A 109919-nucleotide genomic window follows, 5' to 3' on the forward strand; every position below is an offset into this window, starting at 1 on the left:
ACAGAGACACAAAGAAGGAAGGCAGACAGAGGATCCAGCAATTTAGGGGAGCACCAAGTAAAAATAATTGCAACAACTATAGCTATGACAGGCCTCATGCTAAGATGTTTCCTAATATCTCATTTAATCCTCTCAACAACACCGTGGGCTGATTATTATTATCCACATTTGAGAGATACAATTGAAGCCAAGGTGGACAAAGATGAGTGAGACCTGGCCCTGGACTCGAACTGTGGACCACTTGACCTCCATCCAAGCGTGGCTGGAGGGCAGGCTCTGGAGAAGAGGAGATGGCCCTGGGAGGATGAGTGGGTGTGGCTGTGTGCTGTGTTGCTTCCTCCCCTCTGCCCTCCTTCAGTCCTGGCTGTTCCCTGGGCAGGTCCAGCCCAGACAGGCCCGAGTGGAGGGAGCCTGGGAATGGTAAGAACATCTGTGCCTGTTGGAGCAGACAGCCGCTGGGCGGGCTGGCCACTGTGCAGCTCCCATCCCCTCACGGCCTGGCCTGCTCCTCCCTGCCTTCCTCTCTCCATTGGGTCTGGACCTCCCCACTGGACCTGTGCCTTTCTGGGGGCACTGACTCCCCTCTACCCACCTCTCCCTTCTGAGCCACACGGCCAGAGAGCGAACAGCCCTGGGCCTCCTTGGTCTAGTTATAGCTCTGCCTCTAGTTTTGTTCCTCATAATCTGAGTGGGCCTATCCCTGTCCTCGTGCCTCAGTTTTTCCATTTCTATAAAGGAGGAGAATTGGACTAATTTGACAAGTTCAGGAATCACAAACTCAGAGCTTGCAGTGATCCTCCTGCCTCAGCCTCCCCAGTGCGGGAATTACAGGCACGTGCCACCACAGCCTTGGGTTTAATCTCACCAGCAAAGAAGCAAGCCAGGTGTGATAGTGCAGGCCTGTAATCCCACCGCTCTGGGAGGCTGAGGCAGGAAGACCGCAAGTTCAAGCCTAGCATGAGCCATTTATCAACTCAATAAAAAAAAAAAAAATTAAAAGGCTAGGGGATGTAGCTCAGTGTGAAGCTCGGGGTCCAGTACCCAGCACACGGGCACACAAAAGCTCAAACTCAGGAGGCTGTGGACAGAGTGGCAGGCGCTGAGGGAAGTGGGCCACCCAGCACAGGCCGCCCGGCTTTCCGTCTGCTAACTCTATCTGGCCAGGCCCTGTCTGCAGGGAACTTTGAGCCTCTAGCTGACCGTGGTCACTGCAAGCCAAGCTCGAGTTTGTTTGCAGGAGCTGTTATCTCTCTGTGAGGAGTTTGAAGATCTTTTACCCTAACCTTCTCAGTTATCTAAGTCTCCTCTGGGGACTTGAAAGGACTGGGCCCGCTGGCCTCAAGACCTTCCTTTCCTCGCTGTGTGGCTCTCCTGCAGATTGGCCAAACCTCCCTTTCTTTACCTGTTAAGCAGGGTAAAAATCTCCAGCATGTCTACCTCTCAGGGATGTGGGGCCATCAGGAATTGGTGTAAGAACAAGAAAGAGCTTTAAAAGCCAGAAAAATAGCAGGAGATGTTGGTATATGTCTGTAATCTAGCACTCTGGTCAGGAGGCTGAGGCAGGAGGATCACCAACGAGTCCTGAAATATCTGGCGAGACTCCTGTCTTAAAAAAAAAAAAAAAAAAACCTGCTATATATGAAAGGGACTGTGCTAGCCACGGGGAAGAGGACACCTGGCATGCATCATTAGGTTTTGCCCCACAGGAAACTGGCCCCCTAGATGGGACTGCGGTGGGCACTGGCTCGATAAACTCTTCAAATAGCAGCATCACTGATGCCTGTGTGTGGAAGGGAAGGGGAGGAATCCTGTGGGAGTGAGGAGAGGAGTAACCAAGCCCCGCGTCTCGAGTGGCTGGGAGCTTACAGCGCCTGGGAGCCCAGATGTGGGGAAAGTAGCCGCAGGAATGCAGTCTTTTCGTGGAACAGACCTGGATCCCTGCCTGTGCGATCCTGGGGAGGTCGCTTCACTTCGCCGAGCCTCCGGCTCGGGGCTGCTGGGTAGCGGACGGAAGACAGCAAATGCGGGCCCCAGAGGAAGCTGCTGCTCACTGCGCTTTCCTCAGGTTCCGTCTCCGGGAATGCTGATGTCCACAGCCGATGCTGTCCACTGTCCAGCTGAAGCCGGGTGGACTGTCCATTTCACAGATCGTCTGATTTGCTCACCATGTCAGAGTCTGCTGGTCAGCACAGAACCCTCATCCTTGGAAAAGTTCACTGTGTGTGTGTGTGTGTATGTGTGTGTGCGCACACGCGTTCATGCATGTGTGTGCATGAGTGTGCCCATGAGAGTGGGGGGGGACAAGGAAATGGCTACACCATGTGGTCAGTGCTGTAATTATGGTGGCCATGTTCTGCAAACCACAAATCAGGTCACGTGGGCTGACAAAGGCTATTTTCTGTCTCCACTAAAGTCGAACATGGAATCGAATGTAGTTATACAGTCCAGGTATCACCTTTTATTTTTAAAAAGAAATACATGACATGAAATTTGGATCATCTGTAGTGGGGCCTGGTGGTACATGACTGTAATCCCAGCACTCAGGAAGCTGAAACAGAAGGATTGTTGTGAGTTTGAGGCCAGTCTGGGCTACATGGTGAGTTCAAGGCCAGTGTGAACTATATAGTGAGACACTATTTTAAAAAAGAGAGAGGAAAAAAAAATTTGGAGTAACCTTGACAAATCCCACACTATTCCCAGAAAATCACAGAGCAGTGGCTGGGGCCCAAACAGGTCTCTAACCGGAGCAGCAAGGTTTCCTGGAGGAGGTGCTGTCTACACAGGGCTTTGGGGGCTAAATAGGAGGTCTGCATGGAGGGAAAGGGGAGCTGGCTTTATGTACTTGGAGTAGGTTCTACTGCTCTTGTTATTGCCTGCCCTGCTGGCTAAAGGAATAGGGTCTGTTTTTTTAGTTATTTTTCACTTTCATTGTTCCAAAGACTCTAGGTTCCTGGGCAAGGAAATCACCACAGAGCATAAAAATAGCATAGTTGGGGCTGGGGATTTAGCTCAGTGGCATAAGCGCCTGCCTTGTGAGTTCAATCCCCGGACTGATAAAAAGGAAAAAGACAAAAAAAAAAAAAAAAATAGCATAGTTAGGGGCAGGCATGGTGGCACACATCTATAATCCCAGCACTCTGGAGGCTGAGGCAGGAGGATCACCGTGAGTCTGAGGTTAGCCTGGCTAACACAGTGAGAGACCCTGTCTTAGATAAAACCAAACCAAACCAACAACAGTGACAACAAAACCCCCAAACCCTACAAGGGCATGGTTGCATTGTACTGCATCTTCCGTGGATTTGGAGGTGCTGCTGAAGACAGGGCAACCACGTCTATCTGGTTCATTCCTGTGTCTTTTCCTCCTCCCCCACCAGGAGGGGAGGGAGATTCTAGAGAGGTGCTAACTGATCAGTGTCCAGTGAGTCAGGGAACGAGTGCCATCACGGCCCTTGGAGGTAGCCACGTGCTCTGTTCTGTGCTGATCTGTTTGGTCTCCTCTCTTCTCCCATTCAGCCAAGATTATCAGGTTGCCGAGATGTGCCTGGTGCTGTGTGGGGCAGGGGGCTCAGGCGTGTTTGAAACAAACCCAGTCCTGCCCACAGTTCCTGACAAGGACCCCGAAGGGTGGTGAGGAGGAGAGGAAGTGTGTGCCAGGAACTCGGCCTGAATTAGGCAGTTAGGGAAGACCTGGGAGGAAATGAAGTTTAACCTGGAAATCTAGAGATCATGGTGAGTCACTCAGTGAACATTTATATAGTGCTTACATGGGACAGACACCACGAAGGGTTTTCCATTTGTCACTCATTTAATTGTTACAAGCAGCCCTCGGAAGCATGTACTTGTTCTTTATTTATCGAGACAGGGCCTCACTGCCTAGTTCAGGCTGGACTTGAACTCCTGGCTGTCCCTTCTGCCTCTGCCTCCCAGGAGGGCTGGAATTACTGGGAGAGCCACTGCTCCAGCTTTTACCCAGACTTTAGCATGGAGAGGTTGGAAAACAGACCAAGTTCATGTGATTTAAATGTGGCAGAGGCAGAATTCCAGACCTTTAACAAGGCACCAGTCAGTTGAAGGGGAAAGTGGGGGTGTGGACCCCACCATGGGGCTCTCACCATGGCAGAGCTTTCATCCCAGGAGAGGTGGAGCTGCTGGTGGTTTTTGGGAGGAAATGTGCACCGAGAGAGGCTGCATTAGAGCTGGGGTGAGGGGTAAAGGGAAGATGTCACCCACATGGATCAAAGCGGAGGTGTTGGGAGGACTGCACCGGGCAGGGATGAGGGTGGGGGCATGGGGTTGGCTGAGAGAAAAGAGAAACTGAAGCTGGGCTTGGGGGCACACACCTGTAATCCAACACTCAGGAGGCTGAGGCAGGAGGACTGCCATGGATTCAAGGCCAGGCTGGACAACATAGTGGGACGCATCTCAAAAAACCAAAACAAACAAGCAAACAAAATCAGAGACAGGAGCAGTGGGCCTGGCTTATGGGTGAGGTGTCTGATGACCTAGGGGTGGGGCATGGGTACAGGGGCTGAGTGCAGTGAGGTCAACCTTTTACATGACCTTGAGGGATCCGAGGAAGCTGTCCAGGGTGCAGTGAAGTGTCACTGGGCCTGAAGAGGGACCTAGGCAGGGGTGTTTTGAGGAGCAGAGGAGGGGGCAGCAGGGCAGCTCACAGGCAGGTCCCCTGAGTCCCCAAGTGGCTGGGGTCAGCTCTCAGCCTCCTCTCCACCCCCTGGGCCACCCCTTGGGGGCCCTGGCTTCCCCACCTGCCTCATGGGCTCTCCAGGGGACAGCCAGGTAGAAAGCTTTGGCCCAGCTCTGTGAGCATCCCTGCTGAAGACTGAAGATCAGGAAAGGCTGTCAGGGACATGGAGTCACCCCCACTCAGGGGCTTCCTCTTTTTTTTTCTTTTTTTTTGTCTTTTTGAGACAGGGTCTCACTATGCAGTTCAGGCCAGCTTTGAACTTACTTTGTAGCCCAGGCTGGCTTCAGTCCTCCTGCTTCAGCCTCCCATGTGCTAAGGTTACAGACATGTACCACTACACTGAGCCCACACTCCCCCCCCCCCCCCCCGCTACTTTCTCTATCCTGCTCCCTTGGCAATGCTCGGCTCTTCCCAAGGCCTTTGCACAGGTTGTCCCAGTGTGGTGCCAGCCCACTCCCACCATGGCCCAGCTCAGAGCCTGACCCTCTCAAGCCTCCTCACAGGCTGCCCTCCTGTGAGCAGTTGCACCTGCTCTCACCTCTCCGGCAGGCCCAGGCTTCGAGGAAGGACATGCAGATCATTCCAAAACAACTTTTCAAGAGTGCATACCCTGCTCCTTTAACCCCACCCCTCTCTTGCCAGGAGCACAGTGCCTCAGTGCAGAGGAGTGATGCACAGGGTTGCATGCATGCAGGGTGACCTTCTAAGGTGCTTTCTCACTGTGCCCAAGACCCAGGCCATCATCAAGGACTTCAGATTGCCTGCCACAGGAAGCAGATCACCAGGAATCTGCTGGTCTGAGCTGTTTTTTCCTGCCCCATGGGTGGTGGCCGGAGTATGTACTTGGTTGGACGTGCCCTGCAGTTTGGGACAGTGGTCATCATCCTTAGGCTTGGTCCTAGCTGATTGTCCAACCACACCCTAAGGTGTGTCACACATGACATGAGAAGTAGAAGCTTGACCCCATCTCTCTGGATCTATGTTGAGCCTCAGCCTGTTTGCCTTGAGCCTCTGAAGGTCCTAAGAATCTAGTAATCCAGTTTTCCAAATTTGCCTCCAGCCTCCTCTAGACCAGCAGAAGCAGGATCTCCAGGGGAGGGGCCTGGCAAACTGTACCATTAATAAAACAACTTCCTTAAAGGACTCACAACCAACAGCCCCACCCCCCACGTTACAGGCTGGTCCAAGGATGGCAGGAAGGACTGAGCTAGCTCTTGGCCATCTCAGCTCTCTGGGCCTCAGCGTTCCCATCTCCTTACTGGGGACACCTTGCCTGACATGCGGGGGCCTTGTGGTGGATGGAATGCCAGTGGGGGTGGGAAACATGCGCTGAGGGAAAAGAAATTGGCACAAGGTCATCCACCTCTCATCTGCTTGGTAGCTGGCAGGCAGAGGATTCAGCTGGGTACAACTTGTTGGGGGAGATGACATTCTAGCGAACAATGAACCAGTCAGTAAGGGAGCCAGATAGTCACGATAAAGGACATGCAGGGGTTCGGGCGCAGGGCAAGGGGGTGTGCCGGAGGAGGTCCTGCGGGGTGGGGTGTCACTCCGGCACAGACCTCGCGGTCCTGAAGGAGCTGTCCGAGGAGGCCCTAGAGGGCTGTCACCAGCCCAGCGTGGCAGAGCAGGGAAGATCCCGCGGGCCTGGCCAGAGCGCGTTTGGGGCTCTCGGACCCTCGGAGGCGCGGCGGGCTGGGTCTTTGTCTTTCTCCTTCTCTCTGCCGCCTCTTCCGACCCCCAACGCTGTTCCCTCTCTGACCCCGAATAACTTGCTGGTTTCCCCCGGGCTTTGTTTCCCCAGGATCATCGCCCCCCGGAGCCTCAGCAGCTGCCGGGGGTCCTCGTGGGTCTCGCCTCCGACACCCCCGCCGGCCCCCGCCCCGAGACCGGGGTCAAAGGCAGCCGGCGTCACGTGGTCGCCGAGCAGCACCGAATCGGCCGGGAAAGCCGAGGGAGAATCCGGGTGGAAGCCGAGAAACCCCAGCGCCGGTCGCAGCGCGCGGGTCCCGCCCCGGCCTCCGCCCCGGGGCGCTCGCCGCCGGCTGCCCTGCGGCCCCGCACGGATCGCGCGGCGCCGGAGCCCCGGCCGGATCGAGCCCCGCGCGCACAGCCGCGCTCCGAGGAGGTAGGCGCGGGCCGGGGTCCGGGAGCCGCGCGCGAACGCCTCTCGGCGCCCGTGCGAGGCAGCGCGCCCCGACTCCCAGCCTTCGGGGACCCCCTCGCCGCCCCGGGACGGGCAGCGCCAGCGGCGGGGCGCAGAGCCGGCGGGGCCTGGGGGCTGGGCGCCGGGAGGAGGAGGAGGAGGGAAGAGGGAGGCGCGCGGGGGGCGGAGCGCGCGGCTGCGGCGTGGAGCGGGGGTGGCGGCGGCCGCGAAGGGGTTAACCCTGCCGGGGACCCGCGTCCGCGCCTCGCCAGGAGCCTGCTCGCCGGTGGCGCCTCGGCCGCCGCAGGTAAGAGGCCGGGAGAGCCGGGGCCGGGCCATCCCCTGTCGCCGAGCCGGCGGGGCCCGAACCCGGCGTGCAGGCCGCGCGGGGCCCGAGCGGCCGCCGGCGCAAGTTTGGTGCGGGCGGTGGCGTCCGGGGCCCGCGCGCAGGGTGCGGGGCCGGCGGGGTGCGGGCCGGGGCGGCGCGGCAGCTGTAGGTCACGGATAATGTCACTCACGAGGAATGCCCCCTCCCCCTCCCCGGCTGGAACAGGGGAAACTTTTGTCTGGCGAGGGAGGGGGTTAGAGGCCGGGTCCCGGCTGGGAAGGGGAAGGCAGCCCGACCGGTTTTCTGCGGGCTGCGCGCGGCCTGGTCTCTGACTCCCCTCCTCCCTCGGGTTCCCGGGGCGACGAGGCCCCCCACCCCCATGCTGCGCTTTAATGCTCTGGGACTGGAGTGAGGAGGGGACGGGTAGGACGCTGGCACTCTGGGACCTGCCAGGAATCTGAGGACACCACCTGGCTCTTCCGTGCCAGGAACCATGCCAGGCTCGGGGATAGAGAGGGAGCCCCACCCCCTCACGCCCCATTGTCTGACCTCCCCCTGCTGCCGGGAGACCTTCGCTATGTCCAGGACAGTGTTACTGGGTCTGTTAGATCTGGGTGTTTGTCACTTCCCAGCTGTGTGACCTTGAGCCGGTGCCTTCCTTTCACCCAGCCTCAGTTTCCTTACCTATGAAATGGGAAAAAATAAAGTATCTGCTACAGTGAGGATGAAATGAGTCTGTATACCTTAGTAAATGTCAGCATGCTTATATTCAACAAGTATTTATTACATGTTTACTACATGCTGGGCACTGAACTGATTGTTTTGCATACATTGTCTCATTTAGCTCGCCCACATGATTATTAACTACATTTTGTAGAGAATGAGACTGAGGTTCAGAATGATAAAGGTCACACAGGTAGGAAGTGTGGCAGCTGACAGTGACCCCTGATCCCAGCCCTGTGTCCCAGCCACAGGACTCTACCAGGTCTTGTGAGTCTGGCCTCATGGTTTCATTTTCAGTTGAGGTACTGTGGACACCTGCCCCTCCTCCCTATCTCCCTGACCCCAGCGGGTGCTCCCTTCTGCCTGCCACTTGCCTGGGTGAATCTTGTGCCCTGGCTCTTGTTAGTGTGGCCAGCTGGAGCAGGAGGGAGGTCAGTTGGAGCCTGGGCCTGGAGCTCCGCCGCCGTCCAAGGTCTGTGGCTGGCTGGTCCCAGGCAGGCACACTCTGTGGGTGGGGCAGGGAGGAGCCTGTCTCCCTGGCTCCAACTGGGGACAGCTGGTGCCTTTGTCAACAGGCCTTTCCCTGGGGCACCTAGGGGATGGCAGAGCCTGACATCTCCATTGAGACCACCAGGTCACTTCAGATCAGCAGGGGCAGAGACAGGGTTCAGAAGTGCAGCCCCAGGACAGATGAGAGGCCTCAGGCCATGGGGTTTATATCCTGCATGTGTGCTTATGTGACTTGGCCATGCATCCTCATTGCTAGCTCCAAAAGTCCTTGAAGCTCGAAGTAGGTAGTGAGCTTTGAGCCAAAGTGAGGACTGCAGAATCTCAGTGGAACATGCATGCATTCACGTCCACTCACCCAGAGCTGGACACTCCATAGGATCTCAGAAAAAATCCCAGAAGTAAATGGGTATGGTAGTTTAAACTCCCAGGGCTTTCATGCCCTGGGCTGGCCCAGTCTTTTCCTTGTTTCTTTTTGGGACAAGGTCTCACTACATAGCCTGACTGATCTTGAACTTACTATATAGTCCAGGCTGACCTGGAACTCTCTGTGATCCTCCTGTCTCAGCCTCCTTAATCCTGGGATCCCAGGCCTGTGTTGCCATGTGCACTATGGCCCAGTCTTTTGGGGGGCGTGGTATCTCATGCTGCCAAGACTCTGATGAGGGGAAGACTTGAGTAGTTACTTTAAAAAAAGTAGAAGACAAATGGCTGTTTAATTAATGACATCTTAAAATGACCCTCTACGGCTGAGGGTGGTGTGTGGGGTAGATAATAAAAGGAGTTTTGGGGGAGGAGAGTTTGTGTATTACAGCGCTGTGGCCTCTGGGGCCTGTTTGAGCAGAGCGTGGGATTTGCCATGGTTTGTAGGCTTTGGAGCCTCTGGAATGGAAGCCTTCGTGGGCTGACCATTCACTATCAGCTCACAGAAGCAGGAGAGAAAATTCTGCTCAGCTACACCATGAGAGGACCCAGACAAACTGGGTACCGAGCAGAGGGGCTACAGAACTAACAGGATCTTGACAACTGGGGCCATCCCTTGCCCTGTGGTCAGACTGTCCTGGTCGTCCTGATTAGAGCAGGAGGAAAAGAGTTCTGCAGGAGTCGACAGGTGAAGGAGCGAGCAGGCAGGAGAAGATGGATAGTGAGCCCCTGTCACGCTGGGTATGTAAGGAATAGTTTTGGAATCACAGATTGAGGATGTGCTCCGGAATGAGAAGCCATGGATTGGAAGTTAGACTAGGAGCCAGCCGAGACACTCTGCTTTTGGGCTGGGGTCTTGGCAGCCCACAGCCATCTCTGACCTGGGCTTGTGACCTGCAGGTCTGTGCTTTTGGCCTCATGTCTGTGCTTTAGGACCAGAGCCAGGCCTGGGCGTCTCTGGAGGCCAGGCAGACTTCTACTGGGTTGGAATTTGGTTTCGAGTATGGCTTGAAATATCTGCACTGTTTGGAGGACTTGGGCGTTTTTTACTTGAAGTGGAACATTAGGGTAATTCTTTAAATATGTATGGAAAATGTCTGCGGTGAGGGGCGACAGGGGACGTGAAGTAGTTCGAGGTGCTGCTAGGTTTTGATTGGAGCGGGAGGAAGGACAAGGATCCAAGTGACAGCTATCAGGCCGGATGTCACCGGTGTTGGTGCTACATGGGCTGTGAAAGGGCAGTGGAGGGACAGCTCCGCTGGCTCGTAAATGTCAGCAAGGCTTCCTGGAGGAGGAAGTGTTGCAGGCTCTAGAAGGGCGACAAGGGTGACAAGGCTGGATTGGATCATGGGGAGCCTGCTGAATCCCATTCCCAGGTTTGGGGCCTGACAGAGAAGTCAGGCTGGTAAGCAGCTCGTTGAGGCAGCCAATGCCTGCTACTGTGCCTTGTGTCAGGCGCCGTGCCAGGCTCTGTACAGACGCCCCATTGAATTGCACAATGCTCCACAAGGAGCTGCTGCCACCGCCACTGCTGCCGGTCACCCCACCCCCACCCTATTTTCAGATTGGGGAGACAGAGGCTCAGAGAGGTAGAGGCTCTAGAAGAGCTGGAATTCGAACCCACACCCGATCTCTGTGAGCCCTATCATGTTGCTTTTCTCAGGACTCATTTGACTGAAGGCAGTGGTGAGACCCGCAGGGTTGGGACCAGCCCCGGGTTGATGCTTATCCTGGCCCAGCAAAGGGCAGAGCAAAGTCTGACTTGGGTCCTGGGACTGAGAAGGAGGCGGGAGGGGGCTGCAGGATGATGTGGGTGTCATCACAGGTGGCCTCAGGTGTGGGGGCACAACACTGAGGAGCAGTACCACCCCTTTCAGATCCCTGCAGGCCACGGGCAGAGCCCTTGGGGTCTCACTACATAGTTCAGGCTGGCCTCAAACTCAGTGATTCCGCTGCCTCAGCCTTGTGCCTGGATTACAGACGTGGCCATCATACCTGACCCATACGGGGCGTTCATGGCAGAGACAGTACCAGAGGTGGCAGCTTTAGGAAAGCTGACCCCGAAATGCCCTGTGCAGGGAGGCCTTTGCTGAAGGGTATGCAAATCAGACGCTGAGTGGAGAGGGTGCCGGAGGATGTGCCCCGGCAGGGTCAGCCTTGGTGGCTGTTCTCAGTTCCCTTTTCACCCGAGAACCTCAGCGCCTGGGTGGTGCTTGGCCAGCATCCAGCCCCTGCCTTTCTCATGGCTTTCTGAGCTGCCCTTGTGCGGTCTTGGGAAGTCCCATCCCCACTGTGCTGCAGCGCCTGCCTGGGAGCTCACGCAGCCCGGCCCCTAGGGGTGTCTGGGGCAGTGGCCAGAGCCTGCACTTCAAGGACTGTGGTTTCACGGAGGCCTGGAACCTCTGCTTCCCCTCCCCTGTCTATGAAATGGGGTTGGTCTCCCCTCTGTTCTCAGCTGTGAGCACTGAAGCTGAGTCACGAGTCGGGGTGAGTGCTGGGGTTGAGAAACAGGCTGTGAGTTTGTGAATGTGAAAGTGAGGAGGGCACCTGATGTCCGGGGCGCATGGTTGTCCTCTCCTTCCCCGTGCTGGGGTGCCTCTGGGCTCTGGCCCGTGGGCTGTGGGCTCACAGAGGAGGGTTCCATGTGGGGCTGCTCTCTCTGCAGCTTGGCCTTTCAGCTTGGGTCTCGGAGGGCTGGAGCTCTGGAAGGGAAGCTGTGTCTTGAACTCCTCGGCTTCGGGGCTAACACCAGAGGACCACCAACATTCTTTTCTAGATAGAGGACACTTGGTCCTAAATTGCCTCTTGGCTTTGCTTTTCTTTATCTTGAAACTTTTATCTTTTCTTTATCTTGAGTGGGTTACTCTAAATTAAGTAACTTCTTTTTCCTTGGTCTTTTTGGGTTTTTTTTTTAGACAAGGTCTTACATTCACTATGATGGTCCTCCTGCCTCAGCCTTCTGAGTGCTGGAATTATGGGCACTGCCCATGCCCAGCTTCTAAATTGAAAACGTACAAGACACATGAGTGATCATTTACTTGAGAGCAAGGTGTGGGAGACGGCCTTACCATATGCTGACAGCGCTTCTTGCCTCATCCCCCTCGACGTTCAGGCAGCGCCTGCCTCTGCTCTGTTCATACTCAGCACTGGGGATTGAACCCAGGGCCTTTGCGTTGCTTTACATTCACAGCTGTTTTTAATTTTTTGATACAGGGTCTCACTGTATCGCTAAATTGTACAAGCTGAGCTCAAACTTGGAATCCAGCTTCCCAGAGTGCTGGGATCACAAGTGTAGGAATCCCCTTTCCCCGGCCAGAGCTTCTCTCCTTTCACCCTGCTGGCTGTGCCCTGTCCCTTCTTACTTCTGTATCTCTGTTAGCAGTGAGGAGCCCCATCGCTTGCCCTGCCTCCGGCCATGTCTTCTTGGCATTGTGCAGCTCCGGGCATCACCTCTGCCATGCTTTCATTTCTCATTCTCCAGAGCTAGCATTGCCCACGCTCTTTGTAGGCACAGGCACTGTTATGTGGCCCTTCTGTCCTGGCTTTGAACTATGGTTCCTTAAAAACCCATTTCATCTCCTCTAGGCTCTACTCCAGAGGTAGGGCTATGCGTGGTCCATTTCCAGAAGAGGTGGGCAGCCCAGAGTTCTGAGTTTAGATCCCAGTTCTGCCACCATTAGCTGTAGGGCAAAATACCCTCAGTCTCTCAAGGTATTAGCTACCTTCCCTACAAGATGGGGCTAAAAACAGTGGTGTTTTGGTAGGGAAGTTGAGCAAAGCAGTTCCCGATACATAGTAGAGCCCCGTAGGTGGGAATGGTTCAGAGACAGACTCGCTTTGTTGCAGGGATGGAAGACCCCAGAATCTGAGGTGATCTGGGGACAAGGGCAGATTCTGGACATTCTGCCTCATGGCCCAAGAAGCATTTTTCAGAAGAGAAGCTGAGAGGTACTGATTCACATCCAGGAAGCCAAATTTCCTCGCTTTGCTAGGCCTGTGCTTTCTGTCTTCTTTCCTGTCCCCAGTTAAGCCTCTTGAGTCCCTCAGTGGCTATGCTGAAGGGCATCTAAAGCTGGCACCAGATGAGTTGGGCTGGTGGTTTTGGAGCTGCTTTCATGACCAGGGACCCATCCCATACAAGCATGGGCTGGAGCGCCGGGAGGCTGCTTGTCCCCTGGGAAGGAGAAGCAAGTGGTGGCAGGGAGACGTGATGTTGCTTTGATCTAGACAGCCAAGTGTGAAAGTGAGGCACAGAGCCAGATGGACTGTGGTCAGAGCTTTACTAAGTGACTTCCAGCTTGTGGGACCTTGGACAAGTCCCAAGGGGGATAATCCCACAGGGGATACTCATTGTACCCATTTTGCAGCATTTAGAAAGATAATGTGGGAATCTGGGCACTCAGAAGGCTGAGGCAGAAGGGTTGCAAGTTTCTGGACAGCCTGGGCTATGTGGTAAGACCCTGTCTCAAAAAATAAACAAAAGTGGAAGAGAGAAAACGGTGGGACAGTCATTAGATCTGATTGTCGTGGTTGGTGGCGTTCTGCTTCATGAAGGCGGACAGCAGTAGGAGATGGGGCTGCTGCCTTCCTGCTTAGCAGATGTGACAAGTATGGCCTAGAAGGGTGGGTGGGAGGAGTTTCTAGAGTCTGGGTTACAGCCAAGGGATGTACCAGGGAGACTAACTTCGACTCAGTGTGAAAGGAAACGACAGAAATACCCCGGCAAGGCAAGGTGGTGGGGTCACGGCGGGAGGGAACGAGCTCTACTTTTCTGGAGCAGAGAAACTAAATCCAAGGCTCCTGTGACAGACGTGGGGATTCTGTCTCCTTCAGACCTTAGGCCCGGCTCTGTGAGGAAGGGCTGGACTCGCCAGCATCTCTAGGCTGGCCGAGGACTGGCTTGCCGAGGCATGTCCCCAGGTGGCAGTAGGTGCAGGTCTGCTGTAGTTACTTCCCAGTGGCAGACACGTTTGGTTCACACCAGCGGCCTTGCACATAGCTGCCTGCCCAGGCAGAGGCCAGATGAGGAAATTGAGGGTTTCCTCAGGCTGTGGCCTTGGGCTGCAGGCCCTTCCGCCTTACACCTGTGCTGGTCCTGCTCCTGCTTTTATACAAAGAAGCATGGTCTGTTTCTAGAAACTGTGTCACTTGTAAGTTGAATCAGTGGTTCTCTAAAGTTGAGTTGTGGGCCAGCAGCATCACTTGGAAACTTACGCACATTATCTGGTCCCACCCCAAGCTACTGACTCTGGTTTGTCCTCGCCAGCTCCCGAGCTCTGAGGTGCATCCCTTGGTCTTACTTATTCAGATGGGGTCTCATTATGAAGTCTAGGCTGGCCTGGAACTCACAGCAGCTCTTCCTGCTGGGACTTCAGGGGTGCACTGCCATACCTGGCTTTTTCCTAGCTCTTTGTATTTTTTATTTTGAGACAGTCTCACTCACTTATCCAGATGGGTCTTGAATTGCAATCCTCCTGCCTCAGGCTCCAAAGTAGCCTGTGTGGCACTACATGTGGCTGGCATGTGCTTCAAGATGCCCGCCAGGGGATTCTGGTGCCATTTGAGAACCATCTTGTTAGAAAAACGGATGCCTTCTTCTTGGTGCTCTTGTTTTCAGCATATTAAGATACGCAGCACAAGCAGAGGACTTCGAGTAAAGCCCAGTTTCTCCCTTCAAAGGGAGAAAAGAGCAGTGTCTTCAAAGAGCGGTAGCAGTAGCAGTAGCCTTGGGACGGGTCGTATAGCCCAGGAAACAGTCTAGCTCCACAGCAGCAGGGCACAGCCAGAGCCTAGTGTGTTACGGTACAGTGTGAAGCAGCTTGGGTAGGGTTGGACCAGGGGGCAGGAAGAGTGGAGCTGGGTTTGTGGATGGCAGGGAATATGCCAGCTGTGTTGCGAGGCTGGAACCAGGGCTGGGCTTGGACAGTATGTGTGGGTCCTGTTTTAGAGAATATACGCTGGTGTGTGTGTGTGTGTGTGTGTGCGTAGCAGAATTTAGATTGCTTTTCCTCTTCCCCTTCCCCTTCTTCCTCCTCCTCCTCTCCCTCTTCTTTCTTGTTTTTTTGAGACAGGGCCTCACTATGTAGTGCAGGCTGGCCTTGAACTCACCGTGACCCTCCTGCCTCAGCCTCCCCAGCGCTGGGGTTACAGGTGTGCACCACTATGCCTGGTTAGATTGATTTTTTTTTTAAAGCTATCCGCAGTGTACAGTCTGTCAAATGAGTGAATCAGGCCTTGGGGGAGGGCCAGTGGACAGTGCCAGGGTGGTTGGCACTCTCGCTTTCAAGCTGGGCCTCCACTGTAGACATTGTTGGTCTCTGGTTTTGTGAATGGGCCGTCTGAAGGCTGAGGCTTGGTGCTGAGTGTAAGGCCTCCCAGCTAGGGCAGGAGATCAGATCGGCAAGATAAAATGGACCTCCTTTGGATGGGAGAGTTAAGATCTGAGTCCACTCTGCCATTCCTTCCTGCCTCAGTGTCCCTAGTGTATTTCCCAGGAGTCCAAGGGCTTCCCCAGCACTTTATGAACCTTTTACCTTATAGGTTGAGAACTGAGGCCCAGCCAGGAGCAGGAGCTCACCCTGCTGTGTAGGGTATCAGAGTCCCTGATGGGACCAGAACCAGAATTGTCTGTTAGATTTTACAGCCAGAGAAGGGCTGATTTCCAAACAGTACCCCCGCCCTGCCCTGTGCTGTGCATGGCAGGCAGACGGATTGCCTCGGGGTGGCCAGGACAATGCAAGGGCTAGAAGCTGGGGTGCCCTGGGACAAGGCTGCCAAGAAGGGGTGGAGCGGCTTCTGAGAGGAAGAATACCAAGAAGTCCAGCTCCAGGAGGAAACCAAATGTGTTTTCTGGGTCCTGGGAGGATATTTGGAACAATGGCAGCAGGACGGGGAAGCTGAACTATAAAAAGGACTTCTTGATTTTCTTAAAAAACTAAAAGTGGGGTCTTTATGTTTGACTTTTGTTTCCCTGAAGGATATTTATATAACTTCCTGAAAGCAGGACCCCAGACAGACTCTGGGAAGTTAGTCAGGTGCTGTTGTTTGTGACTTGGGCTCTGGAGCAGGGCAGAGCTTCCCTGGGGAGTCCCCCCATTTTGTAATGGATGAGAGGGGCTGTGAGATGGGAGCAGCTGCCTGAGATCACACAGTGAGATGGCAGGGGTCTTCCTGTGCTTTGCAAGGGGCTTCTGTTTTGAGTTGCCATCCCCTGGACTGGCATGGAGACTGGCAAGCCCACCGCAGGACTGGTCTGCAGTGGCTGGCCACCGGAGTGGTGGGCTGTTGCGCCTGGTGATTCTGTCATCCAGATGCCAGGCCCAGCTGTGCACCGGCTGCCCAAGCAGTTGGGAGCTGTGAGTCACACCCAGTGGGCACACAGGCGAAGGCCATTGTTCGTGATTCACTGAGTTCTCCCAGGCCTGAATGGATGACTAGGCCCTGAGCCCCAACTTCTGCCCACGCCTGTGGATGAAGGACTCTGCATTTGCAGATATGCGGGAGCTTAGGGGCCTGTGAACATCTCCCTCTTCCTCCTTCTGTCCGGGAGGACCCCATTCCCTTGATTCCCATTCCTGATACCAGTGCGGGGAGGGTCTGTGCTCCGGAAGCCAGATGCAGCATTTTGTAGGCCTTTTGGTATGTTTTTTCTGAAGAAAGAGTCTTGTCACTTTCATCTGGTCGGAAGAAGACTGGGTGTCCCTGGGAGGTGCTGTGCTGTCGGCCGGGGAGATGTGGCTGTGTGGTGCAAAGGAGTAGTCATGTAGTGAGTGCCTTGGTCTCGGCGGGCTGTCAGTTCTAAGCCAGCTCCTCAGTTTACCAGCTACGAGACTTTGGGCGAGTTACTTCAGTGTTCTCATGTGCAAAGTTGAACTCCTAAGGATATTTATCTTACAGTGCCATTGCTGGACTTCAGAGATACACATGAAGGGCTTAGACCAGTGCTCCGTGGCAAGTGGTCACCTGGTGAGAGTTTGCTGCTGTGGCCCACCCTTGCCCTGCTGCCGATTTTCCCTGTGATCCTGTGTGAATGCCATTATCTTGGGGTCGCGGTCTCCTCCCCGGCTGTGCCTTGGGCGCTCTGAGAGCTGGGGCAAGGCTGGAGCGCAGCAGTGGGCATGGGGGGCAGGGAGACCTTGCACATTCTGGGACTGCCTGCCCAGGCCCTCCCTGGCTTTGTCCTCAGGCAGGGTTATGTAACAGTGGGGCCTGGCCAGACAGGACGCGATTTTCAACCTCATTTTGTCCCTCCATTGTCTCTTCCTGTCCCTTCCCCCACCGGGCTGTTGTTAGCTGCTTTCCCTCAAGCTTCAGGTTTGAAATCGGACCCCTGCTAGTCTGCCACTGATTGATTTAGTCTGGGAGGTTTGCTGGCCGGTGGCCCCTCCTCCTACCACCTGGGCACCAAACGGAGCTGGCGCCTTGGTCCTTGCTTTGGGTACAGTGACAGGTACTCGTTTTTTTTTTTCTTTTTTATGGGATGGGGGCAGGGAAGGCAGACCACTTAGGTGTCTTAGGCCCTGGTCTGCCTGAAAGGATTTTGCCCTAGATAGGACACTACAGCAGTGAGAATCAGGACCAAGGGACGTTTATCTTGAGGTCATTTTCCTTGCCCCTAGGCAGTTTACCTGTGGTGTAAAAAGAATTCCATTCAGCTGCTTGCGCATCAGTGATGCCTCCTTTAGGCACCACCCCAGACCAAAGCTATATGTATGTCCCCACACCACGTGTCCGGCAGAGAAAGCCAGACCTCCCATGATTGTGGGATTCTCTCCACCTTCTTAGAATAAAGGCCACTTTTACTTTATATTCTCTCTTCTAACCGCACCAAAAATCCTATCACTGCCCTACTAAGCCACAGGCCCATGAGGCCCCTATGGACCCCTTGTGGTCCAGCACCACCCCCACAGCCTTCCCCATCCTCACAGAAGCCTCAGCTCCTGTGTGTTCTCTGTCCCTTTTAAGAAAACAGAGGTTGCATGCTGGCACAGTACATCCACCCCATGGGTAGATTTTGGTCCATGCCAAATACTGAGCTAGTTGCCAACAGGAGATTCTACATAAAAACCCAGATATCTAGCTCTATTTCAAAAATGGGAAGACTTAAAACCTCGAACCCCTGTTCTCCGGCAGCCAATGTTGGAGATGAGGCCTGTGTACCCTCAGCCGGCACTTGGGCCATCTCTCTGGTCCCTGGCCTCACAGAGGGCAGTGAGGGCGGGGACTCACCGCAGTGTCCCTTGAAGTACTGTGCTTAGGGCCAGGGCTGTGTACACAGCAGAGGCTTAATAAGTGCCTGTGGGAAGGGAGGGGTGGCCATGATGAAGTTGCATGTGTAGAGGCCCCTGAATCAGCATGCTGCTCTACTGCCCTCCAATTCCTCCCTCCAGATAAGCTCTGCGCTTAGCTACTGACCCAGGCAGCTTCTTAAAGCTGCAGATAAGAGCTCCTAAGAGCCTCGCAGGGCCGCTCCCTGCAGCCCAGCACTCACCTCTCACCCAGGGGCTGCTCCACTGGGGCGTGGAAGAAGCCGGAGACCACTTGCGGATGAGAGGGGCAGGGTGAAGGGGAGCACACATCTGTGCAGGGGGGTGCCAGCTGCCCTTCCCCTCTGTCTACTCTGTGTTCCTCTGAGAGCTGCTACTTCCTCCATCAGCTTCTTTGTCCAGTATCTGTCCATTCAAAGCTCTTTGGACTCTTAATTGAAATCTTAACTATGCCTCAAGGCCAGCTAAGATGTCTCCTCTCAGATCACTGTTGTTCTGAGTACAAGAAAAACCTGGAAAGCTTGCAAGAAATGCACGTAGATTACTGCTCTTTTCTGCCCCACCCCCTGCTCTGATTCCTTGTCGGCAGCACCATCACCCCCTCCCTTGAAGATCGGGAATGGGGCCCTTTAGACCACACCTTGAGAGCCCCATCTCAGTGCCCAGAGCCCAAGGCCTGTAGGAATGATCCTTGGGTAACACTGCTATGTGACTTCACCATACGACCCCTCTCTGGCCTCTGTTTTGCATGGGGCCTCTATGGTCCTGTGGCACACAGGCTGAGACATCACGTGGAAGCCTCAGCAGGCCATCTATAGCTAAGTCCACTGAGGCAAATGGAGGAGCCCTTCCTAGTGTCAGGCATGAGCTGTGGAAAGCTGGGCTGGTCCAGGTCTTGACTATAGGCAGGATCACACTGCTCTGTTCCCACCTCCCTTGGCAGGGTTAGGGGCAAATCACCCAGCTGGCACAATCGTCTGATTGTTTCTGAGGAGAGGCCATTGTCTGGAAAAGGGAACCATAGTCATAGCCACCCCAGAGGCATAAAACCAGTTGAGTATGTGAGTGACCCTTCAGCCATCCTGCATCCCACTTTTTTGATTTTCCTTGAACTGTCTCTGCCAGACCAGCTGTCTCTGTGCCCACTTCCGCCTGGCACTGGCTTCATACTCTTTCTTGTGAGAACAAAGCTTCCTTCTGTCAGTCCCTTGATGACAACGGGAGAAGGGCAGGCGTGGTGTTGGGCCTCCTTCCTCCTCCTCCACCTGCTGGGAGCATGGGACAGTCCTGGTGGGGTGTGAGGGAGCCAGCAAAGCCCTGTTTGTGTTTCCTCTGGCAGCCATGTGTCAGGACCCAGAAGTTCCCCATCAGTGGTCAGAAGGGTGCAGAAGTCACCTGATGGTGACGGAACCCAGTGGGCACAGAGACAGCTGGTTCTGGTTGTCTCAGAAAGCACTGGGTGTCTAGCTAGAGACTAATTATGTGAAACCGCTCAGGGTTCCAGTGGCACCGACCTGGAAGGGAACAGCCTTCTGGTAACCGCACTCTCTTCAGGATACTTCAGATACCAAAAGCTGTGTCTGGATGGGGGAGCTGATTTTACTGAGTGTGTCTACTTTGTTCCAGGTGAACAAAACAGGCACTGTCCCTGCTGTGGATGTGGGGCTGACATGCTCGTGGTGGGCTAGAATCAACAAACCAACAGTGCGTATGTGCCAGGCTGCAGGAGGTGCTCAGAGAAAAATAAAGCTGGGTTGAGGATGGAAAGTGTGACCTGAGGGCGTGCCTTTGCCAGTCAGCTGGGCATGGCTGCAGGTTCTGAAAGGAACAGGCAGCCATGGAAGTCTGGGGATGCACTGCAGGGGGAGGGAGTGTGCACCCCAAGGCTGTGAGGCAGGAGGGTGAGGGGCTCGTGTGAGGGTGTTAGAGGGAGCAGGGCTTCTTGGCCCATCAGGAGGACTTGGCTGTGTGAGTCTGAGTGCAGGGGAAGCTGGGCCCTCGGCACCAAGGACTGGCTTGCTTTGCCCTAAAGTACATAGAAGGGATGCAGGATGGCCTGCTCTGAGGGATCTGTGGTCACCAGACGAGTGAGGACAGTGCTTAGGGTGGTGAGGGGCAGGATGGGCATGGCACAGGGCTCAGATTCTGGATTTATGGTTCCGGATGAGCCGACAGGATTTGCTGGCAGATTAGATGTGGATGTGAGAAGAGAGGGTTGACGCCAGGCTTCTGGGTTAGGAGCTGGGAGGTCAGCGTTGGGAGCCGGCAAGCAGGTTTGTGGAAGGGGACAGAGGTTTCAGATGCACTGAGTTAGGTTGAGGGTGGGTGCTGGGGTGGGGAAGATGAATCCTGGGCATTTCTGATCCAGTTGCTGCTGGGAGAAGGGTCCCGTGGAAGAACCCCTCAACCTTGAGTCTGTTCTGTGAGAATAAAACCTCCTGGCCTCATCACATTCTTTGTTCTTCCCAGAACCTCCAGCTTTTCCCTTCTTTCTGGACAAAGGCAGAAGCAGATCTAGGGACCATCTTGGTGGAGGTCCCCGCCTGGCTGCCTGGCATGTCCTGTGGATGGGACCCGGGGCTGAACGAGCAGGAGGCCTCAGGCCTTGCGCTGGCCCTGCTACCTTTGGGGAGCGCTCTGTGCTGCAGCGTCCTCTGCAGTGTTGAGCTGGCCCCTATGGTCAGAGGCTGGTGGGAGGTGTTTATGGAGACCCATAGTGCAGTGGTTAAGAATCTGGGCCTGGAGTCAGGAAGGCTCGAATGTGAATCCTTCCTCTGCCACTTGGCGAGCGACTCTGGGAAAGTGACATGAACTCCCTGAGCCTGGATTTTCTCATCTGTAATAATGAGCCACTCATAGTCCCTGCTTCTCCGGGTTACTGTGAGGGTCAAATGAGAAATATACTGCTATCTGGGTTCTCAACTCCTTTGAAATTTGTTAAATTCGGTACTCGATGCTTTTTTTTTTTTTTTTAAGTTTATTGGTACACTGTAGCTATACTCAAAGTGAGGCTGGGATATAGCTCAGCAGCACACCGCCAGTCTGGCAAGCATGAGGTCATAAGTTTGATTCCCGGCACCAAACATACACATACCCATATACACACATACACAAGGTACTCAATGCTTCTTGATCTGAAAATTTTGTTCTAGTACTTGTCATTTGTTTAGTGCCTGACCTGCAAGCTAGAACTGTTGGTGTCTGTTGCCTCACGATTTGCTGCTCTTTGCAGCCAGCATGACTTATTTGATCCTGGTGTTTTTGGTGCTCATGACTTCCAGAACCCACTAACCATGAGTGTGGAGGTGCCACTGTATTCAGAAAGCTCTGAGCAGAGGCCCTGGCATGTAACACCCTCGGTAAACACAAGCTGGGAGGAACAACGGCCTGCATGGCCCCTCAGGTTAAGGGGCTTCGCCCCAGGGGCCAGTGGGAGCCATAGGTGGTTGTGGGGCAGGAGCATGTTGCATAGGGGTTTGATGGAGCAGCCATGAGTGCAGAGGCTTAGGGTCCTCTTGGAAAGTCCCTGCACCTTCCTCCTTCTGAGTGCTGGCCCTTGTGGCCTCCCCACTCCTTGCTTCCCTTGCCAGGGGCTTTTGTCGATTTGGCATGTAGCCTCTGTCTCACACAGGTCCCTTGGGGATGAGGGTAGCTGTTTCCTTTACAGTCCCCTGGAGGTTCTTTATGGTCATCCTACGGGTCAGCTGTGTGGAATGTGAGTGAGGGGCGTGGAGGAGTGGTCACAGTGATGGGACTAAAGTAGCATACAGGGTGGCACATGCTACCCTAGAGGTGAGGCAGGACGATACCTTGAGCCCAAGAGTTAAAGGCCAGCTTAGGCAACATAGTGAGACCCTATTAAAAAAAAAAAAAAAGAAAAAGAAAAGTAACATATGGAGTGGTGGGCCAGGCAGGCCCTGGAGTAGCATTCCATGGGGGACTTGGGTATGACCTCGGCTCTGGTCTGAGTCCAGGCAGGGTGGTGCCTGCTTCTGTGGAGCTGAAGAGAGGCTGACAGTGGGTGGAATGTGGCCCCCTAAGCACCCACACTTCACTGGTGCCCAGGCATGCCAGCCAAGCCCTTCACTGCTGGATGCCTCGTTTCCAGCAGCTGAGCTGTTCTAGGACAGCCAAGGACATTTAGGAGCTTATAGCCAGGGCATCACTGGGCTTTGCTTGTTTTCCCAGGGTCCAAGAGTCTTTCAGGATGGCAGGGGCTCTGGAGATATTCCAGGGACTTTCCCTAACAGCTGGGTAAGTTGAGGTCCAGAGAGAGCAAGGCACTTGACCAAGGTCTCACTCGGCCTCCCTCTCGTATCTGTCACCTCCTTCTGTTCCCATGTCCATAGCCCAGAGTCCTGGCCTAGTGCCCAGACAGAGGTGTCCGCCAGCCTCCCTCTTGCAGGCTCCTGAGAGCTTTGTTTGCCCTCCTGTTATCGTAATCTTGCCTTGCCCTGCTAGGCACACACTGCTTGGTGTGTCTGGCCTCCTGTTCCCTTCCAGTGGTTGCTTGGAAGGGAGCCTCCCAGACAGCTGTGCAGCACAGGGGTTTAGTCTTTAAGCTCTGAGGCCCAACTGTGTGGATTTGAGTGCCACCTCGGTCTCTTCTAGGCTGGTGACCCTGAGCATGATGGCCCACCTTCCTGGGCCTCAGCATCCCCCATTGGTGTAATGAAAGCGGTGGCAACACTAATTAATGGGGGTGGTGGGATCGGGCACCCGTGAAGACACTTGAAAGACTGGCGAGGTGCGAGCTGCCAAGTGGTTGTCGCATTGGCATGCATTGTTATCACAGAGGCCCATCAGGACTGGTAGGAGCAATGGGGAGCTCCAGGCCTGTGCAGGGTGGCATAGGAAATGGGCCCAGGTTCATTCTCAAACACCTTCTCTCTGGTGCCTTTTGGGGGGTCATCCATCATCTGGCCATCCTACTTTCCTTTTCCAAGAAAATGGGAAGAAATCACAACAGAGCCTTTACAAACTGTGTCGTGCTGCCAAAACAATGCCTGTGAAGATGCGTTGTGCATGTGACGATTTAAAAGTGGCAGGTGGTGGCTGTTGTGTGCGGATGGCAGCAAGGACCTTGTGACCATAGTGGGGAACAACTGGCTGGCTGTTGGCTGGCTGGTGAGGCTGCGGAATGCTCAGTGCCCACACAGGCTTCCATCCCTGCCTGCCCCTGGCCGCCTCACACATTGGCCCCAGCATTATGTGCTAGAAAATGTGGGAGGTGCAAAGACCCCATGGCATTTTCTGGGCCTCGTGGGTTTTGGGTTCTCAGCGGCTGATGCCACGGAATGTGGGGATTAAAATCGAGGTGTTGTTAGATTGAATCTCACTCAGCGAGTAAGCGTTTCCCAGGTGCCAGGTTGAACAAGTTGCCTAACCTGCATGAGCCACAGTTTCCACATTTGCAAAACTAGGCCCTGTCAATGTGGAAGCCATGAAGTTAGCAAACCCAGCACCTGGTGTTGCAGGGTAGTCATATGCAGTGCTTACCCCCACAGGCGTGGTGGGTGGTGGGACTTCGTGGAGCTGGGGCCTGGTGCCCATTTCTGGGCATTTACCAGAGGTTGTTATGCTTCCTACAGAGTTACCCAGCTCAGGAGGAAGGGGCCTGTGAAATCACCTAGTGCAGTTCTGCTCAGTGTGTGAATACAAACAAGGCCCAGTAAAGAGCCGTGCTGCCTGAGGTCACAGGCAGGTGAGATTGAGGCAAACGAGGTATCCAGGCAGTCCTTGGGGTGTGCAGCGTGGGTCTGCAGACTGCGTGGAGTAAGGATCCGTACCCCGGCCCTTGCTTGCCTTCCGAACATGGTCCTGCTTACTGCCTGATGTGGCCTGAATCTGTGAACTGCTGAGGATACCTGGAAGCTCCTCTAGAGTCTCACTGAACCCCCGTCCCATTCATTAGTGGCCTGGTGAAGTAGGTCACCTGGCGCTTTTTGCTGTGTCTGCCCTCCAGCTGCCTAAGCTTTGGAGAAAGCTGAGGCCTCCGCCCACAAGCACCACCCCTGCTCCTGCCCAAGCTGTGTCTGCTGGAAGCGTGCCCAGCCCCTCATACCCGAGGTGTGAGGTGCGTTGGCGGCAGGTTCTTGTCATGGTGACAAGCCCCAGCAGGTCTGCAGGGACTGCCTGCTTTCATGTGGCCCTCAATGATGCCTCTTGGTCTCAGCAAGCCCCACGTTGTGCCCACCAGGCCTCTGGGAGATTAGGGGACTTCTGCATCTCTGAGTGCCGCCCGCCATGGCCCCGCTCTCGCCTTGGAGCCTGGATGCTTTTCGGTTTCCCAGGCTCTGACATCTTCCAGAGCCAGCTGGTCTTGGGGGGTTCTGGATCAGTCTTGCCATCACCACTGCTGGGCCTGTCCACTGGGCCTCAGGTGACTTTGCGGGGGGCCAAGGCTATTAATCCCTGGAAAAGTCTCCTAAGGATTCACCTGTGGCTGGCAGGAGCCCAGGCCACCCTCATGCCGTGAAGGAGATGCTCAGCCCAGCCTCTGTCCCAGCCCGCATCATACAAACACACTGTTTTTTCTTTTCCTATTGCTGCTGTTGGGGCTGAGAATCTGCCATTAGCAGAGAGCTTTGGCTTACCTTTGGCATCCTCTGAGGAGGCACAGAGGATGGAATGGAATGGACCCTTGAAATGTTTCTGTAAAGAAGCCACCCAGCCGTGGAGAACTGGAATATCTCCAGGCTGCCGTAGGCTGGCCACTGTGTGACCAGGGCTGAGTTGCCTGTCCACTGTGGTCTTCAGCTTTGTAAGGCGTTTTCAGTTCTGGCATTTGACACTGGCCCAGACTCCAGTACTTTCTGCACTTCCGCCAGTCACCTTTCTTCCTTCTCTGCAGGGTGGGATGTGGGCAAGGGCCTGGCAGCTGACTGGGCTGGGCCCAAAAGCCAGTGTCACAGACACTTTGATTGCCAGCCGGATCTCGAGGGGATATGAGTCTTACTCTTCTTGGGACAGGTGGAGAAACTGATGCCTGGAGGGGCAGGGCCTTGCCTAGGGTCACATGGGACGTTTGCCAGAGCTGGAGACCCATTATCCTTTTTGTCAACACAGGCTCCTTCCACTCTGGGCCCCACCTATCTTGAGAGGGACCATTGGCAAGAGGGTTGGGGACATGCTTTCTCCTTGCCCATGGAGGGCACATCCAGGTGGGGCCCTGCAGCAGGCAGGGGCCTGAGGAACACTTTGGGGAGGGACTCCTCTCTGTATCCGGGAGGTGGGGACTGGTGGCCCTGGCAAAGGAGATGGTGAGGGTGATAGAGGCTTCCAGGAATGGGGTTGGTGGCTGAAGGTGTCCTGGGCCACCTCCCTCCCCTCTTCCCTCCCGCCCTCTAGGGGAGGAGACTGGGCTGACACTAACGCCATTTGTCCTGGCTCTGGGATTAGGTGCAGCTGTGTGAAGTGTGGAACCATTGAGAAGACGCAAGCAAGTACAGAGGAACCAGGCAGCCACCAGCTGCAGCTCCCCGAACTCAGGTGGGTCTTGTCACTCTCTTCCTGGCTCCCCCGTCTGTTCTGGCTTCCCTGCGCCTGGCTATCATCCCAAGTCCTCTGCCTGTCCAGTCATCCTAGGTGTGTCTGATTGTGTACATACTGTGTGTATTTACCCATGTAGGAGACCTGTGGGTACAGCTGTCCTGGAGCTCAGCACAGGGCTCCAGCTGTGGTCAGTGAGGTGGCCCAGGCTGACCTAACAGACTGCAGTGGAAAGACCCATCCCCAAATCTGCCTGAGTCCAGCAGATCCCAGAGTGAAAGATGGACCAGGGCCTGAGGGAGGTGGGATGATGAGGGCCAGGGTGTTCAATCGTGACATTTGTGGCTATGGTCCTGCCAGTCCAGAAGAGCCAGGGCTTGTCAAAGACAAGGTGCTGCTGGAGTGCTTCCATACTCTGTATGTGGCTTTCAATAGGGGCCATTCTGAATTTGTGTGTCTGGGGACAAAATCTGCTAACAGCCGTTATTGGCTTCTGAGAATGTTTTATAAGCCAGAAGGTCAGGCTTCTGCTATGGACCACATATCTTGTGCAGACGAGGAAGCAGAGGCTCAGAGGAGGAAAGGTACTGCCCAGAGACACACAGCAAGTGCTGGAGACTCCAGGCTGGCTCCCCTCCTCCATCAGGTTGCTGTCCTTGGATCCCCACCACTTGGAAGTGACACTGCCTTCTTGACCCGAGTGTTCAGAGCATGTGCCCGTACTTGTGCTTTGCAGTCTGGCTCTGTGTCTGTGTGATGGGGGCCTCTCGTGGGTCTGCTTCTCTGAACCTCTTGGGGCCTTTGGCAGCTTGGAGCCGGGCCTCTGGGAGCTGTGTGCTGGGGTGGTCCAGCTCCTCTGCAGGGCAGAGAGACAGGGGAGAAACTCCAGGCACACAGTTATTTTTACTTCATTGGGAATAAATGACAACTGACGAAATGATGGGGAAGCGCTTGGTATTGTGCCTGACATACACCACACCCGTGAGACCGCTGGTCATCATCGTCCCTTTAGCTGTTTTGCCAGTGGACATTGCTTACTTCTGACCCTCTCTGCCTCTCCCCTCTTAGCATGAGGCTGCCCCTTCTCGTGTGGGACCTCTGGGGCGGGGAAGATAAGAACCCTTGGGCTGAGGTGTTCCTTCCTGGAGGGAGCCTGCTGCTTGTTGTCCATGTAGGCTTTGCTGGTGCGAGGCTTACCCATTGCTGGAGAAGCTGTGCCCGCACACCTGGGCTGGGTGCCTGCCAGAAGCAGCCTTTTGGCTCTGGACCTGGCTGAGCAGTGGGTGGGATGCTGGGCACTGAGACCCTATGGGACTGTGAGAGGGACTTCGAGGTGAGCATGGAAAGCTCACCCATTCTAGCTCCATTTCCACCAACTACTTGACTCTGAGTCAATGACTTGCCCTCCCTGAGTCTCCTTGTGTGTAAGGAACAGTTTCTTATCACTGCATGTGCAGTGGTACCACCATGGGGGTGTGAGGATTGAGGGAGGAAGCCAGGAAGCTTGTCCTTGGACCCTGAGGGCAGCTGGCCTGGGCCTGCCCCCAGGCTGTCCAGGTTGTTTGCCCGGTAAACGCTTTCTTCAGACCTGGTACAAAGGTGAGCACTCACTGCAGACCATGGGAGAGAGGCCATTTCTCAGCAAGTGGCATCTAAGTTCCTGAGGCTTCCTTGTGGACCTTCCCTGCCTGCCAGGATTCCCAGGACAAATTCTGAAGTTGAAAACTATGGAGTAAGCTGAGCTTTGTGCCTGTTGAGGTGGAACATTTTGGGGGCTGCTTCTAGGAGTTGTCATTAGCTGCTGGTGGTGATGTTAAAATACACACAAAAGGGAGCCAAGAACAGAACGTGCAGGACGCCTGGCAGTGTCAGCTGTGGGTACAGGGAGGAAGCGCCCCGCTCTGTGCTGAGGTTTCCAGTTGCTTACCAATCAGTGCTGTGGGTCTCTGGCCTCAGTTCCTTGTTCGTGAAGTGGGAAGAATATAGATAGTGACGGCTAAGAAATGGAGGTTGCTGTTGTTGCCCTGTTTAGAGACTCAGGAAGGGGAAGTAACTGGCCAGGGTGACAGTTCAGCTCTGAGCACTGCCATGCTACGGTTGCTCTGCCTTGGAAGGTGGTGCGTGGAGGCGGGAAGCCAGTGTTCCCCTGAGAGGCTGCCGCTGAGCCTGCCATGGGGAGGCAGAGAGCTGATCCCCAGGGGAGCCGTTCAGCTGCTCCCAGCTGACACTGGGACATGGGTAGGGCTTCCGCGGACCGGCAGCCCAGTGTCTGGAGTTCTTTCCCATCCTTCTCTCCAGGCCTGCGTTCCTGCTGTGCTCACTGCGGAGTGGACTGTGCTGTCACTCTCATGCAGACTACGCACAGTCCCTGCCGGTGGCAGCTCTGGTGGTGGTGGTGTTGGTGGTGGCCGACAGGTGGCAGCTGGCTCCGGGCCGGGCGGCACTGCGGGTGGGGTGGGGGCAGGGTGGGCAGTGGGGGTGCGGTGACACAGCGGACAAGGGATTTACTGGTGCTTTTCTGCAGCCTCCAGGAGTGTAATGGTGCTGAGAAACCCCCGTACAGCTGGAAAGCAAATGCCGAGGGTTTCTCTCCAGTGCCAAGCGGGGTGGGTGGGGCGGGCTGTGGCAGGGTGACTGGCAGGGCTGGGCAGCCGGGAGGGGTGTGGCTGCTGGTGGGTGGTGGTGTGACTGCTGGGGGTGTGGCAGGCTGGGAGCGGCAGGCTCAGCTGCGGGGAGTGACTGAGTACAAGTGGGACGGTCCGCGCCTGCGGCCACCACTGCCCCTCACTCCCTTAGTTCCGCGCCCACGCAGGCCAAGCCTTGCTGCCCATTGCTGCATTTTTCTCACTGAGGTCTCTCAGCCCTCCTCTCCTGCCCCTCCCAAAGCCTGAGGTGCCTGTGATGCCTCCTCTGAGCATGTTGATATGGTGAAAAGGGTGGCTTTACTTTAGCTAGTATCCACATGTCAGTGTGCGTGCAGGTCAGTGGGCTGCATGGGGGCATCGTCAGGAATGACCCAGCCTGGAAATGAAATGCATGCAGTGTGAGCACTCCGGGCTGTACAGTCTTTCCTCCGTCACCCCGCAGCAGCAGCAGCAGCAGCAGCAGCAGCAGCATACCAGACATAACACCCAGATGCTCAGAGATCTTTAGAAACCAGCTTCCTTTGAAGATCTGGATCACCTCTGCTTTTTCAGAGCCTAGTGCTGTGCTGGGCACCTGGGGGAGCTTGATAAATGTCAGACCAAGGGAACAGGGTGAATCTTCTGCTTGTTCCCCACTCCCAGGGGAATGCAGACTCTTTCCTGGAGCTCATCCTCTTGCTCATCCGCTGTGACTTCAGCTCAGCCTCCCATCCTTTCTTTTTGGATCCACTGGGAATTTGATACCTGGCCTTGGGCCAGTTCTTCTCTGAGCCTCAGTTTTCAAATCTGTTAAATGGATGATCATTTTATTAGCCTAGATCATCTTTCAGTCTTGGCATCTGATCCTTTAGGTGGATTAAACAGTATAAACCAGTTGAGGAAACTGAGGCTCAGAGTAGTTCAGAGATTTGCAGAGCGGTCACAAGGTCAGTAAATAATAGAGCCAGGGTTCAAGCCCAGGGAGGCTGGTTCTAGTCTGAGCCTTAACTATGATGCTACCAGCCACCGAACTGGTGTCTCTTGGGTTGTTGGGGTGAAATGGGATGAGCATGCACATAGCCTTTGTCATGGACCTGCTGACACACAGTAAGTGTAAGTGCACGTGGGTTGGGTTACTGGCCACACTTCACTGTCAAAGGCACAGCTAGCTCAGTCTTTATTGCGCTTGCCTTCAGGGAGCTCTGGTCTCATTCCTGGAGCCCACTCGTTCACACTGGGCCCAAGCTGAACCCCCTTCCCCGTCCCAGTCTCTGGACAGCTTGTTCTGTAAGAAAGCCCCTCTTCTGCTGTGGGTCCTGAGAGGGTTATGGGGACCAGAGCACTTTTAAGTAGGGAGGTGCGGTAAGGAGTGACTTTCAAGCCTAGAGCAGTGGCCACGGTTACTGTGGCATTTCCCGAAAGTGCAGTGTTGCCATGGTGTCTCCATGACAACCAGAGCATCTCATTCATTATCTGCAGCACCTTGGCGGGGAAAGTGGGGCTGGGAGAACAAGGTAGAAGACTGGCCGAGGGCTGGAGACCTCAGAGCTGAGGTCTACCTCATGCGCCACAGCGTAGGGTCCCTCACAGGCTCTGGAGCACCCCCTCTCATGGGGTCTGGATTCAAATTTCAGCTCTCCCAGCAAATAGCTGTGAATTTGGGCAAATGACTTAACCTGCCTGAGTCTCATTTTTCCTCAACTGTAAATGTGGATAACGACAGTATTAGTGAGGATTAAACAAGATAAGGCATGAAAAGTGCTGAGCACAGTGTCAGGCTTGTAGTAAATGCTTAAGGTATGGCCTCAGTATACATATGATGATAACTATAATGCTGTTTTTGTTGTTATTACATAGAAACTCATGGATTTCATGGAGGAAGAAAAGAACAAGCCTAAACTTACTTGAATCAATATTTAGGGGTTTCCTGCCAGGTGTGGTGGCTCACATCTGTAATCCTAGCACTTGCGAGGCTGAGGTAAGAGGATCTCATGCCTTGAAGCTAGCCTAGGCTAAACTGCATAGTGACATCTTGTCTCAAAAAACAAAACAAAAAAGTAGGCCCCGCGGCACATGCCAGTAAGCCCTGCGCTCTCAGAAGCTGAGACAGGAGGAGCAAAATTTGAACACAGCTTGGGCAACTTTTGTGACTTAGTGAGATCCTGTCTTGAAATAAAAAGTAAAAAGGATTGGGGAAATAGCTCAGTGTGATGGCCCTGGGTGTACTCCCCAGCCACACACATATAAACATGGACATTCAGTGGTTTCCTTATCTGTAAAGTGGGAATAGTCACAGGCACTCAGTCAGTCATTTATCCCAAGTCTTCTGTAAAAACCTGACTCTTGGGAAGGTGAGAGCTTCTACCATCACTCAGACTTGGTTGCTGCCCTTAGGAGCCAAGACTTGGGGCCAAGGAAGAAAGCAAACCTGAGTTTGCTAAGGACCTGCACAGGTAGGGACTGACTGTGCAGTGCAGAGCTGGTAAGTCCTGGTACTTCCCAAAGGGTTATAGGCCTTAGGAGACAGAGCTGTGTGAAGGCCAACATTAAGGTGTGCTTGGCTCTGGGCTAGTGGGGGAGGTGGTGCTTGTGGACTTGAGAATATGTGGTCCATTTGAGGCAGACACTGCTTACACCTCAGCTGATGTGTCTGGCAGGGATTTGAACCCAGTATCACTAGACTGAAGTTCCCGGCGACCTTGACCTCACTTTGTAGCCCAGCCTGGCCTTGAACTCATAGCAATCCTCCAGCCTGGCCTCCCAAGTGCTAGTATTACAGGTATGAACCACCATGCCTGGCCAACCATGCTTTTTTTAAAGAAAAGTTAGAAGTGCTGACTTGTAAGTGAAATTTGATTTTAACATACTGACTAAGCCCAGATTAGAGAAGTCAAAAAGCACGCATCTGCCCCAGGGACCTGGTTTTCAGCCTCTGCACTGTGTGTGGGGTGGGCGGGAGCCCCGAGGACTGGGCCTTGGGGGCAGGATGGGTGGTGGTTGGCTACGACTTCAGAGAGGTGAGGACATTGGATCTGGGGTGGGGAGGGATGAGTAAGTGTCCCAAGGGGCTTGGGGAGGCATTCTTTACAACGGGAACCCCACCAGCAAAGGCCCAGATGCTTGACCAAGATGGCTGACTGGCTGGGCGAGGCTGTGGATTATGGAAAAGGGCTGGTGATTAAGTCAGCGCAGGCCGGGCAGCAAGGGCCCTTCGCCCCCAGCTCCAGCTGTGCTAGGTGGCCCCAGGGGGATTGGAAGCCTCCAGTTCTTTAACCCTCAAGCCACAGTGGCTCTAAAGTGCAGGCGGGGTAGAAAGTTGGCAGGGAAGCTGTACAGAGATGCCCTTGCCAGCCTGCTGGGTGGTCAGCGCTTCATTTTCAAAGCAGTGGCTCTCCCCTACCCCAGGATATTTGGCTTTCTCTGGTGACTCTTTTGCCCCCTCTATGACTTGGGTTTGCCAGGACCTCATCCCAGTCCCCCAAGGAACACCTCAGCCTCCTTCTCTGAAGATGGGATTGTTCAGACCTGAGAGGCTGCTTGCTCCCTGCCCAGAGCAAGCACACCCCACCTCCCCCTGCTTCCCTGAAATTGGTGTACTCACCTCTGCTGAATTCCTGGGCTGCCAGGGACTTGAGCCAGAGAGATGAACTCCAGGTGCTTTTTGTGAGAAGTTACTGTCCATATTGAGAAGTGTTGCTGTGATTATGTTAAATAAGCAACAGGAGTGCACGAGGCCCGAGGCTGACCACTCCTCCGTGCGTGTGCCAGGTGTGGAGGAGTGTTTGATCCAGCAGCTCACTCAGTTTTCACAACCTGGGGAGGTAGTTGAAATTGTCCTGCTTTACAAAGTGGGAGACTGAGGCACCAAGAAATTAAGGAACTTGCCCAAGATGACATTGCTCCTGAGTAGAATTGGGTTTGCACTGAAGCCACCTGACTCAAGTCTACACTAGGTCAGCAGTGGTGAACCTATGGCATGGGTATTACTGTGTTTTTATTTTAAGACAAAATGTGGTGTTCTAGGGGCTGGGGATTTAGCTCAGTGTCATAAGTGCCTGCCTTGCAAGCAGGCAGTTGTGAGTTCGATCCCCGGTACCGATAAAAAACCAAAAAAAAAAAGTGTTGTTCTAAACTAAAGCCTCAGGTTTAATTGCGGTGTTGGCACTGTGTGATAAATAAGTGGGTTTTGGTTGCAGTATGGGTATTTGTCTCTGAAAGGTCCACCATCATGGCTGCAGGACTTCTGGTCCAGTCTGTCATGCCTCAGCTTAGGGCATGGTGTCTGGATTCCTTGACATTGTTACATTTCCAGTGTGTGTGTGTACATGGGGCATGTGCACGTGTGTACATATGCATAAATATTAAAGTTTATATTTTTAGAGCAGTTTTAGGGTCACAGCAGAACTGAAAGGAAACTGCAGAGATTTCCTGTATTACGCATGTGGAACCCCATCCCCCTCCAGTTTTCAACATCCTCCCTGGAGTGTCCATCACCAGCAGTTGATGAAGCTGAACGGACACATCAGTATCACACAGAGCCCATGGTTTCCAGCCAGACTTACTCTTGATGGTGCGTGTTCACTGGATTGGACAAGTGTGTGAGATGTACCCATGATTTTAGTGTCATTTGGAATAGTTTCACTCTCCTAAGCATCCTCTGGGCCCTGGCTGTTCATCCTTCCAACCCCAGCCTTTGGCAGCCACATGCATGTTTTACTGTGCATATTTTCTGTATCTGAAAATGTCAGACTCCCACAGGGGTCTTTGACCCACAGATGCCTGGAACTGTCTGGATTGCATCATTTACATGCTGAAAGGCTGTTAATGTGATAGAGGGTGTGTGACTACAGCATTTGGGGGCTCCACTCCTTCCCTGGGGTTGGGTGGCTAACGTGGGCAGCACACCATGGAGCATCCCTACCTCCGCACCCGGTGTACTTCTGTCCTGGCCCCAGCCAGGGGTGGGGCTTGGCTGTGACTGCAGGCAGCCCTTATCAGTGGTGAATTTGACACCCTGTGGGTACTGGGCATGGACAGGAGCCTTCACTCCGGTCTTCCTGGCTCTGTCAGGACATCTGCCCTCCGCTGCTGTGCGCTCACCTAGAAAGCAAGGAGTCCCTGGAAAGCACCACATAATCCCTTGTCTCCAGGCCGTGACATGTGCTGTGCTCTCTGTCCCACGCCAGCCCTGTTCTGCTGAGCTCAGGGGCCATTCTCCAGGGCCCTTTCCCCCTCTAGAGGGGTTCATCACCCAAACACCTCTGCCCTCTCCACCTGCCACATGCATCCCCCCTGCATTGTAGGGCCTGCTCTCCTGGCTGTCTGGTCCCTCAGGCTGCCTCTGGCACACAGTAAGGCTGCAGTGTGAAGCATCGGAGGTAGAGGAGCTCCAGAGGCCGTTTGGCTAAGTCTACTATAACAGGCAGGAAGACAGAGCAGAAGAAGCTGTGCTTAAGGGTCACACGGCGATGTGACAGCACAGCTAGAACCAAACTAGCTGTCCAGCTCCTTTCTTCATTTCATACACAAAAGCAGAAAATGAAAATCACCAGAGATAATCATTGTTAACAGTTTTTAGTTATTTATTTTTTTGTATTTAGTTCCAGTTTTTGGACTATATATAAAAATATTTAACAGAAATATGAACATACATACGAACTTTTATAAATGTTTTCCGCTTCAACAATATATGTAGTGAATGTCAGTAAATGTCCTTTTGCAACATAACTGTGAATGGCTGCTCAGAATTGCGTCATATTATAATTTCTAAAGACAATTCTTCCTTTGTTGGCATGCATTACTGAATAGTGCAACAGGATTCCTATTCCTGTGGGGGATATCTTTACGCACTTCTACAGTGACTACTTCTAGTGTAAACTCTAAGGGGTGCAGCCTTTGGGTGTCTAGCAAGCTGTCGTGCAGTCTTGGGGCTGGGAGGGACGTCAGGTATCTTCACCTCCAGGGCCAAGTGCCGTGTTTGCCTTCCTTCTCTGGCCGCCTCAGCTCCTGCGCTTTCATCCTGGTGTGGGCAGCTCTTAGCTCTCAGCAGCTGTGCCCTTTGGGTCACTAGGAAACCTCACTGTCTCTGGCCTTGACTCATGCTTGAGTATATTCTGGGGTTAAGGGAATTGGAGTCTTTGTCAGTATCTGTGGGTCTCAGTTAACTTGCTATTGAGATGGGTACAGAGGCCTGGATGGGGTGCGGGCTGCTGGGCCCAAAGCAGACTGAGGCCCAGTGAGGGAAGCCTCCTCACTGTCCCCTGAAGGACCTTAATGGGGGTTTGGTCACCTGGTGTCCAGGGTTACCGTGTGCCCCTGCGAGCATGTGCCTCGGGCACCAGAGATGCATGCTTGCGTGTGGATGGAGTAAGTGGCAGCAGCAGCAGCCATTTCTGACTGTTTCTTGTACCACTTTCCTTAGGCTCATATACTCGGTAACCCTCAGGGGTTATAGATGAGCGCCCAGCACAGGAGAGGTGCTGAAGCCTTCTTGGGCGGCCAAGGCAGGGTGCCTCAGAGCTGAATCCTGCGGTGGCTGCTTCTCCTGGAGACTCAGTCCTTTCCTCTGTTGGGTGGGGCTGCTCGGGTCATTCAGAGAGAGCAGTGAGCTGGGAAGAGTGGGGTGTGGTGTTGGTCTTGATTTAGATTCTATTCCTTGCTCCTCAGTCTCACAAGTGTGTAGCGGTGTCTTACTTTATCTTTCCTGTTTCTGGATTTTTCTTGACCCAGTCTTGAACTCTGATGATGTGAGAAATAACAGGCACCACTGTTGCTATTATACATTGGGTAGCAGCCTAAGGAGTTTATGCTTATGGACTGGGTCCTTCAACCCTTTGTGATGTGGGTGCTACTTACTGTTTGTCCCAGTTCATTCACAAGGAAACTGAGCTCAGAGAGATTAAAGAGCTTGCCTGCTCTTACCACACGGTGCTGTGAGGTCAGCAGCAGCCTCTGAGCTGGGGCTAGCTTCCCGAGGACCTGTATTTCTGTTGTCAGCTGCCCCCAGAGCCCACCCTGACCCTTCTGTTCTCTCCACAGCCCTGTGGCCCGCCTGTGTGAGTGGCATGCGGCACCCTTCCGCTGGCCCTGTGTCCTCCGGCCTGCTGTGCAGCCCCCCTAGGAGGCCCTGACGCCCTGGGGCACTTCTGCTCTGCACAGGACCACGTGGGGGTTTGCCATGGTGACATAAAGGGGCGCAGAGGAAGGAAGGAGCCAGACCAGCCTGCAGACTGCGCCCCTGGCGGGGAGGAAGGCCGGGGCCCCGTCTTCCTCTCCCACTGCCCACCGTGGGCTCCGCTTCCTAAGTCTCTGTGAATTTCTTGGTCAGTGGACAACTCTTGTGTCTCCCGTGTGGAGCCTCGGGGTGGCCAGGGCAGGCCAGGCCTCCGGCCGCTGCGGTCTCGGGGGCCAGGATGCCTGCCCTGGCGTGCCTGCGGAGGCTGTGTCGGCACGTGTCCCCACAGGCTGTCCTTTTCCTGCTGTTCGTCTTCTGCCTGTTCAGTGTTTTCGTCTCAGCCTACTACCTGTACGGCTGGAAGCGGGGCCTGGAGCCCTCGGTGGACGCCCCCGAGTCCGACTGCGGGGACCCACCGCCTGTGGCCCCCAGTCGCCTGCTGCCACTCAAGCCTGTGCAGCCGGTTACCCCATCTCGCACAGACCCACTGGTCCTGGTGTTTGTAGAGAGCCTCTACTCGCAGCTGGGCCAGGAGGTGGTGGCCATCCTGGAGTCCAGTCGCTTCAAGTACCGCACAGAGATCGCACCGGGCAAGGGGGACATGCCCACACTCACCGACAAAGGCCGCGGCCGCTTCGCCCTCATCATCTACGAGAACATCCTCAAGTACGTCAACCTGGACGCCTGGAACCGGGAGCTCCTGGACAAGTACTGTGTGGCCTACGGTGTGGGCATCATTGGCTTCTTCAAGGTATGCAGGAAGGCATGTTCTGCCAGGGCTGCGGGTGGTGAAACCTAACATGTCAGTCCTCCCAGGAGAGGGGTGTGTTGTGTTCCCATTTTGCAGAGAAGCAAACAAAGGCTAAAAGGGGCTGAGTTATGTATGTAAGACTGTGTAACTTCCCCTCAGTGAGAGCTGAGATTTGAACCCAGACATAGGTGGTCTGGGCTGTCTTTCTTTCCTCCTGGCTGCAGTGGGCTGTGGAGTTCATGATTGTCCCAAACTAGAGCTATCTTGCATTGGGAGAGAGAGGAGGGAGAAATTGCATTAGGCAGGTGAGGGCCTCCTCTGGCCCTGCGGGGATCCCAGGACAATCAGCAGGATCGGCGTTCCCACCAAACGGGTGGCAGGGAGGAAATCTTTGAGGAGGGGAGGTCAGGAACTGTAGATGAAGGGATCCCACAACTGTGGTCAGGTAAGATGGAAGCAGGTACTGGCAGGGACTCTGGTCTGGTGCTCTGAGGGATTTTTAGTCTTTTGTTCAGCACTGAGCACTTAAGAGTATCCCAGGTCCTGTGCGAGGCGCTGGAGCGTAGCGGAAACCAGCATGGACAAACCCTCACGGAGCCCACATCTGTGTGTAGTGGGGAGGGTGACAGGCACCAAACAAACAAACACAGGATGCAGGGTACTTAGCACATGTGGCGATGTGTGCAAGAGGAAGTGGAGCAGGGGACGGGCGCAGGGTGGTGGGAGGTTGACACCGGTTTGGATAGCCAGCGAGGGAAATGCTGACAGACCGACCTGAAGGAAGTGAGGAAGGAGTGGGGTGGCTTTCTGTTCACAGAGCCTGCACCCCGAAGGGGCAGGGCGTGCACAGGACGCTTGCTCAGCTGCGCAGAGGGAGGACTGGGAAGGGGCTTCCTGGCACATTGTGTGCGGTGCTGGGAGGCGCTGGTCTCGTTGAAGGTTTCCCACGCTGTGCTCTTTGACACGGTAATGCAGCAGGAGGCTCTGCACTGAGAGGTATTGTGAGCCAAGAGACGGAGCCTTTAGAAGTCCTGCGGTGGAGCAGCCTGGCGAGATCTGTTCCCCACCTGGCTTGATCTCTTTCACAGAGCACCCTCTGGGGGAGCACTGGCCTGGTTTATGGCTTTACAGAAGCATAAAGTCAGCCTCTCTCCATTGTCTGGGTTTTTTTTCTTTCTTTCCTCCTGGATTCTGTACCCTTTCCTGCCGTGAACTTCATTAAGTTCGGTTCAGAGCCCGAGGCCTGAAAATTGTCAGGATGACCGACATTTATTGAGAGCTTCTCGGTGCTCTGTGCACCGTGCGCTGCCTACATGCTCTATGTGAATTAGCTCACTTCGCACTAATAAGCCAGGTCTCTAAGGCAGGTAGTAGTGTCCTGAGTTAAGAGAGGAGGAAACTGAGGCAAAGAGAGATGTCCTCTAAGTGTTCTCTTGGATTTGAGTGCGAGCAGCTTGACTCCAAAGGCCTCTGTGTGGTGACTGCAGATGTCTCACTATTTATTTAGTAGGAATCTGCATCAGAGGGACTATGATATCGGGGTCTGCGATGGACGGAGGGAGACCACATTGGGGCTGCTGACGTGAAAGCCTGGGCCCTCCTGTGAGGCCCAGTGATGGGGCAGGGACACGCCCCTGTGGGCTCTTTGTCCCCTTCCTGCCTAGCAGCAGAAGACAGCCCTACCCCTTGGTTTAGAGCAGAGGCTTTTGTTTTTTGGCTGAATATGTACCCCCTGCTTATCGGGGTGAATCTCTGCTCTTTCTGCACTGTGGGCTGCATACAATGCTGTGCCCGGTGCTCTCCCAGCATTGGCAGGGCTTTGGGGACTCTGTTCCCTTCCCCCTGCAGCCAGATTCCCAGGGCAGGGCAGTGTGACACAGGAGTACAAGCCTCTAGGCCCCGTGTCTGGTCCTCCTGATGCTTAGAAGCCGAGTGAACATTGTCTGCTTAACTACTTTGTAAAAGGGCCGGTTACAGCTGTGCCTTCCTGGGCTGTGTTGGAGACAAAAAAGAGGGTAGATGGGATGCACCGAGCACAATGCCTGGTCCCCAGGACCACTCAAGAAATGGCAGCTGACAGAATTTTTAATTTTTTTGAGCCAGTCTCATAATGTACCCTAGGCTGGCCTTGAACTCGTGGTGGTCCTCCTGCCTCAGCTTCCAGAGTGCTAGAATTACAGTCCTGCACCACCATGCCTGCCTGCTTGGAGGTTTGATCATCCTCAAGCACAGCCTAAGTGGCAGTACCACTTTGTCCATCTGTGACTCTGACAGTGTGTGCCCTTGTGAGGTCCTGAAGGGGGGAATCAGGGCCTCCTCATCCACAGCCCAGCTCCTGGCACTGTCATTCGTCAGCCTGCCACTCTGGGCATCTGGGTCTGAACACAGCCTGGCACAGGTCTGGTGCAGCTCCCGGCCCTCTGCCACTGAGCACCTAGTCTGCAGGACGCCCAGCTCCAGGCCCTTCGGATATTACCCTGTTTAATTTCCAGAGCTGTCTTGTGAAGCTGGGGTGGTATTTTCTGATACAGACTTGATGCCCAGAAAACGGTTTAGGAGAATGGCGCAGCTGAGCCAAGATTTGACAGCAAAGCTTGTGGCTTCTCACCCGGCCATGGAAGCCAGGGCAGAGTGGCCTATGGGGGACCTGAGGCCCAGAGAGGGGACACAGCGGTCTGCACAGCATCCAGCTGATTAACAGCTGCAGATGTGTGGAGCCCCGGACTCCTGTTCCTGGCTCAGGGCTGTTCCTGCCTCTGCCCGCGTGACCCCATCAGAAGAGCTGGGGTCTCCTGAGCAGCCCTCACCCCTACTCTGCTCTGCCCGGCCTCTCCATCCCCTCCCGAGGCTGCTCGCCAACTGGGATCCTCTCAGTGACTTGGCACTCTCCCTGCCTTGATGTCTGGGCTGCTGGCTGAGCCGCCAGCACCTGGCAGCCGGCTCCGGGTCGGGACTTTGAAATGGGATCCCTCTGCCCTTGCTGTCCAGTGCACCTTCCCGGCCTCCGTGGTGATGGACAGGGCCTGAGATGTCTCTGCCTGCCCAGTTGCTGCCTTTGGCCAGTGCGTGGGCTTGGCTCTAGGGGAGCCTGATGTGGGAGGAGGTGGCCTCTGAGGGCGCGGCTCCACCCCCAAGGCTGGCTCAGGGCGGGGAGTTGCAGGTACTTCTGTGTGCGACTCCATGTGGGCTCCTCATTGTGGTTTCCAAGGCCATGGCCCTGCGGAGCCCTTGAGAGAGGCAGGAAAAAGCCTGGGATTGTGGAGGAGCCTGTGAAAGACATCGTCCCGGCAGGTGTGGCCTGGCGCTGGGCACAGCTCTGCTGTGACTCTATTCCCACCTCGGGCTGGGAACTGTGCCCTGGTGCAGCGCTCGCTGGAGCAGCCCCCATGGTGTCCCGAGTGTGACCAAACCCGCTCCAGACTCATTCCTGGCCCTTTGTTTTCTCTTCCTTCTTCCCAACCCACTGATTCTTTACATAGCAGTCCCGCAGACCTTGTCAGCATGTAAACTGGAACCTGTCGGCCCTGACTCAGTACCCTTTGGTGGAGTTTTTGCTGGCTTTCTGCTATCATTTCATGCCTCCAGGGTTCTGTACATGTTTCTACCTCATCTCCTTTTCCTCTTGATCACTCTGCTGGTTTTTTGTTGTTCTCTCATCTTACTGAGCACTCCTACCTAAGGGCCTTTGCACTTGCTATTGTGAGAACCTGATCTCTACTTGCGCACTAGTTGATTGCTCATTTTTAGCTCAAGGACCCTTTCTCCAGCAGGCCTCTTTAGCTAGCTTACTTGTGTCCAGGAAGCTAGCTAAAGGAAGTTAAAGGGCTGCTGCCCTTTAACTGTGAGCCTCCTCTGCACAGTGTGTGTTATATTGAAGTCTTGTGTTCATTCCTGTGGTTTTGGTGGACGTCTTGACTAATGTTCATGAGGGCAGGGACCTTGTCTGGTTTTTGTCACTAAATTTCACTGTATACTTTATTCATTGTCCTGCACAATGAATGCAGTAGTTGTGGAATGAACAGATGAAAATCCTTCATGTGCCGGGTACTGGGCAGCTATTTCTCTTTCATTTTTAAATAAATCCAGTTGGTCCTCAAGCAAAAGGGCTGGAGTTTCCCCGGCCTACACTAGGCCCTAGGTTGGTCTTAGGTTGGTCTTCAGCACTGCAAAGCAGAGCAAACCAGAGGGACAAAAAATAAAACCAAAACTGTTTATGAGCTCCCATTGGGGTAGAGGTTCCTGAGTTCCAGAGATAGAACAGTGTAGCCAGAGGTGGAAACAGTAACCACTGAGCTCAAAGGCGGGCAGGCTGGTGGGGGAGATCCTGAGCAGAGGCTATAGCAACTGAGGTGAGGTTGTAGCGACCTAAAATTGAATGTGGCCGCCTGGAGTCTAGTGCAGAGAAGAGGATATGGGTGTTGGGTTTTGAAGAACGAGCAGGAGTCTGCTAGGCAAAGAAGACAGAATAAAACTAAGAAGGGAACAACAACCAATGGCACTGCAGGCAGAGGGTAGCTGGGGTGGGGTGGGGCTGGGCTGTGAGCTGCAGGGGCCTGAGGTGAGCAAGTGGAGCCGTGGGCACTGGGTGTCATGCAGGCCACCAGGAGCAAAGCAGCAGGAGGCTCTGCATTGGAGCTGGGAGGGTCTGGGAGCTGGAACCCTGAGAGGGTGGTCTCGAGGGTCCTGGGGACAGCGCCTTTGCTCCCCACTCCAGAAGTGGCTTCCTCATCGGTATGTTACATCGTATCCATGCGAGACTCATAAACAAAGCAGTTCAGTAGCTCTGTGGCAGTTCACGGTTTACCGTTGTGGCACGTACAGAGATTCCTCCTGCAGAAAAAGTTGTGTGGCCACAACCCATTTGGAAACTCCAGGCTACCCAGCCCAGTGGTTGGTGTGCAGACTCCAGGACCAGGCCACCTGTGCCTTGGAGGGCAGTGCTGGGGGACATTATGTCCACTCTCCAAGTCTACCTATGAAATGAGTCCCTAAGGCTGCAGGGAGGACTGGATGAGCACTTTGCCAGTGTTCTCCATCCGTTTCCATCCTGGAGGTGTGTCATGGGGTGGGGCACATTTCACAGCATCGGTAGCTGAGGCCCAAAGAGGTGAGATAACTTGCTGAAGACCAGGCCACCTGGTATCTATGCTTTTAACTGCTAGGATTTCCTGAGTATAATTTAGTTTCTCCAAGCCTCAGTCTCCTTGTCTATAAAATGGGTGTGACAGCATCATCATGCACTTGCTGTGATATTTACAGCATTCCTGCATGCCAAATATATGGATCCACTACCAGGCTTGGCAAGTGAGTCACGCACAGTTGCTGGTGCGTTACCATAGGGATAGGCGGAGTACAATGAACGGAGTACAGGGACGGAGTACAATGAACCCTCCATGAACAAATGCTGCAGATATTGTTGATATCAATGGTGTCGGTCCCCGTGTAAGAGCCATGGCCCCCAGAGGTGTAAATCTCACAGTGCTTTCCCCCCCCCCGTCCTCTGCCCCACTGCAGGCCAACGAGAACAGCCTGCTGAGTGCACAGCTCAAGGGCTTTCCGCTGTTCCTGCACTCGAACCTGGGCCTCAAGGACTGCAGCATCAACCCCAAGTCCCCGCTGCTCTACGTGACGCGGCCCAGTGAGGTGGAGAAGGGCGTGCTGCCCGGTGAGGACTGGACCGTGTTCCAGTCGAATCACTCCACCTACGAGCCTGTGCTGCTGGCCAAGACGCGCTCCTCTGAGTCCATCCCACACCTGGGGGCCGACGCCGGCCTGCACGCCGCGCTGCACGCCACTGTGGTGCAAGACCTGGGCCTCCACGACGGCATCCAGCGCGTGCTGTTTGGCAATAACCTCAACTTCTGGCTGCACAAACTCGTCTTTGTGGACGCTGTGGCCTTCCTCACTGGGAAGCGCCTGTCACTGCCCTTGGACCGCTACATCCTGGTAGACATTGACGACATCTTTGTGGGCAAGGAGGGCACACGCATGAAGGTGGAGGACGTGAAGGTGAGGCGGGGTGCCAGGCTGCAGCACTCTGTGTGTCCCCTTGTGGTCCGTCCTGTCCGTGCCACCCCTGTGCTGTTAGTTATTTATAGCATGGTCTCACCTGCCACCCTGGCCACTTAGCTTTTATTAATGGTCTTATTAGGAGCAAGTGTCGTTCAAATATTGTGTGTGTGTGTGTGTGTGTGTGTGTGTGTGTGTGTGTGTGTTTAGTGCTGGGGATTAAGCTCAGGGCCTTTCATATGCTAGGAAAGTACTCTACCACTGAGCTCCATCTCTAGGCCTTTTTCTTTTCTTTTTTTATATTTTACTTTTCTGTTTCATTTTGATTTGTTTTGACTTTTGGTTTTCAGGGTTTTTTTGTCTTTTTTTGAGGCAGGGTCTTGCTATGCAGTTCAGGCTGGCCTTGAGCTCACTTTGTAGCCAGGCTGGTCTCGAACTCGCAACGATCCTCCCACCTCAGCCTCCCAAGTGCTGGGATTACAGGCGTGAGCCACCACACCTGGCTTGGTTTTCAGTTTTTTTGAAATAGGATCTTGCTTTGAACTCACTAGTAGCCCAGGTGGCATCAAATTGGAGATGATCCTCTTGCCCAAGTCTCCCAAGTGCTGATACTACAGGCTTGCGCCACTCTGCCCAACTATTTATTTATCTGTTTTGAGACAGGGTCTTGCTATGTAGTCCAGGCTGGCCTTCAACTCCCAGCCTTCCTGAGTGCCTCAGCCTCCTGAGTGCTGAGATTTAGATGTGTACCACCCGTAGCATTATTTTTTGTATTTTGAGACAGGGAGAACATTTGTAGTCGCAGTACTGTGGGAGGCTAAGGCAGGAGGATTACAAGTTCAAGCCCATCCTCGGTACTTCAGAGACTCGGCAAGATGCTACCTCAAAAAAAAAAAAAAACAAAAAACAGGGTCTCACTAAGTTTCTCAGGCTGGCCTTGAACTTGTGATCTTCCTCTTGCCTCAGCTTCCCTAGTAACTGGGATTGCAGGCATGTGCCACTGCCCTTGGCTTATGTAAATTTTTTTTTTTTTTTTTTTTTTTTGGTCTTTCTCCTTTTTATCGGTACCAGGGATCAAACTCACAATTGCCTGCTTGCAAGGCAGGTGCTTATGCCACTGAGCTAAATCTCCAGCCCCAGCTTATGTAAATTTTTATTGAAGTGTTAAATAGAAAGGAATTTTACACATGGGGCATGGAGTTCAAGTATATGTCTGTGGAGGTGGACACAGCCACTTATCTAAACCTAAAAGTGGCAACTGTGTCTTTTAATCTAAGTATGATTTTTAAGTGAACAGTGTTTGTATCTGCTAGGTGTGGTACTACACACTGTAATCTTAGCACTTGGGAGGCTGAGACAAGAGGATTGCTGTGAGGAGTTCAAGGCCACCTGGGGCTACTTAGTGAGTTCAAGGTCAACTGTCTCAAAAACACACCCCCCCCCCAGACAAACAAAAAGAAAAAGAAAGTTTATATCAATATCAAAGCTTCTGCAGAATTTTAAAAACAAAAACTAGAGCTTAAATCAATCAGGGCATGGTTTAGCTGAGCTATCTATAGATGGTGTAATGCATGTGTTGAATTAAAGAAGTGTTTATCAAACAAAACTATATGTAAAAGCACTTTACAAACCACAAGATTTTACACACATGTAAGTGAATTATTACCAAGAAAGAGAACCTGCAAAGGAAGACCACTAAGCAATCTTTAAAATAAGTTTTCATCTACATGTTATAAAGCTATTTGCAAAGGAGACAACGTCCTAGTGGAATGGGAATCAGTATGGGTTGCCACGAAGAGAGGGCAACCACAACAATAAATCCAATGAAAACAAAACAGGGGATTAAATTCTCCAGTGGTACTGGTGTCTGCTGACCGGGCGTCCTCTCTTACAGGAGATTAGCGAGTGTTAGAAACATATTAGCACCAACCCAAGACTTCTTTTTGATGCACGCAGGCGGCTTTAAAAAGAGGCTTATGAAAGGACCACTTCTTTCCCCGGGCAGCAGGCAGCGCAGGCTGCTGGTGCCATGGCTCTCTCTACCAAGTCCAGTCCCGGTGTGACCCTCGTCGGCTAGGTGACCCTTGCAGGCCCCTTCCTGGCCCCAAGCCTCAGCTATAAAATGACAAGATGGGGTGATGCGAGGATTTGGGGCTGTTTCCTGCATTCCGGGGCTTCACAGCCTTAAGGGTCCCAGGCTGGCTGGGGTGTGGACATAGGGTCTGTGCAGCCAGCCTCTACTTTCCAGGCTGCCCACACAGCTGGCCAGGGCTTTGATCTTTTATACTTTATGCTTCCTCTTGAAATTCCATTTCCTCAAGGGCTTTATTATTGAAAGAAAATTTTGAGATGATTCCAGTCAAGCCTCCCATCTAAGCAACAATGTGCCGAGACAGGCGTCTAGCAGAGTAGACCTCTACGTTTCTTGCTTGGGAAGTCCCTCTAGTCTGTCCCTAGGTGCAAGTGGAGTCTCTGAGAGACGTGGTCCAGGGTGAGCCCACAAGGATGCCACTGCATCCCAAGAACCCAGGATCGCCTGCTTCTGTTTCTTATTTTCCCCATCTCTAAAGCTAGAGGTTGGGTTAAGAGGGTTAAGAGGGACACTCTCCTGCGCCCTCTCCTGGACGCTCAGGTCAGCGCAGTTTGCAGAGCTCTGGCTGGTCAGGGTCTCTGTTAGAGACATGCACGCCGCCTCCTTGGCTTGTGCAGTCTTGAGTGTGCAGCACCGTTTACATGCTACCTTCCTAGGCCACTTGTTCAGGGCCAGTTGTGTGCCAGGCTCTGCTCAGCTCTCTGCATCACCTCCTTTGGTCCTTGCTGCAGCTGACTGAGGAGGGTGTTACAGAGGAAGGAACTGAGCTTCAGAGATGAAGTGGCTTGTCCTAGGCTGTACCCCTGGAACATGCAGGCTCACCTGGCAGGACTTGGCCTTGGTCAGACCCCGTGACCAGCCCAGCCCTGGGAGGGTCAGGATGCTGAGTATGCGGCATCTCCCGAAAGCAGGTGGTTACAGCCTGTAAACCCTGGACCCTGGGGTCCAGCCACACGTGTGAGTGGGGTTGGATCCCCTCATAACTTGGAAAGCCCTGGGTGTGCCGTGCACGAGATGGCATGGTGCTAGGCCATGGGACGTCCTTGGGAATTCACGATCCCTTGACAGCAGCCTTGCGTTGCGCTGAGAGGAGAAATCCTCGATGCAAAAGTGCTGTACGCACAGTGCCGGTGACCACAGGTGTAGTGACGGCCACTGTTTCTCATCCCTCACCAAACATCAGGCAGTTTTACAGCACTATCTCATATCATGTGCCCCAGGGCCCCAGAGGGGGAGAGATTCTCTGACCTATTTGCCAGTTGAGGAGACTGAGACCCAGAGAAATCGTGAAGCTTTCAAGGAGCACAGCAGAGCCGGTTGGAGTGCAGGGCTTCTCCAGCTGTGGGCTGGGCTGTGCTACGGTCGTCTCCTCAGTATTCTTTGTAACTTTTGAATAAGGGTCCTGCATTTTCTTTTTCTGTAGTGGTTGGGGCTGGAACCCAGGGCTTCTGCACCACAGACCTCTGCCACAGAGTCACACCCCAAGCCCACACACTGTCATCTCCCACGGAGCCCCGAAAGCTTTGTAGCTGGTTCTGCTCGTGCAGAACACCTCTTGGGCCCTCAGCAGGAGGATCAGGGGCTCCCAGCACTTCCTCAGACCTCCCTTTCTCTTCTGCCTGTCCCAGGCCCTGTTTGATACACAGAATGAGCTACGCACCCACATCCCAAACTTCACCTTCAACCTGGGCTACTCAGGGAAATTCTTCCACACAGGTAAGTGGCCCTGTGCTCGCCGTCACCTGCCAGGCCTGCTTCATACCTCCACCCTCAGGTGCTGTGCTGTGAGGGCAGCGGGCAGCTTGCCAGCCCACACTGGGAATACTGACCCCGCTGTCCTCCCAAGCCAGGAGCCATCAAGAGCAGTCACAGCCCCTGGGGGAGCTGGTTTGGGGCAACAGTGACACTTCCCCTTCCTTTCAGTCTTAGATGGCCATCTGCTGTTGCATCCTCCTCACTCTCACTATTTAACATTATTTTTCCTGCTTCTAAGAGACTCCTGTTGACTTTAAGAGTGTCACTGAACTACGTAGCATAGGAAGTGAAAACTCGCTGTCACTGCATCTGCCCCGGGACAGTAAGTGTCCTGGGTTTGCTTAGGGTCACAGGGTAGAGGCCAAGCTGCAGATCACCTGGCTCGTGCTTCTTCCTCCTCTCTCCATCCCTTCCATGGCCCTTGTGGGCCAGGCAAGCAGGACTGCAAACCAGTCATCCGCGGTGACTGTTCCTGCAGACTGCCTGCTGCTTGGGCCACCGTGAGGGCAGCCTCTCTTGAACTTTAGGGAAAACCGGCAGTCAGGGTGGAGGGGAAAATGTGCAGGAGCCCCAAAGCCAAATAGGAGCGATGCTGGTCGTCTCTCTGCATCACTGCCACATCCTTGGCCTGTTGCATGTAACCTGGGGTGGTTATAGTAGCACACGTGAGATGGAGATTAAGCATCCTGTGCAAACACAAAGAGCTTCTGCAGGCAGGAGGCAAAAGACAGTGAGCTAGTGTGGATCCTGGACGAGGATCCTAGCAGCTGTGAGAGGAGTAGAGGAAACTCCTGAGATTCGTGTGCACCCCAAGCAAGGACCCAGAGAGAATAGTGTCTTGGCCACGGTCACTTATGGATTCAAGGGGTCATTCTAGAGGGGACCTAGAATCTGGACTGGGCTCTTGCTTCTGTCCATGTAGCCCCTGGGTAGGCTCTGGCTGTGTGCTCCGTCTCCAGGCCAAGTGGGGTGCGGGCATCCCTAGTCAGGCTGAGCTGTCTGTGTGGGCCGCAGGTACGGATGCGGAAGACGCAGGGGACGACCTGTTGCTGTCATATGTGAAGGAGTTCTGGTGGTTCCCCCACATGTGGAGCCACATGCAGCCCCACCTTTTCCACAATCAGTCGGTGCTGGCTGAGCAGATGGCCCTGAACAAGAAGTTCGCTGTCGTGAGTAAGATTCCCTACAGGACAGAGCTGGGCGGGCCAGGGGACGGGCTGGGGTCCAGGCTGCTGGCCTCATGCTGCTTTTGCAGTTCAGCCTGGTAGGGGCTCGGGCTGAGCTGTGTTGGTAGTCCATCTCCTGGAAGTCTCCAGGCGATAGCCCCGTTGTAGACATGCGGCTGAGGCCCAGGTAGTCACACTAGACTTAGGAGCTTCGTGTTTCCTGGGCACAGGCTGTCACCTGCAGGCTGGCCTGGGAGGCTCCAGAAAGTGAGAAGTTACGGGCTCGGTGGGAGGGGGTGGTGTTGGAGAGGGGACACTGGACAGAGAGTTAGGACTCCTGGGTTCCAGTCCCATCCCTCCAGCCACTCAGTCTAAGATTTTGGACCTCAGCTTGCCCATCTGCACCATGAGGGCTTGGGCCAACTGACTTTTCTCTGGTGTTCTGTAAACCAGGGGGAAGGATGCTATGCTTACCTTGGCTGTCCTCTTCCCCAGGAGCACGGTATCCCCACGGACATGGGGTATGCTGTGGCACCCCACCACTCGGGTGTGTACCCTGTGCACGTGCAGCTGTACGAGGCATGGAAGCAGGTGTGGAGCATCCGTGTGACCAGCACGGAGGAGTACCCACACCTGAAGCCGGCCCGCTACCGCCGAGGCTTCATCCACAACGGCATCATGGCAAGTGACTTGAGGACCGGGCGGGGATGCCGGGCAGGTGCTGTCCTTAGGGTGGGCTGGGGGCGGAGCAGCTTCCTCTGCCACTTCCCCCTCCGAGGCTCTGACCTGGGGAAGGCAGGCTGCCAGGCTGGCCTGTCCGTGAGTTTCTCCCTAGCTTCGCGACAGGAGGAGTAGGGGGCAACATTCTTCAAAGGGGGCTCTGATGAAGACATAAGGCAGGTCTCTGTTAGATTCCCCTGCTCATCTAAGAACTTCCCTTGAGCTTCTGTCCCTTTTTAGGCACTGGACATGGAGAAGGGCACAAAATTAAGGAAAGTTCTTGGCCTTGGAGACCTAATATTCAAGTGTTGGGAGACTGACAAAGCCCAGACTTAAGAATGGGGAAAGGGTTTAGGATTTAGCTCAGTGGTGTAAGCGCCTGCATGGCTAGCGCAGGGTTGTGAGTTCAATCCCTGGTATCAAAGAAAAAAAATGGGGAAAGTGGGTCATAGTCACATGGTGTTTACTGTTCTGAGAGAAGGAAGCAGGGAAGGGGGGGAGTGGAGAGGGCCTTCCTGGGATTAGCCGTGCTGCTCTCTGTAGAAGGGCAGTCAGGGCGGATAAACGTGCAAAGGCCTAGAGGCAGGCTCTGCTGGGTGTGTCTGAGAAACAAGAAGGAGCCCGTGTGATTGGAGGGGACAGTAAGGGACAGGTAGGAGAGGATGCGGGAGGGGTGATGGGCCAGATGGAAGGACCATGGAAGGCTGACCACTGTGGACTCCAGCTTTTAGGCAGAGATGGGGAGGTTTTGAATGGAGCATGACCTGACTCATGTCTTTATTTATTTATGTTTGGTACCGGGAATCCTGCTTAGGACCTTGCGCTTGCTAGGCAGGCCTTATGCCACTGAGCTGGATCCTCAGCCCCTGACTCGTATCTTAAAAGGATTTTCATCATTCTTCCTATTGGCTGAGCAGGGTGTAGGTTTAGGATTCAGATCTGGAGGCCATTGGAGTCTTCCAGAGAAGAGATGTGGTAGCTTCGAGCACCATGCATAGTTGGAACATAGTCATATCCTGCACTTACTAGAAGTTAGAGCCAGGAGGACCTGCTGACCAATTGGGTGTCAGGTGTGGAAGAGGGAGGGGAGTCAAAGTGAAAGGTTTTTGTCCCGAAAGTATAAGTTGTCGTCAGTCACTGTGGGTGAATATGAAGTCACCTTCTTGTTGCTGGCACAAAATACCCAGGAGGAAGGTTTCTTTCTTTCTTTTTTCTTTTTTTGGTACTGGGGCTCAAACTCAATGACTGCATGCTTGCAAGGCGGCGCTTATGCTGCTGAGCTAAATCCCTAGTCTGGAAAGGTTTATTTCAACTCACAGTTTATAGAGGTTTCAGTCCATCGTCACCTGGCTTGAAGGCAGGATGGCATGGCAGAGAAGCAGCAGTGAGCCTTCCTCCTTTCCCTGTTTATGCCATCCAGGCTACTAGCCCGTTCGTTGGTGCCATCCACATTAGTGTGGGTCTTCTGTCTTTAGTAAGGCCTCACCCACAACCAGAACTATGCCAAACCAACCAGTAAACTGACCCAGCTTCACACACCTGTAATCTAGTCACTCCCAAAAGCCGCCTCACCTATGAATGCATAAGGTTTTGAGTGGACATGTAATTTAAAGCCGTAACAGTGGGGTAGCTGTGTGTAGGGTTTGTATATTTATCTCTCCATCTAGCCACCCAGCCACCCACCACTCCTCCATACCAGAGACTCACGTGAACTCTGGAAAGAGGTCCTAACAAGGCAGGCCTGTGCTTGTGCATCTTCCTGTGGGGAGATGGACAGTAAACAGCTAAGCTAGTGCCTGACCACGAGGGCCCCCAGGCAAGGCTCTCATGTCAGGGGTTTGCACAGCTGCTTTAGGAGGCCAAGGACCTTTGCTGCAAATGATCCAAGTTTCCAGAAACAGTTCCACCACGTTTCCTTGGGGCCTGATTATGTTGTACAGAGAAGAGTTGTGTAGTATTAAACAGCAAGATCCTGTGATACCCTGGGATAGGGCAGATGTTGCAGGCTGCTGAGATGCTGGTAGGGGCTGTGAGGACACCCAAAGAGAGCCTTTCGGAGGAAATGCCCTGGCCCTTCTCCTGAGGGACTGCTTATCGCAGTCTACTCCTGGAGAAGTGACAGCCGCTCTCCCCATCTCCCAGGTCCTCCCAAGGCAGACGTGTGGCCTCTTCACACACACTATCTTCTACAACGAGTACCCTGGTGGCTCCAGCGAGCTGGACAAGATTATCAATGGGGGCGAGCTGTTCCTCACAGTGCTCCTCAATCCCGTGAGTTCTCCGTAGCCTGCAGCTGGCTTGAAGAGTGCTGCTGGTGACCCAGCCCCAGGAGGGATACTGATGGGGGGTTCTGGGAGTCAAGCGACCTGCTGCCCAGTACTGGAGCTGTCCCTCTGCCATGAGATCTGGACTAAAGAGTCAGAGCTTTCTTGTTCTTTGTTTTGTGCATGTTCTCTTTGCATTCTTTGTGTATGTGTGTGTATGTGTACAGCCATACTCAGCACACACACACAAGACTCTGCTTGAGCTGTCTGGCCCTCTCCTTATCTGTAAATGGAAGCAATTATCCATACTTTAATAGTATTAAGTAAATGTCAAGTGGTTGTTATTGTTCAGCTTTATGGGCTCAGTAGGCCTTTCCTTCCCTCCAACCTCCAGATGCATAAAACAAAACACAAATAGCTCCTGCATCAACCTGCCTCTCACCGTGGGGTTGTAATATTTGGGGTCCATTATAGCTGGGTCATCCTGATTGCACTCAGGCCATGGTCACGTAGCAAGTTTGTGATGATGCCAGTGTGTGTGGCACTGGTCACTGGACAGCCCTGCAAACGGAGACAGAGCTACCAGGGTCCAAGGTGGGGTTGAAGAGCTCAGACTCTAACCCAACTGCTGCCTGCCTCTTCCCCTCCCCGGAGCAGATCAGCATCTTTATGACACACCTATCCAACTACGGGAATGACCGGCTGGGCCTGTATACTTTCAAGCACCTGGTGCGGTTCCTGTACTCCTGGACCAACCTGCGGCTGCAGACACTGCCGCCCGTGCAGCTGGCCCAGAAGTACTTCCAGATCTTCTCTGAAGAGAAGGACCCCCTCTGGCAGGTAGGGACAGGGCAGGTCACACGTTGCTGCAAGGGCACAATGCCCTCCACTCTCGGGCATGCGCTTTACCTTCATACGTCATGTGCCGTCACACACCTCCCCACACAGGCCTGCATGCACGCACACTGTCATGCACCCTTGGAAAAACATGGAATCCTGCACTGGGGAGGCTGAGGCAGGAGTAATTATGAATATAGAGCCTTTTGAGCTACCTAGTTAGACCTTGTCTCAAAAGCAAAACAAAATAAAAAGACATTAGAAAAGCTGTGATGGTCTCGTAGGTCATATCTTAGGCCTCTTTAAGTGCAGCAGGTTCTCAGCCCTGGGCGGAACCTGTCAGGAGGGTTTAGGGAGACAGTTCTCAGGAAAGTCTACTTCTGGGAGCCGTTAAAAATTGGAAACAGGAGCCAGAGCTGGTGGTGTCTCATAGTTAAGACCAAGGGTCCACAAGCCATGACTCATGGGCCAAATTCAGCCTGTGGTCTGTTTGTGTAAAGAAAGTTTTATGGGCACGTAGCCATGCATATTCCTGGAAGCGGCCGAAACTCAGCAGAATCTAAAGGCTGCAATGTTTACTGAACGTTCACCCAAGTTTGTAGGAAAAGTTTTCTGACCTTTGGTCCAGACACTATTTGTCCAGTTCAGTTTAACAAGGGCTTGTGAGTTCCTAATATGTGCCAAGCACGCAGCTAGGCATTTTGCTAGGGTTTGCTGGGGCCCTGAGACTCACCAGGAAGGGTCCCTGCCTGTCACGCTCGGTGTCTGGAGGGTGGGAGGTGGCAAATTCACATGAAGTATTTTGTCTGGCAGTCAGGGCTGCAAGAGCTCAATGTCCACGTGCAGTAGAGTGCATTCGTTGAGTTCTTGGGCCTCCCTCACGTTCCTTGCACTATTGGTTTTAGGACCCCTGTGAGGACAAACGCCACAAAGACATCTGGTCCAAGGAGAAGACATGTGACCGCTTCCCAAAGCTTCTCATCATTGGCCCTCAGAAAACAGGCAGGTCTCTCCAGCCTTGACCCCCCTTACTCCCCCGTCTCTTCTGTGGGATAATGGGGACCACCCAGCTGTGGTCCCACTCCGGATTCCTCCTCCTGGCAGTGGGAGCAGAGCGAGGGTGAAGAAGCGAGGGTGAAGAGGAGTTGCCTGTCTATATGGAGTGTGAAGAGAGTGGAGGCTGAGCGTGGGATTCTGGTGTTTGTCTAACCACAGCCTGAAGGAGCTTTCTCTGTGTCCTCCTGGGGGTCTCTGAGTATAGGCAGACAAAGAAGCCCAAATCAGCTGCTCTGCAGGTTCGAGCTGTCCTAGGCAAAGCTGGTTCAATGCAGAGTGGACTGGAATCCATTATAATGCCTGCCAGAGGTGCACGATGGAGAAGCAGTGGTGTGATTGTTAGTACTTGCCATCCACATGCCACTGTGTGGCACAAATGGCTACTCCATTTTACAGACAAGCAACTCAAGGCTCAGAGAAGTGAAATGACTTCCCATAGCACATTTAGCTAAGAAATGCCAGTTCTAGGTCTTGAGACTTGTTTTCTGTGACCCCAAAGCTGATACTCTTTCACCAAATTCTGCATCTTTTTCTCTTCTGGATATTCTTATTGTAGCATATAAACCGCAGAGTCACACCACAGGCGGTAAATGAAAGATCTCCCTGAGGACTGGGGGAGACAGAGAGAAGACAATGGAGCCAGCAAGTTTGGCTCTACAGTAGTTTTACATTAACAGGGAGAAGGTTAGAGCCCCTTTTTCCTGGGCTGCTCACAAGTACCGGAGTGTACAGAGGCCTAGAGCTGGAAAGGACCAGGAGAAACCTCTAGCTCTGAGATTCTGCAGAGACCATAGTCAATTTGAGATGATTGTCAGCGTGCAGTGATGAGGAGGATTCTGAGATCATGTCTGTGTATTGGTGGAGAATAATGTAGTGGATTGGTAATGTCTGCAAGGGGTACAGGAGCTGTAGTATCCACAGACAAACCCTATACTTATCATCCTGGATTTAGCACAGTTTCTTTACTGTACAAATGAGGAAGCTAAGACCAGAGAAGGGAAAAGACTTTCCCAGGACCTCCCAGTGAACACTAGAGAGCCGGGCCTAAAACCCAAACTCCATCTTTTTGTCCAGGGGTGGGGTATGATCCTCAGTGCCTCTCCTCCTCTAGGCACCACAGCCCTCTATTTATTCCTGGGAATGCATCCGGACCTAAGCAGCAACTACCCCAGCTCGGAGACCTTTGAGGAGATCCAGTTTTTTAACGGCCACAACTATCACAAAGGCATTGACTGGTGAGTGGGCCTCTGGCCACAGCAGGACAGGAAGGCTACTCTGGAGCTACATGGGGAGGTGACTGTGGACACAGCAGGAAGCAGCTGGTGCTTGTTCACACACAGCTAAAGTTCCTGTAAACAGGGACGGAGAGCAGTGACCCTTGAATCATGGTGGGAGGATGTTGTCACAGACAGGACACTCAATGAGGAAGCCCTCTGCCCCTTTGCATTACTGCCCCGGTCACAGGGGAGGAGTGTTCCCGAGGTCCCAAGGTCTGCCGAGGACAGAGCAGGGCTGACATCTCAGCGTCACTGTGTGTGGCTCCCCGTGGAGACCAGGCGTTCCTGTGTACTCTGTTCTGACGTGCTGGGCAGCCTTCAGGCTCACCTGGGCAAGCGGTTCCAGGTGTGGCTTCTCACCAGAACCTTCTACAGTTGTCATTTTTAGTGAGGCAGCATGTGCTTTACCTCCAGTTTTCACTTGGCTCACCCTCCTATTACTTTTTAAAACTTTGGCAGAAAAAGTAAAACTTATGTGTTAGCCTTATTTATTATGGTTACATTAACATGATCTAGGCAGAATTATGGGCTATTTTTAAAATATTTTCTGTGTGCATTTCCCTTATTTAGCTATCATTTCTCTACCCATATGTCTATCTTGCCTGTATATCTGTCCATCCATACAAATATCTGTCCATTTTCCATTATCTCTGACATGTCTTGTCCCTTACCCAAAACCTCTTGTGGCCAGAGATATTGGAAGCCAGTGTGTTCCGGCTTTGGAAAGTTAATATAGTGCAGAGCCACGTGCTTAACGTCTTCAGCAGAGCCCAGGGCGGCGCAGCACCCACCTGTAGTATGTTAGCAGGTGTGCAGCAAAGTATGTGAATATTTATTTACAGCAGATAAGATAAGGAAGTTGAGCTTTGCTGCCTAATGGCTTTCCTACAGAGTCATAGGAAGCAAAACTTTTGCCTTTTGAGCTTTCTCAAATTAGGTATTACAAACAGAAAAATTTCAGAAAAAGGAGAGAGGACAATTCCTTGGCCCCAACCCCAAGATTCTGACTTAGTAGGGAGGCATGGGAACTTCTCAAGGCCCTGGTGACTGTGTTAGGGTCCTCAGGACCACTGTGGAGAGGCACAGTTTCATGGGTCCGATCTGCTTCCCACGAGTCCTCCAAGTTGTTATCCTGGCTTTCCATGAGTCGCGGCCCCCAGGAGGGTCTGTACAGCTCGGTTCATTTTCAGAATGGTCCTTAGGTTAGAAGGTCGTCACTCGGGCAGGATAGGAAACGCTGGCTGGGAGAGCTGTCGTCTCACCCGTAGTAGGCCAGGGCCCGGGCACGCCTCTGTCTCCAGGTCCACAGCACTGCTGCGGGGAGGAAGGCCAGCCTACCCTGTGCTTCCCACTGCCGGCCCTGCTGGGTCAGAGAGCTGCTGAGCCCGGACGCGCCCCCTAGCGGCAGAGTTAGGCCTGCGTGGAGGGTGACCGGGTGGGACCTGAGCTTAGGCTGGAGCACTCCCACCCTTCTTCATGGCCCCCAACCCGCATCTCACCTCGAGGCTCAGATCATCCCGACCCCACAGCCTCCACTGGGAAGGAACAAATTCAGAAAGGGGAGTCGGCCCATGGCCGTCCCCACAAGTGCTGCTGGAGGTGAGATCTGGTTTGGCCGGAGCAGCCCGCCCTGCCACTTTCTGAGGAAGTACAGCCACTCACAGGGCATCCACGGGCCCCTTCTTCCCAGGCCTCGCCTGAGAGTCCCCTTCGGCCTCTCGCAGGTACATGGAGTTCTTCCCTATCCCTTCCAACACCACCTCTGACTTCTACTTTGAGAAGAGCGCTAACTACTTCGATTCTGAAGTGGCGCCCCGCCGGGCAGCTGCCCTGTTACCCAAGGCCAAGATCCTCACCATCCTCATCAACCCGGCGGACCGGGCCTATTCCTGGTACCAGGTGAGCAGGGTGGGTTGAGGGCCCTAGTGCGGGCTGCTATTTCTCTCTGACGCTCACTCACCCGGCTGTGCCAAGAAGTACCTGCTCGTGCTGACCTTGAGTGGGTACCCGGAATGAGGTGCCAGGTGCCTCCCTGGCACCCCGCACCTGGCATGGGTGCAGAACCCCAGCCACCATGTGCTGCTTAACTCTAGCTTCGGGTGGGCTCTGGCCCAGAATCCTGACCCCACAAGGGGTGGAGGCTGGGAGGTCTTGGGGCGGCTTGTCTTCGGTGTGGGGGCACATGCTGACTGTAGCTTCTCCTCGGGCCATGGTGTGGGCAGACATGGGAACTGGTCTGAGTGGGGGCACCGATGCCTGGCAAGGGCTGGATCCTCATGCCTGCTGAGGTAGATGAGAGCCGGAACCTTCTTCTGTTTCTGTGACCAGATTTAATTGTTCATTCTTTCTTTCTCTTTTTTTTTCTTCTTTTTTTTTTTTTTTTTTTTCTGTGTTTTGTTGTTTTGGTTTTCTTTTGAGACAGGGTCTTGCTGTATAGTTCAGGCTGACCTTCAACTCACTATGTAGCCCAGGCTGATCTTGAATTTGCAGTGATCCTCCTGCCTCAGCCTCCTGGGTGCTGGGATTACAGGTGTGCACCACTGCACCTGGCCTGATTTAATTTCTTCTGAGTATAGCCCACTGTACTCACAGGGACACTGGCAACCTATTTAGGAGCCTGGGCCTGAGTCCCTCTCCTATCTGCCAGTCCTCTTAGGCTGCACTGCCATGTGCTTTGATTCATAAGTGGCCCTGGTGCCTAAGGCCAGGATCCTGACCACCTTGGCATGCCAGTGGGCCAGGCCTGCTCTTGGTATTGAGGAACACTGGGGCCCTAGTGCCTGCTCAGTGGGACAGTGTTGACTGTTTCGGCTGGAAAGACCTCTTCTAGCCAGGCCACTTTCTGTAGCTCACTGCCGCCCTTTGAGACGCTGTCCTTGGATACTTTGGTGGCTGCTCCCTTGGGGCCTCTCAGTATCCCCTGCAGGGCCAGCAACTGTAGTGCTCCTTGCTCCTGTCCCTAGGGATCCTTGTCCTCCCAAGTCTGAGGGGGAAGCCCTCTTTCCCAGGACTTTGGTTCACATCCTAGAGTCCATTCCTCCCATGGGCTTTGTCTGTAGGGATATGCAGAACACTGCTGGCTGCTTCTCTGCCATGCGCCCACCTACTGCTTTTGTGGGAGACAGAAAAGGGCTTCAAGCAGCAGTCAGGGCAGCCCCCTGCTCTGAACCAAAGGCAGGGATCAACTTTGGACCCTCCCTGGAGCTTCATTCACAGCAGTGTCCTAGAAGGTAGGGTGTGTGTGTGTGCCCCTTAGCACCTGTGAGAGACTCGGGACTCAGCAAGTTTCATGTGGTGTGGGCTTTTGGATCCAGGTCTTCTGGTTCGAAGGCCTGTTTTTTCTCCTGTCCATGCTCAAGGCAAGTTAGGGAGATGAGGAGAAAGGAGACCCATTCCTACCAGGAAACCCGAGAGGGAGCTGAAAGGAGCGGATGGCAACTGCCTGCCTTGGGAGGGAGATCGGAGGAGACCCCCTATCCTTTGCTCTGTTGACCTCAGTGGGGCCCAGGGGTCGGCTTGGGCAGGGCAGCACGTACCTCATGGCCGGGTCCCCAGGCCCTGGATGATTTTTTTTCCCCGTGCACAGGGATCAAACCGAGGGCCTTCACACTGCACTACATCCACAGTGGCTTTTAAATTAAATTACATTTTTTTTCTTTGCCACTAAATTTCCCAGGCTGGGCTTGAACGTGTGATCCTCCTATTTCAGCCTCAGCCACCCAGAGCGGGTTTATGGCTGTGCACTGCTGTCTTTGATAGTCTTGCAGATACTAATGGCCCACAGCATTACTTTTGGTGATTTGGACTTGGCTTTCTCCCTTTACAGTGTTCTCTAGTCTGTCTGATTTCCATAAAAGAGAATGCTCAGTTTGGGGCAAGTGACTCCTATGTCATTTCTAAGACAGCCAAGCCCTGTTTCTAACAGAGAGTGCAAGTTTTGGGGTTGGGGCCCCGGGCAGATGTTTGGTGGTGTTTGGGAATATTCTTTATTTTTATTTTTATTTTTATTGTATTTACTGATGGTTGCCTTCTCTGTGGTCACTGATTGTAGTTTTCTATTTAGGGAGTTGAATTTTCTCAACAAGAATTGATACATGGAAGAAACAAGGTTGACATCAGCACATATTGGTCTGTGGGTCAGGCAGGAACCTCAGAGATGGTGTGTGATGACCAGTACAGGGAAACCCATGTCCAGTCCGATGCCCATCCTGCGGAGATGGGGACCTTAGAGCTGCGGGCCCAGTGACTTCCTGAGACCTGATGGCAATGAGGGCCGGAGCCGGACTGGAGGACAGGGCCAGCCTCTGGTCCAGGGTCTCCTGCACTTCATAGGCTGTGGTCCCACAGCAAGTGGCCTCTCCTTTGTACTCTGTGTGCCATGCCCACCTCTTCCCTCCCCCCAGCACCAGCGCGCCCATGATGACCCCGTGGCCCTGAAGTACACCTTCCACGAGGTGATCACAGCCAGCCCAGATGCGTCCTCCAAGCTGCGTGCCCTGCAGAGCCGCTGCCTGGTCCCCGGCTGGTACGCCACCCACATTGAGCGATGGCTCAGCGCCTTCCACGCCAACCAGGTAGGCCTGCCAGGCCCCAGGAGGGACCCGAGGGGCGCAGAAGCCCTGGGTGCGCAGCCAGCGCAGGAAGACTCAGGTGTGGGGATGGGAGAACAGGGGCAGGGGCAGATCCCTGGAGGTCTTGGGAGAAACTCTTTCAAGTCTGGAGCAGGTGTGGGGTACAGGCTGGAAGCATAGAGAGGGTGCAGCAGGGGTGCTGAGGGCTGACGGGACAGACAGACCTGGCAGAGCTCAGGGAACTAGACCGCAGCATGGAGTGTCGGGCACAGATCCCTGCCGGTCAGGTAGAGTAGGAAGCTGACCCTGGAAAACACCATATGGTGCCAGGCCCCTTCCTGCTGCTCTGGCTGCTGACCCTGCCTGCCTCCAGGAGGAAAGCCAGTCCAGGTAACCTCCTTTTCTTCTTTCCAGATTCTGGTCTTGGATGGCAAACTGCTGCGAACAGAACCTGCCAAAGTGATGGACACAGTGCAGAAATTCCTCGGGGTGACTAACACCATTGACTACCACAAAACCTTGGCGTGAGTATCGCATTGGCCTTCAGCGGGGTGATTACCTGATCAGGCATCTGTGCCATGAAACCAAAGGCTTGACCAACTATGGGAGTAGCATAGTTAATTAGAGGCAGCACTTCCCTCATGGCTGTTTAGTAGTAAAGGTAATACAGCGGGACCTCAGTTCACAGACTTGATTTGTTTCATGATTCGGGTCACAAACTAAGTTGGGTAAGAACAGAATCAAATTCAGTGCTTAGGTTCAATATGGACCTTAGGGGAAATTTGATTTGGTTCTCAGTTTAGTTTGTGACCAGCAGCATGGAGAGAATTGAGTTCTTGAACAGAGGTACCACTGTATTAATTTGACTTCAGTCATGTTAGTAAAGTAGCCTGGAACAGTGGTGCATTCCTGGAGTCCCAGCAGTCGGAGAAGATGAGGCGGGGAGATCACAGGTTTGAGCCCAGCTCGGGCAACTTACTGACCTAGTGAGACATTATCTCATGTGAGAGAGAGAGAGACAGAGACAGAGACAGAGAGAGGAGGGAAGGGAGGGTCGGGGGAAAGTGGACTAAGGCTATTGTTCAGTGCCAAGGCCTCAGGTTCAAGCCTTGTGTTGCAAAAGAGGTGTGCACGGCGGGGAGGCACGGGGAGTGGAATCTGCTCCCTAATCAGCGTGAGCAGCCTGGGGTGTTCCCTTCAGTTCAGTTTAGCCCGGGCTGCACATTTTTAGTGTTTTATGTGAGTCAGCCCAGCACAGAGCAGCCTCCATTCCCAGAGGGTTTTCTAGTGTTGGATTTTGACTGAAAATATAATCTGAGGAGAAGGAAACTAGTCGTATTTTGTTGATGGCAGTAAGCCCACTCCCTCGGAGCTGGTGCAGGGGCACAGCAGATGCTGTCCCATGGAGGGCCAGTGCCAGCCTGGGCTCCAGGGGTAGGACAGGAGGGCCCACCCTTCCACACTGTGCCCTAGACAGGGGTACACTCGGCAGGAGGAAGGGTCCCAAGAGAAGAGGACTCGAGTCGTCCTCTTCCTCCTCCCCTACGAAGCCCGCAGGAGGCCTGTTGTTTCCTCACAGTGCCGGAAGGGAAGGTGGAGAAGGGAGGGCAGAAGGGTGGAAGGTGAAGACGCGCCCCATCCCCTTGAGGCAGGAAGCAGGAACTGTGGTGGGCACAGGCTGTGAGGTCACTGATGCCCGGTCCAACCCCAGATCTGTCGCGTGGCCCTGACGGCTAATGAGGCCCTGAGCTGTTGGGGCCTCACTTTGCTCCTGTGTAGCGGAGGGGTGGCGAGAATAACCCCCGCCTCCTGGGCTCACCGAATTGGGCGACAGGATGTGTGTGGAGCTCCTGGCACAGTGCTTGGCTGGTACAAGTGCTAGTTGCTGTCCTCATCTCTGTCAGCCGTGACTGCCCTGGGCTCTTGCAGAGAGCCCTGTCTCCCTCACCCGCCTGAGGGGATTGTGTGTGCCCCATGTTTGTTGCTCAGTAGTGCCCTGTCTGGGGCCGAGTTCTGATGCCAGGGTCGTCTTCTCGCGGTGACTGCTGCCAAGCTCATGTCCCAGAAATGCCCTTGAAGGCAGTGTGCTGTGGTGCACAGAAGGCACCTGCTCTGACCTTTCTGAAGTTTACTCCAAAATACAAAACTCCACAGTGCACACGCAAATACCCTTGCATTTCTTGTTAAGGATACAATTCGTTAAAAAGCAAAAGAACCCCACTGTGTCTTTTTTTTCCTGCACCCTGTTGTCACTTGAAATTGGGAGGAATAAAGAAGGCTTTGGGGATTAAAAGAAAATGCAGCTCACCGCTGAGGTAGAAATTGAGACACAGTTTTCGGATGATACAGGACCAGCAAGTGTCCGTGTTAGGGCTGCTGGAGAAACGGGGTAGCTCAGCTTGGGAAGGCGCTGCAGGAGCTGCCCTCTGCAGGCAGGAAGGACAAGTGAGTTCAGTGTAGTCCCCGGGGCCGGGCACATCAGTCCCACAGTCAGTGTGGCCGGAGGCGAGTCCTGACTCTGCGTTCCTGGATGTCACCCTCATGGAGGGAGCAGGGCTGGGCTGGCTCTCATCGCAGGTTTCTCCACCACCACAGGTTTGATCCAAAGAAAGGATTTTGGTGCCAGCTGCTCGAAGGAGGAAAAACCAAGTGTCTGGGCAAAAGCAAGGGCCGGAAATACCCAGAAATGGACCTGGATGTAAGTGGTGGCTGCTGGGTCCTGGGAGGGCCTGTGTGGGGGCGGCACGCACAGGGGTGCAGTGAGCTGCCGTTCAGGTGAGCGTGTGCAGCGAGGGGCACGGAAGAGTCGAGACACTCAGCACAGGGGCAGCCTCAGGAGCTGGAGCTGCAGAGGAGGCTTCCCGGGAGAGGCGAGGTCTGTGGGTCAGGATTCGGATCTGAGGCATGGAAGCTTAGGCAGTCCTCCTGGGAGAGAACAGCACCTCTAAAGCAGGCAGGGCAGGTCACATGGCACCTGGTGATGTTTCCTGACCTGCTTGCCTCTGGATTTGTTTCGGTTTTTTGTGATGTTTTTTGCTTTTCCTTTCCCTTTTCTTTTTTCTGTTTTTTTTTTTTTTTTTTTTTTTTTTTTTTGAGACAGGGTCTCACTTTGTAGTTCAGGCTGACATGAACTGTCTGGGTAGCCCAGGCTGGATTCAAACTCATGGTGATCCTTTTGCCTCAGCTCCTGAGTGCTGTGACTATATACATACTCCTGAATGGCCTTTCTGTCACCAGAGGGTTTTTTTTTTTTTTTTTTGTGCCAGGGATCGAACTCATGATCTAGCACTTGGCTGACAGGTGCTTGCCCTGCTGAGCTAAATCCCCAGCTTGTGTCACCAAAGTTTTGACCTTGTGAGCTGCATTTTGGTGCTTTGCCTGTCTAGGAGTTTTCTTTGGAGGCTACTCTTTCGAAGAGGATTGTGCATAAGTAAGAGGTATATAGTGTTGGTGCCAGCAGCAGGGTAGCCGTGTCAGAGAGAGTAGTGCCTGGCGCCTCCTGTCCCCTGACCTGGCCTGCCTTCCTGTTGTAGTCCCGAGCTTTCCTGAAGGACTACTACCGGGACCACAACGTCGAGCTTTCCAAGTTGCTGTACAAGATGGGCCAGACATTGCCCACCTGGCTGCGGGAGGACCTTCAGAACACCAGGTAGCCACGGCCATCACTGCCAGACTGAACACTTGTGACAGCAGGGATGTCCCGCTGTATGCTGAGCCAGACTGACCTGCGGAGAAGGAGCGGGCCGGGCTGGCCAGGCACGTATGAGCAATACTCTGCTGAGGCCCGTGCAGGGCCAGGAGAAGCGAGGCAGGTCCACAAGCGCCTCAGAGCCTCCACTGCTGGGTCTGTGGCCTACCGGATCTCCCCAGCACAGAGGTCCATTCCGCTCACAGCCTCCCTGGGGAGGCCACTTCCTGTTGGTGGAAGGCTACTTCCTATTGGTAGAAGGCCACTTCCTGTTGGTGGAAGGCCACTTCTTGGTGGGAGAGAGTCCACAAGACTGTCTTCCTGCCCTTCACTGTGTTCTACCAACCACACCCTGTTCTTCATCCCCTTCCCCTGCTCCAGCAGGGCGTCCCCTCAGTATTAGCTGCCATATTTTCCTTGTCCTCCAGACAGTAAGGGAGAAGAGCCCAGCTGGGTCTTTTGCCAAACCAGGGAGAAAGACTAGACATTTCCCCTGAGTGTTTTGAGCCGGGGCCTTCACAGGGGACTGGGTGCCAGAGGTGGTCCTTAGGTGGATGAGGGTGGCCATCTTAAGAGATTCATGCCGCACCTCCATGTTTTGCTTAATACCTTCCCATCTCACCTTCCCTTTTGGGAAAGAATCTCTGGTTCCTACAGTTCCTACCCAGTCCGCAAGGCCTCTTCGAAGGCCAGGGGCACTGCCATGCCATTTGGGTCCAGAGACTCAGGTCTTGATCTCACCCAGTCTTCTCCTGGGGTGTGACGTGTGTGGTGTTTCCTGTGGTAAGGGCGGAGGCGGGTCAGGAGTCTGCAGTACACACATCCCATGTACATACATCGTTCCCACCCACCGCCTCGGCCAGAAAACGTGGTGGAGCTGTGGAGACTGCGGCCTGCTGCTCTGCCCACATGACCTGTGGCCGAGGGTTCCCAGAGACCCCCTAACCTCTCAAATACTAAGAAGCTAAAGTATTTTAATATTTTGTTTTTTTTCTTGGTGCCAGAGTTCAAACCCTGGGTGCTGGGGTCGCACTGTGTTACATATATATATATATATATATATAAAATGTGTATATATATATATTATATTTTTTGGTTGGGTTTGTTTTTAATTCAGTCTTATACAATGTTGGTAAGCCCCAGTATCAAGGGTGTCATATCTTAGTGCTAGAGAATGAGCTCTGAGGGAAGGAGGGTGTGTCAGAATGTATCCAGACCCCACGCAGACAGTGTGGGGTCGAGGGAGAGATCTCTGTTCCCTCTCACAAGTGCCACAGCGGTCTGGGGCCACCCCAGGGAAACAGGCAGTGACACATACCAAGAAGACCAGCTCTCTCCAGGCAGTCTGGCTCTTTGAGGCCCGTGGTCCTGGGGGATTGGGGCCACAGGAAGTAGCTAGGGCTAGGGCAGACGCACTGGTGCAGCTGGCCTGGCCCTCTCCCTCCTCACATGGTGCTAGGTTGGGGGCTGCCCTGGGCGCAGGATGCCCCCGGGACCCACAGAGCTGTCTCCAGGCCCCTGTAGGGACCTCTTGACTAGTTTCTCCTTGGGTTTTGCTCCTGCCCCGCTTTAACAATGTGAAGTGTCTAAGGCTAGGGTGCCTCCCAGCCTCCCTCAACTGCCAATTCAGCTTCCGCCGGACGCTCGGGAAGTTGTTGCTGGAGAGCCTTGTTCCAGAGACTCTCGCATCTTGGGTGGGATGGGTCCTTTGAGGGGTACAAAGCAGGTCGAGGAGGGGAGAGGGCCTACGTGGTCAGTGTCACCTCTGGTGGGCAGCAGAGCTGAGAGTTGAACTCGGGGCCTCCAATTCTGAGTCCAGTGCTCTTCTTCCAATACCACACTGCCTCTAAGCCCACTGTGGGACCCTACTCTGTGCTAGGTCCCTGTGCCTCCCTCAGTCACAGCTGTGGTCATTCCAGGACAAAGGGACAAACCACTCTTCCCAGCCAGGTGCCTTTGAGCCTTCTCATCCCCAGATGTGCGTTTGCTCCTCTGGTTCTTCCCCATCGGGAGGGTCCTCCCCAGCTTGTGTTCTCACTGGTTCCCTCTTCTCAAGTTCCCCACTTGCAGTGTGTAACGAGGGCGGGTTTCCCCTGGTCCTGGCCGAGGGTCTAGCAGGGATGGAAGGCAAGTGCCTGAGGACAGGGCCAATTCCTATCCTCCACTGCTCGTGAGGACAGCTGCCAGCCAGAGCCTAGCTTCCAGAGTGAGCAGGGCTCTGGTGCAAGCCCTTACCCTCCCTTCCTGCCTGTGGGGACTGTTGGCTGTGATCTGGGCTTGGACCCTGCACTCTGAGGTCTGCCCTCTGGGCTAGAGCCCGCTCCCACCTCCTGCACAGCCTGGAAAGCTGGCAGCTCTGTTCCCTCTCTCCAGGCTCGTGTACACAGGCAAGCTGGAGACCCTGCAAGAGCCAAGCAGAGAGCCTGGACTCGGGCTCGGCTTTTTTGGGGATCTTGTGACCAGACCTGCTGCCTGTTCTGTCAGTGAGGTCACTGCTGCTCTGTCCCTTTCCACAGCCAGGACTTGGAGCATGAGTATGAGGAGAGGGCGTTCTGCTGTCCTGGGCTGTCAGCTAACAGCCACACAGATACCTGGCGCACATAGGGCAGCACGGTCAGTCTTCCGCACCCACAGGTTCCCTGTTAGCATTTGGCCAAAAAAGAGGAAAAAAAGGTTTAAATTGCATGGATGACTCCACCTCCATTCTGTGTCCCCTCTACCCTTTTCTGCCCCAGGGTGGGTGCCACCACAGCTGCCTCAGTTCCTTAGGATGAGTCTGAGCTAAAGCAGAGCCTCTCTTGAGCCCTGTGTTGGAGCAGCTGGTGCTTCCTGGTGAGGTGAACTCCTGTGTGGGCCTGCAGAGACTGGTGGCCTCTGCAGCTATGTTGGTGGGAAGAGCAGTTCCAAAACATCGCAAAAACATCTCACCAGATACTTGACTGTAAATGCTACCTGGCGTCTAGATTGAAAATTACAGGATTTTGCTGCATTTGTATTTTTCTCTGTGTGTATGTTTTTCTGGCCCAGTTTAAAAGTAATTTGCAGACATCTTGACACTTACCCTTAGATGCTTCTGCCCATGTTCCCTAAGAGGTGGCACCTGAGCCACGGCTAAGACAGATAACAGGGATTTCCCAGCAACATTGGCTGTCCCTAATAACTCACCTGGGTTTGGAATTGGAGTCAAGCAAGGTGCACACTTTGCATCTTGCAGTGTGTTTTAAAAATCTCTCTGAATGCTAATTCTTTCTGCCCATCTGATTTTCCAATGATGATGTCTGTGAGATTGCCAGGCCTGCCATCATGTGGAGTCCCATGTTCCAGATATCTGCTTCCTCCTGGTGTCGCCTGGCCAGTTCCTTTATCCCTGTATTTTGGAAGGTCGTTTGGCCATTCACACTGATTAGGCAGATTCCTCCTGCCTGAGTGGCACCTCCACTGTCATCTGTAGGAGACAGAGGGGCCAGCTGAGAGCTGCAGGAGCTCAGGGGAGGGGACTGGGAGAGGCTGGAGGAAGGGCCAGAGGGGATGCACAAGGGGCCCCAGCCGGGCTCTGGTCTGATGGAGCGAGACTCCCGGTTTAGGGGAGTCTGGCTGCCCTCTGGCCCTGGTCGTGGGCTGCGGGGTATAGGACCCAGCACCCATCTCATCTTTCTCGTTCTGTTTTGTGGTCCTGGGGTTTCTGCTTCGCGGAAGCCTCTGGTCTGCATGCACTGGAGCAGAGCCAAGCCTCTGGCTTGTGGCAAGAAGGGCCTTGATGAGGAAATGCTCCCCAAGCCGTGGTGTCGGGAGAAGAGCACTGGACAGAGGCAGGAACTGTGAAGTTTTGTCCCACTGGGTACAGTTGGTGGCTGCATGACAGTCTTTCTCCCAGGGCCTCAGATTGCCCACCTGTAGAATGAGCCGGCGGGGCCTACAGCAGAGAGGTCTGAAAACATCCAGGCAGGAAGCAGCTCTGTTCTAGTGGAGGTCAGGAGGGGGGCCCAGACTTTCCTCCTGGCAGTGCCGGGTCCCCACTTCGGCGGCTCTGGGCTGCACACCCTCACTGCTCAGAGGGCTGGCCAGCATTTAGCTCCCGTGGGAGACAGGCATGGACTTTGCGTGCAGCCAGCGCCCGCAGTGAGAATGGGGGAGACCGAAGCTGGGTTTCATCCTACGATATTCCCTGCTCAGCCCGCCACTGCTCCTCTTGGGAGGACGACGGGGTGGAGAGGGCTTTCTAGGGCTGAGCTAGCTTTTCCTATAGCAAGAGGGCTCCTTTTGTAATTTGTGCATGAAATTCATGTGGCTTCCTGGGGAGAGTAGAGGGCTGACTGCACGGGTGGGGGGCACAGGGGAGCAGGCCGAGACTCCTTCCCTGTGGCGGGGCAAGGCTGGAGAGGGGTGCTGCCTGCTCACCCGTTGAGCTCTTGAACCAGCCATTTTGGGTTGTGTTAAAAGTGGGAACCTTCCTCCATTAATGTACAATCTCGAACTAACTGCTAATAAAGTGGGGTTCTGTTTGTACACGCTGTTCCTGCTTGTCTCTCTGGCCTTCTTGCAAAGCCCGCAGGGGAGCATGGAAGTTGGGGTGTTTGCATACATGACTGTAGTCTGCCTAACATGCGAACATGTACATACACACAGTGTGCACACTGTTGGCTAAGGTGGGTTACAGATTGAAGCCTTTTCAGACACTGCAGAGGGCTGCGACAGGGCAGCCACCTGGGGCCTCTCAGGTGACCAAGAGCCTCTGGATGCATGGGGCTGGGAGTGCTGGGCACAGGGCAGGACCAAGATGACCCAGGCCATTGCCATTTCTGCTGCTCATGGGACAGGGCCTGGGCGCCGGTTGTTTTACTTTTTGATCTTGTTTCCCTCATCTTTCAGAGGTATGAGGAGTTGGACTCAGTGGCCTCACCTAGAGAATTTTCTAGGCAGAATTACCCTTGACAACATAGGGATAAGCAACACCCCCAGGAGACAGACATCCAGAATGTGGGATGTCTACAAGACAGCAGGCCTGCTGGCCTCGCAAGCACTGTCTGTTGCTTTCGGGAAATGCAGGTTCCCAGGCCTTCTTTGCAGTCGTTCAACTCTCACAGGTGCAGGTTGGAGCTTCCAGAGCTCTCTACGACACTGAAGGCTCAATTTTGGGGCACACCGGATCAGATTCTTATGGGTTCTAACTAATGCTGAGTCTCACTATCCCAAAAAGACTGGGAAAACAAAGTGACTTTCTAGACTTGCTAGCCTCATTAAGGACCAGACTCAAGATTTGCCTGGAAAGTGACAGAGCCTGGTCAAGCAGAAAAGACCTGGCCCACTGTCTGCAGAGCAGGAATCAGACCTGTTCTCAGAATCCCCTGGGAAGCTTTGAAAAATGCATTTATATACCCGCCTCCTGTCCCTCATTGAGGACATCTGAGACTGGTACCCAGCAATGGGCATTTAGTAAATTCTGATGCACAGGAAGGTTTAGGAGCATTGACTCAGGCCACCAAGTATGAACCTGTTCTATGCAGAGACCCTTCCTGAGGGGTGGAAAGCGTGTGTGCTGGAGACACAGCTAGGCTGTCTTGGTTCCCAGCCTCCAGCGGAGGGGACAAAGGGTCCAGATGAGCACCCAGAAGTGCTGGCCATGTGGCACCTACAGAGACCTTTTGGGGTCTGCCAACCGGGATCCTGGTACAGTCACATCGCCAGCAAGAATGAAACTGGCAGCTGCACTACCAGGAGCGAATTCAGAAGACAAGAGGCCAAATGGATCTCCGTGCCGACTCAGAGCTCAGACCACGTGGGGCTACTCAATTCAGAGACAGCGGAGCCTTTCAGGAGGTCACTTAACAGAAAGCAGGGGAAGGCAGAGGGCCCTGGTTGGAGTTAGGATGTGGGTTGGACTCTCACGCACTCCGCAACCCTTTGTCACCCTTTCTGCCTTGGAGCCCTAAGATTCCTCAAAACACTGTAAAAGCCCAGCCCAATAGCTTGCTGAGATCCTAAGTCCAACAACTTCCATAGATTTAGTGAATAAAAGCCCATGAGAGAAAAAGCCCATTGCTCCCAGTCAGCGGCCACCCAGGGAGTTGGCACGGGTGGGAAGCGGGCTTCCAGAGGAGGCAGTTTCCTCAGAGAACTCGGGGAGCATCCGCAGAAGGTGGAGTTCCCCCAGGGGAGCAAGGTGCTGGCGATAGCCTCGATGTCCATCAGTAGCCCCTCGTGTCCACATGCTGGACCAAGATGACACCATAAAGATGGTGAGCTCAGCTGCCAGGTCCTGCCAGGGAAATCCCCACAGGGTTGATCTGTCCAGGGACGGTTTATTGGGGGGAGAACCCAACGTGGTATTTTTCCTGGGGATGTAAAAGTGAATCTCACAGCAGACTAATAACAGTGGTGACTTCTAGAAAAGGGAGCGGGGTCTCAGAAAGGGAAAGTTTTCAAGGGGAATTTTAGTCTTGCTGCAACTTCATTTCATTATTTTGATTTGTCTTTTGTTTTTGGAGACATGGTCTTACTATGTAGGCCAGGATGGCCTTGAATTCACTGTGTAACCAAGGATGACCTTGGAATCACAGCAGTCCTGCCTCAGCCTCCCCAGTATTGAAACCTTTCTAAAAACTGGGATAATGTACTCAGGTATCATTTGTGAAATAAAAGATCTTAATACAAACAGAGCAGAAGGGAGGAAGAGCTCTACACAGCCTGACCCATCCGATGACCCCACGAAGCCAACACTGCTGTCCCCTACCTGGTCACATTTACCCTGAGCACTTGCCCTGACTCTGAGCTGAGCATGCCCTTCAAGTGACCAGAGGCAAGTGCCAGCCCCTCACTGGCCTTGGGCTTGGCTTCACCATGCACGTGGGCAAGGCAGTGAGTGTCAGCCTCAGCAGTACTGGGCAGACCGATACCTCGTGTCCCTGCTGTTATGTCTTGAGGACGCAGCCTGACACCTGTGAAACAGCTAACAAAAATGTGTAATGTGAATCCAGCCGAGACATTTTACCAAATCCATAGCCTGAGCTCCGACAATGTCAGGGTCATGAAAAATGAAGCAAAACTGTGAAATGTCCCACACCACAGCCTGGGTCTGAGCCGTGAAGGACATTAGAGACCTGTGCCACATGGGACCCCAGAGAATCAAGCACTAGAAACAGTCATGAAAGGTGCCATGGGGAGGCCTGGCAGTGCAAGGACGTGTGCATTAGGTAACAGTATCCTCTCAAGGTCAAATTCCCCGATTCTGATGATTACGCGTTATGTGAGAGTGTATCAGTGTTTTTTGTTTGTTTTTGTTTTGAGACTGGGTCTTGCTACCTAGCTCAAGCTGGCCTTGAGCTCAAGGTGTTCCTCTTGCCTCAGCCAGCCAAGTGCAGGGATTACAGGTCTGTACCACAATGCCTGGCTACACACAAATACTTAGGGGCGACTGGGAAGAAATGAGCCGAATTTGGTCGTCTTTCTCTATTGGGTCTGATTGGTACTTATCAGGTACACTCCGGAATGTGTCCACCAGGGGGCACCATGCCCCAGGCTCTGGTTAGTCGGCACTCCCCTCAGCGATTGGCCTTGTAGTTAATTTAATCACAGTGACATTAGACTAAACATCATCATTTATACTAAATAAGCATGTGAAATAAAGAGAATTCCTCAGTCCACATCAGCCAGGCACTCTGCTTCGCAAGGGCTGTCTCTGAATCCCTGGTACGGCATTTTCACCTTTGCCCCCTTCACAGATGAGAGCTCTGAGATTGAGCAAGGCCAGCATACGTGGCAGTGCCAGGAAGTCCTCGGTTCTTGAGTCCGCCCGGGCTGAAGTCCCCTCGGAGTCCCGCCTCACATTCCTAGTCTGGGGATGGGCCCTGGCTTTGGGGGCTTAGCTGTGTAACACCCTGAAGGCAGAGGGATGACTTGCTACTGGGCCCTTGTCCCCCAGAGTGGGGTTGGGGACTGATAAGTATGTGTCTGTGATCCTAAAGCAAACCCCAAAAGTACAAGGGCACATAGAGCAAGGTGTAACTCTGCTCCCACCTCTGATCACTGTCCCCCAGCTCACACTGGAGGACATCACCAGCGCTGGATGTCGGGGGACTTTGGAAGTTGCCTCACACACGCCACTGGCTGAGCACATGCACAGTGCTGGTGTGGCCTGGGGTGCGGATTCTGCGGCTTGCTTTCTCCTGGGAGTCTCTGGGCACCCTGCGGAGGGTGATCTACCCTGTGATGCTTTGCCTTCCTTCCAGCAGGGAGGGCTTCAAGGCTTTGTCCCGTCCTCAGGTGCTCGCCCTTGGGAAGCATGAGCTGAACACACATGTGTCAAAGCAGGCATGGAGGCAGGTCTGCTTTCAGGTGTGGGCTCATTGTGCAGCTCCCAGAGTCTCTGAGCCTCAGTCTCCCCACTTGCGAGGCCAGAGTGGTCACAGGACCCAGGGGACAGGGCCACTGGGAGGAGTAAGGAGCCAGGGCCTGGAGAGCCCTGTCTGCTGCAAGCACTCCCTAAAGTCTGCTCTGGCCCTTGGGGTCCCACACTACAGCCCGGGTCTGAGCCTGAGGCGGAAGAGGCCATTGTGGAAGCCGGTCACCACTGACAGTTCTCCTGGACCTTTGTGCTGGAAGCGGTGACCTGGGACACAGAAAAGGTCGTCCAAAGTACAAGCACGACTGCCAGCTTCACAGCACAAAAGCTAAACTGATGAAGCCTACGAATCCCAAGAGGTGTGTGGATTACCAAAGTGACTCAGGAAACAGAATCTGCCCGGACCTGTAACAAGTCAGGACGGCTCTGCTGGTGACCTCTTAGATTTAACACCTAAGGGAGCGTTAGCACCAATCCTTCTCAAACTCCTATGAAAATGTAAAGAGGTGGGAACACTTCCAAAATCATTCCGAGGCCAACATTTCTCTGTTATTAAAGCTAGACAGACTCTACAAGAAAGCCATTGACCACATTTGGTGGCTTGCACCTATAATCCTAGCATTTAGGAGGCTGAGGCAGGAGGACCACAGTTCAAGACCAGACTAAATAATGATGTGAGGCCAGGTTGGGTCATACAGTAAGACCCGTATTAAACAAACAAAAAGACAAAAGCAAACCATAAACTAATGTCCTTCATGACATTATGAGTAAAGATACAAAAATTTTACATGAAAATACTAGAAAACCAGATTTGGCAACACACTAAAAGAGTCATATGCCATGATCAAGTGGGTTTGTGAAGTTGGTTCAGCATAGGAAAATCAAAATAATACATCCATTAATAGAAGAGGAAAACACATGATCATCTCGGTTGATGCAGAAAAAGCACCTGACAAAATCCAGCATCCTTTTACAATAAGAAAATCTCAGTAAGGAGGGCTGGAAGGGAACTAACTCAATGTGATAAAAGTCATATGTGAAAAATCCCCAGCAAACACCATCCTGAGGGGTAGCTGAGAGCCTTTCTTCAAGCCTTTTCCTTAGAATCAGGAATAGCAACACCTGCTTTCATCACTTCCTTTTAGGAACTTCCATTCCACATCATACTGGAAGTTCCAGCCAGAGAAATTACATATGAAAATGAAGTTGGGCAACTCAGGCAGCAAAAAGGAAAACTATCTCTACTTACAGATAACACAATCTTGGAGCCGGGGATACAGCTCAGTATAAGAGCCTGCCTGGCAAGTGTAAGGTCCTGAGTTTGATTCCTGGTACAAAAAAAAAAAAAAAAGACGGATGATACGATCTTATATCTAAAACCACCTAAAGACTCTACACAGATAAAAAGGGATAATGAAAAATTCAGGGAAGTTGTGGGATACAAAAATCAACACACAAAAATTAATTATATGTTTATGCACTAGTAATGAACAACCCAAAGGGAGAAATTAAGCAAACAATTCTATTTCTAGTAGTATCAAAAAAGAACAAAATAGTTAAGAATATGTTTAATTAAGGGCACAAAAGACTTATAGTAAAAACTATAAAATAATGCTTAAAGTAAGCAATACCTAGATAAATGGAGGGATATACAATGTTTATTGATTAAAAGGCTTAACATGGGGGCTGGGGATTTAGCTCAGCGGCATAAGCGCCTGCCTTGCAAGCAGGCAGTCGTGAGTTCGATCCCTGGTACCGATAAAAACAAAACAAAACAAAACAAACAAAAAAAACAAAACAAAAGGCTTAAAATGGTTAAGATGACAATACTACCCAAAAGAAACAGAGTCAGTGGAGTCAGTAGTAATATACTCACAGGGTATTTTTTCCAAAAATAAAAATATCTAGTTTAATATTCATATGAAATTTCATGAGAGCAAAAATAGATAAAATAATCTTGAAAAAGAAGAGTTGGAAGACTCAAGTTTCTGATTTCAAAACTTACTCCAAATCAGTAGTAATCAAAACAGTGATACCAGCACAGTATGGGTACACAGACCTTGGAATAATGATAGACCAGGAATAATCCCTTGTATCTATTTTCTCTTTCTTTTTTTTTTTTATTTTTTTCTTTTGAGACGTCTCATTGTGGAGGTCAGGCTGGCCTCAAACTCTCAGTATTTCTGCCTCAGCCTCCCGAGCTGGGATTACAGGTTCGTGCCACTGTGCCTGGTTCAACTGATTGCCGGCGAGGATGTGATGACCACTGACTAGAGAAAGAACAGACATTTCAACGAATAGCACTGCAAAGCCTAAATATCACATGCAAAAGAAGGCAATTGGGCCTTTATCTGACCATATACAACAATAAACTCAAAATGGATCCAAGACCTAAGTATGACAGCTAAACTATAACACCACTAGAAGAGAACAAAAGTGAATGTCTCCATGACCTTAGGCCTTATAATGGCCTCTTAAATATGACACCAGGCAACAAGGCAAAGGCAACAAAAGAAACAAAAAAGATGATTGGCCTTTTGGTTAGCTTTCCATTCCTGTGACAAAATATTAGAAAACCAGCTTAAAGGAAAGATTTATTTTGGCTCTCGGCTTTAGAGCTTTGTGGCTTGTGGTCAGCTGACTGCATGGTCTTTAGGCCTGGGGTGAGATGGGACATGACGGCAGGAGGGTGGGGTAGGGTGGAGCTGTTCACCTCGTGGTGACCAGAGAGCAGACTGGGAGGAAGAGGGGAGGAGAGGGGAGGGAAGAAAGAGAGAGGCGGAGAGAGAGACCCTGTCTCCTGGGTTTTCATCATCTCCCAGTAATGCCATCAAATTAGGAATCCATCCATGTATTCACTGATGAAATTAGAGCCCCACCTCTGCACATGTGAGCCTTTTGGAAGATATTGTGAGACACAAACCATAACAGTCTTCATTAAAATAATAATAGCTGGGTGGGTGGTGCACATCTGTAATCCTAGCACTTGGGAGGCTGAAGCAGGAGGATCACCCTACATTCCAGGCCAGCCTGTCTCCAAACCAAACCAAACCTTGTGCACCAAAGCACATCATCACAAGAGTGGAAAGACAATATGTGGACTAGGAGAAATTATTTTGTATCGTGTATAAGGGTAAAAGGCATTTAATACCCTGCAGAAATAACTCATCACCAAAAAGGTCAACAACCCATTTGAAAAAATAGACAAATCTGAGTCAACATTTCTCCAATGCCCAATAAGCACGGAAAGAGGTAGCCCTTATGTCATGAGGAAAATGAAAGTTGAAACCACTTCACATCTCCCAGGGTGGCTATAACTTTTTTTAGAAAGGAAAAGACGTTTAGACAAAGATGTAAGAAAACTTGAACCTCCTACAGTGCTGGTAGGAATGTAACATGAAAACAGTTTGGTGGGTCCGCAGAAAATCAAACGTTAGTCCAAAGAGCCAAAAGCTGTTTGTTTAGACAACGCAAATGTCTAAACAGAGGAATGGATGAACTAAACACAATGGTTAGTATCCGGCCAGAAAAGGAGTGAAGTTCTGAGACTCATACAGCATGAATTAAGCTTGCAACCATCATGCTAAGTGAGGTAAGTCAGAGGATACTGCACGAGCCCATTCACAGGAAATTTATAGGCAAATTCATACAAGTGTGAAATAGGGGGGGGCAGAGTTATTGCCAGTGGGTCCAGAGTTTATGCTGGGATGGTGGGAAATGTTGGAAATAGAAGTTGGAGCATTGTGAGCATACTTAATGCTCACACAGCATTTAAGGAAGCTGTGTTTAAAAATCAAGATATAATTCCCATGTATAAAATGCTTTAAAGCGCACCGTTTACTGGCTTTTTAGTATATGCACGAAGTCATGTAATCATCGGCATTGTCTAACTCCAGGACATCACTGCAGAAAGAAGCCTCCTAAGTATCAGCAGTTATTTCTGTTCTCCCTCCTCCCAGCCCGGCCAGCGCCGAACTGCTTTCTGTTTCTGTGGATTGCTGACTCTCGGCATGTCACATACCTGTAATCCAACAATGGAAGGCTCTCCTCTGGTCACTTAATGTTTTTTAGCATGCACGGGTAGGTTTTGTTGTCGTTGTCTTGTGGGGTTTTCTGTTTGTTTTTGAGACAGTGTCTCACCATATAGCCCAGGCTGACTTTGAACTCCCAGCCATCTTCTGCCTCAGCCTCCCAAGGGCTGGGCTTACACGCGTGCGCCACATGCCCTGATAACTGCTCATTTTTAATGGTTGAATAACATTTCATCATATGGCATGTTGTGTTTATCCATTCATCAGGTGTTGGGCATTCTGGGTTATTTTCTCTTTTGAGTAATTGGGAATTGTGCCACTGTGAACATTCCTGTGTAAGCATCTGTTTGAAACAATTTATGGATATACTTGGGAGGCGATGGCTGGGTTACAGACTAACTCTATGTTTAACTGCATTATTTGAGGAATCATTATACTGTTTTCCACATCAATTGAAATAATTTGCTTTCCCACCAGCAACATAAGAGGGTTCCAATTTCTCTACACCCTCACCAAAACTTGTTAGTTTTTTCTTTTTCTTTCTTTCTTTTATTTATTTATTTATTTATTTGGTGTTGCCACCATCCTAGTGGATGTGAAGCAATTATCTTATTAAGTTTTTGAATTGCATTTCCCTAAGAATTAATGATGTGTTCATTGGTTGCTTGTATACTCTTTGAAGAAATCTTTATATATATTTTTCCATCTTTTGTTGTTGTTGTTGTTTTGAGGCAGGTCCTGCTCTGTAATTCAGGCTATCCTTGAACTCACTTATGTAGCTCAAACTGGCCTTGAACTCACAGTGACCCTCCTGCCTCAGCCTCCCCAAGTGCAGAGATTACAGCATGTGCCCCCACATCCAGCTCCCAGACTTATTTCTTTTTTGCACGGAGCTGTCCAGTGGTGCAGCACTGTTAGGTAAAAACCCTCTTCTTCCCTCCATGAATCATCATGGCACCAAAACCCAATGAACCTTAAACAGAGAAAAAACATAAAAATAGTCTCACCGCATCCTTTGATCTGTTTGTCTCTCCTCGAGCCAGTTTCAGACAGCCCAGATTACAGTAACTTTGCGGTAATTTTTGAAACTGGGACATGTTAGTCTTCTAGGGTTTTGCTTCCTTTTACGTCTGGTTTTGCCAACTTAAGAAGCTTTGCAGTTTCATGTAAATTTTAAGATGGGCCTGTCCTGGTCCCATGTCTGCCCAAGGCAGCCGAGATCTCCATAGGGAACGCAGAAAACTGGCCCATCACCTTGGGCGGGCGCCATGTTAGCGCTGTCTTCTAATCCCAGCAGCGGAGAGGCCCTTCCCCTTATGTATGCCATCAGTGATTGTTTTCAGTTTCTCTAGGCCGGCTCTAGTGTTTAAAGAGTGTATCTCAAAGTAAAAGAGATGAAGAAGGGCTGCGGATGCAGCTCAGCACAAGGCCCTGGTTTCATTCCAGTCCAAACCAAACCAAACCAAACCAAACCAAAGTTTAGTGTGTAACGAAGTGGTGTGGGCAGAAGTGGCATTGAAACTGGGTTGGCTTGGGGGTGTCACCCGGTTCAAGCAAGGTTGCCTTTGGAATTCCTCTAGGAAAGGAGATTTTGATTTTGCAGGCAGGGTTAGAATTTACCACTCCCCTCTGCCTGTACCATCCACGGGACTCCAGGCATGGGAAACAGAAATCACACCGCCAGGCAGGAGGGGTTCGGGCACCCCTTGAGCCCATCTAGGGTTTGCCTCCTCTCAGCGCCCAGCTGGGGTGCTGCCCACGGCTGTGCCACGTGACCAGGAAATGCCCCCTCCGCTTTTACCCTCTGTCACCTCTCCATTGCCTGCTTTTGCTCAAAGAATTCAGAATGCCTCCTCCAGGTTCCTTACCTGTTCCATGTGATTGGTGTTTTGTTTTGTTTTGATACAGGGATTCGAACTCAGGGCATTGCACTTGCCAGGGAGGTGCTGTGCCACTGAGCTATATCCCCAGCTCACTTCCCGTTCAATAAGAGGCCTCCTCCCGTCCTTTAGGGAACCTTCTCTGGAAATCAATGAGGGGTTCTGTTTATCTTTTTACTATGAGTTGTGCTGAGGACCAAACCCAGTGCAGCTGCTTTTTTGGTTTTTAAAAAAAGACTATCTTATTATTTTTATATACATATACATACACACATACGTTTTTCTTCCAGTTTCTCACACTAATGAAACAATACAATGTTTACACATGTATGTATTTATCTCACTAATGAGTATGTGTTCTTAAGATGCATCCATTTACCTATAAAAGGCTCCAGTTTATCCTTCTTTAGGGCTGAGTAATACTCCATTGAATAAAAATATCACATTTTTTATTCATTCCTCAGTTGATGGACACCTAGGTTGTTTCCAAGATCTGGTTATTACAAACTGTGCTGCTATAAACATGCGTGTACATATATCACTGTGGTATGATGTTTTAAATTGTTTTAGGACTATACCCAGAGGGAAATGCCTGGATTGAATGGGACCTTTAGTCTTAGTTTCTTGAGGAATCTCCACACTGATTTCCACAGTGGTTGTACCAGTCTGCATTCCCACCAACAGTGGAGAGGAGTTGCTTTTTCCCCATAACCCCTCTAGCATTTTTTATTGCTTGATTCTTGATACTAGCCATCCTTTCTGGAATGAAGTGGAATCTCAGTGTTGTTTTAATTTGCATCTCTTGAGTGATATTGAACATTTTTTTACTATTTACTTGCTGTTTGTATTTTTTTTTTTGTCTTTTTCCTTTTTATCGGTACTGGGGATCGAACTCACGACTGCCTGCTTGTGAGGCAGGCGCTTATGCCGCTGAGCTAAACCCCCAGCCCCTGTTCGTATTTTTTCATCTGAGAACTGTGTATGCATCTCAGATGCCCATTTTTGGACTGGGTCTTTAAATCCGGGAGGTCTGGTTTTTGGGATTCCTTTATATGTTCTTGATAGTACCCCTTTGTCTGAGGAACAGCTGGCACAGGTTTTCTCCCCCTGCGGGCTGTCCCTCACTCTGCTGGTGAACCCAGGGCTTCTTGCACGTTAGCAGGTGCTGTGCTGCTGAGCCATTCCTGTCCTCACCGCCTACTGCTCTGCTTGCCTCCTCCGACTACCTGGCGACAGCTGTGCCCGACGCAGGGTGATCAGTCGGGAAGGAGGGAGGCATGATGTGAAAAGCACGGGTAACCCCCACCCTGTGTTCCATCGCAGACCCTGGAAACTCTGGGCCAGGGCTTCCCAAGCACACACTGGGCCACGTGTAGCCTCGGCATCCCCTGGGCAGCCTCGGAACATCCGGTTCGCAGCCCCCCCCCCCCCCCCCCCCGATTCCCGGTGGGAGCCCGAGAAGGAGCCTGCGTTCCTTGCAGAGCTGCCCGGGCGCTCTGCTGTGTGACCATATTCAGGAGCTCCCGGGACTGCGTCTTGCTCTTCAGTTCCTGTGCCTGGTGCTCTAGCACGCCCAGACAGCCTTGCTGCGCCTTTCAAGTCTCTCCCTTCCCCTCCACTAGGATTTTTTAGACGCTCATTTTCTCTGTCAGACTCACAACCCTTAAATCCGTCTCTCTTCCTAAAGAAGCCAGCCTGGCTTTGCCCTCTTGTGCTCGCTGATCACAGATACCCAGAGATGGCCATTACGGAATGCATGTGAATGATATTGAAGAGCATGGTACAATAGTATTTGCATGCATGTGTTATATTACAGATAGTTTTATTACAGCAAATGTTCATGTTATCACACGGTATACTTCTAAAAATTAAATTATAGACATATATTATAGGCTTTTTTTTTTTTTCTTTTTGAGACAGGGTTTCTCTATGCAGTTCAGGCTGGCCTTGAGCTCACTTTGTAGCCCAGGCTGGTCTCGAACTTGCAACAATGCTCCTGCCTCAGCCTCCCGAGTACTGGGATTACAGGTGTGAGCCATCACGCCCGGCTTATTATAGGCATTTTGGCCTAGCACAAAGACTTAGAAATTAATGGTGAGGTGACAGGGCTGAGATGCCCACCTAGTTCATCACTTCCTGTCTGCTCTGCTCTCGGGATTAGTAAACTGTGACCCAGGTAGGTAACTGTGGGGCTGATGTGGTGACCTTGCTCTCCTGGAGTTCTCTTGTGAACTGCTCCGCTTCTCTAGCTCACGGCACCTGCCCATTGGTGGATGTGGAGATCTGAGGCCTGGGGCCAGAGGGTCGTCCTTGTGGTCACTTCAGAGCCCTCAGCTCCCTGGCCGCAAGCAGGGCCGGGCCCATCTGCGCAGCTGGAGTCGGTTGCCCGCTGTTTATGGGTCTCTGCCTCTGGCGTTTACAGTTCCGCCTTTGGATCTGTTTGGAGTCCCCACTAATTGGAACAATACCCCAGGAGGTGGTGTGGGCTGGGGGTGGTGGGGGACCGCTGGGGGCGGGAGCAGCAGGCGGGACCCAGCCCTGGATTCTGCCTGGATCCTACCAGGACTCCAGGCCTTTTACAAGGACATAGAAGGACAGCACCAGGGTGAAAATTAAGAGTGGGCGAGCAAACAGACAGCGTGGGCAGGGAGAGAGGGAGGCAAGGAAAAGGCTATACAGGAAGCTGTCTGCGCCTGAGGCACTTAGTGCAGGGGAAAATGTGGGCCGAATCTCCATTTTCAGGACACTCACACACATACACACAGAGGATTGAAAAACTGGTGGATACTGAAATTTAAAAACTTGTTACTGTAAAAGACACGTTGCCCCTAATCCCTCCCAAAACACTCCCCCTTGCTCTAAACACACATAGCCCATCATTTTTGCTGCTTTCTGAAGCCCTTCTGGACGGCTGTTTGGTCTTCAGTTGCATTGCCCTGGCTGCCTTGATGACTCAAAGCGGTTCAACAGCATTGACCCTTCATGCTCATTTTGACTTTGGGAAAGAGCCCCAAGTCACCTGGTCCCATATCTGGTCAGTGAAGTGGATGAAGACAGACAAACTGTCATGTTCCGATCAGCCTGTCTTTCCCCCGGGTGGCCCTCTGCACGGTATTCATTGTGTTTTCTATGCCTTTTCATAAAGACACTCACGAAAGAGCACTTCCGTAGAACAACTTTAGAAAGTGGTAAAAACAATGAGACGAGTGTTCAGAATCAAGCCCGAGTACGTGGGTAGGGGGCTCACGCGATGAGAGTCCCTGGACCCCTGCACCGCCAGGCTCTTGGAGCTTGCTTATCTTAATGGCAATGTGCCTTTGACCGAAATATATTTTTTAAAAATATATTATCAAAAATATATTGCCAAAAATTGTACCCACTTCAAGAAAAGAAACACTTGTATAAATATTTTAATACTAAGTTTATGGAGACATCATGAGATTAATACAAGGTACCTTTGGTCTCTAAAATTACAAGAGGTGCTCGGAGTGGTGGCCACAAGTTTGCAGACATGTACGGCAATTGGGCCAGTGAGACTGCTGCCCACACAGGTTCAGTGTCTTCTCTAAGGGCAGTGTGGTCAGTTTTCTGAGATATGCAACGTCCTCCTGGATCCCCGCTGCGAGGGAAACACGATCTGTTGAAGAAACATCATACGGGGCCAGGGATTTAGCTCAGCAGCATAAACACCTGCCTTGCAAGTACACGGTCATGAGTTTGATCCCTGGTTAAAAAAAAGAAAGAAGAAACATCATACAGTTTTTCTTTCCCCGATGTATGTGTCGTTCATTTTTTGAGTGGATTCTGTATGTGTATCTCAAAAGTTAGAGCCCATAGAAGAACAGGAAAGGTAAGTATCTTAGGAAGACGAAAACACACACAAACAAGAAGTGTAACTATCTCTGTCCTGCTACTCTGGGAGAGTCATCATTCACATTTCATGGTTTTTCCTTTCTGTACGATATATAAAGTTGTTTTTGTAGAAAGTTGTTTTGTAGAAACGTATCAACACTAGCCTATATTTGAAAACTTTTTGTTGTTTGTTTTGTTTTGTTTTTTGAGAGAGGGTCAGGTCAGACTGTCCTCCAACTGACCATATAGCCCAGGCTGGGCTTGAACTGAGGAATTCCTCCTGCCTCAGCATACTGAGTGCTGGGATTATAGATATGAGCTACAAACCTCTTTTTTTTTCCATAATGAATTATCAACTTCTTTGCCTGATAATAAATATTTTCCTACAACATCAAATTGAGTTTTCGTTTTTATTGAATGACAAGCTTATTATAAAAGTGTTGCAAGCATTAGTAAAGTGCTCAAAAACTAAAGCATAAATGCCCCCCTTGACCCCATTCCTGGGGTGACACCTCTTGGAAACCTTAGACACTCTCCTATACACAGAAGCACATGGTACCTGAACACCACAGTTTATTTCATGATCCATCCACACTGGGCATTGAAGTTCGATGTAGCCTGAAGCCCACAGATAGCTGATCAGGGAAAACTCTGGATAACAAGATCAGATCAGTTTCTCCCCAAAGTTCTTCTCAATGCAACAGAATCAGTTTACCTTCCAAAGCATGTTAAGTAGGAAACTCAGGAAGGCGATCATTTATAAAATGAGTTTTATTATAAATCCAAGTTTGTTTTTATTTTAAAAATTAATACACATTAATTGCAGATAATTCTAAAAATACAAATAAGCAAACCTAAGAAGATGAAAGTCACCCACACTAGGAAATAAGTATGGCTTATGGTTGGCATAGCTGCGCCCCTATACTGAGCAGAGTGCCTGGTGTCCACAGGTGGGCACAGCGTAGCCCATTCACAGGCAGCGTCTCAGCGTTTGGGCTGGGTGGATGCATGAAGTTCCTGGCTGTGAGGTGGCAGAACTTTCTGGGGACCTAGGTGCTCTACACCTCTGCCGAACCTCATTTTTTTTTTTATGAGATTCTGGGTTTTGTTTTGGTTTGGTTTGGTTTTTTGTCTTTCTGAGACAGGGTAGTTGCTATGTAGTTCAGGCTGGCCTTGAGCTCACTTTGTGCTGAGCAGGGACTGAGCTTTAGCTGTTGGGTGTGTGTTACTTTAGAATTTTCAATACCACAAACACAGGCATGCTGAACATTTTTGTGGTTGAAGCCCTGAGCTTGCCCATAGTTTTTTCCTCAGGGCTGTTTTCTCTAATAGCCCTTGGTGACCCTTATCCTAAAGCGTAAGGGAATCAGGGTAGCACTGGGGGTACCCATGAGATGCCCATGCTAGTTCCTGGCAGTGCTGGCCCTACACGGAGGAGACCCCAGGCTACAAAGAAGATAGCAAATGGCTCGTTCTTTGACTAGTCCTCCAGAAATGCCTCTCACTGAGCACCCGGAAGCCCGGAACAATCCTATAGGGAGGACCACAGCGACATACCAGGGCAGCCCTGGTCTCTGCTGGTACCTGGGTTAGAGGAGGAACAAGACAGAACCAGCTGAAAAGGTGGCATTCCATCCCAGCAGGAGGAGGAGGAAATGACTCTTGTGTCTACAAAGATGCCTTCTGAATTTGGGGTAATTCCCGGAAGCCTGGGGCTTTGCTCCCAGAAGCGCGGGGGTGGATGTTTGAAAGGCTAGTGTTCCAAGTGGCCTGATCCAGTTGGGCAAATCAGGCATCTCAGTGTGTGGGGCGCTGGGGTGCTTGGCTGGGGCTTGGAGGACAGCTTAGCTGGGGTGGAGGAGAGGGGCAGGCATGGGAAGAGGAGCGAAGCTGGGAGGTGGTTAGAGGTTCAGAGCTGTGAGAACTTGACAGCCGGGCCTGTGTATTGGAGGCTGGGGGGATCAGGAGGGCTGCAGGGAGTTGGGGACCTTTGCTGAGCCAGTGGGGCCTTGTGCAATGGGCAAAAGGAGCCTGCACTTTTTCCCGACAGTGGAGGCCCCCAACTGGCCCTGCATGAGGAGACGGAGGCTTTCCCTGCACGTTTCCTCCTGTCCTCCCAGCAGTTCTCACCCCCGGAAGCCCTGCTGTGTGGAAGTGGGGTGCTGGGTGAGGTGAGGAGGAGCTCACATGCAGCACCCCAGGGCAGCCAGGTCTGACTGGCACCAGGTGGTGGGAGCACACTGGTCCCTCAGCAGGCTAGCAGCTAGACACAGGACCTGGGCTCTGCCATGGCGTCAGTGTGTGGCTTCACAGCCCAGCTCTTCCTGCACAAGCTGTGTGGCGTGCCCTGACTGCTTACCCTTTCTGAGTCAGAATTCCTTTCTATGTAGAGGGAACCGCAGTCACCGAGGAGGTGATGCTCGATGCTCAAGGAGCCATAGTGCGGCACCCCGGAGGTGCTCGCAGGACTAGGACATCAGTTACCACTGTCTGCACCTCTGGCTGCCACAATAGCCGCCCATGCTTCATGCACAGAGGCAAGGCGAAGCCTGAATGGATCGTGAAGCCCCTTCAGAGAAGAGGGCTTCAGAGGCCCAGGCAGGCGAGCTGAGGAAACAAACCAGAGGTGACTGCAGCCACCCCAGCCCTGCTACAAGCCAGGTGCTCCCTTCTCCAGTCCACCAGGTTTGTGAATGCCCTGTCCCCTACCTCCACCCAGCAGGTTGGGCTGGACTCTGGGTGCAAAGTGCACACTGTGTGCTGTGTGGGTTCACGGAGGCCGCACAGCTCCCTTCATCGACCTGCCCCTGGTGCAGAGGGTGGAGTCCAGTCTTCCAGAGTTCTGAGGGTTTGGGAGCTGTCTGGACCCTGCCTCGGGTGACCCCACCCGCCCTGTTGGACCCTGGGCCCAGGCTCACAACCGTGCACTGTGCTGCCCGCCCCACCCCTGCCCCCACCTGGGGTCCCCTCGCAGTCTCCCTCTCCAAGCTGCCCGGCTGTAGAGGTGAGCCCGACGCTTGTGCTTACAAGGCACCATTCATCCAGGCGGGCTGGTGATTAAAACCATGTGTGGTGTGGCCGGCCAAGGTGGCGGCAGCTCCGGAAGCCAGGCCTGGCCTGGGGCCTGTGGGCTCTGGAACGGGTGGGGGAGGGATCCAGCTGACCTGCGGGTCCGCCGGGTTGGGAGAGCTCTGAGGCAGGACTGTGGGCAGCCTGGGCTGAGGCCTGACTCCTGGGCCTTTGCTGGGGACTTGGGAGGTAGGAGACCTTTCCAGGTGAGTACAGACCCTTTCTCAGGCTGCCTGGTGACTAAGGAAGGGGTATGTATCTGTATGCACAAGTGTGTGCACATACCATGTGCACATGGGTGAAATCCGTGCAGGAGGCTCCATGCCCTTAGATATGGTCCTTTCAGGGTTTCCTGAGGGCTGTGCGGTGTAGCAGTTAACACCATGGGCTCGCTCCAGAAGCTCACAAGTGTGGGCTTGAGTCTCACTTCTGCTGTGTCTGGGCTGTGTGACCAGAGGCTCGCTCCTCTTCACCACACAAGGAGTGAGGCCTGCTCAAAGTGGCTGAGAAGCCAGGTGTGGCGCATGCCTGCAATCCCAGCACTCAGGAGGCTGAGGCAGGAGGATCTTTGTGAGTTTGAGACCAGCCTGGGCTACAAAGTGAGCTCAAGGCCACTTTGTGAACTGCATAGTGAGACCCTGTCTCAACAAGACAAAGAAAAAACCCTCCAAAGTGGCTGAGAACAATAGAGAAATGCAAATTAAAGCAACACTGAGATTCTAGTGTATTTCATAAAGGATGGTGTCATCAAGGAATCAAACAATAGCAAATGCTGACAGGGCCGCAGGGAAAATGGAACCGTTCTACATTGTGGGAAAGTAAACCAGTACAACCACCATGGAAATCAATGCAATAGTCCTCAAAAAACTACAAGCAGAAATTCGCCCTACCTATTCCCTTCTGAGTTCCTCCCTGAAGAGTAAGAGACATCATATTACTGGTGTGACCAGCAGCACAATTTATAACAGCTAAATCATGGAAGCAGCCTCTGTGTCCCTCGATAGATGAATGCATGAAAACATGTTGTATTTACACAGTGGGATACTACTCTGCCGTAATGAAGGGTACATTTGAGTCATTTGTAGGAAATTGGATGTATGTTGAGACCTAGCACTGAGCCAAATAAATCAGATACACAAACTTTAATACCGCATGGTTTCTCTTCTATGAGAAGCCTAAAATATAAGTGAATTAAAGAGCAAATAAAAGATAGATACTAGGAAATAGGGAAATAGATAGCAAAAGGGAAGGGGTCAAGAGGTGGAGGGCCAGGGAGAAGGGAGGGCAGGGAGGTAAGAGCATAAAGGTGTGCTCTGTGCCTGTACCGGCTCCCCAGGACGACTGTGATCAGCACAGACTGCAAACATGTACTACCAAAGAAAAGCGGTGAACAAAAGTGGAGCCACACTGGCAGAGGTGCCGGTTTGGAAGTTCATAGTCAGCTTTGCTGTTGGGCCACCCAGCCGCCAGCCCTAAGACCCCGGCTCCTGACCCCTGACCTGGGGCCTCTCATGGGCTCAGAGGGGCCCAGCACAGAGTGCGTGCGTTTCCCCAAAGCCTGAGGGCGTGAGTTTGTGGGGGGAGGTGGAGAGAATGGGTCTCCCACCGGGATGAGGTGTAGCTGATTTAACGCCCGCACCCAGGCCAAGCACAGAGTGGGGCATTGTGCATAGGGCCACTCCCCTGGCATCAAGGCCCACAGGAAGGGGCGGGCAGGCAAGCCAGACCACAGCCACACTGACCACAGGCCTGGCTGAGTGGGACCCTGTTTCCCAAGGAATGCATATTCTGAGTGGCAGCCCAGGCCTGCTGCACCCGAGGCTGGGCAGTTTGAGTTGGGGTTCTGACTGTGGGTCCCCTCAGCATCTTCTCCTAAGGCGGCTGGACTCTCCCTGAGCAGGAGCTTCCTGGAGCGGGGGGGTGCCCAGACCCTACCCTCACTGCAAGGTTAGGCCTTCAGCATCAGATGGGAAAAACCCCTGGCTCTCCAGGGGCGAGGCGGAGGCCAGGGGGATGGGGTGCTACATCACCCTCAGGGTTTGTGTGTACCATTTTCCTGTGATGGGGGCTGCCAAGGTGAGGGACAGGGAGCAGATGGCTGTCAGGCCAAGGTAGGGTGACCTGCTACTTCTCTGCTGGGGGACCGGGGCAGCTGCATCCCCTCTTTGAGCCCTCTCCTGGGGCAGAGATGACCCACCCCCACAGACACACAGACTAGGCTGTGTGAATGCACCCAGCCTCTGCGTGGGCAGGATCAAGCACATTCCCTAGGTGGCCTGCTTTGGGTCCCAGCTCTTCTCCACCCTCCGTGTGAGCTGCGCAAGTCACATGCTTTTAGGAAAAAGAATTTTAAAAGTCTTCCCTGTGAGACTGTTGGGAAGACGAGCCAGCTTGGCAGCCTGCTCAGCACGTGCTGTGGTCAGTGTGTGCCGGTGTGGCCAGGCTACCCTGGCTTGGGTCACTGTGCAGGGCACTTGTGGATGATTGACGTGCACGGTCAGTATGTTTTCTACGAGGGAGTTAGTCCTCCGTAAGCTGTGTGGGCCTGGTTTAGTCAGCTCTGGGGCCTTGACCGCCCTTGAAGTGGACAATGAGGCTGTGGATACCACCTTCAGCCCACACTGTGCCCAGCAGCCTGGGAGTCAGTGTTCTCAGAGAAAGAGAGTGGAAGAGAGAAAAGAGAGAGAGACAGACAGACAGAGGCAGAGAGAGAGAGACAGAGACAGAGAGACAGATCGAGATAAAGAGACAGAGACAGAGAGACAGAGAGACAGAGACAGAGAGACAGAGACAGAGAGAAAGAGAGAGACAGAGACAGAGAGAGAGAGACAGAGAGACAGAAACACAGAGAGACACAGGGAGAGAGAGGCACAGAGAGAGGCACAGAGATTGTGCCGTGTGACTATGGAGGCTAGAGGCCTGTAGCTGGGAAGCTATGTGACTAGGAAAGCCAGTGTCTCTGTTGCAGTCTGAACCAGAGAAAAGCTGGTGCTCCAGTCCAAGGTAGCCAGGCAGAAGGAACTCTCCCCTCCTCCTGGGAGGGTCAGCCTTCTCATTCCGTTCAGGACTTCCGCTTCCTGGATGAGGCCCACTTATGCTGGGCAGGGCCCGTTGAGTCCAGGGCTAATCCCACCCAGAACTTCCCCATGGAAACACCCAGAATGATATTTAACCAACTGTATGGGTACCTGTGACCCAGTCAAGTGGCTATATAACATCAACCACTGTATAGGCCACATGCTGGCAACCAATCTCCTCTCGGGAACCTCTTACTGGTTGTTTCTCTGGTCAAACCTGAGCTGATCACTCAGTGAGCTGTACTAGAAATATTAATCTTTATGATACTGATCTTCTCTGAAAATTCCCCAGCAGTGGGTCTGCACACGGAAGGCCCTTGGAAAACACCAAGGAGTCCTGTTTCATAAGAGAAGTCGTAGTGGTTTCTTCCACTATTCCAAAGGGGTTCGGGCTTGGAGCAGTCCCTTCCCAGTCCTCGCTGCCCCTAGGATCCCACACCAAAAGCAGACTGGCTTCTCTGGGTATCATACACGCAGAAAAGGAAGTGCTCACATATGTCTGCTGCGTGCTAACCACTAGCGAGTGCTTCGCCTGTGGATTAATGTAATGCTCCTCTTAGGCGGCCACTGTAATTCCTGCCATCTTCCAGGTGGGAAGACGGGTCACAGGGAAGCTCTTCATGTGTCCGAGGCCCCGTAGAGAGGCTGAGCCTGAACCAGACCCTTCTCCTGGGCTTCCTGACGGCTGTGCCACCCCTTCTAGAGACTCGGAGATGCCTTGGAGCCTTCCCGACACAGAGTGTGGGCCTGCTGGAACTTGGATCTCAGTTTGAACTCTGGCTTTCACTCTTGAGGGTCTGATTCATCTTTGTATCCTGAGAACTTGGCATGGAGTAGGTGTCTGATAAATATTACTTCCCACATTTTTTCCCCCTGGGTCTCAAAGGTGTCTGAGTTTTACAGTGGGGATCCTGATATGGTCCTGGAGCTTTTAGGTGTCCAATAAATTGATTTCCTTCTTCCTCACCTGACTTCCTTGTTTGTCACTCACCTGGCATTACACTTGTGTCTCTTGAGGGTGAAGGAGAGGAAAGGGGAGGGTAAGAAAGGAGGAAGAGCGAGGTAAACATTAAGGGTCAAGACAAGGATGCGCACTCTCACTTCTGCTCAGCATTGTGCTGAAGGTTCCCCTGAGGGCAAGAAAGAAAAAAAAGTCATTTGAATTGGAAAGAAAACTGTTAGAAGATCTCTATACACAGGACATTGAAAATCCTAAGGAATCCACTAAATAACTAATAAGCTAGAATTAATAAATTTAGCAAAATTGTAAGATACATCAACATACAAAAATCGATTGCATTTCTATACATTCATAATGTACAATCCAAGATTAAATTAAGGAAACAATTCTAAGAGCTGGGCATGGTAGCCCATGCCTGTAAATCCCAGCACCTATGAGGCTGAGGCAGGAGGATTGCGGCTACTTAGAGGCCAGCTTGGGCTACACAGCAAGACCTTGTCTCAAAAAACAAAAATTCTCTTCATAACAGCAATAAAAAATACATAGAAATAAATTTAACAAAAAATGTGCAAAACTTGTACTCTGAAAACTAGAAAAGTATGAAAAGAAATTGAAGATCTAAATAAGTGGAAAAATATTGTGTGTTCATGGACTGGAAGACACATTAACACAGTTAAAATAGCCGTGCTCCCCTGAATGACCTACAGATTCAACACAGTCCCGATCAAAAATCTCAGCTGGCGTCTTTGTTTGAATTGACCATCTGATTCCAAAATTCACACAGAATTTCAAGGGTTCAGAATAGCAACAAAACAAAACAAAAAACTCCAAACCGAACCAAAACAAAAACTGTAAAAGAATAAAATAAGACTCATTTTCAAATTTCAAAATTTATTACAAAACAACAGTAATCAAGACAATGTGGCAGAAGGGGAGATGTACAGAGCGGTGGAGTAGAACCGAGAGTCCAGGGAAGACTTCATGCATCTGAGGTCAGTAAGGATGCTGAGACCTTCCAGTGAGGGAGGAACAGCGTTTTTAACGGGACTAGAAGCACAAGTAAAGAACCTGGATTTGAGAACCAGGCAAATTCTGCCATTATCTCATTGTATGACTGGAAGCCAGGGACTTGGTATCTCTGAGCCTGGGCCTTCTCATCTATTAACATAAAGCTAAGGAAAGGATGCTCATGTGAGCACAGACCCTCACACTGCCCCCTGGGCGAGTCCCTGGGTGGGGTAGGCAGCACAGGGGACAAGCCGGTGAGCGTTACGCTCTGATGTTCTTCCAGGTTCCCTCAGGGAAGGTTTTTTTTTGCAGGAAATGGCTGGACTGGTGGGGCTCGGGTCTGTAGACTGTGCTTGGTGAGCTCTGTGGGTTGTAATAAATGAACAGGAAAGGAGATTCCATTACGAAGGAATGTCTGGGGCGAAGGAGGGGGGACTCGGCTTCTCTTCCAGCACCAGCCAGCCCTGCAGCATTGATTGATGTGCCTTGCACCACAGCAGCCTCCAGGCCTGGCGGAAGGAGGCCCCTCACTCACCCCCTCCTGGAGCAAGGCCAGCAGCCAGATGTTCCCAGCCTTTGGGGAGCTTCGATGGGGGCAGGGAAGGCCAGCAATGGGCCAGAGGGCAGTCACCCAGATGCGGGGCCTCTCTGCCTTCTCCTCAGCAACTGGGCTCAGGTGCCTTTGGCTTTGCTGCTGACTCTGGGCTGGTAGCTGTGTCTCTCTGGGGTTTGACTCTGATCGAAACTAGAGATGGTGGAGCTGGTGGCCCTCATACTTCCTGTGCCGCTGGAAGCCACATCCTGCTGCCCAAGGAAGAAAGGGGCTGTCAGCTCTGAAGAGAAAAATGTCCTACCTGCCCAAGGGTCTTGTGTTATTCTGGCTGGAGCCACCAGGAGGGATGTGACCAGGGCTTGAGCCCTCCAGAGACTGAGCAGTGCCAGGGTGTGTGATTGGGGCACGGGTCTGAACGCAGGTTCTGGTTTGCCTAGGGGAGGTCCTCTAGCAGGTGCTGGGATAGACCCTGTGTGAACTGGGTCCTGAACGCCTTCCAAGCACCCTCACGGTAGCAGAGCTGCTCATCATAGCCGTCACACCCGTCTCCCACCTGTCTCCCCCCCACAGCATCCATGAACATCTGTAGACCCATGTTGGCCGTCTCAGTGCTTTTCCACAAAGTAACTGCCCCGCATTGGTGGGATTTTAGATGATTTTCACACTTGCACTAATATGGACAAGGCAGCACTCTCCAAACCTGTTGCCTCTGTACATACAAATGATTTCCTGAGGACAAATTTCAAGAAGTAAAACAGCTTGGTCAGAGCCTAACTCTCGGAAACCAGCTGAACTCATGCATGAGGTCTCCTTCTCCAGCCCTGTTTTGTCTTTCCTGGAGCTGCCACTGATGCAGCCTTGACACTGGCCTGGCCTTGCCTTTAAAGGGAGGTGACTGGTGGTTCCCATGGAGACCTGTGCTGTGGCTGTGGTGGCACAGGGCCATCCAAGTGCCCAGAAATACACACCTATTCTTCCCTATTTCTGGAGTCTCCCATGGGGTGGGGAGTCTTGGGTTGGAAGTGAAGAGATCTTGGGGAAGTACTGTCTGCTCCACACTTCTCCATCTGGACCCAGGGAGCAGTGTCCCAGGTATACAGTCTGCACAGGACAGCAGCTCCTCTGCGTCTCACCTGGCTGCAAGCTTCACATCGAGACTGTGGTGGGCACAAGGGCAGGATGCCTGTGTCATGAGCTCTTGACTCAGGGATGGCCCATGCAGTGACTGGCCAGCTTCCACCACAGACGGGGGAAGACCTGGTCAGGATGAGTCCTACTGCGGGTGCTGAGGAACACTCCTCCTCGAGGGAGGAGTGTGTGACAAGCTTGCATAAATGGCAGTGTTTATAGGAAGCTAAAGGAGGGGCTCAAACTTGGAGGTGATCACCGAAGGCTTCTTGGAACCTTAGAGTCCTTTTGACTCCATGGAACCTTCCATGACATTTGTGTGCACACATTCTCCTGCAGATTCTCACACAAATCTATTCCCAACACCATGCTCTGCCCTGAGCACGCACACACACACACACACACACACACACACACACACACACACACACACACAGAGCCACGTAAGGGAACTGGCATTTTCACTACCTCATAAACACAGATCATCCCACTTACACAAATTATAACTGCATAATATATGATGCCTCAGTTCACAAATGCTTTTGTTTGTCCAATCACAAACAATTTGCTTTACAAACAGAAACCTTTGGCAAAATTTTATTTTTGTTTGCAAACTCTAGGCTGGGTGACTAACCCAACCATAGCCATCTTTTCCAAAATCACAGAACAAATTAAGTTTGTGAACGGAGGTGCCACTCTACAATGAATAGCTCATTCATTGATTTATTGAGCATTTACTGCATCCTTGCCCTTCCCAGGCATTGTTTAACCCTTCCATTGTTAATTGCATTGCACAGAGGAAGTCATTTGTCTGAAGTCGGAGAGGTGCTGTGCAGGGGAGCCCTGCCCTGCACACACACTGCCCTTGCCCTACTGAGGCACACCCTGCTGGCTCCCTCTCCCCGCTCGCTCCCTTCCTGCCTGGGCTGTGGTGGCTGAGTGCTGGCTTCATGATCCACACACCCTCCCCATACCACGCCCAGCCCTTGGTACACAGTTGAACAGACCTGGCTTGTCCAGATTGAGGCAGCCGGAGACACAGTAAATCCAGGCTGTAAACTACTTTCTTGGCCCCTTGTGTGGATTCAGTCTCTCCTGGACCTAACCTCATTAGCTAGAAGAGGACAGCAGCTACACCTCTCCATGTCAGAGTTCTACCCTACCTCCTTCCCCCTCCACCCTCTACCCAGCCTTTGCCCTCTCAGGCCAACTTTGAGGCCCTACTTACCATATACCTGGCACTGGAGTCTATGCTGGATTTGGGGGGGTCCCTGGTCTCACCTTCAGGAACTGCAGCTTATCCAATCACAAAAGCCTGAAAGTATTTGCTCAAGGTCATAAGAGGAATGGGTAGCAGATCCAGGCCAAATACTAAGGCCTCTCTGTCCAGGGCAGGGCTTGTATTTGGGGAGTCCGCACATGGGCACCGGCAGGAGGAGTGGTCTGACATTCCAAATTCATGGCTCAGATGTGGGCGCTGGAGGAATCCAGAGCCACCATGACAGGGACACAGCTCCAGCGCCCATGCCATGTATGGACTCTGCATGCGCTTACACTATTCAGTGACCCAACAAGTGCCACAATGACGACCATCTGCCACCACTTTACAGATAAGTAAAGTGAGATTTGGAGCCAGTTGAGGCTCAAAACTAGGCCTGTTTCCTACCAAATTCAAGATTTTGCACCAGACTGCACAGCCTGGGCTGAGGAACGGACTGAAGTCTTCACTTGGAGGCCTCGGAATAGAAGCAGGCCTTAACAAGCCAAGAGCAGAGCAAGTGTCCTGGGAAGTGCGCTTTGCTTGAACCAATACAGGGAGGCAGAAATGTACCCAGTAAAACCTGGGTTCCAGTGAGGGGACACAGCAGTCAGATGGGCTGTGGCTAAGAGAGCCAGGTAAGCTCTTGGCATCTTTCAGTTTCTTCCTCTTAGGACAGTCCAGCAATGCAGTCTCGCCCAAGCAACCAAGAGATCTTGGAGACTGTACTAGAATTGGCCTCAGATCGCTGCAGGGAACCTGTGCTGAGCAAAGGTCTCTTTGGTATTATAAACCAGGCCCACTGAAGGAGGGGCCAAGAGAATCCCCTGGAGAGAGTCACTTCCAGGGGCAGGTGTAGGTACCAGACTCACAGTCCATAGGATGCACTGGCATCAAGTTTCCTGTGTGTGTGTGTGGCGGCCATGGGCCAGTCTGACAGGCTGGCAGAGGTGAGTCTCACTAGAGGACACCTTGGCTTTGGAAAGCCTTCATTGAGGAGCACAGAAGGACAGCACAGAAGGAGAAAGTCATACTCACTGGTTGCCTCGGGAGGGTGGGACAACTGGGACCAGTCCTGACATGGGAATAGTTAAGTCCCCAGCTCACAGAACTTGGAATCAATTATGCTTTGGAAGAACCAGTTGATGATTCAGGCAGGAAACTCCTGAACCACAAGGGTGAGCTCTCTTTGAGCTCAGACTCCCAGGCAAACACTCCGCCATCCAGCTGCAGACTCTGAGAGGCCTGATGGACAGGTCATGCTTTTCAGAGTATCCCGAAGCCCCAGCATAAAGTAAGAATTCAAGATAAACAGATGGATGGATGGGTTGGTGTGTACCAGGAAGGATGATAATCTGATGGGTCCACCTGATGGTAGATGGGAGAGAGAGCACGTAGGGATGGTTAAGTGAAAGTGTATAGAGCTGAAGGGGTGCCAGATAGATGGGTGGTGGATGGGAGGGTGTATGGGGTGATGTTTGGATTGAAATTTAGAATGTTAGGCTACAAAATGTTAATAATCATGAAATTCTAGGCTGCTAAAATCAGACATTTATTTATTTTATTGTTAGAATAAAGCACAGCTCAGCATCATAATCAGGAGAGACAGTTAAACTCCCTCTCATTTGAGATGAACAGATCTACTCTGAGAAATGAGGAAGATTCATTCAAAGTCACACAGCAAATGAAATGACTCCAAATCCTTGTTTTCTTGAAAGAGCCTTTGGAAAAGGGGTCAAAGTTCTTTATTCCAGCCCCTTCTTTGGAGGTTTCTGTGTGACCTGGAACAAATTATATGGACTCTATTTTCTCTTTAAAAGAAAAGGTTGGATCACTCCCAAGGCAGAAATCCAGCATTCCTTTGCATGCTTAGGAAAGCCAGACTCTTTGGGCTTTTTCAGACTTGGGAGACATTTTCCCCTCACCTTTCCAGAGCCCCTTTGAAGTATCAGAGTGGGCCCCTGGGCCCCGGGTGTGGAGTGAGGTCCCAGGCCTGGCATCGGAGGCCCAGCCTCCATCCCCCCACTTGAGCCAACCAGGCTGCCTGTCTGTAGGATTTCCTTTCTCCTCTGGGCCCAGGGGCAGTGGGGTGTAGAGGAAGCTTTAGTGAGTGTCTGAGTACCTTCTGTGCTTGGGACTTCCTTGCTGCTCTAGATTCCTGTAACCCCAGCTCTTGAACCTGGGGAAGGTACTATCGGGGTTCCTCTGGAGCAGGCCTTGGGATGCCTGCCCCTGCCCAAAAGAGAAAGGCTGTGTGCCGGCAAAGAGGAAACCTGTGTGGCAGCCAGAATGGGGAAAGAGGTCCTCGCTGTGCCGAATTCCCAGGCTCGGGGCTGCAGATCACGAGAGGAATGTCCCTCCTGTCTGGGTTGGGGAGGATGGGGACAGGCATGCAGTGTGACAGATACACAGAAATGGGGTGCCAGATGGGGCAGAGGAGAAAGGAAGAGGTAGGGTGGCATTCACAGGATGGGCATAAAGGGAAGATGAAGCCTTTGAACTCTACAGAGTAGAGAAGCATGGTTTTGAAAAGGCTTTCATATGCCCTTAACATTTACTAACTCATATTGCATGTTCGTTGATTTTTTCTAAGGAAAGATCTCACTATGTAGTGCAGGCTGGCCTTGAACTTGCTTCTCTAGCCAGGTTGGCCTGGAACTCATGGCAATTCTCCTGCCTCAGCCTCCCAAATGCTGAGATCACGGGTGGGTACCATCATGCCCAGCCCTGCATGTTTATTGTTTAAAAAATAAACAAACAAACAAACTAACACCACAAATGAATATTTAGTGAAACATAAATTCTCCTCCCACCTCCTTAGATCTCTGCTAAGAAGCAGTCCCTGCAGACAACTCTTGCATATCCTTGGAGAGTGTCTAGGTTCAGTGTATATTGGCTCAGTGTATCCACTACCTTCCCCCTTTTTTGAGGTGCCGTAGCATATTATACACACAACTGCTTCCACTGGATGCTTTCAGGATTGCTTTTCGCAGCACATGTACATCTGTGTTACTGACTTACCCCACGGGCTGGCCTGCTACGGGATGCTCTGTATTCCATTACCCTTCCCTTGCTGATGGACACTTACTTTGTTTCTAGGCTTTTGTGGAGTACATCATAGTGCACCTACCTTTGAGCGCATGATCTAGTGCGTGTGCTGGGTACCTTCCTGGGATGGATATTGATGGTCAAAGAGTGCATGCATTTAGTTCAGTAAACATCACCAGATTGTCATCTCCACCAGCTGCTTAATTGCTGCCTTTGACAGGGACTGGAAAAAAGTAAATTATTAAGTTGTGAGCCATGCGATCTCAAGGTCTGGGATAGGATAAAGGGTTTTCACATAAGCCCCTGCTGAGTCCCTGAAAGGCCCTTCCATGCCCCAGCTCTGGTGTTCTCCGCAGTGCTCTCTGGAGCCTGGGAGAGTGGGCCTCATGGACAAATTTTCTGCTGTGGAGCAAGGCCCCCATGCCCTCAGCCACACAGGGACCTGAATCCCCAGGCGCGGCTGCGAACAGCCTAGTGGGAGAGGACAGGCTGCCAGCAGCTGCGAGGGGCTGAGTTCAGCCAAAGCCCGTGTGGAGGGCTGCCAAGAGTTTCTTCTTTGCATTTTTCCAAGCCTTGTGCTTTGGGCTGGGGCAAAGTGTCATCCTCATGTTTCCTATTACTCTACAAGGCTGCCATCAAAGCCCCAGCCGCTGGGGCCCTTTGATGTCTGGGTGGGAGCCTGCTCTGCCCCGGGGAGATCCATCTCTGCTGAGAACGGAGGGGAGTGGAGGCTGAGATGGTCTCCAAGCCCTCACCAGTGTGGTTCCTGCTTCCACTCCAGCTGGGACACAGGCTCCTGCAGGGGTTGGTGGGGCCTTCTCCATCTGGCCAAGCTGAAAGGCCCCATGATGGGGCCCAGAAGGGGACATAAGGGGGCTTCCCCAGAGTGGGTTGGAGGAGCAAGCCACTGCTGGGATCACACAGCCAGGCAGCCTTTGTCACCTGCATCTCTGCATCTCCACCGTGCTTCCCAAACTCTTCTGGCACTGATACCCTGCAGTGGAGGGCAGAGGTGATGTGGCGGTGTCCACAGTCATTTTTCCAAGCTGCAAATCCTGGGCTGTGTTCCCTGGAACTGTAAACTTGACCTTGGTGAAATTACTTAACACAAATGAGCCTCAGCTTGTTCTTCCCTACAGCAGGATAATGGTGAACCTACTTCAGAAAGTCTCTGTCCAGGTGAAATAAAAAGATTTGGGGGGGACACTTAGCAAGTACCTGATGTGTGACCAGTCTCTGATCGAATAGCTCTATTGCTGCTAATGCTGATTAAAAAGGAAGTGTAGGGAAGGGGTTTGCTCATTCACTTCTGTACCAGCCCTGCCCTAAGTTCTCTTTTCCAACCTCCTAGGTCTAAAGCTGAGACTCTTTTCTGCATTTTGAGCATGGAGGGCTGGGGGAGCATGAGGAAAATGTGCCAGGTATAGGGGCCAGAGGGCTGGTGGGCAGGGGTGGGAGTTTGGGGGCTGTGGCCTTGCGGCCCTGACTCCAAGAGGTAGCCAGGGTGGGAAGGAGGGATGGGGGTGGTTTCCTGGAAAAGCTGAAAAGGTTTGGATATAAGTTAAAAACACATCGAGAAGTCCCTCGTGGCCGCCTCCTCAGAAGCAGCCTCTCTGAAGTCGAGCCGAGCTGGGGCGGCTGTTTTGTATAAAGGGGCACTGAGGACCTCGGGAATGGGGAACAGGCTGAAACACCTCTCCTAGAAGTGCAGTGCATTTCCTGCAGGCTGCCCAGGGATCCGGGCATTAGGAACAAGGCAGCAGACAGGGAGGGACGGGACCTTGGAACCTGGAGGTAAAAGCACCTTCTCAGATAGCCTAAGTCCTGGTCTCTTGGGCACCACCACCCTGGTTATGGTTTTTTTTTGGTCATATCTGTGTTTAGCCATTCCTTACATAATATCTTTTCTTTTAATTGAATCACTTTTGAAACCATAACAGCATTTCTTTCAAAAGGAATTTACATTGCTACTATAAATGGAACACTGTATCACTTCCCTTACATCATAGCCATATAAGTAGAATATAATAGTAGTGAAACAATGTTAAATTTATCTACTTATCTAGTGCCTGAGATTCCAGATCTCTCTGACAAAAATGGAGATTTTTAAAAATATGAGAGCTGTGTTCAAGACAAGTTTGCATCAAATGAAGACTTTCTTCTTTGGTTGTATTAGATAAATTACAAGCTTTCCAGTTAGATTTAAATGTCAGATGAACAGTGAATCATTTTAAAGTACGCCTCAAATATTGCATAGGCTGTACTTATGCTTAAAAAAAATTGCCTGTTTTTTATCTGAAATTCAAGTTGATGGGGCTTCCTGTATTTTTATTTTTTAAATCGTCCAACTTTACCCTTGACCTATGAGAGAATGTTTTCAAAGGGATGACTTTCTGACTGCTAAGGGATTAGACTTTTCCATGTGGTGAAACACTTTTGAGAAAGTACGTTCTGATTCAAGGTGGAATTAGGCGGACAATTTCTACTGCTTTTGGAGTCTGGAGGTGGACAGATCATTCTAGATGGGAAAACTCTAGAGGTTCCCTGAGGAGAGGAGCCAGTGGGACCCGGCCTGGGGTGGGTTGGGGTGCAGCCAGTGCAAGACAGGGGCCTCAGGAATCCTGTACACCCTTCCTCCCTGACCCCGCCGTGGCCTGAGGGACAGACACTGCTCAGGGATAGAGGCTTGACCCTGCCGTCAGGGGACTGAGGGCTTGTGTCTGCGTGACTGGTTTATGAGTGTGAGTGACGGTGTGTGTGTTTGCCTCAGTCACACCCTCTCAGGACAGGAAGGGTTTCTGAGGCCTCTCCTCCAACACCTCCTCCTACCTCTGCCTCCCATGTCTTCGAGGAGAAACTCACCACCTACTGACGCTTCGGCAAGACTGTTGGAAAGCACTCCTGAAACTGCATGGAAGTCTGCTCCTGTGTTGCCTCTGGCCACCGACTGCTGCCTTTGGAGCCCAGGACAGTCCTAAGGTTTGTCAGCTGAGCTCCAGCACTCTGGAGTCTGCACACACTTGGTTCTTCAAACTGTTCTTCTTAGAACGTGATCTAGGGGACCCTGGTCTAGGTCCCTGCCGGCGGTGGCCCTGCCTGGCACTGTCTTCAGGCAGGAAGCAAGGACAATGCTGGCTGGGTGGCCTCCAGGGAGCTGAGACCAGCACAGATCCAAGGCAGGGAGAGAAGTTCCTTTCTTGCGGTGGTTTGCAGGGCTGTAGGTGAGTCCTGGAGCCCCGGGTTCTGCTAGCTGCTCAATCCCTAACTTGCTGTGTGAGATCAGGAAAGTCTTTTCTTTCTGGGTCCTACTCCTGTGTTATGGACTGTGAGCAATGTGGCCTGTTTCTCCAGGTAAAAATGTAAGAGTGGGATCAGGTTGATGGGTGCTGACTGGAACGCTGTGGCGGGAGGCATTCCAGGCAGTATGTGGCCGGGAAGCAGTGATCTGGGAGCCATGTAGGGACCATTGTGGTCTTGATGGGCCTGCCAGAGCATTGCTCTCACAAAGCAGAGCAAGAGAGATCATAAAAGAAGTCAGATATGGGGCCGGGGACGTCCCCACTAGCAGAGCAGCCCCTCGGCATGGTGCTGCTGACTTTGGCCCAGTCTGGTCGGTGTACAGACCCATCGCATGAGTGGCAGCGCCTGCCCTGCCACCCAGACAGCCTGAGCACAGAGGTGCTCTGTGAAATCCTGCACATGAGCCAAGACTCAGGGCTGGAGAGTGGCGTGGAGGCTACAGGCAGGGCTGAGAGGGCGGGGCGGGAGGACGAGGGTCTGGCTTTTCTGCCTGAGGAACAAAAACATAGGTCAGAGCTGGAGCTTGGCATGTACATAAAGAAGCATTTCTCCCCATTTCTGCCTTACAGGGCTGGATGGGGGAGCCCAGACTTGAAGGGTCTCATGGAAATCTTAGCTGGACAGGGTCCCTAAAACCCAGTTGATCTTCTTGATTTACAGACACACTTTCCTGATGGAGGGCCAAAGATACAAGGTTTAGCATCTCCTCAGCTCTGTTCTTTGCCGCTGGTTTGCTGCTGTCTCATGGTGTGATCTGTGTCAGGTTCCTCTCCTCCTTGGGCCTCCGTTTCCCTAACTGTATGAGGAAGAGTGCAGATAAACAGTTTTAAATGCTCTCCCAGACCTCACATTTTCAGGATCCAAATTCTCCATCAGCAGCATCATAAGCTCTTGGGTTTGCAGAGCTCTTTCTTATTTTTGTCCTTTTCATTAACACAATGATTATCCATATTGACGAGGTACAACCTGGTATTTCAGTGCCTGTGTATGATGCGCAGGACCAGTTCAGGGTGACTGGTATATCCATGGCCTCAGACATTTATCATTTCTTTGTTTTGGGAACTTTCAAACTCTTCTCCACTAGCTGCTTTGGAATATGCGATTAGTTATTTTCAGTCACTGTTAATCCTTCCAGCACCTCCCCATTGATCTCTGGGCAGTTTGGGAGGTGGGCATGCTGACCACAGTACCACCAACTTTTCCAAGTGATGAAATTGGAACTGAGAGAGGGAGAAAGATACGGAAGTTCCAAGCTGAGCCGAGACTCTCTTTCCCTGCACCTGGACCTCCTTTTGCAGCCCCAGAAGTCAGCAAGGGGCTCTAGGGGACCCTAGGGCTGTAGGGGGTGTCGGGGGCCTGTGGGGGGCAGAGAGGGATTGGTTGAAGCAGACACATTGCCTCACTTGCCTGGCTTTGTGTGGAGCTCTATGTGACACTTCGAGAAGAAAATACGAATGTCTGAAAATGTTGGAAGCTCTATTTTGTTGTAGCGCTTCTCAGGTGGGAGCTGGGATGATCACTGCTGAGCAGCACAGCTTCTGGGTTGGGTTCGGCTTTAGGGCAGCATTTTATGTCTCGGGACAGTGAAGGAGAGTTGCTTATTTTATTTTGGTTGTATACCTAGGAGGTGAACTCAAGGCTTTCCACTGAGCCCCAACCCCAAACCACTTTTATTTTGAGACAAGTTCTCACTACATTGCTAAGGTAGGACTCAGACTTGCATTCCTCCTGCCTCAGTCTCCCAAAGGCTGGGATCAGATATAACCACGGCCAAGGATTTGCACCTTTCAGGTGAGCTGTTTAGAGCTGGGCATGCCAGTGCTTCCCTGTAATTGCAGCACTTGGGAAGAGGGGCAGAGAGGCATGAAGGTAAAGATCAAGTTCAAGCCCACCCAGGACAACCTAGTGACTTAGCAAGATCCTGCCTCAAGATAAAAAATGGGGCTGGGGATGAGCTAAGATTCAATCCCTCATAGAGAGAGAGAGAGAGAGAGAGAGAGAGAGAGAGATTGACTTAGTATGGGATAGCATTTGGGTGGAGGTTGGAAAACTTCGTAACATATAGAATCACCAAACACAAAAATGTCAGCATCATAAAACGTAATGCCAGAAAGATCTTTAGAAACCATCTGGCTCATCTCTCTCTCCCTGTACTTTATTGAAGGGAAACTGAGGCTCAGCGAGGGTTGGAGATTTGATCTGAACGAGGATCTCCTGGCTTCCCTGGTGGTTTTAGTGTAGGCCACTTTCTGGGGAGAGAGTGGAGTGGGAGAAGGGGATAGAGAAAGGAGAAGAGGGGCCCGGCCAGCCGGAGACAGGCAGACAGAGGTATGCGGGCTCCAGCCGCCTGCTGATAAGAGCCCTCAGTGCCATTCCTAAGGGTTGTTTTATCAAGATGTGGCTTTCCCACTGCAGACACTATTTTCTTTCTCGCGCAGGCTGTGCTGGCCTTCACGATAAGGCGCCTAGACATGTTCACACTGTGGCAGCCAAAACGTGAGGCAGGAGGCAAAAAAAATTCCCTCCTTAGGCTCCCCCCCCAGCCCACTCCCCCCTCGTTTCCTCTCATTCTCTCCAAGTTCTCATACCCCCCACCCCCAGCTGGTTGGCCTCTTCCTGCCTTCCAGTAAGTCAGCCCAAAGGAGCCAGGAAGGTATGTGGCCCAGTGGAGGTCAAAGGAGAGAGATGTGGAGGGGCCTCCCCTGGGAGAAGAGGACCAGACCACAGGCTGCCCAGGACCTCGCGAGAGGAGGGATGAGATGGGGACATGGTGTTTGCAATCCTCCGTGTGGAGCTTTGTCCCCACTGCAAGCAGATTGCAGTGTGTTCTTTGGTTTAGAGTTCAGACTGGAGGTGATTAAAGCCTCTCCAACCACAGATTCTCCACTTCCTAACCCCCAACGCCTGATTTCCTAACCCAGAGCTTGAGAGGGATTTCTGGGGGAGGAGCTATGCTGTCTATTTTCATCTCAATACCCCCAGACAGAAACACTCTGACCTGAGAGGAGATCATCAGGTGTCCTGACCCAGCAAATGCACCGGGCACTTGGACTGGTCCCTTCTGCCGTCTAGACTGCAGTTTCTCCCTCCGCCCACCAAGGGAGCTGGACTCAGATCCTGGCCATCGAATTCCACCTCTGGCTTTTCAGAAGACAATGTTCTTTTCCAGAATTGCTGGATACTCGGCTCGTTGACTTCATGCCCCCCTCACCACGTATCAGTGCCCCGCCTCCTGCTCCACTCAGGAAGCCCACCCCACCCTCCGCATCTGGATAGAATTTACCCCCCAGAGCAACTCAATTACCGGTGATCCGATCAGGACGGCTCATGTGTCGGAGGGGGCCCTGGTGAAGGTTGTGTTGCCAGAGCTGAGGGTTCCCGGGCCTGGGACCTGCCCTCTTAGAGCCCAGGTGCCTTGGGAAGACCCCTAGGGAGATGGTGTCTGGTGAGCAATGTCCTGCTCTGTTCAGGCTTCCCTCTCATAGACAGAGTCCAGGGGTAGAGGCTGGAAGATAAGAAAAGATGGTATATGGGTTTTATGCCACTGGCCCGACCAAGTGCCCAGCCAGCAGCATCTATAACAAGCGATGGTCCTCCTGTCCACATCCTGAACACTGGCAAGGAGCCTCACACTCAGCCTGTGGTCATGCATGTGAAGGCTTACTGCTGGTGTCTTTCTATACCTTTCTTGGGAAGACAAGACAATCCCGGGTGTCTTCCTGTGACTTCTGCTAGGTTGGCCAGTGGGGAACTTTTTGGGGTCTCCTCTGGCTTCCTGTCCCCACTGAATGCCTCTTATTCTGCATGCATTGTGCAAGGTCTGCTTTCCTGGACTTTGGACCTTTTTGCTCCTCTTCATCCCTCATCCTCCAGACAGGAGGATCCTGAGCCCAGGAACTCTGGACCCCAGGGCACTAAGCAGGTCAGATGTGTCATCAGATCTGGCAACATAGTGATCTCCTGGGAGGAGCCCCAGGTCTCCCAAGGAGAGGAGAATTTGCTGAGATCAGAAACAGCAGGTAAACCCTTACCCCACCTTAGTGGGATCACACCTGTGGATACTCACCATCCTCCGAATAGCATGGCAAACTCAGTGCACACGTACCCACAATTACTGAAACCCGTGCTGCCTCCTTCCATCCGGGAATCTAGCCAGAGCCTGTACTGTTTAGCGCAACACATATTCGCTAATGATGATTCAGAGAAAAGTACTGTGCTTAGCTCTGCTGCAGAGACAGGAAAGCCTGAGGTTGAGCCCCATGCTTGTTAGAGCGCATGCTGCCCTGGGCTAGAGAACGCTGACCTGAGCCCACCTGGGCAGCAGTAGGAGCACGGGCTGCAGTCAGAGGCCGCACTTGGATTCCTGCTCTGCTGCAGACAGGCTGGGCGCTTTAGGTGAGGGGTTCTGCTTCCTTCCCAGCTCTCAGAGTGGTCAGGGATGTGTGGATGATGCACACAGGGTGCTTAGCACAGTGCCGGCAGAGCCAGTGTGCCACCAGCGGCAAAAGTATTGTTTTATGAAAGAAACTGACTTCAGGACAATGGCTCTGAAAAGTTTCTTAATACAAAGTGCAGCTTGGAACTTATGGGAACCCCCCTGGAAAGGGCTCTGAGCTCTGCTGGTAGGTTCACACTCATGCAACAAAACTCCCAGGCTTTCCTCCCCAGCAGGCTGGTGACAAATGTGAAAGATATCTACCGGTGATGGGGGGCCTTCCCGGTGGCCTGGGGGGCCAGGTGGATGTGGGTAGAGGGTCTAAGTAGGGAAGAAGAGGGAGACTGAGGTGGGGAGCAAGATGACACAGTCTTAAATGTCCCCCAGCCGATCAATTGGCAGGTACAATGGGTGCTGCTATAGGCCCCACAGCTGGGGCATTGAGATGAAGGCTTCTTCAGGAAGCCGGCTCTGGGGCCAGATGAGTGATGTCGAGGGCCACCCATGGGCAATGAGACCAGTCAGGGCCTGTTGTATCGAGATGGAATTTAATGCCAGGATCCATGCACAACCTGAAACTCCAGACAGGGAAATCACCAGGTACTGGGCAAAGACCCTCTCACATGCTTTTCCTCATGTGAGCTTCTTCACTCAGTGAGCTAGTTATTTCCAGCACATCCTCAAAGAAGGGACCTCCACAGGTCCCTAGGGGCAGGGCAAGATCTCCGGCTCCCACATCTTCGTGGGTTTCTCTGCCTGTTCGGGTCAGGAAAGTGAATATAGTTAAATATAGAGATAGATGGGCCTGTACATTGGGCCCAGGGCTGGGGACAAGCCGTGTGTGACCCATGGAGGGCTCTGCCTGCCCCATCGGGAGTCAGGAAGTCTGGCTGGAGACCCAATCATGTCACTCATCAGCAGTGTGACACTCTCCTGTTCCAGTGTCCCCAGTGGGGAGGACCATGGTCCTGACCGCACAGCACATCTGTGAAGGCCCCAGAGCAGGTGTCCGTGAAGGTGGAGGCTGAGGTTTCCGGGCTGCACAGGCTTGTATCACGGTAACGGGTTGCAGCACCAGGGCTAGATTGAGCTTGGCCAGACAGGGAACCCATGGATGCTGCTACAATAAGCTGTGGACGTTTACTCTGGGCACCTCCAAGGTATCAGGTGTTACACTACTCGGCTAAAGCACAGTGATACAATGGGTGACAAGGGCCTGGGTCCTAACAGAAGTGGTGAACTGTGGCTACTTCTGCAGGATGATCAGGCATGGTGGGGACACTGTGTGGACCAGGAGGAAGGTGCACTGGCCAGAGGGAACTGGAGACTGACTTAGAAGTAAAGACAGGCTGAGGCACACAGGTTCGGAAGACCTGGGTTCGATGTCATGCCTTCACATCATCTTGCTGTGTGGCTGGGAGGCCTGGACCTTCCTGGGCCTCTGTTTTCTTCCTGGAGGACAGATGGAGGGCAGCAGAGCGCTGGGAGTTAAGCTTTCAGGGAAGGAGACTCTCACACCTGAGGCCTCCAGGCCTGTTGGGATCTGCCAGCCCGCAGGGGATTTCCTAGGGCCAGCCCCGTTCTCAGTCCTCTGACGTCGTCCTTGGATGGGTGCCCAGAGTTGGGGGTGGGTGCCCAGAGCACAGCTCTAGTGGGAAAGCAGGCAGACACACTCCTAGCCCACGCGTCCTCCACCCCTCGGGGGCCCAGGGTCTCCCTGCCCTTACTCCCAAGGTGAGGACGTGGGGCATCCTTACTACTGAAGGAAGAAGCTCTGTCCCTGGCCCAAGATCCTGCTGCATTTGCTGTGTGACCTCAGGCAAGTCCCTGCCCCGTTCTGGGCCCTGGCCCCTATTTCTACATCAAGGAGGGCAGAGATGCCCAAGCTCTTTTGGAACCCTGACTCGCTGGGATCCGAGTGGGAGCTGGGGGGCCTGAGAAAGGGAGCTGGGATGGAGGGCTGGTCCCAGGGGCTGGCTTCCTACTTCTGAGCAGAAGTGGTGGGGGCACGGTGCGGGGAGTGGTGTAGAAGAAAAGGAGCCCCAGGCCTCCAGGTGCCTCCAAGAAGGGGCAAGGCTCGCCTGAGGTTTGGAAACATATTTATTTTTAAGTGTCCTGTGTCACTGGGGGCCTTTTCTTTGGTATTTGAAACGCTCCAGAAACCAGCACTCTGCATGTGTGTTTGCTGAGCAGATATGGGCTGTATTTATTCATCCTTTAGCCTGAGCCCTTAAAAATATAGACGGCTAATGTCTTCAGTATGTATGAAATACCCCATATGCTCAGAAACAAAAGGGGCTCTGTTATTAAAGTTTCATTTCCACACGCCCCCTCCCCTCCCTCCCCCCGCCCCTGACACCCTGCCCTCCTTCCATCCCATTCAGCCTGCGGGAGACAGAGCGCGCGCGAGGAGGCTGGTGGGCAGGCGGCGGGCAGCTGGGCAGCTGGACAGCTGTGAACAGAGGCTGGGGACAGCACAGCCAGCCCCTGTATGAGTGGGTTCGAAGTCCAGCTCCAGGTGAGCGGATGATTGAGGGAAGGGTGGCAGGGCCTGCCAAGGAGAGGGATCTCTGGGGTCCCTGGGGTGGCCAGTGGGGAGTGGGTCAGAGGTGGCCCTTTCTGTGGGCTCCTAAGGGGCTGGGGCCCTGGCAGAGCCCCACTGTCTGGGACGGAAATGCCCGCTCTGCTGCTAACTGAAACCACATGTGTCTCCCAGGCAGCGGGACAAGGACGCCTCCCGCCAAGCCTGGGGCTTGGAGCTGGGGGAGGAAAGATGCTGGCGGCCCGCTGTGTGCCCCTGGGGTGGGTGAGGGGCTGTACAGAGAGGCCGTGGGTTGCTTGCATCTGTACAAGTGAGCGTGAGGTCTGTGTGTGTGTGCACACGCATGTGCCCATCTGCAGTGTGTGGGAATGTCCCTACACTCAGGGCCCGTATGACCTCCCTCTTGTCCTCCTACCTGTCACCCTGAGCTCCGCTGCCTGCAGACTGTCCCCAGGTGAGGAGAAGCCGCCAGGCAGGTGAGGTCATCACCTTCTCCTGGGCCCTCCTTCCTCCCCCTCCAGCCGGGTCAGTCTCCTCTCACCTGTGGAAACTCCACCCAGTTTCCAGAGGGAAAGGGTAGGAGGAGAGTAAGGGGTGCAGACGAATCCTTCCCTCCTGTTTGTGGTGCACTCCCGGGCAGGAGGGGACATTATCACTGTGGTCCTGGAAAGTGAGGAGAAAACACCTTGCTCGGACCATTCGGGAGATGGGGGTGTGGGCTGTCCAGGCCCATCCATGACTCGGAGCATTCCTGGGACCAGAGCTCAGCCTGGTGACAGGCTCGAGGCTGCACCCTCAGGTCCTGTGACCAATGGGACCATTTCTGATTGCCCAGGTAACCTGAACCTGAGGCTAGTTTTCCTGAAAGAATGAGCCTTGCTGGAAAGCAGGCTTGGGGTCTGGGAGTGGCCCTGCTCCTGGTTTGCTGGCCAGGCCTCAGTTTCCCAATTTCTAAGATGGCAAGGGTGGACGAGGGTGGTTTTCCAAAACCTGATGGCCATGTCTCTGGCACCTCCTGTGAGCTACCTATTTGCACTTTAACAAGGATTGTGTTTTATTTTTATCTACAATAAGGAAAAATATATAAATAACATATCAAATCAGCAAGTAGATTGAAATAAAAATATATTCTACTTAGATAAAAATTGGGACCAACAGAAGACCTCTTGGGTCCTGGGCATTTTGGCAGTGGGGTCTCTCTATGCTATTTCAGATGCTCTTAAAAGCATTGGTTCTGGCTGTCAAGGGCCAGATGATGTGATCCCTGTGCAGACTGCCTCCTGGCCTCCACCAATTAACAGCTCTATTATTCTGTGATTACAGAGCTGAAAACCCCACTACCACTGTGAGCATGTGGTGTGTACTGTGTGGGAAAGGGTGGAGGACGGGCTGGGCTGGAGGAAGGATCAGCCCATCCCAGGTCGGGGGTTGGGTGTTCAAGGTCAAAGGCAGGGAGTTTGAGAAAGAGGCGTCTCTGAGTGACGTTCATTTTCAAGTGCTTTGTCCGGTCTCAGCCTCATTTGGAGAGTGGTTGAGAGGCCACCCTGGCTTCTGCCTTTCATGCCATTCAGCCCTGGTGTCCTGACTGCTTGGCTGTGACTTATCTGTCCACCAGGACTGGTCTTAGGTGGGGTGTGTGACCAGGGTTCAGGGGCTGTGGGGCCCTATGGCGGAGCATCCCAGTCACTTCCCCAGGCTGAGCTCGAGATGCTTGTTACTGTTACTATCCCTTGGCAATTGCCACCATGTGAATTCTTGATTTGTCTCATCACCAGCTCTTCAGGGACCCCCGCTCTGCTCCATTACAGGAAATGGCACCTCAGGGACTGTGTTTTTCTTGGCCGAAATGGACAGAGGGTACCAGATTTTCCCTCAAGGATGTGGACAGCATCTTTGGGTGGGGATGAATTCATAATCCCCAGCTCTTGGGGAGGCAGCAGGTGCAGAGTAAGGAGTCCAGAGCTGGGTTTACCTACTGTCATGCTGTGTGACCGTAGGCAAACTCCTTACCCTCTCTGATCTTGCTCTCCTCTGACCCTAGGAGTCATTGTCTTTAACAAGACTAAAACAACTGTCTAGCTCTGCCCTGGAGCACAGCAACACCCTGCTTCTAGAGATTCTTGTCCCTCTTGAATAGCACCTTTTCAGGAGGAAGAGCCCTACAAGTTTGGGGGTTGGGTTGTCTGAAGCAGAGAAGGCCCATGCATATCACCATAGTCTGGGTTCCAGCCAGCTCTTTCAGAGCCTGGGGAAGCAGCTGGCCAGGGTCAGGGGCACAGGCACTGCCTGCAGGACTTAACACGTCCAGCCAGCTTTTGGTGGCCTTGTGAGTCTTGCTGAGCCCTTACCAGCCACACCCAAGGCCAAGGCTAATGGGAGCTCTGCTTTGTGGCCCTGAGCTGCCACTTGCACTTGGGGACCGGAGCTCTGCCCAGCCCAGCAGTGGGAAGAGGCCCTGCCCTGTCCTAAGACACCTTCTCCCAGAAAGTGAGAGGCGGAGGATTCAGGTCCCGCTTAGCCTACCTCGCCCCGTCGTGATGTCCATTTCCTCAGGTTTTGGCTCAAAGATGTGGACAGCACCCTTGGGTGGGGATGCGTTCATACTCCCCACCCCTTGGGGAGGCAGCAGGTGCAGAGTAAGCATCTGAGCCGCTTCCTTAGATTTCACTTTCCCCGGGTTTGGTAGAGGCAGCGTGGAAACAGTGACAAGAAGTTTACCTGTAAGCCACATCCACATCTGCTGGTGACATTTTCAGCTTCAGGCAAGGGAAAGCTGAGGTTTACTGTGGGCTTAGAGAATAATCCGAGCAGAATGGAGCCAGGCAAACTTGCACTCTGCTCATGCAGCCGCTGTGGGATTGGCCAGGTCTCTGCCTGTCTTGGGGCTCTACTTTCCTGATCCGGAACATGGGCTGTCAGAAAGACTCCCAAGGTGACGGCTGTAGCTGGCACTGGTACACAGAGGTATCAGGCCCTCCAACAGCTCTGCTGACTGAATGACAGGGTGCCATCAGGACACTAAGCATTGTGCCTTGTGATGAGGGAAGGCCACCAAGTCTGTCCCAATCCCTGCTCCGCCCCAGCTGGCTCTGTGACCTTGAGCAGGTTGCCGAATGCCCTATCTGCTTATCTTTTGAATGACTAGGGCAGGAATGGAACCTGGCTCAGAGAGGCCAAGGGAGCTGCCCTCAGCTCCTGGCACAGTGGTCAGTGAGTATCCTGCTAAGTGAGTTGTCCCTCATGTTAATCCCCTCTAGGAGTCCCTCTCGTCCCCCTTTGGGGCTGCAGCCATTGTGAGTGGTCAGGTCCCAGGCAGAGGCTGTGGGAGGCCTGATGGGCCACTCCCCCTGTGCTGGCCTCCAGCAGGCCGCCTTGCAGAACTTTCTGCTGTGAATGTCCTGGGTCACAACTGTGCTCCTTGTGACCACTGACAGCAGGAAGAGTCGGAAGGAAGGATCCATACCTGAAGGACAGTAAGAGAAACATGAAACCCAGAACACTGACATCAGAGAGGGAGGGCCTCCTGTGAGCTGCGGCTGGCTGGAGAGGTGGAGGGGAGGCTGAAGGGCTGGAGAAGGTGGGAGGCCTCGGGAGAGAGGGGAGGGGGACAGGCCCTGGCTCCACCGGGAAAGGAAATGGGCTAAAGGGACCAGAAAGTAGGGGAGGAATGCGGGAGGGCAAGGGCTGCAGCCCCAAACTCATGGGGTTGTTTATTCTGGCGGAGCCCCTCCCAAACTCTGTAGACAGATGTCACACACAGATGCATGTGCCCCACACAGACACAGATGCATATGTCACCACTTGTCACACAGCGTTACACAGATGCACACTCTGACACACAAACATACACAGACTCATAAAGACTCAACGAACAGCTACAACCAGACACATAGACACACAAACATACACTGATACACAGATGTACACCGATACACAGCAACACGTGTGGAGACACATCCATATTCAGGTACACAGCACAGGTACACACAGTCACATAGTCACAGAGAATCACAGTTACATAGCTTACGCACACAGACAGTATGGGAATGCACATAGACAGACACGCAGAGCTGCACACATGCTACGGATGCAGGGTATACACATAGGCACACGCAGATGCGCAAGCAGGTACACACACATACTGCACATGTATGGACCCATATGCAGATAGTCACACGCAGAAGTGGGAGGGCAGGGGCAGGCAGGGCGGGTTGTGTGGCTCCTTCCAACTCAAGCTCCTGCTGCATGTGGGCCCAGCTCCTCCCTGCAAGAGTAGAACGCTAAGCCTGTGTGGACTCCTCTCAGTCGCCAGGAGGGGCTCTCAGCTCTTGACTTCTATGAACACAACCTCACAGCCCCTGTGAGGTGGACACTAAGATCAGCCCTGACTTACAGATGGAGAAACTGAGGCTCAGAGAGGGAAAGTCACTTGCCCAAAGGCCCACACATTGTTTAGCGGCTCCTCCAAAGCTGGTCACTAGCGTGCAGAGCCCTTAGGCACAAGGCTCCTGCTCTGAGACAGGAGCAGAGTCAGCTGTCACCCCCACTGTGGCCAGCACTTGAGAAGCAACAGGAGTTTCTCTTTCTCAGGCCCAGGGAGGGGCAGAGGTCCCACCCATGGCCAGGGCAGAGGGAGCAGGACTGTGCGGTGAGCAGAGCCCAGGAACGGGGGAGGCCAGGCCATCAGCTCTGCACAGTGAGGCTCGTACCTCTGGCCTCCTCCGTCAGCATCTTCTGTAGCCTCCTGTCCTCCTCCTGCCTCCAATCCCGAGACCTCCCCACTGTGCTCCACCTTTCCCATCCCGTCTTCTTCTGCAGTTGGCCCTGTCTGGTCAGCAGGGTCCTGAGCTACCTTAATAATAGATCTGGGCAACCATTGATAAAACAGACTGAATTTCTTTCCCTTTATTTTATTTCAGCCTGCGTGTGTGGTGGGAAAGAAGTCATTTTCTTCTTTTGATAGGTTTGAGTCTTGGCTTCTCCCATTACTGAGTCTTTGCCAGCAGGGGGCCAGACTAACTAAAATATTTATCAGGTCCTCCATTGAGCTCAAAATGCCAAAATGCACAGGTCCAGAACGCGGAGATGTGGCATAAAACTCGCACTTGCACAGTGAGGTCTTTGTGGACCGTGAGTATAATGAGATCCAGTGGGGATGTAGCTGTGGGAAGAAAAACAAGCAAACCAAAACAAATCCAGCATTAGGCTGCATTAATAAATGGAGAAGGCCCCCAAAGGAGGGAGGCGATGGTCTTGACACTGTCTAGGTCTGGTTTTCCCAGAATGTGCGATCAGTTCACTTCTGAGAAGCTGACAGAGTGGGCTGGGAGAAGGATGGGAATGGGCCTTGAAGTCCTTGCCAGTGCAGAACTGAAGCAGGTCCTGAGGCTAAGTTGCAAGGAGGGGACAGAAAAGAGAGACAGCTTGTACCCTCCGAGGAGGGGGTGAGGCCAGAGACGGTGGTGGGAGGCACTCTTGAGAGGGAAGTTTCATCTCCCTAGAAAAGGGACTCTAAAGCTGGAATGAATGAGCCACCTCTGAAGAGAGTGAGTCCCCAGTGCCACATGCACAACGTGGACCCCGAGTGAAGGGACAGAATCAGGCAGCAGCTTCAGCTCCCTTTCAGGCCTGGGAACCTAGACACATCCTTGCAGCTCTGCATCCTGCACGGCCTTTTCCCTGCTGTATCCCGCTCCTCCCCACCAGGACCAGGGCACAGTGTCTTAGATAGGGAGGTCCATGGGCTTGCCAGAGTTTGGGGGAGTCTTTGGTGAGCCCCTTATCAGACCCCTTCCCTTATGGAGAGATACTGAGCCAAGTGAGAAAGGCTGCCTGGTGGGCACCCAGCAGGGGGCAGATCATAACT

At 52.6% G+C, this 109919-nt stretch overlaps 1 protein-coding gene and 2 long non-coding RNA genes across 6 annotated transcripts; 1 reads left to right on the forward strand and 2 right to left on the reverse strand.

Moving 5' to 3' along the window:
* Nucleotides 1–2443: 2443 nt before the first annotated feature.
* LOC134471929 (uncharacterized) lies at nt 2444–5044 on the reverse strand. The gene is made up of 2 exons (XR_010041680.1): nt 4341–5044; nt 2444–2548 (listed from the first exon to the last, which is right to left on the reverse strand). It is a non-coding gene; the product is annotated as an uncharacterized LOC134471929 (long non-coding RNA).
* A 1656-nt stretch (nt 5045–6700) lies between these two features.
* Ndst1 (N-deacetylase and N-sulfotransferase 1) lies at nt 6701–66079 on the forward strand. Of its 4 annotated transcripts, none has more exons than XM_063232386.1 (16): nt 6701–6833; nt 25500–25589; nt 35252–36138; nt 41653–42147; nt 45868–45955; nt 47009–47163; nt 47656–47841; nt 50023–50151; nt 50802–50984; nt 51887–51983; nt 53149–53272; nt 55039–55213; nt 57718–57888; nt 58300–58409; nt 60481–60583; nt 61419–66079. In XM_063232386.1, exons 3-16 carry the CDS (start codon nt 35626–35628, stop codon nt 61536–61538), a joined length of 2649 nt encoding a protein of 882 aa, XP_063088456.1. In that variant the 5' UTR covers nt 6701–6833; nt 25500–25589; nt 35252–35625; the 3' UTR covers nt 61539–66079. The 4 variants fall into 4 exon arrangements, with proteins under 4 accessions (XP_063088456.1, XP_005007054.1, XP_005007053.1 ...); XM_005006997.4 differs by lacking the exon at nt 6701–6833 and adding an exon at nt 7030–7158; XM_005006996.4 differs by lacking the exon at nt 6701–6833 and adding an exon at nt 10907–11319.
* Nucleotides 66080–93277: 27198 nt separating this feature from the next.
* Nucleotides 93278–96869, reverse strand: LOC134471930 (uncharacterized). The gene is made up of 3 exons (XR_010041682.1): nt 96639–96869; nt 94719–94851; nt 93278–93999 (listed from the first exon to the last, which is right to left on the reverse strand). It is a non-coding gene; the product is annotated as an uncharacterized LOC134471930 (long non-coding RNA).
* Nucleotides 96870–109919: the final 13050 nt, after the last annotated feature.

This window comes from Cavia porcellus, unplaced genomic scaffold, assembly GCF_034190915.1.
Source record: "Cavia porcellus strain 051 isolate PalLab524CR breed Dunkin Hartley unplaced genomic scaffold, mCavPor4.1 scaffold_21, whole genome shotgun sequence".
Classification (NCBI taxonomy): Eukaryota; Metazoa; Chordata; class Mammalia; order Rodentia; family Caviidae; genus Cavia; species Cavia porcellus.

Excerpts from the sequence above, each read along its gene's own strand:
- Ndst1 (XM_063232386.1), top strand. The coding sequence starts at position 35,626 with ATGCCTGCCCTGGCGTGCCTGCGGAGGCTGTGTCGGCACGTGTCCCCA. Across the intron at positions 50,152-50,801 it reads TCACAGTGCTCCTCAATCCC|ATCAGCATCTTTATGACACA; the intron begins GTGAGTTCTCCG and ends TCCCCGGAGCAG. Across the intron at positions 58,410-60,480 it reads GACTACCACAAAACCTTGGC|GTTTGATCCAAAGAAAGGAT; the intron begins GTGAGTATCGCA and ends CCACCACCACAG.